The 144,179-nt window shown below is 42.0% G+C and overlaps 1 protein-coding gene across 1 annotated transcript; it reads left to right on the top strand.

Moving 5' to 3' along the window:
• Nucleotides 1-71,877: 71,877 nt before the first annotated feature.
• On the top strand, nucleotides 71,878-141,498 carry asic4a (acid-sensing (proton-gated) ion channel family member 4a). The gene is made up of 10 exons (XM_071915680.2): nucleotides 71,878-72,453; nucleotides 133,044-133,188; nucleotides 133,577-133,704; nucleotides 133,835-133,988; nucleotides 135,897-135,950; nucleotides 137,719-137,872; nucleotides 139,080-139,171; nucleotides 139,371-139,450; nucleotides 140,110-140,220; nucleotides 141,358-141,498. Exons 1-10 carry the CDS (start codon nucleotides 71,878-71,880, stop codon nucleotides 141,475-141,477), a joined length of 1,614 nt encoding a protein of 537 aa, XP_071771781.1. The 3' UTR covers nucleotides 141,478-141,498.
• Nucleotides 141,499-144,179: the final 2,681 nt, after the last annotated feature.

The following is a 144,179-nucleotide window of genomic DNA, read 5'->3' as shown; positions in this document are numbered from 1 at the left end:
TTTCTCTGACTTTGTGGAAGCACTATTGGCCTCTGGGTTATTAATGTAAATTGCCATGCCGTGCTCATCAAGCCGCTCATGTAATTAATATATAAAAATCCTGGGATCGTTAACTCACGTGGCACATGCATGCACTGGAGGACATACATGTACAATAATCGGTCCCAAAAGTGCTCAAAGCTGCAGTAAGCAAGATTCCAGGGTAAAAATACTCCTGTCTTATCAGCCTGAATCACAAAGCTGGGCCGCAATAAAGAAGAGCGTCCCATCCTCACAAATTGATATTTACCCAAATGAAATTCTGATGTTGGATATGATCACTGGCAGGAAATCTAAGCACTAACTTTAAACAGTAGTCAGCAAGATCATTTTTCTGCAGGCACCACTTCAACCTCATCCAACTGCAAGGGCCACCGAGCTTTTATCATTAACAATTTATATTGTTATTACACCGATTCTGTTTTTTTTTCTAGAAATCTAATTTTGCTGTTTTAATAGTCTTGTAGCCTACTGCTGATCTGATAATCAATTTTGCTTTTAATGGAAACAATGGTTCAATGTGGGTCAATAATAGCAGCCCTATAATTTCATCCACTAGCGAGAAGTAAGGACTGATTTGATTTTGTTATATCGGTTGACATCTGTATATAGATCTTCCTTCTTGATCTGCTTTGTACAAGCATGGAAATACACTGTTTTGACATGTTGGCATTATCTTGAAATGATATTTATTCACAATAAATAAATATATAAATAAAAATGATTATAGAATCTGAAATGAAATGAAATTTTGGTGTAATAGATTAAGAATCTATTGCACCAACATTTCATTTTCCATATTGAAACCAATGAATGAATGCCTTATTCCCTCAAGGCTTAGCAGCTCTGTGTCTATATATAAATATATAAAGTTACCTCTTTATTGTGTCAACAGTTCAGTCTCCTGATTGAAGCCACTGATTGACTTTTTCCTCTCTTGTCTCTTTGGTATCTTTGGTATAAAGCATCACAGACTGGTCTGGTTGGTAAACATACCTGGTTTCCTTCCTGATGATAAGACTTTTATTTTCCTAACTAAGCAGAGTAATTTTGTCACTCACTGTGATTGAATGCAGAACTTCAATCTAGGACAATGAGTACCTGCCGCATAATATTTCTGCACCGCATAATATTAGAACTGGAAGTTCTAATATTAAATTAGTTCTTACTTGTATTTTATGAAGGTTCATATTGTTTTTGTGATCTGATTAACCAGAACAGAGGTAATAGAGGTAAGAGGCACATTCTCTCTTTATTAGTACATTTAAAAAAAACATAACTCACACACATACTAGATTTAGTTTAGACCCAACTTAACTTCATATATTTAAATATGTTCATATCCCACATTGACAGTTCTAGGCTATAAGAAATGTGTGTGAAATGTATCTTTTATCCTATAATATAGCATATAACATTAATCCAATATCTCAGTATCTTGCCGGTTGCACCTTTTGAATTTTTAGGACCGATCCATTTGTCTGTTTCTTTCCCACAGGTAAATAGGGATGTAATGAATACATTTAAGATATTGTCATGCAGGGTAAGCATCATCATTTCCTGCTCGGCAAGTATCCATGGCAACTCTAATTCTGCAGGTGGAGCCAGATCACTGGTGGTAATTGCTTCAAACCGATGCATACTTTTACCAAATTGACCTTTATCAAAACCTTGAGCCATATTAATCATCTGTTTAGTCTCCATTTAGGCTGCAGTCTGACTTTGTGGAGTCATCTTGATTTATAAAGGCGTCTGGCAGGGAGGCACCAGACAACAGTTTTTTCAAACGGGGCTGGATGGCGTCATTTCATCCTGTATGTATGGATGAACAAAAATAAGACACAATAAATGGATAAGATCATTTCAGACTTGCCACAAAAGCTCTGCTGTGTGTCTCTACATAAGTTATATAGGACCCATGGATCTGAAATAGTGGCCATTTGGCTTCACTATTCATCATTTCCCAGAGGCAGTGTCTGCTCAGATGCAATCTGACTCATCACTCATCAGTGATGTTGTAAGGGAGTTACAGATGTAATGCGCTCTAAATGAATGTGCTTAGCCAGCTTTATTCTAGTAGACATACGCACATACTAATACAGCCATTTTTACAGATTGAAGGCCTTAATCCTTGTGACTATTGGGGAGGCACAAGGTTTGATGATGGCAGTCTAATGATACGATGTAATAAATAAAAGTTCAATGACAACAAAGTATGACTGTGCAGAATTATGTTTATTTCTGAGACACAAATCTGTCTAGTGATGCCATTGGCTCGCTAGAATGTAAACAACAATTTAAAAATGTCATTACAAAGTGCAAATAATATAATTTAAATGGAGAGTTTGTGAAATTGTGATGGTCAAGCATCTCATTTGTGATTACTACAGCAGAATAAAATGAATTTTGTCACATTTTTGTATTGCGATATATAGTGAATTTCAATATATCGTCCCGTCCCTAGTCAGTTGTTTCATTGAATCCATATTTCCATGCAAACATACCAATTTGTGCACACTTCAAAGCAACAATTACGGTTTTATTTCTTCAACACTTAGGCTAATATTAACTTTGCAATAGGCCTGTAACTAAATTGTCTAATTGCCTAACATGAATCACCCTTTTTTGTGATACAGCTCATTGAATGTTCTGATTTCTTTTCATTGACCCAGAGGAGGAGGAGGAGGAGGAGGAGGCGGCGGCAGTGGCATGTTTTCACATGCATACACACACAACAGATCATCAGAAGCCCACTAGTTTTCTTTGTGCATAATTAGATTCAAATCCTGTTCTCTGATTGTTGACAACAACAACACATTATCCCCTATGTCTGTCCCACAAGCACCATTAGGGTAAGTGGCCCAGCTTCATTTGCCTGTCTTTTTTTTCCATCTTTAGCTGTGACCCCAAAGCTGTTTGCTAACCAGAGGAGTCGAGAGGGGATTCACTTAGCTGAAATGACTGGCTAATAGCGTTTAATGAGCTGTTTTGGCATGATGTCGTCTTCCCGAGCTTGTTTGCAGAGCAAGGCTATCTGACACTACCCATCTGCAACCCCCGTCTGTATCTCTGTGTGTGCGTGCGTGTGTGTGTGTGTGTGTGTGTGGCAGTGATCAGAGAGAGACAGGCTGACAGGACTAATGGACAGAGATGTACAGTAGGCAGACCTCCCAGAGCACACAAGGCTTTCAGCTCCTTAGCCTTGATTCAGGAAGAGCGATGGTCCGACAAGACCCCGGCTATTCTAAAATCACCTGCAGGATAAGAGCTCTAAATGCGTTTCCAAGAGGAAAAGCCGGGATTCGAGTGAGATGGTTATTCACCGAGATGAGAGGCCGACCTCCCACACAGTATCTTGGCTAAAGCCTAGAGAGAGCCTGGTGGTCTCTAAACCGGGATGTATGTCGAGTTCACACAAGATCCGCTGTTTATTTGCTTCAGGCAGGACTTGAGGACTCTCAAGGCCATTTACATATCATGGGCCCCGTTGCATATACTCTCACGCAAACTCCATTGGTGGATCAAGAGCTTTTTGTCATGTTTTCTCTCACTCTGACCTACATTTCATAAATGCTTATCGTCACAATGGCTTTTCACCGTACTAGCTAATTGTTCATATAATAACATACACCTATTTAACAATAAATGCCCCCAAAAATTACAAAATCTTTACTTTCTTTTGTTATATCAAAATCCCATTACATTTGCAGCCTGGAAAACGTGCTATTTTTTGTGGTTACTGAATTGTATATCAGTGTACATAAAAATTCCAACCAATAATACCATCACAGATTTTTGAACAAGCCCCCCTTCCGCTCCTCCTGTCACTTTGTAAGCAAGATGATAGGAGGAGCGGAAGGGGGGCGAGTGTCAACATGGGGAAAATCCTGTTTCCTTGCAAAAACGGGTTCCGGTTGCATTTTGGTGGCTGGAATTGATTCATTTTGCAGAATGAGGAGTTTGTGACAGCTCAAGATGATGCACAAAGCATTTCACAGTAGATTGCTTGATCATCTGCACCCAGAATGCAACGGGCTTCACTGACCCTTCTCTTTCCAACTTTGTTCTGGTCCAACCCGGACACTTTTGAAGTCTCTCTCTGCGATATCTCCTGCCCCAACATCCCACTTCGAGAAACCATTGAAATGCTGTTTCCTGATGACTTTAATAAAAATACTACTACTACTACTACTACTACTACTACTACTACTACTAATAATAATAATAATAATAATAATAATTTTTAAAAGCCTTTCAAAATCCACAGGAGCACTTACATGGAACGTTAAAAGTGTAAAATAGCACGTTCAACTTCTAGAGAAACAAAAAAAAAAAGCAAGATGAGAGAAATGTGCTCATTTGCAGTCTTGTCGTTTCCTCACCTCATCCTCGTCCATCTGAATAGGTGGTTTTTAGTCTGGATTTAAAAGAAGAGATGGAGCTAGAAGCGCGGAGAGAAGGGGGGAGAGTTCAGTGTCGGGGAGAGCTGACTCCGAAAGCCTGAGAAATCTCCGGGGCCGTGTCTACCGGGGCATTGTTGTTGGCGGAGTGGAGGCAGCGAAACACATTTTCTTGCATGTTACAGTGAGCAGCACATGTTAATTTTACCTTCAATATCACAGGAATATTTAGACTTGCTTTTAGGTTGGCTTGAGGTGATTAGTAACTTGTTGGTTTCTGAAGGCTTTTTTTGCCAGATCTTTCTTGGTATGTGTGTTGTGTTGATGCAGAATCCAGTCCAGATGGTCAGGAGGGGAAATGAAGAGTTTTGACATTTGACTTTTAAAGGTCCCATATTCTCCACTTTCCAGTGTTTTATTTTCTGTCTTGAGGTCCATTTAAAGCTGTGTGTGTGGTGTCATGTACCAAAAACACTCTCAATCCATTTTTACATGTTCATTTTCCAGCATCTCTCTGAGCCTTACCAAGAACAGGCTGTTTCTGTCACTGTGTCTTTAAGGCTCATTAATATTAACGACCCTCTGTTCTGATTGGCTAACCGTTTCAAGAGTGAAACGTGAGACACCGCGGCCCGGCAGCTACAGGTAGGGAAAACTCTCCAGTAATAAACAAAGACAACCGCTCAACCGCTTTAAAAAAAGCACTTTGTTAGGCTATTATTTCTTACAAAAATGATATTGAGCGAACTTTTGTGACGCCACAAAGTTACGGAAGTCCAAACGGCTCGTTTAGAGGCTCGCTTTTCTAATGTGGATTGTGTGGATTTAGTTGGCGACCGTGCGTTTTGATACTTTCACCATGTTTAGATAGCACATCCAACTCCTTTATGATCAAAGAGGCAAGGGGATTCCTGTTTTACACGATATGGGACCTTTAACCTCTGGTAAGACAAAAAATGGATGCAGCTAGTGCAAATGAATTGACATGACTTCTGTTGCCTACAGTAAAGCATTAGCTGATTGAGCTAGCCAGTACAGGTGGTGCTACTGAAGTTACAATGCTCACCAGTCATCCTCAGTGATACAGTTTGAGAAGAAAAATGCTATGAAAGGTAACACACTGTTGCCACATAGTAGCTTATCTGCTGGCCTAATTCTGTTTGTCATGCAATTAAGGAAGTCTGGCATATCTAAATGTTACAGAAATGTCTGCTTCCCTGCTTGAAATTAATTTCCACGACCACAGTGAACTTTGAATTTAATAAGCTATTATCACATAATCTGTATTATAGTTAAATGCAATAACTACTGCAGACACACACTCACAAAAGGAAAGCCTAATGAGGTTTGCATGACTTATTGTCTGTCTTGCAGTCAGTTTCATTTATAGCCACTCTAAATTGATTTGGAAAATATTATTAAACCTACTGAACCGTCGTTTGACTAATCATTGTAGAGCAACCTCAACATTTATATTACTATATACACCCAGTGAAGCTCTTTCATTCTGCAACTCAAACTAAACCTTTTGAGCCCCTCTCTCTCATCTCTGCGCCGCCGCATGCCCGGAATGTTAAACTGCTGAAGAATACAGCCTATTTCTAAGGCTTCCCCACCTCTTCCCCTGTGTTTAAACTGGAAAATCACCATACGCACACCTTTGGTTGATGTCTAAGAGTGTGTTGAGCAGCTAAAGGGATGAAGTCCTGACAGCGTAAACATCCAGAGCTATTATGGTGTTTTCACTGGCCTGTCTCCCTGTGCAGGAGTCAACACGATCCCCAGGAAGAGGGAATATGAAGTCAGCGCTTAGACATGTCATGTTTACTGTAATTGCAACATGTATGTGTTGACTCGTTCAACGCGCTCCATCTTATATCTTCTTAAGCTATTAATATTTAATACGTTGCAGTAGTGAGCAATTAATTCATATGTACCCAGCGGTGTCAGTGAACCCATCTCTCTATGGGGGTCCGGTCCATGCTCCTTCAGTGGGTATTTTTTTTGCAAAAAGCTTCATTTTAATGCATTTTTTGAGAGAATTTTAATTAGATTTTAAGGTTAAACAACCCGCCCTAAAATATCCTCAGCATATCATTACACAGATAACTAAAACACTGATGGTAACTGTTGCTGACAAGGGCGTTGATTTCATTTTAGAAGTGTTAGGGACATTGAAGGCGGGGGGGGGGGGGGGTCTGGGGTTTCTCCCCCAGAAGATTTTTTTGCTCACTATGTGCAATTTCATGCATTTTTATATTATTTGGCACTTCTACTATTGCAGATCTTTTTAGGGATCCAAGTAATTTTACTGCTGGAACCCAATTTCTGATGATGTGTTCAGCATTATTTACCCTCAAAAACAAATTAGACCATATGACAAATACTGTGATAACTTGGCAGGTATTGTTATAGTTTGACCAAATAGAGCGTTTAATAGAAACACTGCATTGTACAGTTGTTAACTTGAATCTTAAACTGATAAAATTAAAGATCTTGGGTAACACTTTAGATTAGGGAACACACATATTAGCTATTAACTATGGGTTTTCCCTCAATAGTTTAATAATTTCTCTCAATAATATGTGATACTGGCACCTTATAAGCCCCATACTGAGCAAAGCATACTAAGAGCCCAATTCATGTGCAACAACTTCCTTACTAACTGCTATAAGCACTAATTAGGACAATACACTACTAATATGCATGTTAATAAGCATCTTAATTAATAGTTAATGTGTTCCCTAGTCTAAAGTGTTACCAGATCTTGAAAACATACCTCTATTATATTTGAATCAAATTCTTGATTACAAAAATACAATTCACTTGTTTCATATTTTACTAGCATTTCCCCATGTGAAGGTGATCGTACCTGAGTATCACTATTTTCTGCCACTTCCCTCAAAACTGGCTCATCTTCCTCCTGCTGGAGGAAACATTACATGACAGAAAAGGTCAGCAATATCATCCATTAAAATGTATTATACAGTTGCCTTGAATACTTGATTCTGATTGGCTGGAGGGGTGCTGATTAATTTCAGATAACCACATGGCTCTGACATAGCAGTCCTTATCACTGGTCTAAATGAATGCACCGTGTTGAGACTTGCTTATGAACTGAATATAATTGTGTACCAGTTAGGAGATGGGCATCACTTTTATGGCATCGATATCTTTAGCAAAACCAGGAATACACTTATTTTAGCTTTATTAACTTTGTACATCATCTAGTCACCTGAACTCTGCAGCCTGTCTCTCCTCATCTGAGGCTGATCCTCCTGCCTCCATCTGGCTCTTTTAAATAGAACAGTGCATGTATTCAAGTTACTAATGGCTGTCTATAGGCAACTTTTTAAATGACTATATTCAGATTAACTCAAAGGTAATACATGATACACCACTGCAACATATTTATCTAACATTACAGCCAATCAAACAAAAATAGATAGCTACATATTCCTTCACTCTCTCTGTTTACAAGTTAAATTCACTTGAACACATTGTCTTATCACTCACATTGGATTCAAAATATGACAGAATGTCTAGTTTCTTCCTTCCCGACATTTTCACAACTTGGCAGCTCCGCGGCTCAGATTAAACTGTCTGCACCTGTCATTTGATTGTGCATTTGTTAATGTGGCCCAGCTTCCCAGTTGGATGGAGTTTTCCATTTTTAAGCACTGTGATTGGCCCGAAGTTCCAAACACCGCCCAGCTGACAAAACTTTGGTGTAAAAACTACCCGAACCACTTGTTTAAGCGCTCAAAACTGGTAGAGTACTACAAATCAGACAACTGGAGTCAGAATCAGCTATTACTGTAAGTTGGAAATGTGGATCCAGGAGGTGTTGGGAGGTAATGCCAACGCCACTGTTCCAATGAGCGTGGAAACCCCTGTAGGAGAGACGGGCCGCGTCCCTCATTAGCATCGCTCCAGGTCCCAAACTTGTTATCAGATTGCACCCCGACAACAGGCCTAATCTCTGTTGTTCTAGTCGATGCGGACTCCGCGGTCACGGTGTGTTGATAATGGCAGATAAGGCGCCGGTTGGCTCTGTAATTCGAGGGGATGGACACTAATCACGCCGAAAGACTCTTAGCTGCGGTGTCTCCCTCTTATCTATATGGATAGCCGTCTGCATTGTACGCACTATTACCGGCGCTGCTGTCATCATTACCGCTGCCATGGAGACGGGAGGGTCGGACGAGGTCTCATCCGAACCCATCGGCGAGTCTGAGTTATTCATCCCCGGCCTGCTTTGGACAGGCTGGACTGTAGAGTTCATACTAGGGGAGGAGGGTGGGGCCTACTAAATCATTCCACATCAGATGGCAGCTTTAGAAAATCAATGTTGCTTCTTTTGTTCCTGGGTGCTGAAGTGCTTGGAGAGGAGGAGGCAGAGGGAAGAAGGTCTGTTTGTGTGTGTGTGTGTGTGTGTGTGTGTGTGTGGTAGAGGTGGATATCATCGTCGTGTTAATGGAGATGAGGGGGTGATGGAAGCAGTAGAGGTAAGCAGGAACTGGCCACCAAGCACAGATAGTCTGGGGTTCATCAGCAGGGGCGGCGGTACAGCGATCATACACACAGCGGTTCACGCAGGTTCCAGCATCACATTGAGTCGCATGCTTCATCAAGCAAGCCCGGTGCAAGCGCAGTTTGACGAGCGGGGTCACGCTGAGCGGGGCCTGAACTCTGACTCCGGCGCCGTAGGAAGAGGCATTACAGCTCCGTTGTGTGGCTTAAAACACCCGCCTGTCCACATCCACTTCCCAGCTAAAAGGACCAAATAGAAGCCTGTGACACAGAGCGCGTCAAGTCGTTTAATTCGCAAGCGTGACACCAGAAAAGGGAAGCATCTGTGTCTCCGAGGTAAGTAGAAAGAAAGGGGAAAATAGACGAAAAAGACGAAAAAGAAACTGCTTTCGTTGCGAAAACGAAAGCAGTTTGGGATATTTGATTGGGGCTGGAATGATTCCGTCGCGTGTTTGTAACAAGACGTGCCATCCGTTTCCGAGGCGACAGTAGAAGTTCTCAGAACGGCGCAATATTGTCTTAGGTTGATGTCTTCCAGAAACGGGAGATAAGACAGATGGAGCTCAAACTGTTTCCAAACACCCTCCACCATTACCTGCTCCTCCAGTCCTGTGTGTTATTGGTATCGCATTTCTCATCTCGTCTGCCACAGCTCAGCAGTAGATTTATATCCTTGGTTTGGTGCCCGGGCCTTCTCAGGTGAGTGAAGGTAGAGGCTATAGTCATAGCAGCAGAGGTGGCAGACAAGAGAGATAATGGGCTGCAAGTGGTTTTCTGCATCAGATCCTGAGTGATGGAACTCGTTCACTGTAGAGACAGGCCGGTACAGTGAGGCCCCCCTTGTGGTTTTCGCGCTAATTGTCTTTTTTTTCCTTTCGAGAAAGAGTTGAAATTGGAGAAACTTTGTAGACTTTAACAGATTCGTCATTTGGATTCTCTCATAACTGGCACCCATCAAAAGAAAAACACCCACAGAACCCACAACATTAGAAGTAGAGTACATGCCACATGTCTTAGTTCAGTGTTAGAGTGTCTCTCTCTTTAAGTGTGAATCATAGTTTCTTTTTTTACTCTATACGGTTAAAGATCTGGATCAAGAAGCTGCGGAGATGTACGGCTTCTTTTAAGAAATGGTGAATTGTCGACAAACTTTCATGGTGCTAATTAGGCTGACCGCATATGTACATTATGAAAGTAAACAGGCATCTGAAAGCTACGGTGCCCATCTCCCCCGGAGTCCCTCGGGGGGCCCCGCTCGCTTGAGTTCAACGGGCTAGCCGGCAGATGGACGAGCGATGCTCTCAGCAAGTTCTGGATCAAACACAATTTGTTATCCGTCTTGCTGAATGTTGTCTTAAATGGAAAAAACCCAGTGGTAAATTAAAATGTAGGGCCTGTTTGCTACTGTGAATTTATCAACACTCCGACACCGTAGGGCCATGATTATTGATCATGGCAATTATTATTTCCCTCTCAGCCGTGTTGTAGGTTTCTGTATAGAGCCCAATATATTAATGACGTTTCAGTTAGAATGGATTCTCATATTTGGAGTTTGTTGCTACACATTAAGAACAAATAACAGATTTATCTTTGTGTTCACGCTTCGTATGAATATTCCCAGCAATGCTTCTATTTTAACCATTGCCCCGAGGTTCTGTAATTTCCTCTGAAAATAATGCATCATCCCTCCACTGTGTCTGTACATTATCACTGTCAGATATTAGACAAGACGTATTTCTCAAGACTTACTTTTTAAATAGCTAGAAGAGTGATTACAGATTCATCATTAGTTCCCGGCTGGAAAAACAGAGGGGCGAAATCCAAATTCTTGGTTATCTTAAGTATGGTTAAACACACTATGATAATGGCTTTATTTTGTTGGAATTATTCCAACACATAATGGAAAGGAGTAATTTCCCAGCTAATTTGCATTAGAAATAGCAGGCTTGCAAACTTGGTCATGAAATCCAGGCACTCTGGAACTCTTGAGGGCTTGTGTGTGCAGTGAATGCTTTGTAGTAGACGTGTTAATGCATGATGTAAAACCCTTCTCACGTGACCTCGTCACCTCATTCAAATGTCTAAGCTTTTCTGAACAACCCATCTAAGCAGTAATGCATGATTGGCTGAAACGGGCTCAATCTCAAATCGGGCGTTCAGTAGGAGAGTGGGAGGGAGGCCATGCACCTGGTTAAATTGGCAGTAATCTGTTAACACTTTATTTGTCCTTGTGAAACAATAATTTACTCGCAAGTCACATTTCACTAGGCACTGCTGCACTAGGCACGATTTCCATGTAAAAATACACCTGTCTCATTAGCCTAAATCATGAAGTGGGGCTGCAATTGAAAAGTGCATCCCATTCCCCCCAACCGAGACACCGTATAATCACCATATTTGCAAAAAATGAAATTCCGGTGTCGGGTATGGACATCAGTGGAAAATCTTCTCCACACAGAGAGTGACAAATTGGAACTTAGAGCATACCTCCATCCATTTTTGACCTGCAAAATGGAGACATGCACATGTAGACCCGCAGAGAGTGAACAAGGAATCACTAAATCAATGGACAAGGCAGCATCAAAACTGCATCATTCATTCATTCATTTACACCTTCTTACTGACATGTCGCGTGACAGAGTGAGCAATTCAGTGTGTTGTTGGTTGATTTTTGGAGCTTCATGTCACTGATGTCACATGACATCATTTCTGCGCTTTGAAGTTTGCAGCTTTAAAAGAAAATCACTAACCAACTAGTGATGACCAAGTGTGGATCTTGTAGTGTTGCATAAGTACTGGTGATAAAAAAGTATTAGGGTACCTGATTTGTGAAAAGGTGCTTAGACTAAAGTTTTTAAAAAACGTGTTCTAAATGACTTCCAGTAAGATAATCATATGGTCCATTGTCATGGCTGTGCTATTTTACTGCAGAAAGGCAAGAGAACAAAACACTTGATTATAGTTAATGCATTTAAACAACTAAAGTGTATTATTATGATGTTGTTTTTAAATTGGATATTTTTTTCTGCTTTAGCATTGTTTTGACCTATTGTATTGAATTCAAATTTTTGGTATCATGACAACATTAACGGCCATGGTATACTTTCTGTGGAAACAAGTTTTGTTTGGTTTGTACAAACTAAATAATATTTTTGCAGAAAAAGGAAAAGTACTAAACTGGCTTCGGACTCCGCAGTGTGCTCAGGCTTGCTAGCTGAACTAAATGAATTCTTCGCACACCAGCTCCCCACTGCACAACCGCCTACAATTGGTCTAAAATATCATGTGATTGCTTGTGTTGCCTTATAGAAAAGCGTTTCCATTTCCTTTTCCTTTTGCCGTGCAAGATATACTACTATTTCCAGTTTCCCTAGCTTACGATTACCTCTTTTATCTTCATGTACCGCCCATTATATGAAGTGTAATTAAACTAACAATATGTGGTGACATGTTTCTTTTTCAGGCATCTTTCACCTTCGTTGTAAGTACACTTCTTCCACCCTCCCCTCCCTCCCCTCTCCAACACATCCAGCACGTCTCGCTCGCTTCTCCGCCGCCGTATCAGGACGCTCGGCATCAGATTCCAATATTGGCTCGAGCTCTGCCCCCGACCCCTGACCCCCGTCACCCTGACACGTGTTCACACTGCTCAAATGCGAGGGAGTGGACCGGACCCCCTGCCTGTCGCCGCATGCCTCCCGTGATCACAGCCTTATTTACAGTCATCTCCCACAGCCCCCTGATTGATGGCAGCCGTCTCATTAACGCCACAGCAGCCCAAGGCCTCCTAGTACGTCTGATCCGCCCCTCCTCCCTCACCCCGGCCGCTGCACTGCAATTAAAAAAAAAAAAAAAAGAAAAACCCTGGAGACCAACTACAGCCAAGAGAGAGAGAGACGGAACGGGTCGGATCCCATAGCTTTGCTGTTGTTTCAGAAAGAGAGAAAACGCAAAGGGGGGGGGAAGCAGGGGAAGGGGGCAAAGGAGAGAGGTTAGGAGGAGGGGAGTCGGCGCAATGTGAATGATTTATTAGCGTGGCTGGACACTTAATAATTACTTAACACACACACACATAGATCACCTTTACAGTATTTCTGTCAGACGACGGCGCGGGAATGGAAATGACGCGTGATTGATGCCAGGAAGCGCGGGCGCGGCCCAGGGGGGGAAAGCAGTGCAAGGTCTTACTTATAAAAACATCAATCAGGGAGCATGGTGTGTGAAGCCAGGGGGTTGTGAAAAACCAGAGGCGGCCCCCGCCGCCCCCCCAACCTCCACCACCTCTCAAACCACGAACGAGACTCACCTCAGAGGGAAGTGGGGTTCCTTCGGTCGGTTAATGAAGACGCCGGCGCGGCTACAGACAGAACAAAACGTAGCGTGGAGTGCTCTCATCATGCAAAGGGCCGCGCAACCTTGACTGCTCTCAGGGGCTGGAACACATAACAAGTGAGGTAATAGGAGGCATGCCATGGAGTTGGTCACACTGCTGCCACAACCAGTGCTTATTTATATATTTATTTTGACTCTTTTTTTTTTTGCAAGTGAACATTGTTTTTCTTCCTAAAATACAGCAATGTAGTGCAAAAAAATAAAGATAATGACAGACATTCAATATAAAAAAAGAAACACAAAATCCTCCCACAGGGGATATGCAGAATTTACCTAAATTACATAAAGAATTACACAAAGACTATATTAAATTAATATTAATTTAATTAATATTAAAAGTTCAGATGGCCTTTTTGTTATGAGAGAGAGAAATTGCATCAATGTAAAGTCTAATTTCCTTCAAGAATACACAAAATTCAGGCTTTCTGTTAGTAAACTTACATTTGTGGATATGGACTTTGGTTAAAATCACAATGAAGTTAATGAGAAAGAAGGCTTTTTCATCGCTTATACAGTACTCATTGCAACCAAATATCACATTTCTGAAATAAAGTGCAAAATCAGGGTATGTATTAAGGGTTGGTTAGAATATCGCGAGCATGTATCCTGTGCAACCTGAGATGAAGTCATCTCGAAAACGACTGATCATTGTTTTGTGATTTATCTTCCCGCTGTTCGCCATGCTCTGTTGAGGCTCTTCTCTGGGTTTGGAGCGTAGGAGGGGAGGACAGTTCATTAGGCCTATTCCAAATGGGATTGGGCCACAATAAACAACCCAGCATTGAACGTAGACTGCACACCGCACATTACAAGTACTTTCAATGGAAAAGAAGCTGTAGGCCAAATGCGATGGAAAATCAGCTTTTATTCAGATTCATCATGTCTGCAGAGAGGAGACGGCCCAACAAAAACCCCTCAGTGTTACTGGGAACAAATAAATGCTACGCAATTTATCTTTCATGGCTTCTATGTGTGGGTCTTGTGAACCAACCAGGATGTTCTCTGTAACATGAAGGACCTAACTGCAGGCTTGCGGGACGGTGACGTATTAAACGTGGGCGGGCCAAACGTTTGCGTGACACGTTTGACCCCATCCACGTTTAGCACGTCACCGTCCTGTCGCACCGTTGAAGGCGAAGAAGAAGAAGTTAAAACTTGCCGGAGTAATAATGGAGGTAAGTAGAATACTGCTCCGTGTAAGACTATGAATTACAACGATTATGAATAATTAGCTAGTATAAACTGTAGTCAAGTATTCTAGAGAAAAGAAGGCGAAACAATCTTATTTTACATTTTATATTTACAGTGATTTACATTTGTTTTAATGGTTATAATACTGTTATAATACAGTGTTTTGTCTTTGCCTGTTGTCAAACTTTGAAACTCAAAACAAAATTGAATTCTACTGCACTTCATGATGAATAATATACGTTTAAGGAAGGTTTCTATGAGAAATGTATATTAATTATTTTGGCCAGTAAAAAATATTCTCGGCGGATAAATTATTTTAATGCTGAAAAAAGTTCATTTTGGACACTGCTTAATGGCATTGTTAGCATTAGTGTCGTGACTTGCCGAAGTTAGGTTTGGTTTAGTTGAATGTCTGTGTGTGATTAGTATTGATAACAGTGTTGGTAGCTAATAATATTTTTTTTCTCCACTGCCACCAGGCCAGCCTCCTCCACTGACACCAGACCAGCCTCCTCCACTGACACCAGACCAGCCTCCTCCACTGACACCAGGCCAGCCTCCTCCACTGACACCAGACCAGCCTCCTCCACTGACACCAGACCAGCCTCCTCCACTGACACCAGACCAGCCTCCTCCACTGACACCAGACCAGCCTCCTCCACTGACACCAGACCAGCCTCCTCCACTGACACCAGGTCAGCCTCCTCCACTGACACCAGACCAGCCTCCTCCACTGACACCAGGCCAGCCTCCACAGTGTATGAGCCTCCTCTCCTTACCATGGACACAGAGAGTCTGGAGGAGATTATCAGTTGGCTACAAGTCAGATGACGATGATGAGTGTGTTGCAGTTTCATGTTTGCACTGTAGGATGACTACAGACTTTTCATGGAGGAGGTCAGGGACACAATATTACGGTCAATGGAGGCTTCATGACATGAGCGTCCAATGTTAAACAAATTGATCAGTCTTGATTAAATGAATTACACTGTCAATACTGTAATGAATTCAACTTTCTACAAGCACATACAACTTTTAAATTTTTTATATTTTTATATTTCTTTATATTATGTGTTATGTCATTCATTTATTTTTTATATTATATAATTTTATATCTTTTATATTGTGTTCTGTTTCTTTTCCATAAAAAATAAATGTAAGCAGATGGAGTTCAAGTGTGTATTGATTGACTTCCATACTGAGACAAGTGTGTAAAATAGTGGATATTCCTGGAAGCTACTCACTGAAAAACCTTTTTCAAACATTTTTAATTGAAATATATTAATTATTATATTTATTATTATCATATTATATAATTATTTAAATGTATGTGTTCAGCAAAAACCGAGGTGCTACCATAGACAAAAAAACAGGTTATTACCTCAGTATCATGATCTGTAATTACATCAGATAACCAGCAGATGGACCTAGTAAATTAACTAATTAGTTAATTAACTGACACATTTGACCTTGCCCACGTTTAATACGTCGCCACGTTTGACCCGCCCATGTTCAGCACGTCACCAATGGCAATGAGCCTAGAATTGACTGACACGTTTGACCCCGCCCACATTTAATATGTCACCACGTTTGACCCCGCCCACGTTGAGCACGTCACCGTCCTGCAAGCCTGCAGTTAGGTATACTTGGCTCCATGTGCAACTGTTGCAAAGCAGTCTGTGCTGCAGCAGAGAAAACTAGTTTTGTGATTTCCTGATTACTGAAAGTGTGCATGGTGGCAGAGTTGTGTCATGAAATCAGAGCTAATTTTAATTTATGTGCTTTGCAACTTTTCCATTTACTCTCAACTCCCCCTGTGGAGCCTACAAATGGCCTTTTGGAGATATTTTGACAAACCCCATTTGGTCTGCTTGTTAGCAGCAAGAGGCAATGGTGCTTGCCGTTTCAACCGACAGCTGACTCTGGAGCCAATAGAGCAGTCCAGTTTTGAGTTCTAAAACCCTGAAGTGAGTTAGCATTTTTGAGCCATGGGTTCCCTCGGCTGAAAAGTGATTACGATTTGAATGTGGTTTTGGTTAAAAGCCTGAAAATAAGGTGTGTGGTTAAGACGAGCTGAAGAAAGTTTTCACATTTCATTCTGTGAGCCATTAAACATCCCTTTCGTGAATTTTGAAGGTTTTATGTGCCCTAATAAAGTAAGTTGCTAACAAATGGCTAACTGTCTTAGAAATTGAACTACAGTGGGTTTGTCGCACAATAACACGTCACTACGCAGAACAGTCCACCATAAAGCCTCTGAACTGTAGTACTCATGCTCTTTTCAATTTAGATTGTGGATTTACCAATTTATCGTTTTTTGTAGTTAAATTGTCGTTTCTTAAGTTGTAGGTTTTTGAATTTGCTAGCGTGTTAGCTTGCCTGAAGCTGAAGCTTTGAGTGTGATGTTGGAGGAATGCAACCTCTGCTGTAGTTAATTTTTTTCACAGGTTAGCCCAGCGTTAGCTTTTTACTATGGATTACAATTATGCTTTCAAATTTGTGAAAACAGTGATGATTTGTCAAAATTATCTCATATAACAACATTTTTGGCATTAGTCCAAAACCACATTCAAAAACCCATTGAAGTTATACGAACTATGGTGGAGCTAACTTCTGGGTTTGCCTACAAAAAAACGTCATCGCTGGACCACTCTAAATTCTCTATCGGTCCAAGTACTACAGGTATGCAAGAGACAAATTATATATAGGTCCAAGATTGATAAACTTATCCTTTAAGCTATTTCATCTACTTATTTCAACAATGCCCAAGCTCTTCTCTTCTCTTCTCTTCTCACCATCAGGCAACATTGTCTTGTGTATGCCATGTATAGATTAAATGTTATGAACCTATTGTCGGACGTAAGTTGGCCTCCACTTTTCTGAAAGGCTTAAGCTGTTTCATCAGTTATTTATGAAGGTATTGAACAGATCTCAAGTCTTTTTTTGAATGCTGGCTGATCAAAACGAAATATAGTCCAAGCAGCATGAACTGCAGTAAACCTTATTACTTTTGTGGTTAAGATTTCATACTGTAGTCATGGCTCATCAACTGAGAAAAGAACTCACAGTAGTGCTACTACAAGTCATGCAACCTTCTAGTCGGCCCTTTCCTAAGTGCAAATATATCGAGCGTTATTCAAGCGTTCATTATTTTTACCTTCTGAAAGGACATTTGTCAAGCCCCTGTTAATCGTGTATTTATTTTCCGCAGGACAAACAGCCCTCCGGAGACTGTTCCGTTCAAAATGTTGATAAGCACCTTATTTTTTCCTGTGCTCGTTATTTGCATTATGTTACAGTGTGGGGGCAGTGGCAAGGGACGGGTCTGGAAACATGCTAATGAGTATTTTTATGCTTTAGTTTACATGAAATAGTCATGGTTTTTCAGCAGAGAGAAGGAACATTAGTGCAACTGCCACACCAGTATTTGCCTGTGCAAATACTGAATATGGAGCAGTATTCAAACACGTATTGTTTTCCCCATCTGTAAAGACATTTGTCAAGCCATTTTTAATCTTTAATTTATTTTCTCTTAGCCAGTCTTGGCCATCTCATTGGAGACTTTAATGCTGGAAATGTGAAAGTACCTCTGTTTTCTCATGCTACCTATTTACATTGCATTACGGTGCAGGTGCAGTGGCTGGGGAAGGGTCTGGAACCATGCTAATGAACAGCCTTGTTTTAATTAACTTCAAGTTAAAATAGCGTGAAATTGAAAATGATTATTGCCAAAGTAAATATGCCTAATTAGGATATAAGGGGTGTAAGTAAATTATTTGATAACTATTGTTTATTTGGAGCTGTGCGTCACCTGGTTTGGATTTCAATTTAGGAATTAATCTCTGCAGCAGAAACTGAATGCACAATGGCTGACAATCCAATTTTCTGTGTGCGGCGAAGAAATCAACAGCAAGGGTATCCGAGAGCCTACTGTTCTTTTACTGTTAAGTCTATGAGGTTATGGCAGCAGGTTGTGTCATTCAATATTGCCTGAACAAATGCTTGTTCCAGTTTAAAGGTAATGAAAATTTCTCTCTTCAAATTCTCAGACTAATGACAAAATACCTCTTAAATTGTGTACAGAAAAGTAACATGAATTCCTCCACTTGCCTTTTTCATGGAGCAGTCGATAAAGAGGATGAAAGAAACTTATTGACTTACTCAGTATTTGTGACATGTATGTCTTAGGGTTTCATCAACTTCACTGAGAGAATAAAGTATACAGAGGCTCCTTGGAAGTGAAGTTTCCTTATTAGCTGCTAGAGGAGTTACAACAACCGGACTAAACAATGCTTTCATATTTCAATCAGTGCAGCGCAGCAGAACAGATTGAGAAGCTGGTGGTGACAGGAAGGATTCCGCCATTGGGTGATGAATGAGCCTGTCAGATTAGGGACAATTTGATCATGTCCATTGGCTCCAAGTTTAATCTCACTGATTGCATCATGAGCGACGATGCATGTACAGACATATGCTCAGACATTACCGTTTGGACTGGCATCTCCTCCCTAGTGCCTCGTGATTCCCATTCTGAACTGTAATTTGCAATGACATGTCAGTGTTGGTATTAACATTACAGCAGCTCATTGTCGGTGTACTCACTTCAGTGACAGACACTGCACTGGTGTTTATCCTGAGCGACACACTTATCTAATATTTTGGTTCTATGACACTTTGCGCGTAATTTTGTTTGGCCTGAAGAAAACAAGCTTCTCTAAATGTGAATATTGCATTTATTTTTGTGTGGAAAATGCTAAGCCCTATGCATTTAACCAAGAGTGTCTCGTCACTGAAGTTACTGGAACCTCATGAAAATATGTCTCCCATTTGATCCTCTGCCATGCTGGATTCAAATGTACTGCAGACCTTGATTCACAGCTTTGCTATTCCTGGAGACAGTCCAAAACAATTAGAATTTCTTTTTCCTTTTTTTTTTTTTGAAATCCTCTCTGCAGTCAGGTGGACAGTCCAACACAACAGGAGTAGTTCAACAGCATAACATTTAAAAGGTTGATAAGATATCATTCATTCTTGCCAAAAATAGTTTGAAGAAGAGGTATAGCTCAGTGTTTGCTGAAATAAAATCTACATAGATTCTCTTTTGAGTGACTTTGGAAAGTGACTATAGCTCAATATGAAACTTTTTCAGGGAGCAATTGTAAGTCACAGTAACAAACCTTTTATACCATAATAGAACCTAAATGATTACATGAATACAGTAACGACAAAAACAGATACAATTTGACATGAATTGCCCCAAAAAATTTAATCACATTGCATTAAACCAACCGAGCAAATGACTGAATAAAGAATACAAAGAACAAAGAAGAAGAGGCATTATTCAACTGATTCTAAACAGCAACAATTCCTTCAACTCAGCGGTAAATCACTAGGCAGGAATGTGGCACAGCTACTTAGTTACGGCTGCTGGATTCTCCACCACTTAAAACTCTTCTGAGTAGCTGCAGCTATCTGTAGTTGGCATGCTTGGGCATTTAAGTACATTTTGCACATTTTTGAAGGAAAAAGCTCCCACAGAACGTAGGCTGCTGAACACAGTGCTGTTTTAGTCTTTGTAATAAGTTCTGTTATGACTGCAGTGGCATGAAAAAGATAACATTCTGTCAGTTATCGCATAATTGAGGCAGCGTAACTAAAGGAAGATTTTATTGAGGTAATGCTGCACGTGCTCAGATGTACCCAGCCCTGAATTCGCAGAACAGTAATTTAAGACCTTACATTTCAGCCGGCAACAATTGGCCTAATTTTATCTTATCAATTGTAATTAGAGATAAACGGATCAATAAAAAGCAATAGGACTGCATTGGCCCCTTGCCACACTTTTGCCAAACGGCAGCAGTGCCAGCAGGCTAACCTGAGGGCGTTCTTACTACTGTAGCTGGTTGTGCATTTTAAAGACTGGTAGAGGCAGTCTCCTTCTCATTGTTCAATTTAAATAGAAAATATTGCTTTTTATGCCAAGTGTGCATGTGCGTGGTTTTTCCCCTTTGGAAAACCAAATAGAAAGTGTACAACAGATTAGTACGTGTCACATATGCTTCTCTGATAGATTTGTTCAGCAGTGATAGATTTTATCTGTCGCAGTTGTAGAACATGGTATACAAATGGGGACAATTCTGTCGACAGCTACTGCTTGCACATGCTGTTTATGCAACAGGACCACTGCACCATTCGTCACAGTATTCTAACGTGTGTTGCACTGACAAAATGTCAGCACATTGTGGCGAACACGTCACTAACGTTGAAAACTAATCAGAAGATGCTTTCCTTCATTAGACTCGTAGGTACACTTGACTAACTGCAGGGTTCTAAATCACAAGTGTTGTGGTCTTTACAGCAACTCAAGTCAAGGTGGGAATTTAATTACTGTATTCCTGTATTTTGATGGATGTGTCTTAATTTACAAAAGTCTTCGCTCAAGCGCATATCTGGCTATCAGCTGCCTTACGCCATGCCTCACTTCAAGTTTTGAATGCAAGGAGAGGGGCACCTGCCTATAGCAAATTTCAACACCATTATGTAGCATTTAAAGCTGCAATAAGCAAAACTTTCTGACACATTTGTAAATAACACACAGCAAAGCCACTGCACTATGGAGGCCTACAAAGGACATACATTGCAAAGCACCGTGCATAAAGGCTAATAGCTATGGAGAAGTGTCACCGGTTACTAGTCTCGCTTTGACAGATCTTTCTCCCGCTGAAGGCTACATGTCCCACAATGACAAGTGAAGAGGTGGGTAGCAAGTTTACTAGATTAATAGGTTTACTCGCTCGCTTCATCGATTCCGCCATTACGAGAATTTTTTCAGGAATGGGAGGGGGTGAGCGCCGCTTTCAAACAGCAAGGGAGGAGACAAGCTAGTTTTAAAAAAAAATTAAATCTACTATATGGACTGGGAGGAGCTTTGTTCCGGAGCAGAATTTGACAACAAGCTTTAGAAAAGAGGTGAAAACAGCAACACAGCTGCTGCTGTGTGGATATTGGTTTATATCATTATCTCTCAATGAAATCTCCACATAGCACACATTAGTTTCAGGATTGGTTATAAGGTCTGATATCGCTTATTGCAGGTTTTAAGTGAAGGTCTGAAACACACCCATAGTGAGTTAGGCTGGGGACACACAATTTTGACCGGAGGCTATCTGGTAGTTTGAGGAGATTACAGATTCAATTTTAACAGATTGATCTGAGCCACCCTAATAATATCAAACAATGTTTGATATGTACAACCCGACATCTGGAAGGGTCCTAAACAACAGCCAATGAGAGCCCGGTTTAAAGGGAGATGAGGAGGAAGTGTTAAATTTAAGTGATATTATTAATAATAATAATGCATACCTATGTAAGGTTCTTGAAATCAAAAACTTTGGGAACCCCTGTCCTACAATGAATGTAAGTTACTAGCCTGGTCAGTATTACCTTTTCTCTGATAAAGCCAATTCACCTTAGCACACATTGACCAGCCATGTTTTACCCACTTTTCCTGTTCTTTCTGTATAATATTGTCTGTTGCATTAATGTGCACATGAATGAGTCAGCCATGTGCAACAAGTGTCGAATTTGTTGAATGTACCTGCTTATAAAATTGGTCTTCCTCCCAAGATTATAATTATTGCTATTGTACTGGGAAATTCAAATTGATATTAGTGGCCACCTTTCTCTACATGTAGAAAACACATTTGGGGAAAGCAGGCTTACTCAGAGCTGGATGCAGGGGAAGTAAAGGGAAGTAGCTTATCCATCCAACTTTTGTGGAAGATGGCAGAATTAGTCTGTGAGGCAATATGTTAATTTGTGGACTCATCTTTGCATGTTGTACCTTCTGAATTTTGTTTTTCAACTTTAAAGTGATAATCCACAAGATTCTTGCTTTGCCAATACCTTTGATAAGAGGTCATTGCTTTGGTGTTTTGCACTCAATGTAGGTACTGGCCCAACATAATAGTAAAGACACATGATGTATACTGTGGCTAATAAACAATAGCAAAACCTACTAGTCCAAAAGAAAAAGAGCCACATCTGTATTGCTCGTCATCGTCCCTTCTCATCTTGGAGTGCTCATCCAGGAAAGGCAATGCCAATGCTCTCTCTAGTTTTAATGCGTTTCTTTTTCCTTGGATTTCCTGTTGAGTTTCTGTAGGTGGCGCTCTTTTCTTTTTGTTCAGCCATGGTGGCTATCACTGCTCATGCTAACTACCCAGTTCTTCTTCAGTTTATTCCAGTTTATATATTATTATTTAACTGCTGTTGATGCTTCCAGAAACATAGAACGCATCAATGCCGGGAAAGAGGTCCCCACGCATAGGTGTTTAGAACAGCAAATATAAAAGCTTTTATGAACTAGGTTGAATCACTACAGTGTGGTGTCAATCAGCAGTAGATAGTAGCAAAACAGACATTTATTTACATGAAAAAAGTTGCTGATCCTTCCTGCCTTGAGGGCATCACAATCTGTCAACACTTTTAAACAAAATCTTAACATGCATTTTTTTAGTTTATCTTTTACATAAATATATGTTATTACAACCATAGCTAATCTGACCTTGATTTTGTTTCACTTAACTTTAAAGTAAGTCTTGTTTTAATCTACCCCCTTTACTGTGATGCACTGGTCTCTCAGTTTCAGTTTCACTATGCTCCCAATGTTATGCATTCCTTTTTATTTCCTTTTTATCTATTTTATTCTATCTTTTTACTGTTACTATTATTATCATTACTGTTATTAATATTATTACTATTAATATATTATTCCAACTTTCATTATTGTGTTGTAGTCTTTTATTGATCTTATCTTGTTAAACACTGTTTTGCAATCTTGCACAAAAGGTGCTATATAAATAGAGTTTGATTGATTGATTATTACTTTAATGAATAAATGATGAGTAGATAAATAAATAAATATATAAATAGTGAATAAGTAAATAGAACCTTTATGACAAAGAGGTTCTTTGGGCTCTCATTGTTGATACATCAACACTTTTTTAGATAATTCTTTAGGCATTTCTGCTTTCTGGGACACCATCCACAAAAGAAGGCAGATATAGGGAATGACATGGGACATCATACACCAGACTCAAACTCAAAACAAAAATAATTTATGCTTTTCAACACTTTGTTGAGTTCACTACTTGGATAAAAGGATGCAGATAATACTTGTACATCCATTTTCCAGAGTAATTCTACTGCATTGCATGGGCCTTCCTGGAATACTTACCACTGAGATGGACTATTTCCCCGTGTCCTCATTGAGCTATCATTAGTCCTCAACCCGTAATGTCTTACGAGGCAGTGTGAAGTGTACTTTAGCTGCAGCTTAAAGAGTGCGTAAACACACTGTTTTCAGCCATTCTCCACCTAGTGCACAATTTTGAAAGTGGGTTGGCGAGCGAGAGCAAATAAGGAGGTGTGTCTGTGATAATGGATCACCCATCTCTATTTGGGGGCAGTAACAATTTTCTGATCATAAAGCATTTGACATTGTCGAAGCTGAAATACCTACCTTGACAACAACCATTGCAGCCCATAGAGACAGTACCTGTACAACAACAAAAACACTTATCACATGATTTCCAAGCAAGCGCACAAGGTCGTACCAGCCGCCACGAGCATGGAGGTGACGTGGTACACAGTATTTTGTGGAGAGGGAGGGCTTAGGGGCCAGCACACCGTTCCAGGTTGTTTTTCTTCTCTGCTCACTCAATAACCATGTTGGCAGAAGACAGAGACACAACTAAGTTTGGGAGAGCAAAGAAACGAAAACCTGATTGCAATGTTGAGTGGAGAAAAGGACACACCATAGCTTTTGACCAGTGGAGAAAGGTCAAGGTGGAAAACCTAATTTCCTGAAAATTAGTGAAATAATCACAAAGTACTAAAATGCAAATACGTGCTGAGTGCATGAAAATTAGACAATTACGTGTTCCCATATCTCGCGTAGCCACACTTCTGTCTCAAACTCATGGAGGTCTCAAGAACTTCTCGTCAGAAAATGTTGGATAACAAGACCTTGCGGAGCCAGAGGCAGACATCGAGTTTGAAAACACACACTCCGGAAACAGTTTTTCTGTCCAGGTAGAAACAATGTTCCTTTTTTATGTAGCTATGCTAACGATAAAAATGGATGAAAACTTCAACTTAAGACTTGCTTCTGTTTTGTCAGAAGTATACTCTCGACATCAAATTGAGTCGATGAAGCCTTTACAGCTTCTTAGCTTGAAGACTGCTCCAAAACAGGGATGTAATGGCATGTTTACCGACAGGCTACGGTAAAAGTTTCATTTGTGAAACCTGACTGACAGCCTGTGATGCATTACATGGGAGAGAGAAATATATAGGTTTAGTAGTCTGTGCTCTCACGTCAATAATGGTGGAACAGGTAGCTGTTCTGAAGGCCAAAGGGATTGCATATGCTGGTCGAAGTTCAGAGGAAGACGCAGAAATAACGTGTAGGAAATGTTCTGTTGTCTTCAGGACTAGTTGCTACTAGGACGGCTGAAGTAGCTGCTATGGTTACCTGGAATGCCTGCAATTTAGGCTGTCAATCAAATGAAGGGGCGGGAGCTTCCTCTCCAAGTCGCTGCACTGAGATCCGGACATAAACATTGCAGCCTTGTAAACATTAAAAATTAAGAATTTCAGAATGTCTCTGAAGGTAATATATTTATTCAACGTAGTCATCGGGGTCTAACAACATACTCTAGGTCTGGAGTGAAATTATGAATATAAACAAATCTATGTTGTACTTTGTTGTTCATCTTTAAATGCAGGATTAATGCTATTCGTGATACAGAAGTCATATAACCATGTTTACAGCTTCATAAATTGGATTCAGTGCTGATTCTCTTTAAAAAATTGCATTGTACTCATGTTGAAGTATTTATTCTGTCATTTGGAGGGAACTGTTTGTCAGAGGGAAGGTCAATAATATACAATTTTCTCCTATAAGCATATTACAGTATTTTAGTGTAATTTCCTTGGGTAGGGATGCATTAGTGCAACCTTAACTAGGATCAACGTGTGAACAGCACAACACACAATAGCCCATTACCACAGGGATGTATACACATCTCAGAAAAATGACCCAGCTATGAAATAGACAGTACTTACAACAAGACAGAGAGAAAAGAAGGGATGTTGATGGACAGATAACAAGCGGGATTAGGCCAACATTTGTATCAACAATTTTGCCAGCAATTTGCTGTGCAGAAAATACTTGTGCTGCTTCTGTTCTCTGTTTTTATTTGCTGACCTGACATCTCGCCTCAATTACAGTTCAAAAACTGCTTTTTGCAGTTCCTTTGATGGCATTTGTCGACACAAAAAGGCACATCCTTTTTGGTCCATTGCAATTAGTGACTTGCTCTGCTAACAGTGGGCTGTTGTTGACTATATGTACACTCTTCAGCATTCTTGTGCATCTGGGCTTCACAAAACAAGCACATCACAATCCCCGGCTGCTGGGGGAGGCAGCTATCACAGCCAAGGCTATGGAAACATGCCATTGGGAAGGGCCCAGAGGAAAACATACACAGCGCTCTCAGATTCAGAATAGACATGTATAATTTCATGAAAGCTCGGGGACAGTCACATTGTATTAGCATGATGCAAAGCAGTTAGGTCAGTTTATAATGGCTGTCTTCAAGCCATATGATATGATGAAATACCCATTAATGTGGCATGGAAATATACATTGGGTTCCTTCCCATGCACTGCTCACTCCATGCTAAATTTCTGCCTGTTTTCCTTACTTTCCAGTTTTGTGTTTACCATGCCAAAAAGCACACCATTTTTTGATCTAACTACTTTATCCTCAAATAACAAACTAAGTGTACATTTCAGATTATAGCATATTTGATGGAGAAAAAGTCAATCTTGCAAAAGCTTGGTATTTTTCTGCAGTATTTTTCTTGCATTTATGTGTTTGCTATCCCAGTGTCTGGCCAGACTGAACAATTTCATCACCATAATATTATAGAACCATTTTTCTTCCAAACTTGAATCATCCAGCGGCTCGGTAGGTGGTGAAAATGAAGACAGGGTTCAAGAAGTGGACTCATGACCGGACTCAAGTGCCTGGTTTAAGACGCATCTCTTCAGGTTACAACTGGATCCCACTTGCATTAACCTATCTTGTACAATCTTCTTCCCCTTCTACTCTTGATAAAAAAAAAATAAAGAAATTCTAATCTAATCATCTAATAGCCAGTAATTTCGTGCTTGAAGAGCCTAGCATAACAAAATGAAGTCTGAAGTGATGCTCATATATAGCTATTTCTTCATGTGTTCTTAACTGGCCACTCCTTCCTGGTCACAAAAGATGTCCAGCTGGTCTGGCCTGTCCCCCTCCTCCTGGTATGTGTATGGGTATATGTACGAGTATGTCTATTATGTCTACGAGTAGTCTACTGATGACTTTGTATGTCTATTTGTGACTATTATGATATGGGTATGTTCAAGTATGTCTACTGGTGATTTTGTGATGTTGTGATGAAATGCCTTGTGATTTTGCTGCAAACCAATTTCCCCACGGGGACAAATAAAGTATCTATCTCTGGTATGAAAGAAACCAGAAAAGGTAAATTACAAGAAAGAAAACAAACAAGTCCATCATGCTTAGCTAAAGTTACAGCGACTGGAATCAGATTTGTTTTGACTTTGCCAGTTCTAGTAATTGTCTGGAAATCAATGTCGTTGCGAAATAATTGTCCTTTTGTGAGGCTTGAATAAGCCGTAATAATAAATAAATGCATTGGCTCCAACATTGCAGGACTAGACTCTTTTGTACAGTGACAAACATTCCCGAATCAGGCATATCCTTGAAATTACACACCCTTCACAAAGCATTTTTTTAAAATTATTTTTATTTTTTTACTCATGATAACATTTTGACCAACTTCCCCCCAAACCGATTAGCACCATAGCAGTTGCTGATGTGTTCAAATCAATGATTCCAGAAACATTGTGAGGAAAGAAATCAATTATTGTTTAAACACTAGGCTCCGGTGTCCAGGAATCAATACATGAGATGTATTACATTCCAGACGCTCTTTACAGCGCAGAGATTTTTTTTTCCCATGGAAAGGACACAAACATTGCATGGAGGTCTTTGTCATTTAGACTGATTCACGACTTGTGGCCCAGTTAGAATGGCTGCTGCTCTAACTAGGGCCCTCTGTTTCCAAATGATATGTGGAGTCGGGCCTTGAGCTGATCTGAAATGAACATTGCACTTACTGGGAAGGAAAACCAGACACTTGCTAGTTTCGGAGGTTAAATATTATATGTTTTCTTCTAATGGAAAGGCTAAGACTTCAAATCTTGCTGGCATTCTGCCCAGAACTGATAGAAATGTATGTGTCTGGAAAGGCAGCATGATTTTTTTATTGTTCCAGAAAATGTTGCATTATACTGTAGCGTTGTCATTCTGCCAGTGATCAATAACGTCTGTCATAATGTGTCCAGAATTCTTTATATGATATCCTAAGGTCTTTGTTACCCCGTTTAGCTTATGCGTTGTTATTTCTGTCAGCCAAGCTGAAGTGATTAATTATGTTGTCTAGCATAACTACATCAACATTCACACATAATGTATTCGTTTTGCTAGAGTAAGTGGAGTTGAACTCAAAAAAATCGTAATACTTTCAGCATTTTTTATAAGGCAGTTTTTTTTCCCCCCAATTTAATTTGAAAACGTATTCGCCAGGTGATCATTTTTTTTCAACCGTGCATTTTGCAATTAAGCAGTTTCAGGACTAAATACCCCGCAGTTGCAGTCAGTCACCTATAAATTATGTGTTGTCCTGAGTTCAACAGTGGAAAAAAATGGCACTGATGAATTCTTAAGCGTTTTGCAGAGATAGCTTTTTGTTATGCTACAGAGCACAATGCCATCTCAATCTAAGCTAAGCATGTTTTGACTGCGTTTCAGAGGGGAAATGCAGTCGGATACAAGCACATTAAGAGCTTCATTTTGGATGCAGATAAAAGCCAAGTTCGGAAGCAAATACTGCATGCACTGAAAGTGTATTAGAGAGGGTTGATTTAGGACGAATGTGAGGAGAGACGGTGACGGTCTGTGTGACTGTGACAATGAAGAGGATCGGGATATTCACTAGAGCAGTGGTTCTCAACGTGGGGTCCGGGGACCACCAGGGGTCCTTGAGGGGGTTCCAGGGAGTCCCCAGCAAATTGATGAATTGTTAAACTTCACCATTATTTCATTTACAAGAAGTGAACACAATTAGAGAATGTAGAAGAATGACTATTTTGATCATAGTTTCACTGTTATCTCTCTGCCTACAATATAGATAGTTTTCTGGACAAAATCATATCTAACAACAAAAATATTCTCAGATTTGGGTCCGAGAGACAAAATCTCATCAAATGGGGGTCCGTGGCTCTAATGTGGACTAAAATTAGGGGTCCTTGATATGAAAAAGGTTGAGAATCACTGCACTAGACAACATCCTCAACACATCAGAAAAAAATAGGATGCCTTGTACATCGCCTTGTCATCCCACTTCTAAAATGTGTGATAGGTCTAGTTTGCTCAGTTTTGGCAGAATTTTTTGGTACACACAGACATCATTTTGATGTTGACATGCCCTTTTCTGAAGAAGCAAAAAAAAAAAAAAAACACTCCCCCCTCCTCCTCCAGGCTTTTTGTAGACTTTTACTGTGGACTTTTGTTTGATAATTGGGATGTTCTGTGGGCAGAGGAAGTGCTGCCACATCAGCGACGTCAGACAGCAATTGCAGTTTTCCGCGGCGTTTCCAAGAGGCTTTTACCCTTTCTCTCTGTTCGCTACATGCATGCTTCCCGCTGCGAGCTTTGATGTAAAACATTGTAATCTACTCTGAAGTAAAGGCATTCCTTCGTTTCTCGGGATGAGTCAGAATATTTTTTACCCCCGTTCATACATGTTAATATACAAGCGATTCATTAGTGGTACTTGAATGGAAGATACAGAGGTACAGTACATAAATAAAAACTACAAGGTAGTTGGTTTGATCTTTTCACCGACATTGCTGAAGAGCCCAAACAGCTCCGGGGGCCGACCCCGTGCTCTGACCTCTTTAAAGCTTCACTAAGCAAGATTTTTTATGTAAAAAATCCTCTCAAAATCTTTTCAGCCTAAATCATTGACAACTAAATCCAGACAATCCATATTAGAAAAGCGAGCCTCTAAACGAGCTGTTTGGACTTCCATAACTTTGTGGCGTCACAAAGGTTCGCTCATTATCATTTCTGTAAGAAATAATAGACTAACAAAGTGTTTTTTTCAAAGCGGTTGAGCGGTCGTCATTGTTTATTACCGGAAAGTTTTCCCTACCTGTAGCTGCCGGGCCGCGGTCGTTAATATTAATGAGCCTTAAAGACACGGCGACAGAAACAGCCTGTTCTTGGTAAGGCTCAGAGAGATGCTAGAAAATGAACGTGTAAAAATGGATTGAGAGTGTTTTTGGTGCATGACACCACACATACAGCTTTGAATGGACCTCAAGACAAAAATAAAAACGAAAATAAAACACTGGAAAGTGGAGAATATGGGACCTTTAATGTCAAACAAAAGTTATGGGTTAGTGTCTGTAATATATTATATGGACACACAAGCTCAATGCTGTTCTTATTTGATCATAAAATATCTGTATACACAGAGACTGTGAAATAAGTATTTGGTTTCGTCAAACTTTGTCATACCTCCATGTTTTTTTTCAATACTTTCATTCCTAATAATTTATGGGCTGCAGGCAATTCAATGCAATGTATAGTGATGAGAGGCTTTCTAAAAACTCACTCTACATCTCATCCAGAGTCATAAAAAATACAAAAACGCAACTTTGTGCCAATGGGTCTGCACTGTTCAGTACCAAAATGAATGCTATGCACTGGGCAATTAAAAACAAAAACACACAAGTACAGTTTTGGGTTCAGGTCCACTATAATAATGAAGTAATGCATTGAAAAAATATGCTGCATAAAGCCAAATGTAGTTTGTAGACCCCCTTTATGGAAAAGAAGGGCTCAAAATGATCATCTTAAACAATGTAACTATCATTTTAAAATGACTTTGGTCATCAGTATGATAAATCACGTCAGGATTTGTGAATGGTAATACACCAGTGATATAGTAAGGCATCCACTGACACACTGTTGCCCTAAATACTGGATTTGTTTACATAGTCATTTATTGAACTGGAGACATTTTTTCTCCCTGACATTCACTAGCTGAGCTTTTTTCTGCAAGGACTGGCAGTACGTGTATATTTTCGCATATGCTTTGAGGCAGTAAAACATTTACATTCCTAGTTTGTAAAGACTAGAGTAACCTGTATTCAGAGTTTTGATTGGTTAAGAAAGCTCTGCAAAGCTTATTTTCTATCCACATGTTAAACTGCTCAAGAAAATATGTGAATATGCCCCAAAAATTTCAGCAGATGAATCAAATGAATCCTGGATTGCATCTTTAAATTGGAATATCAAGTGGCTGCATGATGAACTGCTCTTTTGCAGCCATACTCCACCTTCGCCGCTGTCACTCAAATAAAGTGTGGCAGAATTATCCGTGATTGCATTTGAAATGCAAAGCAGGGCAAACGTTTTAAGGCAACAGGACGGTTAAGTTGCAGGCGGTTGTAGTGCAAACTCCACCACAAACAAGGTCTTATTAGATATTTCTTAATGCACATCTGTATTAGGATGACAGCACGCAGCGGGCGGCCATCTCCTGTATCCGGCTCCTCCTATTAGGATGCATCTAGTAATCTTATTAATTAACTCTTCTAAATTAGACGGCGCAGGCGGGGGGTCCCGGGTTCATAAGTGATGAATTATATGAAATGAAGGAAGACAAACTGTGACTCTGGTGATTTCTGCCTTCAGCTCAGGTGATCTCTCGCTGCGGTTTTCACGACTAGAACCTGGGATGGGGTTGGCGTTATTTATCAGGCGCCCGCTACCTGTGATGTCGAGTTCCAAGCGGAACAGCAGGTGATGCGGTTGACGCGCTGGAAACTCAGTTGAATCATGCAATGGAGCAGCTGCCCTTCAGCAATTACAGTTATGAAGCCATAAATCAGAGCTTAATAGGCCAGAGAGTGGAGCGGAGCTAAAAGACCCAATGACGTATGGGGCCTCTGCGGAATCGCCTATCTACATATATAGCCAGTTCATTTATTAAAAATGATTCCTCAGATCTAGCTCTTCGATGTGCATCTTCATTTGACCAGTCGTGTTAGTTAGACTTTGAGTCTTCAGCCTAGATACATAGCAAAATAGCCCTCAGATATGTTATGGCTTTTGGTATTAGCATGGGTTTCATCGGTGCAATGGTTAATTCACAGTAACACGTTTAATTGGCACGCACTGTGAGGTACGCATATTTTGTATGCATGAACTATTCTTGCATTATGATCGCATAAATACTCCCAATAGAGAAGCACGCGCTTTAACGCTGGAGTACTGTTAGTTTAGAATTAAATTAAATCAGCTTAATTTAATTCAAAGGTTTTGGCCTACATACCCAACATTTCCGCAGAAGTCTTCATTAAGGGTGCAGCACATTTTCTGAATTAACTACTAATTTACAATGACATTTACTGTAATTTGCAGTATTACACTACTGCATGTGCTTTCCCATTGGGAGTGTTTATTGCAACTGTTGGTATGGGAATGCACCACGTTAACACACTTGTGCATTTTTTTTCTTGACGGCAAGGAGTCATAATAGCGTGCACTGTGATCCCATCAGGACATTGCAATGCAAATTAATCTGGTAGGGCTGTTAATGTACACCGTTGCCCTTGAAAGTATAATAATACCCCGAGTTCTGTTTATAATGGTTACAATCCACTCTAATGTGCTCATAATGTTCTTGTGTTGCAACACCTATAATGCCTGATGATTGCTGGAGTGTTGCCTCATTCACCGAGAGCCAGGTAAGTAAAAACAGAAGAGCCATTACAGGGGTTTTGTCTTTTAAAGCCAACCGGTCCTGGCCGGGTCAGACACTGCTTGTTACAGACACGGACAAAGCGTCTGGCGGAGATGACGCCAGGTGGGCGGCGGCCTTAGGACAGGCTCCCAGTGCTCCCGGTGCTCCCGGGCACCCGGCTGGCTGTGGGAGCCCTTCCGAGTGGAGACGGGGGATAAACAAAGGTTAATCCTCCCAGACAGGGAGAGGAGAGCGGCTCCGGTGTGACAGGCCCCCCCCCGTTCATCCACCGATGCCTCCGCTACCTGGAGGCGGAATCCTCCCCGTCTCTCTCCGCAAACCGCTCTTTGCTTAAACACGGATAGACACTGGCGTTCCCAGAGTGAGTGGAAATGCACCATCAAATGTTGCTCCGAAATTCCGATGCTGTGTCCGCGTTTGCTGTTTTGCTCGCTTGAAGTGTCTGTCATGAGGACTATGTGTATGTAAAACACATTTAAAGGAATACTATGTTAAAGACATGCAGGTCAGGTGAACTGAAGACTCTAAATTGCCCAGAGGTGTGAGTGTGTTTGTGTGTAGTATGGTATATACTAGTGTAGTTTATTTATCACAAGCATGTCTCAAAGGGCTTTACATAGCATCATATACAGTACATGTCATATACATACTACACCATATATAAATACTACATATACACATCTATGTCATACAGGCTACATACTTCACATACATCAACTACATCATACACATACTATACATCATATACATAGGCCTACTCTACATACATACAGTACATACCTCATATACATATACATGGTATATGATGCATATGATGTAGTATATGATGTGTAGTATGTATATGGTGTAGTAAACAATGTATATGAAGTATGTATATGACCTAGTATACGATGTACAGTATGATGTGTATATATATGCAGTATGTATATGTATGATGTAGTGTGGTATATAACATGTATATGATGGTATGTAAATCCCTTTGAGACTTGACTGTGATAAAGGGTGATATAAATATATTTTCCCACACTTATACCTTGATGTGAGAGGTGTAGAGGTATGGCACAGGAAAAAAATAGTGTCTGGTTTTCAATGCTCTTCAGTACATGACTGCCATTTTCAGCATTTTCAAAAAGTAACCAAGTGAATGAAATCAGTATGGATACCCACTGATATTCACCCAGTCGTTATTGGGTGGAGGTATGTGTGTTAAGATGTAATATGTTCTGCTAATTTGTAATAGACCGCTTTCTTGTCAGTGTCTCTGCATATGAGAAGCTTAAACTACATTTCAGTTTTTCTATGATTTGTCATCATTTGTCATTTTGCTGTGGCAGTACAATGTAAATGCATTCAGTTATGTTCCTGAGGCTGACTATCTTGCTGTTTTACTGTAATGCGTCACATTGTTAGCTGACAGCAACTTCTGGCCGTATGCTGTCCTGAATTGGGTATAGTTACATTACAATACAGTAACATCAGTACCTTAAAGGATAATTTAAAGGTACAATAAAGGTGTAATTTTAGTTTGTTTGTTTTTTTGCCATCGGCATTATTGCCCATGAAAAATTTAAACCTACCAATGTATTTACCACAGTCAGAAGCTACTGTTGTCTGTTTGCCTGACCTCCCGGAAGTCATAGACTCCCATTATTTTCAAAAATACTTTCAAAACAGCTGGCAGAGACATACTGCTTTCCTGCTTTATTTTACTTATATGTGGGGTGTTCTTGAGCTAATATCGCGATTCATTTTTCTGCCCCACGATACGTATCGTCACATTTTTGCATTGCGATATATTGAATGTTGATATATCATCCCATCCCTACTTTATATATCCTATAGAGTGTGAAGGCTTGTTGATCCTCATTTTCACAGAATGACACAACTGAGAGCCACCTTGCAGTAACGGTTGTAAATGATGATGACGATGCAACACAGTCCTATAGTGTTAGATGGGGTATAGACATCCGTCTTTCCTCTCCCTCTCATCAGAATGGAAAGAGGCTTTACGCTACACCCCCCATGTGCCTTAAAGGCGTGTTCGGGGGCGTCGGGGGAACCGGGGGGGGGCGCTCCCTCCTCTCACCCTCTGGGGTGGCAGGGGCAGGTCAAGGGCTCTGATTGTCAGTGTTTATTAATGGGCCCTGCAGAGGCGAGTGACAGCAGGGTGATCTCTGTGATGATGATGTCTTATTGCTTTCCATGAGCGCCGTGGGTGCATGCATATTTATGATGCGCTGCCACCTTGACGCCGGGCTAGAAATATCTGTTTAACACCCGGGCCAGTCGGACGCTCGCTAAGGCAGAGCCGGATGGAAACATCCAAAGTACCTACGCCGCATTTTCCCTTAACAAACCACCGAATGACTTCTCACTCGCATTTGTAAAAATAAAAACTCCCATGGGTGTTACGGAGAAAGAGAAGCCCCTCTGACAGTATCGGCCGTATAAATCTCCACCGTACTGATGTCAGCAGTTCATATTAACCGGATGGCTTTTTGACCACCAATTGAATTAATTTGAACTAATTGGTGCGACAGATTGATTTGTGACACTACACGTGTACGTATTAAATATTAACAGCCAGCACTTCCCTGGGGACAGCTGGGATTTTAAAGGGCAACTCGTACGCAGTCATTTAGTTGATTAATACGGGGCCGCTCATTTCTAGGCGACAGATTTGTTTTACTTTGTCTTCACAGAATACAACTCTCCTTAATCTTTGCATTTTTTTGTTCCGTTGCAACTTGGCTGCCTGGTGATTTTGTTATTTACGAGAACTAGGATTCATTTCATATTAAAAAAGGTCCTAGTTGATTGTCTCAGTTCGATCTCTATTGTTCATAATGGTAGTAGTCGCATCAACGCAAAGTACAAGACAAGACACACAGCTGAAGACACATACAAGCTGCAGATGGGCAAATGGCATGTAACACTGGCCCAGAGGGTGAGCATCGATCTACATGCGCAACCATGTGCAAATGAAGCCTGTTTATTGCATGAAGAGAAAAAAACAGAGCTTCTTCATCCTTTGCATTTGCATGTATCCTCAGCCAGAAGTCGAGATGATCACAGCTGTCCAGAATAGATAGGGAGGGGGGGGCATAGATGTTATGCTGTAATGCCAGTTACCTTGCTTTTTATTGCATAGTGTAAACGCAGTGTTAGTTCAACTTGATAAATCTTAGGTTAAGGTGCTGTAGCATATCAGCAGCGGTAATAATCCAAAACTCGGAGTGGTGCCTCTGCTCCGACGGCCCACAAATCATTAGCCGCTTGATCTCATCCTCTGGTTCGTTGTTTGCAGCGCAAGATTTGATCTGAGTTCCTAAATCAAATGGCCTTTATCTCTCGCTCTCCTGTCCTTTTGAACAAACAGGAGGAGAAAAATATCTCTCTTCTGCAAATAACTTGTAGGATTTATCCTGTGCATGTTACGCCGTGATTTGTGATGACAGCAGCTGAATATTACGGTGATACTGTATGGCACTGTAAATCCACCGCCTCATCTCTGCTCCCACTGTCAAATGTATTCTGAAGTTGTGTTTCAGCCGTGTCCCCTCAGCACTGAGCCGGCTGAATGGAGAAATAATGAATGCTGTCTGGAGACAATGTCACTCTTATTTTAGATCTCCCAACTCTCTCTCTCTCTCTCTCTCTCTCTCTCTCTCTTTCTGTGTGTCTGTGTCCATTTTCTGGGGAGGTCTCTCCTCCACCTCGTCTGTTCCACACATTCCCTTTCCGCCTCTCGCTGGCTCGCTCCTCTCGATGCGGAGTCACACCACCCACTCTCTGAGTGGCTTGGCTCGTCTCTCCTCCCCTCTTGTAAGCCGCACAGCTGAGATGCTGTCATTTGCGAACGCACGCGAATGTGGAGAGGCGTTTGCTCTTGGAAGAGGGGCTGCTCGGCGGGCTCCTGTGATGGTGCTTCAGAGAGCTGAGGTGGCCTTGCTGCTGAGCCAGCACCAGCTCACAGACTGGATGCCTCATGACATCTGTTTAGTTCGACACTTCTCTGTGTCATATGTCCCGTATTGAGGAATAATCAGCTACGTTACATACCTGGAGAAAAATTCATTTCTCATGCGTCCCATGTTGAGAAATAATTACTCTCAGACAAGAAATTGGTGCAATTTTTTATGTAAAGTCTTAATATTGTGTAGTGCAGTGTTAAAGCTACAATCCGCGATATGTGCTCGTGTGCGCCCTCTCTTGGCTGTGCAGGAGGAATTGCAAAAAATTTTGCGCCAGAATATGAAATTGTTTGTTTTTAGCATGCTGACACTAACTAGCATGGTATTGAGATCAAAAGTTCACAATTAAAACAATTGAATAGCTTAAATTTTAAATATTTTGAAATATGTCAATTCTTCAAATCCAAACTATTTCAAGAAATTCAAGAACCAAAAAAAGGGAAATCCTCACTCTCAAAGGTAAACGTAGCCAGACATTGGACAATTGATGCAACTTTGTTTCCTTACTGAGAGATGAAGGTGTAGCGACACCTGGACGAGTTTGTTCTTCCCACCTACCGAGCCAATCAGCAGTCACTTTAGAGCAGGTATGGTGATTGGATGAAAGATGATGTAAGATGAACCATTAAGGTACCAAACTTTGGCATTGAAAGTTTTAACATATTTCGGTCGGTCGTAGCTACAGTACCAACTCCTACTCCCCACCCATTGGCATTTCACAACACTCCCCAGAGTTTTATCCTATGAATTTTTCGGAACGTGTACAGAAATTTACGAGGCATGGCCTTATTTTCCCTCATTTGCCAAGGGCCAAAGAGTCTTTGGATTTTGACAGGATTGCATTAGAATTAACACAAGGCCAAACATCAGCTGCCCGGCCGCCACCTCCCCCCCCCTACAGTATCATTTTCGGAATAGAATTCGTTAAATACATTAAAACCTCAATCTGGGCTCCAATGAGGGAATAAATCATTCTGCCAGATGCTGAAGGAGCGCCTGATTACTTCTCTGTGCGACTAAGGAAAGGAGGTATTATTTAGGCATGCATCAGGCAAATACAGCCACACATTGCCATTGAGGAATACACATTTGTCTTTCCTTCCAATTCCTATAACTCTGCTCTCTGCGCACCGTTATTTTACCACACCCTCTTTTAGAACTCAACCTACACCCAAGTGGATTAGGAAAAAAAACACTGTTTTTAACCTGCAATTTTGCCTATTGTGTCAACTCACTTCATTTACATCTTTCATATGAATATTTGTTGCAGCTCTTGGCAGGGACTTAGCCATTTTTGTATAGAATTGGGTCCTTAATGAGACCATCAAATCACTTGAAAATTCTAGTATTTTGCCATACAATGTAAATTGATTGCAGTGACTCCTGCAGAATTTGGTCCATGTTTTTTCAATGTCACACATTATTATAGCTTTTTAAGTGCTGTGGACACAAAGCCTGATTATTGGGGCAGTGGTGACTTTAATTTGGAAGAACTGCCTCTCTGCTGAAATGGGCCTAATTGATTTGTTATGTAGAAATCGTACTGTTCGTGTTTGGTGGTCGATTCACAGCCCAAACGGACACCTGATAATCTGTCAAGCGGTGTTATGCCTCACTATGCTCTCCTTCAGTAAGTCAAGAGGATATTTCCCCCCATGATATACTGTATGAACGCTTGTTGAAGTGACTTTGAGTGATATCATTCACAGGCACAAACAAAGGTAATTTAGTTCCTGCCTTATTTTGTTTGTTTTAGTGTAACCTAAGGCTATTTAGAATGGATCTGTCCAAGTCTCCTAACTTAATATGCCATTTATAGGCTGAGAGGTGGGGGGGGGGAAGCAGTAGGCATCGAGCTTTGCGATTGGATAAAAAAAAAGTAACCAAGGAAACCACAGTGCTTTAAGTGTTGTAAATTGGTTAAAACTCGTTTATCCGTAATGCGAGTTGCGAGATGGGTGAGGTAAACATGATCAATCAGCAACGGTGACACAACTCAATTTGTTTAGACACCCAGCTCTGTTCTTGCAATTGGAGCATTGGGCTGGTTGTTTTCAAAAAATGTTGCAAGTAGACTGCAGGAGTTTTTTTTATGGAAATTTGGAACATAATTAAGGAAAGCATTTCAAAGGTAGCCTCATAAATAATGGAAATTCTGCGTTAAATGTCCCTGACAGCCAATGCTGGCGCTGCAGAACGTGAACCTCAAGAAAGGCTGAGCTGGTCTGTCTGGTCATCAGGTGCCTCCCTTGGAGTGCTATAAATTGACAGAAGTGGGAGACAGTGCAGAATAAATGGGATCGCTCGAATGAGGAACGATCCCTATTAATAACATCTTTAGCGTGACACTTGGAGACTCCAAGCTGGGACATAAATAGTTAGTACAACAGAAAACCTATAGGACCGAGCCAAGCTACGCAGAAAACGAGGCTAATTTGCACATTACTTGTTCTTCATTTCTCACATTTCAGCTAATATTAACAAACCTGAGATCGGGTAATGATTTGGCATTAGCAAAGTTGTTTGAAATCAGTAACGCCCTCAGCCAATGATATTGTTACTATGACTACTGCTTGTGACTACTGTGCTCCAGGACAAAGAAATAAACATAATGTTGTTTGTCTAATGCCGTGATCCATAATCGATGGGGTAACGCTACCGTTTCCCTACCGCTTGGCACCAAGTGTGTTTTTATGACAATGCAATGCATCAGTCATGCTGCTTTCTGATGCTAGATATTGGCTGTCAATGGAGTGGAAAAATGTACCTTGCTATTCAAATGCTCCTTGCTCATTGTGATGCTGAGAGGCAGCCGCACTTTTATAACTCGACATTATGTAGCGTTCACCCCCGTCCATGTTTGTCATGAATTAAAATTTCCCCAATTTTTCTTTTCCCTTTCTGCTGGAAAGGAAGCCGCCTCCAGCTCTTTCTTCATTTGTGCTCTTGAATTAGAACGTAATTCCGAACCTCTGTGATACATTAAACAATACTGGAATTTTGCGACTGGAATTCCTTGACATCTGTGTTTTGCAGGCCATGAAAAAAACAAATTGTTAACTGTTGACTTTCCACCCCGCTCACTTTTTTTTGCAGTCTTTTGCAACACTGCTTTAGCCTCTTAGGATTAGGCCCATACCTCAAGTTAAGAAGCCGGCGAGGTCTGATATTTTACCCAGAGTGCAGTACAGCCTGTCCGAGTGTTGCTTTAGCCCAAGGGTGTGTGACGGATGTGGGTGATGTCTCTGCCCCAGATCTCCAGGAGTGTGTCCCCTTTGATATTCCTTGACTCCGGGGCTTGCATAAGCGCATTGAGAAAAGAAGTCAAGGTCACTCCCACTCTGTCGCTGGAGCCTCATGAATATTATGATTAATCAGATTCCTTTGGCTCGAATTAATAACAAACCCGGCATTGTTGTGAAAAGTGCACAGCCCATAGATTTAAGGCTGGAGGTTTAAAGAACTGCCTCCTGTCGCAACCCCCCGATCGGGGTCGAGTTAACCCGTCCTGGGGTTACTTCGGGGCCATTTAGGACCTCTCTCATTCACACACACACACACACACTGACACAAAACACAACAACAACAATGCAGATGTTCAGGCCAAGTGCACATCCATCTTCAACCAGCCAATATGGAGAGAGACAGCAAACAATATCTTAAGAGTACCTTAGCCTATCAGTCAATATACGTCACACAGCCAATATCCAGATAATGTGTTGGATTTTGCACAGAAAGCCCATTTCACACAGATGAGAAAAGCCCATACTAAGCACTTACTAGCCCGTGCCTGTAGATACCAGTGCAGTTTAAGTTTAAGTTTAATACTCCTTTTTGCTTGATATCCTCTACTGGCCGCGGTCAAGTGTTTTTAGAAGACTGGTCTGCATTACTAGTAGCTGTATGTATAGCTTGCATTGCTTTAGAACGTTTTCAAACAATAAAAAGATTTTAAAAACATAAATGAAACTTCTATTAGTCGCTTTCATCTTTAGCAGCTGTAAACAAAACAAAGTGTAAACAAAGCTTGTGTTGCTTAGCAACAAAAGCAGTAGTGATTGTGTGTAACAACATATGATATCGCGATTCGTGAGGGAATCACAGCTATTCTACGGATATACAGCTAGGCCAAAACTTACTATAATTCAATTTAATTCAATTCAATTCAATTCAGTTTAATGAATTGAATTATGGTAGTAAGCTTATGCAAGTTATGGTAGTAGCCTAAGTTTATGCAAATTTGCAAATTATTATAAAAAAAACAATCCCCAGGTCTACAGCTCATGTCCATGTCATGGAACTTTCTTACTCGGGATGAAGAAAAACAAGCCAACAGTAAACTCGACGTTCCCCAGGAATGATGTAGACCCCATCTGGGCAATCAATAACAAATATGTCACCTCGATTTGACTTAACTGTAGCACCGCACTTGGGCCGGTCAGCATCATTTAGAAAATGCCAGAACGCAGTGGGGAGATGCATCAGTTCCCGAAGTTTCGTCAAAATGCGCTCAGCGGTGTCAGAGATACTGTTTCGTCAACTCAGCAGTGTCTGGGATACTGCATGTGACTGACCAACCAACAAACAAACAAACAAACAAACAAACAGAAAAAGATTGATCTATAGTCCTCCCCCTATTTCCTTGCAGGGGACACAAAGATTTTGCTGTGTGTGTTGGTTGTAACTAACACAATGAACAACTCGACCACTTTAACTTGGTAATTCAACTTTTGCAATTTATTGCTATAATTGCGTTATGGCCCACTTTTCTACTTCCGCACCCATTCATTTATAAACGTGGTATTTGCTGTAATATCAGTATTGATTATGTATCCTGATTCATGTATGGTTCATGTTTGGAGTCCCATCAGGAAATCCGACATAACTCAGTAAACAAATTGATCTCAAGGCAGAAAACGCTTGTATGATCAATTCACCTCCGTTTTTAATTAGTGTGCTTAACAGAGAATAATTTCATATAATAGCCCCGGAGAATTGAATTATCATGTGAAGTATAGTGGCTTGCAGTGTAAACAAAGAGTAGATTTGATGCATTGATGCATTGGAGTGTTGAATAGAGGATTCATTTAACATGTAATTAGAGCTGTGAAAGCAGGAGATGGGAGATAGACAGTTTCCTTTAATGCAGTTTTTTTTTTTTTAATCAGCTCCCTGGAAGCCACCAGGGAGCTATTACTTTCTGTATATCCAGATGGCATGGGAGTGTAATGTTAATGTGTGTACAGGCTGTAAAACACAAGTCACCGTTACCTCGCTTCTCGGTGCAACTCGGAAACTGGCGTTCCTGCTAATTCATCAGCGTTGATTTTGTTGCAGAACAGCAGCGGCAGTTTCCTCTTTAAGTTCCCCTATCACTGTCCAATTGAAAAAGGCCTTGCTCTGCGGAGGGAGATCACCCCTCTTTATCTGTCACCGCGTTACCCAAGTGGAAACAGGTGTCTCATTTGATGTTCTCCAGGCCCCCTTTCGCCGACTTTATTTATTTATTTGCTTCAATTCTGCGCATGGTCCCTCTCGCAAATTGAGTTGTTCCTCCTGCCGGCGCTCTCTGCCGGGCCCGGCTGACGGCTCCGGAGATGTCCAGGGAAAAGCTTGATGGGCAGCAGACATCGAGCCGCACGGAAGGTCATCATCGGCGGTGCGCCTTCTGGTCTCGTTTTGGAGTCACAAATGTTCTAAATCGCCTAGTACACGTAGGTCATGTAGGTATCAGTAGTTGTAAAACTGAGGAAACAAATAAGCCTCTTAAAAAATGTGTACAGAAATTGGTTAGCTCTTATGTTTCACCACGTTTCACTAGTATTCACTTTCTCTCCTCTGCAGGTTCCTGTAAGTCAGCGGTTCTCAACGTGGGGTCCGGGGACCACCAGGGGTCCTTGAGGGGGTTCCAGGGGGTCCCCAGCAAATTGATGAATTGTTCAACTTCACCATTATTTCATTTACAAGAAGTGAACATAATTAGAGAATGTAGAAGAATGACTGTTTTGATCATAGTTTCTCTGTTATCTCTCTACAATACAGATAGTCATGGAATTCTGGACAAAATCATATCTGACAATAAAAATATTCTCAGATTTGGGTCCGAGAGACAAAATCTTATCAAATGAGGGTCCGTGGCTAATTAGGGGTCCTTGATATGAAAAGGGTTGGGAATCACTGCTGTAAGTTCTTGTCACAACTCAAGAGTGTCTAGCTAATTTCAAAATTTGCACAGTGCATCTGTGGCGAACCCATGTCTGCGTTCTCAAGGAGCGTCGCTGGAACCTTTCCCTCCAATCTTAGATTGTTTTTGGTCCTTTCCCTCTGTCTGAGAAAAGAAAATAGAATAGTTTGAAAAAACAACAGCTTTATCACAAATGCTGACCTTTAATTACAAAACCTTTGCGGCGGGAGACCTCGGCTTTTACTTAAGTTGACATTTATAAATACTGAAATGTCCCTGTGAATTGCTTTTTGTTGAAGTCAGTGTATTGTGGAGCCAGATACCATCAGTCCATTTGTCAAAGACTGTAACTGTGGGCTCAGGGGGCTGGCAGGGTGTGTGAAGAGGACAATGTATGGCTGGGCTGAGCCACCCATGTATGTGGAGGACAGGACTGTTAGCCAAGGGCTTCTCCTATCAGTCACAATAGCGATGGAAAGGCGAGATAAAGATGGTACTCTACCCCCGCGCCTGTGTTTGTGTGCCTGGGACAAGAAATCGATACAGCTGGTTTCAGAGACTATTTTACAGTCAGGGCAGCTCTCGGCTTAAATGTTTGTCTGTTTTAGTCAATGACACTTCTCTGCAAACTATTACCCACGGGGAGCGGCGAACAAACGTGAAACAAATAAACTAGACGCCCGACCCGTCCCGGCATTGTTTGCGCTTACAGATGGAAGCCGGATAATGTGGAAATTTTCTTTACACAGTGTCAAAGAAAAAAAATCTATCGTGCGCTAAGATCCGAGCCATTATATTACAGCCTCGGAGGAAATATTACTTCTCTGGCTGGCTTGTTTTATCCCTGATCTTTCTGTCCACCCATCATCAGAGGGATATGGAGGTGTCTGTGGGGGGACGCGCGCCTCCACCCCCCCCCACCGGTGAAAGAGGATTTCCCGTCTGATATGCAGTAAAGGTTATCTGGATCGCAGTCATGCGTCTGTATAACATGCACTGCCAAGCAAAAAACAGGAAAACATTTCTCCCCCCCCCAAAACTCATTTCAGCTTTTGCCTTTCATTATTGCCACCGCAAACATACTGCACTTATGTGACCATAATTCTCCTTTCAGTGAGCACAACAGAACTCGGATGCCTTGTGGTCGGAAATGAAAGCGAAATCCCTCGGTGATTCCGAGAAACCTTTAGGGTACTCTTTAGCCCCCCTATGCGCCGAAGCACCATATAGGGGAACAGTAGCCTGAAATGAAATGCTAATAATTGGATATCTGCACAAAACCTTCAGATTATTGCCGTCTCACGAAAGACTAGTTTCACAGATTTACCACGGCGAGAATGCTTCTTCTTGCCGCCGAACAGGATAAATAGGAATTTGAATAGGATGCCCCCCCCCCCTATAATCTATTCTCATATTTTTCGGGACACTGATGTAGTTTAGCTCTAATGCAGATTATTTTTAGTAAATTATTTGCTTGAACTTCTCCAACAAAAGCTTTTGCTTCTGAGAGTAGGCCTCATTTGACAATTCGCTGTTTGGGAAGAGGAAAAAAAAAAAAAAAAAAGGGAAAATGGTGCCTGAGGCTGAGTAGAGCAGACAAGCAACAGCTTCACATCACTCACCTGGATTCAAAAAGGACAGAAATAGCACTAAAAGCACCCACTCTCACTTTGTAACTGTTCCTTTGTTTCCCTGTCTCTTGCATTAGGCTACCTTCATGGCAGCCCATGCACCCTATGTCTCATCTCCCAAAGGATTTTTCACCATCACAGGCCCGACTACACATTAAAACTAAATGCCATTTTAACCCATGAGACAATTAAAATCTGGCAGGTTCACAGTTCAACACATATCTATGCAATCTGTGCAGCAAGTTTACTTGAGCGAATGCAGAAAATGAATATTTGTTGTCTTCTCTGCTTGATTAGAACAGCGATTCTCAATCTTTTTCATATCAAGGAACCCTAATTTAGTCCACATTAAGGATGAGATTTTGTTTCTTGGACCCAAATCTGAGAATATTGTTATTGTTCGATATGATTTCCCATCTGTATTGTAGGTAGAGAGATAACAGAGAAACTATGATCAAAATAGTCATTGTTCCACATTCTCTGCTTGTGTTCACTTCTTGTAAATGAAATAATGGTGAAGTTGAACAATTCATCAATTTGCTGGGGACCCCCTGGAACCCCCTCAAGGACCCCTGGTGGTCCCCGGACCCCATGTTGAGAACCACTGGATTACATGATACTATGTAGTGGAGAGGTACAGGAGAAAAGGGAGTGTGTGAGATGACATGCGACACAAGTCATGAGCCAAATTCAAACCCAAATTGTCATAAGGAGCTTTAGAATTAGTTGTATTATTAGTTCTTTCTCTGTCTGTCTCTCCTTCTGCATTTCATTATAATATTTCAATATTGTGTTGTTTTATGTCCTGTGTCATGACTTCAGCATCTTCCTTCTCGGCCGCATTTCCCTCGACAAAGAAATCTGCGATATCATCCTAAACTGGTTACAAAAACAATGAACATTCATTTATATGATTTATTAAATCATAACACTTATCTCACTACCTGAAAACAGTTTAGTCAATCCTCTGTTGACGATATCTTTTCTCATTCTGCTGCAGCGCCGCTCCTGCAGTTTGCGAGACAGTTTTTTTGTCAGACAAGGACGATTATGAGCTGCTGAGAGCTTGACGTTCTGTTAGTTTTGCAGCCAAAGTGATGACTTGTTGTGACAGGGACAGGGAAGTTCCCTCTCGCTGCAGGAGGCTGATTGATTGGGCAGTCAGGAGCAGGGAAACGTCCTTGACAATGGGCAGGGAAGGACGACGGGCCCCATGCTCCTTGTCCCCTCGCCTCCACGAACTTTTGCGTTTTGCTGAACTAATCCTCGCTGTTGACATCAAAGAACTGCGGCTGACACGGGAATGGGCTCTAGTGGAAGTGCTTCTGTCAAGTTCGGTGGATGCGAGTGGTCCAGATTCATAAAGTAATGCCTCCTGCTTTGACAGTGCTTTTTTCATACCCGTCCCAAAGTGCAAAAAATGCGAGGCCCCCGGCATCGGCGTCTGTCTTCGCAAATTCAGACAGAGAGGGAGAGGCAGAGGAAATGTTGGATACGCATTGCGCTGTGGTGTGGGTCTGGAAGATGATGCCAATCTGTACATCTTACTTCAACCCTCTTTGCATATGACTGGTATTATGTGGGGACCTCATGGACTTACTGATCCCCCGCAGCCTCTACGTTTAGGGATGGGACGATACATCGAAATTTAATATATCGCGATACAAAGATGTGACAATACGTATCGTGGGGCAGAAAAATGAATGGTGATATTAGCTCCATTTTATTCTGCTGTAGTAATCACAAATGAGACGCTTGACCATCACAATTTCACAAGCTCTCCATCTAAATTATATTATTGTCACTTTGTAATGACATTTTTAAATTGTTGTTTACATTCTAGCAGCCAATGGCATCGCTAGAAAGATTTGTGGCTCAGAAATAAACATAATTCTGCACAGTCAGACTTTGTTGTCATTGAACTTTTATTTATTATATCGTATCATGGTTGTATTGAATCGTTAACCCATATGTCACATATCGGATTGTATCGCATGATAAGCATATCGTCCCATCCCTATCTACGTTCAACACATTCACATGGGGTAATGAAATTCACTGAAATCACCGGTGTCATGGATCCAATCGTATAAGGTCAAGATTTTACAATTTATCACTTCCTGATTTAGCAAAGCAAAAATTTGCATCAAACATGCATTGAAAAGCGTCCTCTGTTTCACTACCGCCTCCATTTTTCATGACAGGACGAAGATAATAATCGTGCGTACAGAAGATAAAGAATCTAAAGAATACGGTAGGTCATTTGTGCTCGAATGTTTAGTTCACAAATTACAGACATGGCAGATTCGCTCAAAATTAGATTTCCGCAATTATCACAAACCACTGGACGTCAATTTTGTCTTTGTTTTGCTGTTATTATGAGTAAAGCTGTTAAATATTTTTAATGTTGCTGACCTCAACAGAACAAACTCCCACACTCGTGCACAATAAAGTGACTCTTAAATCTTAAATAACTAGCTACACTCTACTCCGTACACAGATGGATGATTGAACCTTTTCATAGATGTGACTTTCTGTTTTCACTCCTCTGTTACTCCTTTTCCACAGTTGTGACTGTTTTTTTTTTGTGTTGGCCCATTATACCTCAGGGCTATCAAAAGTCCATTTCTTCACTGTAATGCACTTCAGGACGGCTGCATGGAGCTGCCGATGCTTTCCACTCCTCCACTATACGTCATATCACATCAAAGCAGTGTGTTGTTGCTTCAAGTCCAGCGGTATAACCATTGATTATTTTGTTACTTTCATGAAAGTTCATGGAAATGGCTTCCATATCCACTGTAACATGTATCTTCAACAAAACTTTTAATCAATGTCTTTTTTTCCCGCTTGCTAGAGCTCAAATATTTATTTTTTTTTCCCACAAGATTAACATCTGAGATACAACTAACGGGCAAAATGCGGACAGAGTATTGCCTCCCTTGGAGTTGTGAAATTCTATCTACCCCTTTACATTAATCTATTTCAGTCAGGACCTTGTTAAATATTTGCAGTGTGCCAAGTCATACAGGGCCACGGCATCATCGCCATTACCAATGAGCTGGGCTCCTCTTTTAAATGTTAATTGCCTTCCCTCGCGCTTTCTCATTACACCCATTCTAAATGATGTGCTGTGAGCTCCGCTGAAAGTGTTCTCATTTATTCTCAGAATGGTATTAAAGATCCACACAGTTATATTGCAATCACATATTTGCCGCGAACGGGGGGGGGGGGGGGGGGGTGGGGGGGGGGGGGGGGGGAAGGGAACTGTCCCCCGCGTTATTTTGTGTGCGGTGCCGACGGGAGAGAGCGGACGGTTTCTGTGAAAAAGTGGACAGTCGAGTCTTTATCCCAGTAAGTAGAGTGCTTTAGTGGAGTGCTGAATGACCACATGTATTATGGAATGTGGTATGATCTTGTTAGGTATCTCCAAGGATACTGGCTGTTGTGCAACTCCTCTGACTCACTCAGCCCCTGCATAATGCATGGGACTGCATCATTAAATATATACATGCCATTTCACCATAGAGTGAAATGAATCATCATTCAGTATTATAGGTGAGGTTACCACATTCGCAGCCATTAGACTAGATTTTGCATATTTGATTTAGTGGTAGGCATTTGAGCTCATTTAGCGAGACAGGCTATTTGGCACGTTTTACAGTTTGCTGTTGGGCAGCTATAAAATTATGACTTGTAGCTGTAAGATATATATATGAATTTTGGTATAGTTTAACATTGTTGTGTTACTTGAATATTTGATATAAACTCATGGCTTAAAGGTCCAATATTATCCACTTTCCAGTGTTTTATTTTCTGTCTTGAGGTCCATTCAAAGCTGTGTGTGTGGTGTCATGTACCAAAAACACTCTCAATCCATTTTTATACGTTCATTTTCCAGCATCTCTCTGAGCCTTACCAAGAACAGGCTGTTTCTGTCGCTGTGTCTTTAAGGCTCATTAATATTAACAACCCTCTGTTCTGATTGGCTAACCGTTTCAAGAGTGAAACGTGAGACACCGCAGCCCTGCAGCTACAGGTAGGGAAAACTCTCCGGTAATAAACAATGACAACTGCTCAACCGCTTTGAAAAAAACACTTTGTTAGTCTATTATTTCTTACAGAAATGATATTGAGCGAACCTTTGTGACGCCACAAAGTTACGGAAGTCCAAACGGCTCATTTAGAGGCTCGCTTTTCTAATGTGGATTGTGTGGATTTAGTTGGCAACTTTGATACTTTCACCATGTTTAGATAGCACATCCAACTCCTTTATAATCAAAGAGGCAAGGGGAATCCTGTTTTACAACATATGGGACCTTTAAAAATGATAATGGGTGATAAAATCTCACACCAACAAACCAATGGCAACAAACTACCATCACTTGAAGATGAACACCGGCCATCTTTCTCTCTCTCCCAATCTTTCCTCTCTCACTCTTTGAACTGTCCAATGAAGGCAAAAATGCCTAAAACGAGAATGCTGAAAATGAATCAATGAATACATAAAAAAGTTTCAGATTATGACAGAATGAGTAGAGTAGAAATTTGCTGTATTGGAAGAAATAAAATAAAATACCCCCACAAAAAAACCTGCGATAATATCGTATATCGCGATATTTTGGCGAGACAGTATCGTGATATTAAATATTGGATATCGCCCAAGCCTACTATTATGTTGATTATTTTCTGAATAATCAATGTCTGTTGTTTCCCCTTTAAATCCTGTACCTTTGGTTGCAGTCAGGATTTTACCAGCTATTTTATGTGTATTTTTGGTGCAGTGATTGGCAGACCTCCACAGTATATTTTATTCTATAAGGATGTGTGTGTGCAGATCCATCAGTGGAGGGGAGGGAGGGGGGGTTGCTTGGTGTCAAACTCATTGCAGAGAGGGAGATGAGTGTGCCGATCGCCGGGGCCCGGGGGCCTTGCACCTTCCTCATCCAACATGGCTCCAGATCCATGTACTGTACCGACCGGCAGAAAAGGTCAGGCCATCCTGATCTTCAGTTTAGGGTTTAAAAAAAAACAACTCATGCCACTTTTTTATAATGTCTTTTTATAGAGGGAATATATACCTTTTTACTTTTTATAAATGCTCTGATGACATAATTGTATGTTCTTGCAAAACCCAATAAACAAAGTTTAAAAAAAAACAAAAAAAAAATCATTTTCACAGTTTATGTAATCTCTGAACACATCTTCCTTCCCGACGAGCCCGGGCATCAAAGTGAGACGGGGAGATACAAGTCGGCTATCCATACTAATGCTTTGGCTGCATAAACGTGCCCTTAGTGTGTCATCATCATCATAACTCTCTCTCTCTCTGACTCTCTCTCTCTCCTTCCCCCTGTCTCTCTATCCGTCTTACTTGATGGATATAATGAGAGCATCGCAGACTGTCTTCGCACCTTGTATAACTATTTCTGGGGATTCCACTTTTTGACAGGGACTTCCAGTGTAATTATTTGATTTTTTTTTTTTCTGTATTGAGAACAGGGATTTGGAGGGGTAGGGTGGGATGGTGGTGGGTGGAGGGGGGGTGATCTGCTTGTCTGTCACTTAGTGAAACCGGTTTGCATCATCCACCAGCTTCATCTATCAGCCTGGCGTGAGATAGCTGGAGATCCCTCGCCTGGGGGAGATCGCCGCTGCCTCACCAAAGCGAGTAACGCAGAAAACTGTCATACGCTGACGCCTCCTGTGTTCTTTCAGATGTGGCATGGAGACGGCTTTGATTGGGAGACGCTGCCTACCCAGGTAGTGGAGTCAAGCATTCGGCGCATGCATATTTATAGGGTGCGCCCTCACTTGCGTCGTATCCAGATCTGGAGTGCGCGGCATTGAAAGAATAATGAGGTTCATTATAGGAAACCACCCACTTCTCGTGACATGCCATGACCATTTCTGTGTGCACTTTTTTTTTTTTTATCTTTAATAAGTAATTAACCTGGCTGAAGTGTTAGAGTTGAAATTGCCCAAAATGGTAAACCTGCAGCATCTTTTGCTTGATGCCTTGTTGCCTTGGAAACCTTGGACTGGAAGCACCAAGCACTGGGCAAAGATAATGTTGGAAGGAGCATCAGGCTCAGTGAGGGGGAAAAAAAAGTTAATTGGTTTTGAGATTCAACCATAACTGACCAAGAGCAGCTTTTGTAAACATAGGGAGGGAGAGGAAACATTGAAAAAGTTTTATAATCTGAACTCGCCGGAAATAAGGATTGGTTCATGCCATGGACAGGAATATGCTGCCTTAGCCCGCGAAGGCTATTTGGGGTGGGAGCTTAAGCCTGACACAATGTGCCTATACAATGGATGGATCTGAAGTCTTGGGGATCTGCGGAGGGAAGCACAGTCGTAACAGAAATCCCCACTACAAAGGGAAGGGGTGAAAAGGCAGTTATTTAACCAGATGCCCCACTCAGCAGAGAGAGGATTAAAATGCACTGCTGCTTATCTGGCGTAAAGACCTTGACTTTCAAACTGCAGGTTCCCTCAAAAACATGGTGTGAAGGTCAGCCTTTTATTAGATGTCTTTTGTGTGCTAATGAGAATGCGGGGGGATTTAGGTGTCATCCCTCTTTTCTTTTTACTCACTTTAAGCTCGTGTCTATAAAAGAGAGGAATACAAGGCCACGAACGAGTGCTTTTTGTTTTCCACCATTTTGAGGGGTAGAATGGGTCTCGACTGCAAAGCAAGCATTCGGAGAGAACTTCATTTCAACTCTTGTATCAAACCTGTCAAAATCAAGGACATTTTTGCAATAAAATAAAAATGATAAATTTTTCCTGCAAAGCCATTTTTTTTAAATTATTTTTTATTTGCTTGATTTTCTGAAACTGTACAAGAGCTTGAACTATAGACACTGAGGCGTGTTCTGAATGAACTTTGCATTCCAGTGCTCAGAACTCTCATACAGAATATTTGCTTCTCACCATAGTATAAAATGGCTTTTTTTGGCTATATTTAGTACAGGGCTAGTTGAGCATGGCATTTTAGCCTGAGCAATGGCTTAACTAACAACAGTATGTACATCACATAATTGACCTCTGCTGTAACAACGGATTTACATGCTCATTTACACCTGGTGCATTCATGAAGCATGACGCACTCTATGCTCCCCATTTGCATAAAATGCATTACTACATAAAATGCTCCGTACAACACAAAGAATATATGTGCATCGTTCTTCATTATAACTGAATATCATAATCAAGGACGTTACATATGATTGGGTCGGCAGTAGCCTAGAGCTTAGAGAAGGCTTGTGACCGGAAGGTTGCCAGTTCAAATCCCCAGACCAGCTGGGAAAATGTGTGTGGGGAAAGCGAATGAATAACTTGCTACATTGAGCTAGCAAAGCAGTTTAGTGTAACAAGTGTGGAATTTCGTAAGTGTGACCAATGGTAAAGAAACATTTTGGCAAATACAATAGATTGGATCTCTTCTTCTTGACAATGCATTGGTGAATGATGTGGCTATTATGATTATTCAGGATTGCAGTAACTTCAACTACAGCAACAGTTGATGCTGCACCTAGCTAGGCTCTGTGGGACTGGACAGCATCTGGACTTGTCTGTGTATTTGTTTCTGTAAGTACAGCAATTTAGACTGAGTCCTCTTTCTGTTTTGGTCTGTTTTGTGCCGTAAATCAATTCTGCACATTTTGTTGGAACTATACCTGGGTACAAATAGAAAAAAAAACATTGAAAACAACACAACGAATGAAACAATGATGGTCTCATTTGTCTACAGCCATTATACTATGCTATCAAAATGAATTTGAGAATGATACACTGAGGTAAATATTCATGGGCTTTAACACAATTACAAAGTGCTCTGCTCGTAACAACTGACAATGCAATAACTGTCGCATAGTGTAAACACAAAAAGTAGTAAATACGTTCCTCTAAATGGATCAAACGTGATAAAACCTGCTAATATGATAAATCCCTGAATAACATCATATTATATCATTAACCGTTGACCTTTTTTTCTCAACTTTAAAGTAACCAGAAGTCATTACAAGATCAAATAATTCTGAATTTATGTCGTGTTACAGATTGTAAACAATTAAAAGATTCAATTAGATATAGAAATTCTTGACCCAATGTACTGTATGAATGTGTATGCATGTATTGTTTGGAGGTCATATATGGTTCACATGGGAATAGAATAGAAGAAGAAAAATGAGCTTGTTCTACTGCAGCATAATTAAAGACATCCAGATGAAATTATTATGTTTTGGAGGTCAGTGTACCGATACACAGAGAATAGGTTAGGAATTAGAGACTCAAAAGCAGGTAATTCCCCAAATGACACAGGATTACACCTAAAATTATTCCCATGAATCACAGCCACGCCACCATGACAGCCATCACAATGCGAACATTAAAAGACTTACTTTACCAAAGTAGCTTCAAATGGGTTTTTCATGTTCAGAAGTATTATTTTGTGCCCCCTTTTTTTTCAAAGACAGAGTTACAAAGTCAGGACGTTTGAAGAGGGAGCCAGTAGTGAAATACCTGGAAAAAAAAGAAAAAAGTTACATTACACATATGTGTCATTTAGAAGCAGTTTGGAAGATAGGGATTCAGCCTGTTTGGGGGAGAATGAAATGGATTTCTGTGTGTGTGTGTGTGTGTGTGTGTGTGTGTGTGCTTATGAAACCATGTTTCAGCGTAAGCTTTGATAGCTGAAAGCTTGGTTAACAAACAGATGTGTGTTTTTAGGTTTTATGAACTATATTTGTTTTTTTGAAATGTACAGCCTACTTTGACCCAGTTCTCAAGAATCCCTCATAAATTACAAAACATGTTGCCATGTTCTTGCACTTGACAGTGATGGACAATTAAAGGTCTGTATCACAGCGCAAGAGCGTTTGAATTTGTCAAGAAGACAGCGTTTGGCCTATTCTTTTTGACTACCATTTTTTTTTTTAGATTGGACAAAAACCTGTTTGTGTCTATTTGAGTCTGAATGAAGGCTATTGCTCTTTTCTCAGCTCCTCATGTCCACTTCAAAGCCATCAGGTCCTCACAGTGAGATCAGTATTCTATTCACATGCACAATTGGCTGTAAGCAATGGACGTTGAATTAGGGGAGAGGTTTATGCTGAAGGTATGGCTAGAGAACACATTAATCTTTTATTTTCTGTCGATAGCGCGGCACAACAAATGATGAAGGAAAGATTAAGCAATGGTAAACACAACATACTGTATATAAGTCCGACAAGACCACAGAACTGCATTGGCGAAATGATGGACAATTCAAAACAATTTCTGCTATGCATATACTGTGACACAATGGATTTCAAAGCAGTAGCTAAATGATGATATTGTTGCAGCTAATAGGATTTCACTTGGTTAGTACATTTCTTTAATCATTTATTGGATCTCCTCTTTTTACATCCAATAACCCGAATTCATTCCCCCCTCTTTTTAAGAAGTCTAGATGTAATATGCACATAATAGTGTAGTCAAATATGTTCTTTGGCTTCTCAATACTTCTATATTTGAAGCGCACAGTAGTCACAAATCCTTATCTCACCTTAAGGATTTTAATTTGTGCCTACTCAATGGCTGTGAATGCGTCACATTGCAATATAAAATGGATTAATCAGTCAGTAAGAAAATCAAACAATCAATAAACGCTTTATTATAATTCAGTTTGGTCAGACAATGCGCATAATAGTGTCATGCTTTGCATGAAAATCAGTATAGCCTCTGCACCCGGGCTTATTGGGAGTGTGCATAAGCCCTTAAACATAAGCACAGTCAGGTAGTGCATTTCTCGGCTGTGTTAAGTGGAAATCCACTCAATGTGTTCTTGTTTGCTGCTAAATAGCAGATCAACCCCACAAGCTTAAACTGTCCAGCAGCTAATGCAGAGTATTGGAACAAGGTGACCCCCTCCTTCAGTCTCTATCTTGTTCTTTTGGCTCAAATCGGAATCACCAGAAAGCGGGATTTTGCACATTAAGGTCGGGGGTCGCTCTCTAGTTATCAGCGGGACAACAGACAAAAAGTGGACGAGGCTTAAGGAGAGCAGCGGTTTTATATCATGACGCCAAGGCCATGTCAATTAAGAGCTGCAGAATGTTTCATGTGAAGTCAACAAAAAGCTGCCAAAGTCTTAACTGTCACTGAAGAGTTCTCATTCAACATTTACAATGGCAATAAAGCTTCTACTCATGCAAACGCCAATTCTAGATAATGTAGGATAACAAGACTAAAGAAACCAGATTCCAATGTTACTACTGTGATAATAGTTAGTGGACTAGATAAGAGGGTTGTAATGTTGTTAATGATGATCATGTTGCCTTGATTACAGTGCTGAACTAGGCTTCATATTGCCCTAAAAGTCTCATATCTAGAGATTTATTAGGCTTGTACGCTGTCTGCTGTCAATGTCACAAGTTCAGGGCGAGTCACTTCTTCATAAACACGTTGACATTACTTTAAGAGTTGCTGTGTGTCTACACTTTGTTGTACAGTTCAGTGTTAAATGCCCTTAGGTTACTTTAGTGCTTGCGAGTTTGCTTCTTCTCCTTGGGAAGGTCTCTGTAAACATCAGCAGGGTAATTGTCTGAGTGTGACAGGGCTCACTGACAACATCTTAAAACGGCCTTTCAACATCCCACTTTAATTCCGCCTTCATCACAAAAGCAGTGCTGGGCTTGTTTTTTTTTTTTTTTTACATCATTTTTCCATGTGCCATTTTTCTGATAGATCTTCCTTCATATAGTCCCTTTTACTCGAAATGTGCTCCCTAAAAACGAGCGCGCCAAAGTCCTGCAATATGTCTTATGAGAGCACAAAGCATATTGGGGAGTATTGGAGGTCTTTCGAGGTTGGGGAGAAAATTGGCCATTTGTCTGTCACAGTCGGCCCATTCTCCCATTACCTGTACAGACCCATTACAAGCTACAACCCTAATAACTCCTTATGATGTATGACTGCGATGTGGCGACCGGCGAGACACGTGAACGCTGCGCAGGTTTTGGGTTTTATGCCTACATATATATTGCCGATGTGGGTTCTGAGCCTCTGTTTGTTTTGCTGTGCGAAAGTGCAGTTTGTAAAGGGTTCGGCCGCTTGATCCCCAAATGACTTAAATTCTTAATGTCAGTGCTTTCCACTGCACTGTGGTCTTACCTCCCGAGAATAAAAAGCCAATGACATATTCAAAACCCCAGAACTCATTCATTCTGCTCAAGAGTTTCCATCCCCTTTCAAGTCCTCGCCACAGAAGGGGAGCTCATGCAGAAAGGATTTGCCCTATCCAAGTATTGTACCTGCTGTAAATGATAGATTTAGAGAGAGAGCCAGCAAAATGGCAAAAAATAATAATCTCTTTGACATAAGACATGACAAGTGAATAGACATAAAAAAGAAACCAAGCACACAGAAAATTGGATTTTCAAGAGTGCCTTGTCTCACAAAAAATGACCAGTCAGAGGGTGTTAGTGAGGCAGACTGGCTTTCATTAGCCTAGTCATTTGGCACCACTGAACCATGAAGATGGTTAAGTGATATTATGTTAACCTCCTGTTTTACATCTAGAGTGAAGATTAAATGTAATTAGGTGGCTTTTGTACTTCCCACATAGTCTCTGGGTAATTGATGACTGACTGAAGTCATTTACTGAGTGTCTGCGCTATTGTTCTGATCTCAGGCCTTGGCGTCTGCCATTTTTACAATGATTGATCGAGACCGCAGACATCAGCTAGTTTGCTCAGGCTTTTGGCTTCCACTGTGGCCACATCAAAACGGAAATTCCATGTCCTGTTTAGCAGCTTACAGTATCTCAATGGTGTTTTTAGCACAGGGTTGGCTGAACAGATATGATGAAAAATGTTGGATTTCTCTAATCTCTAACATCAAATAGGCTATATATAGAGGACAAATGGAGGCAAACATTGAAGCGCTGTACCTTAGGTCTATTGGTTAACTGTGACCTTCAAAATATAATTGATAGACCTGATTCTGATTCTGGGGGCCTATTTACAAGAAAGCATGTTCAGTGCCAGTAGAAGGTCTTTTCACAAGAAAGTAGAAGAGGCTTTGTAGTTAGTCACAGATCTCCCAGCAACCCCAGCTGGGGGCATAATGTTGATGACGTCCATAGGAGAATTGGCTGTGCGCAAATAATGGCCAAATATGTAACTGGGCTAAAGAAAAAAGATACCTGAAAAAGATTATTGTTGTGTGAATTCACTAACGTTATAAGTGAATAGTCTGATAATGTACATTTGTCTCCCTAGTCTCTGCTAACCTGAACAACCTGTTGGTTTTTCGCTTTGTTAGCTAGCTAACTAACCAGCAGGCTAATTTAGCAAAACAACCAATGTTAATGTTAATGTGTAATACTAGCCACTGCTAGCGCTAGCTTCTACTAGATACGTCAGCTAGTGGGCAAATCAGATGTGTTTACAACAAGACAGTGATGGCTATCTGACCAGCTGCTACTGGTTAGCTAGCTAACAAGCTGACATTAAACACTAAATCAATCAGATGGATCAGTTCACAAACAAAAACAGCATAGAAATGAAGCATGTCTATTGAATTCTGTTGAGACACAATCAGTTGTTCACAGCCACTGTTGCCTAAGAGCTGAGGACCTCCAGCATGGCCACCACAGGGTGCGTTACATCTGAACGCCCTCTATACCCTGTGACCTTCTGAGCTCTGTATTGCAGTAGCTTGTTCTGAGTACCGTTTGTGCTCTGACTGCAACATTTCTTTTAAAATCTTGACTTTGTCTCATGCAAACATCGGGCCAGTGCTCAATGGACAAATCAATAAGCCATAGTCCATCAAAGTATGGTGATTGCAGGGACATATTCAGTCAGTGAATGTTTATCCATCCCCACCCACGCTACCTACCTGCTTCTCTTTTCTCCCATATACATCTTTTAACTTGTCCTCAGTCGGGCCAAGTTTTTGAATGTGACCTCAGAGTCCACACGGTTTGTCTGAATGGAGTGCACATGGTATTTCCATGGCTGTTGGCTAATCTTTGCTCTTCCTTTTCTGCCCTGCTGGATGATGATGATGATGATGACGAGAGTAGCTTTGGGGCCAGAGGGGCAGATGGGCCCTCATCCTCTACCGTCCGCCGATGGTCTAACCTCCATGTCCCCTGAAAGCATGATACCTGTGAATACCCTGATTATGGCCAGGCCAGACTGCACAGGCCCGCGACCCCTCACTGTGCAGGTGAGTGGCGAGGCAGCAGAGTGGACATGATTGACTCTCACTGCAAACTGCTAGAGAGCCGCATTCCGACGGGGAAAGAGTGAGAGACAGAGGGAAAGGGAGATGAGGAGAAAAAGAGAGAGCCCTCCCTGCATTTTCTGCTCTTTGGCTAATTAAGTGTTATTATCCAGCACAACAGGAGGTACCTGAGAGATAATTGTCCACAGCGACAGCTAAATGTCCCAATCTGGAGGTGAAGCCAAAAGCACTGTAAAAAGGTCACATGCCATTATGCATTCTGCTGATCTTATTAGTGCTGCAGTCTGTCAAAAGACCCGCCGTTAATTCACAGGTTTAATATTTCTTTGATAAAAATGCCCCCTTTTCCCTTGACTTAATGAAAGCCCGTCTTGTTTAGGTGGGAAAATGGGAATTTTTTTTTGTCCTTGCTGAGCTGTTAGTGCAAGAGCCAGTCCCTCCAATTTTGGCTTTCATGCCCACTTAGAAGGATGATCTCTCTTTTGTAGTACAAATGCCAAACTGAAGAAAATACATTATGGAAAGCCTATAGAAGCAATCTACCATATTATAAGAGAATATATCCCCAGTAATACATGGAATGTGACATATTTGCCCCTTCTAACTCCATTCAACATGATCACTTAATCTACTATAGGTTTCTAGGGATTATATTATCCAAAATTTGATATACTACCTTAGCATATACTATTTGGTAGATGCTTTTTTCCCAGATGCATTGCAGCACCACAAGTGCATACATGGCTGTAGCAATCATACCCCTAACCCTGGCAACTAGCCCGTCCCTTGCATTTAGTGCCATGCTCATTTCATTCTTCACTGAGCTGCACAGACACATCTTCATATCAAAAAACAGGATTCCAAACTCAACATTTCAAAGAAACAACCAAAGTGTGGGGGCTTTGAGATAAACTCTTTGATGCCGAAGCTGGATAAACTCTTAATATTTGTCAATTGTCTGTCGTGCTTGTGTAGAAATCGAAATAGAATTATTCACATTGGCGGAGCTTTGAACAAATGGCACAGCAATATTTTCCTCTTTTATCCATACTCTGATCATAGTAAACAATAGATTATTGCAGATGGGGACTCTAGTTTGTCAAAGTTGCAAAGCTGCTAACTTAGTCAATATGAATTTAACAAAGAGTATCGCATCCAAAATGCTATTTGCAATTCATGACATTCTGCTTGCACTGATGAAGAGTCTGTCTTTATAATTCATAGGATCTGCTCATGATTTTTAAGACATTTACTCCATAGAATATTTCATTGTTGTTCTGTTGCACTCATCTTCCTTGGCTAAGTGACTGTCCCTCTCAGCCAGCCTGCATAGAGTTCATAGAGTTTTGTTTTTTGCATACGCATATGCTACTTGGTGGATGCCTTTATCCAAAACACCATACAGTATCATGAGTGCATACATTTTTCATTTGGGTTGTCCCAGTCTGAACCAAACCTGAAATCCTAGTACTATGATTTTTGACCACAGACCTACACAAGACCATAAGATCTTGTGCTCAGCCATTAGACGATTATTATTCTTAGTCATAACTGTGAATCTAAAGAAGATAGAGACTTGATTCCAAACCCTAAGGGTATGTTTGAAGGGTAAAGAAATCAATTTAACTTATTTTACTTCATTTAAGTCGTAGGAATGATGCCTTTGGGTGTAACAGCAAGTTGGAGAATTGTTGGTTGAGGTTTACGCATATGAGTGCCTTCTAGTTGACTTATATGATATCTCTATCATTTTCTTGAAAATGTATCCATGAACTAAAATCCTTCCTCAGTTTCACTATGTACAGATTGTTAGTTCAAGGACATAAAACTATGTCCTGTGGGTTTGGATTTAAATGAACAAAATGTGTTGTTTTTGTGTAATTAGGTTGTCAAAGTTGTGATGGAAAAGTCGTCAGTGTAAAACATTCATTCTCAATTTTAAAATCAAGCATTTGGAGGCCATGTAACCATTTGATAGGTAAAATAAATAAATAAAACCAATGAGTCAGTGAAATACTTGCCAAAGAATATCTGGAGGGAAAAAAACCCATCCAATGCCTCATCACGTTACAGTGCTACTGCCTTTCAAGTGAATAAAGTGTATGTATAGAGACAAAGGAAGGATCGTGAAACACCTCAGTAAATTTAATAACATAATTGTCCCCTAATGAGGAAACATAGTCTTGGGACTCCTGTTCTTGCTGAGAGCGAGTGTAACATGAATTAATCAACAACTACTGTTGTTATTCCACCCTCCGCTTTGACGAACCAAAAGGAACCATGGATGTACTTTTAATACAGAGCGTTATTGCTTTCTTTATCTTGGCGCCGCAGAACGAAATAAAAATCGACTCGCATTCATAAACTGACCAAACAATATGAGACATTGTCAGATAACCGGGCGTCGCTCTGCGGATGACCTCGAGTCGCGGTATTGTTCTAAGCACTAATAAACGGCGCCCGTCTTCGGCGTTCACGCGCAGCAGATGGTTGACGCTACAGCTTACCAAATAGTGTAAAATTGATCTCTATTTGCAATTGCAAGAATCCCATTATTGGGTGACTGCTTTGCAATATTTATGCTTTTCACCCCTCGTTGGCCCCTGCTCTAATTGCCCCCCCCCCCTTCTCCTCCCCCATCCCCGGCCTCTTTGTCAGCCAATCATTCACCGGATACTAATGACCAGGTGCCGGCCGCACTGTCCCTCAGATATCATGCCTGAAGACCGGCGTATCGATCCGGGCAAGATTGATCAGGGCAGAGATGATACAGCAACATTACATGATTTATTCAGGTTCTAATATCTTGCGTCAGGACTCCCGCCCCCCCTGGGACCGGGCTCTCCGGGCCCAGTGTACTTTCATCATCCCAAGTATCAGAACCTCTTTACAGACTACAACTTCAGCTCTTCTGGCGGGAAGTGGCTGTGACAGTCTCCACTTAGCAGGGAGCCTGACTGTTTAGATAAATTCCAACACAGTTTCAGAACTGCTGCTCTTTATATTTAATGTGTTATTGTTGGAGGACATCCCCCCCCCCCATTTCTTTCTCTCTTCTGCTTATACCAAGCAGCCGCGTGGTTTGCACTCCGTCGGCGGGCGAAAATGAAAGCAAATGAGCAGTTTTTTATTTCTCAAAAACAAGACTTAAGCAAAACAAGACAATCTTGCCTCTGAAAATAACATATTAGCATTCATCTGTTGGAAAGACTAATTTGTGATGCATTATACATAGGGATGGGATGATATATCGAAATTCTATATATATATATATATATATCGCAATACAAATATGTGACAATACGTATCGTGGGGCAGAAAAATTAATCGCAATATTAGCTACTTTTTATTCTGCTGTAGTAATCACAAATCACAATTTCACAAGCTTGATTTGCACTTTATAATGACATTTTTAAATTGTTGGTTACATTCTAGCGAGCCAATGCCATTACTAGAAAGATTGGCGACAAGATTGGAACAGGATTCTGAACAGTCAGACTTTGCTGTCATTGAACTTCTATTTATTACATTGTATTGTGGTTGTATTGAATTGTGAGCCCCATATCGCGTATTGAATCGTATCAGGATATAAGCATATCCTCCCATCCCTAATTATACCTACTGACTGCATGTACATACTTAGAGTACTTATCCTATTTGTTTACAAAACCCCACGGCATGGAGGAACCCCGGTAAAACTGCCTCCCAGCAGCACGCAGAGAGTTTGCTCAGGCTGCTCCACACAGCTGGCGGGGGCGGGGGGAAACATGCCCTGTTGTTGCACGGGGGGGGGGCTGGAGGGCAGGTGAGCTTCTGTCAGAGCGGAGGACGGGTCGGGGCCCGCGATGCGTGCGGTGCGTTCGCCGGGTGCCCGCCGACGGGGAGGGGAAGAGGGTCAGCGGTACCTCCCAGGCTTCCCGTCCCATCGCCGCATCCCATCTGTCCTGCGCTTGACAGGCTGTGAGCTGAATAACAAGTCGGCATCTGTCCTGTAATGAGGCCTCCCGCTCGGCATCAAGACATCAAATGCTAACAGGTAGATAATCAAGGCGGAGGGGGTAGGAGTCGGGGTGAAATATAGCCCCCTTCAATCCACTTCATCACAACGTCTCCCTGTGTAAAGTAAGCAATAATCACAACATTGCTCCTAGCGCACGCTATCAATTATACAACGCAACTAAGAGTGATGTGGCCAGGCTAATATGCTTCTGAACGTGTCAAAGATGAACAGCAAGGATATGCGTTCGGTTTCTTTGTCCAGTTCCCCGCTGTACTCCATCACACGCTCCTCTAAACCCGGACTGAGACTACTGTATTTAGGATTCAAATAGCCCAAGCACCGACGGTGTTCTCCCTTGGCGATGCAGCCCAGCTCCACACTGCAGCCCCTGACACTATGAACCTCCGAAAAGAGGAAGAGAGTGAGTGTGCTTTTTTTATTAAGAGGCTGTTAGAAAGTAAGCACATTTATTATTTACAATAAACTATATGTGTTGCAGACGTTTCGCATGGATGCTTTTCTGGGTCTGAAAAGATTCAACTGGTGACATTTAGCTTTTGTTCCACTTGCTTATGGGGGGAAGAGAGGGGGTTTCTTTCATTTTTCATGTGGGGGGTGGGGGGGCTGAAAGGACTAAAAATTGCACTTTAGGAAGGGGAAGGAGCGGCTCGCCTCGGTTACCTGCTTTGCCGTTGTGACCTTCAGCTTTAAAGGCAAGAACCCTGCTATTTTACAAGTTGATTATCGGCTGGCCTTTGTCAACCGGCAACTTTTTTAATACAGCGTTTGATCAATAATTTTACATTTCCTTTGTTCTCGCGAGAATAGCTGCCATTCATTCGGGCTCGTTTATTGACATGCACCTGCAGACAGCGAGACAAATTGATGCAAAGTGCAGCTCTTCCCTGTACGTCTGCAGAGGTCATGGGATATGCACTTTGTTTCACCCCCAGCAAATGACATGGCACTCACATTCATTGTTTGGTTTTTTTTTCTCTTGCAGCGAAACATCGAGGGTGTGTATGCGTAAGATGCTGCATTGTTAAATAAAGCAGTGTAGTGTGTGTGGACTTGAAGGAAAATGATCCTCAGGGCTATAAAAAAATCAGTGAACCTTGCTCTTTGCACTCGTGTGCAAAGCATGGCAATTCCTCAGTCCGCTGCACAGGCTCCCCATATTTCCCTCTCCCCTTTGGGCAATATGTTCATACGTATACAGAAAAATGAGCACCCATATGGTCCTTCAGAAGATAGTACAACCTTAATAATGAGAGCTCTCATTAGGTAGTGGAACTTCTGACTTTCATGTACTATTATAACATGGTAGCAGAATTTGTGCTAGCAAAGGCTGAACTAAGCTACTGAACCACACCATGTCCAATCTCAGCATTAATGCAAGCTGATTTGTTACCTCCCAAGCTACACCAGTCATTTCAGCATTTTCATAGAGATGAAAGCTCAAGTAAAGCTCTATGTTCTGAATTTGGAATGAAGTGGTGAGTGAATGCCTCCAAATTGACTTCTGCAGTAAAATCAGCCTAGCCCAAAATTGCTAAAGCCATTTAGCCTATGTAGGTTGTGAGGAGCACAATCATGGTTTAGTTTGATTAGAAATATACTTTTTTTTTTTTATTGAGGTGGACATCAGTATGCATTTTTCATATCGATAGTAGTCGCACTTTAACAATTCCATAAGGATATTTGTATGATTTCCATGGTACTTGCATGGAAGTTCTATTATTGTTAATTACATGTACTGCTTATAGTTGACTATGGCAAAACTAACATCAATCCTCAATAATTTGTTTGTAATTTGTATCGAGCACTCTATCTCGCCCTGCATGTAGTGTAACTTTAAGTAATGCTATTTCACCTGGCGTATTCACTTGATCTAAACGCAATTTCCAGACTCTCCCTCTCTCTGCCCACTTAGTCTAATGTGCTGAGGAACAGGACACTATTTTCATACAACTTAGCTCTTTGCCTCTCCCTAAATACCTGCCTAATTGGTAGCCTGCTCATTTATCTACTCCAGGTCCTTTGCTCACTGTAAACACTGACAAAATGTCAGGCTGCCCACGTTCCCACCTGCAACTCCCTACTGTTGTGTTACTGCTAGTTCTTTTAAAATTGTGGGAAATTCACAAAGAATAGACATAGAACATGAAACTAACTTGTCAGTTCCATGTTCTGAAACGTCATTTACATGTGTAAAAAAGCCCAAAAGACATGTGAAAGCTATTGTGATATTCCTTTTCCAAATCCATGGAGATAACTTTAACTGATATTAGGGTCAGATTGCATCTGGGCACAATTATTTTACATTGTCAGTACAAGTGGAAACTTCACGATATTGCCATAAGACCTGTTCTACTAATATTGTGGCTTCTTCAGCTGATTCAATGCAATTTGCATATACTTTGCAATTAAAGTATTGTATTCTCCCTAATAAGTGTTTTACAAGAGTGCAACAATTTAATATAATTACAAAATGTACAAATGTGTAGTAATACATAATTGCAAAAATACATAGTTACAAAATTGATTATATGTAATTACAAAATTCATTTCCAGAACACTGACATAAGTGTCGCCTATGTGCCAACATAATTGGCTGTTGTGTCTCATACTAATAATCTCAATGTAATAGGGTCAGTCTTAACCAGTCTTTGAGTATGCAGCAGGCCTTCAATTAACAGTTTCACAGAGATTCACTAAAGTTGTATGCAAAAATACACCAAAATTCACCAAATCAGAAAGCCATGCTATTCACCAACCATGCACAAGGAGTGGAAAACTGCCTAACAGCACAGGTCAAAAAAGCCTCTTTGCACCTGTCATGGTCATGCATCATGGTCATGCATATGTAAATTATATGTAAATCTCATTTCACCTATTAATTTCTAAAAGAGGCCATGCAAATCAAGATTGTGCCCAATTCACTACCACACTGCAACACTAACTCCGCCAAATTACTGGAGTGCATATTCAATCTTTTTGACTTTGTGCAAACAGTTTGGCCAGTGAGAATGGGTGCTATCTTTGCTGCAGGACTGATTTTCTTGTGCTTTACCAGACATGACCATCAAACAGACCGGGGGGGTCTGGCTCCTCCGTGTCATTCCTGGAGCAGATCAGAGAATGCTCCAACTATAAAGGGGCTTTAGGGTGCAGGGGTGCCAGCCTGTGCCAGCCACTGCTCTTTTGGAGGCCTTGTTTGTGCCACAACTTGATTTGCATAAATTTCTTGGTGAGACAAAAACACTCTTAGCTCAAGCAACTGAGAAACAAAAAAAATGTGCAGATTTCTCTCACAATGCAAGTGAGTCCAGACCTCAGTGTACAAAACTTTAGGAGTTTGAGGCCTGCTCTTTCCATGAAATATACTGAGCAGATAAATCCAAGTGAAAGCCATAATCCCTTATTGATTTCACCTATTACATCCATTTTAGTCATGAAGGGAGGGTGCAGATGAAAGGGAGGAGGCAGGTCAAATAGGGATTTTTAAGCCTCAAGGCCACGCAGACGGTGTGCAAAAGTGGGAGCAACTGGATCGCAGGAGGGTATGTACACAAAAAACAGTACTCTCAACTTGAAAGGCATTGTAAACACAGACATAGGTAACTTCATTCACTGAAGTAGCCTTCATAGTGCTGTAACAAATCAATCTGAATTTTACTCTCATTGAGCTGGGACCTCTGGTGTTTACTCAATAAAAAAATAGCAAATATCAGCCTGTCGTCTGCAGCCTCCACAATCCCACACCCTCAAATAAGAAACACTGAGGAAAACAAGAAATACAATATTTTGTCGCTTTTATGCAAATCTGACATTTTCCCCTGCCTGTTCCACAGAGCCAGGTTCTCTATTTACCAGAGATACCTGATGCCTGTGTTACTGCTGAGGTAGCAGCGGCCTCAGTTGAATTCAGTCTTCTTTATTTGCTATCAAAGCATTAATGCCTCTGAAACAGTAATTACAAACATGCAAGTCTAAAAGTTCAGTTGCTCGTATACCAAATCTATGGGAAGTGTCTGTCAAATTCTATCAATACATAGGCCTATCTTGTGGTTGCACCTTTGGGATTGAATTGGAATGCATAGCTGGCAATTTTTTACCCAGTTCTCCTGGAAGAAAGATTGAGGCAAAGATATTTTCCTAAAGTGAATTGAAAATACCCATCCCACCAAATGTCAAGAGCATAACTTCATATCAGTGTAAATAGTACATTTCTGATGGGCATATTTCTGTCTGTGACTCCAGAATATAAGCAAAAAAATATAGATCATATACAATTATGCATTCATCGACTGATTGTCTACCACTGTCAATATTCATGTAATTTCTTATTTACACCCAACTTATAACTTATAATAAAGTAGGTACTGCACAGCCGGTTTGGACTCTTGATTAAGGTGACAATAGGTTTCAGGTTTGTTCAGCATATTGGTGCTTAAAAATGTCATTACCGGAGGCCTTTTAAGTGGTATTTACAAGCATTGACCCAAAAATGAAATTAAATCTTTACCTTAGTCAAAATCCCTGCTTACCCAGATATTTTGCAGCACTTTATGAGAGAGAGACATCACAGAACTAAATATCAGCAACATTAGGCATTCTGAAGTAATTAGAAGTGAAACAGTAAATATACACAAAACCAGTAAATCAGTAAATCATCACTAAATAATTCATTTTTTCCAACTTAAGCTATATAAATGATATCTCTGGCATGCTAGTGATATATTTAGACCCTTGTGTATCTTGAGGATTGACTTTGTACCTGCAGTTCATTGATCATATGTAGCTCCCCTGCTGGCCCTAGACCAGAAATTCATCACAATTTGATAGGACATATTGAGGCTAAAATTCACCCTAAAGCATTTGATAAAATCCACATACGCTACTTCAAACAATTCAATCCATATTTGAAATTAAATTTGAAAAGAGAAAAGCATTGCTTGCATTTGCAATTACATTTCCGCTTCTGGAACATGAAATAGCGATGGCAAATGCTTTCACATTATCACTCTCTACTGACCTGTCAGTCATTCTCTCAAAGCAGGACCAGGGACAGGACCTAGTCTAGCTTTACCACAACAGCCAACCAATCAGTATTGGTAATAGAAACATTTTCAGCTGAACTTTAAAGTATTTATTCTACTAGGTCATGTGTGTCTAATGATGAAATTAAATTGGTGTCCCTCAGGGTTCAATTCTTGGGTCTCTTCTTTTTCATCTTTACATGCTCCCCATGGGTTATGCTATCGGAAGTCACAGTCACATTGACTTCCATAGTTATGCTGACGACACCCAATAGTATATTTCCTGCTTTTTATCACCTAAAAATGTTCAAAGGTGCAGGGTTTTGTATATGCTGATGCAGAGAAAGTGGTACACGCTTATGTTACCAGTAGATTAGACGACTCTAATGCTCTTTTCTCTGGTTTCCCTAAAAAAAACTCATTGGCCGCCTGCAACTTATTCAAAATGCAGCAGCACAGGCTTTAACAAGGTCGAGAAAAACAGACCATATTACTCCAATTCTGAAATTGCTGCACTGGCTTTCACTCAACTTTAGAATCAATTTCTAACTTCTTGAACTGGCTTTTAAATCTCTTAATAGTCTGGCACCTACATATCTACATGTACTTTGTTTCCTAAATGTACTGTGTCTTTTCTATATTGTTTTGTTTGATGTTGATCTTTTATTGTTGTCTTACTTTGCTGTTCATATTGCTTTATTTCCTTTGCTTTGTTTGTTCCTGCATCCCAGGTATCTTTTTGTTTCCTATGTTTGTAAAGCCCTTTGAGTTGCATCACTGTATGAAAAGTGCTCTATAAGTAAACTTTTACTTGACTTGACATAGTGCCAACAGTTACGAAACAAAAATATATGTTTATGTGCCAAAAATATATGTTTATGTGGCATAAAATCACTCCTGCCACTGTCAACATGTCCACAGTATTTCTTGTATTGTTGCTTTGAAAGAGACTTGCTTCTGTCCACAAGCATGAATTGAATTGTCCAGGAATATAGGAGACACATTATATAAGTTCTTTCTTAAGGTAGCTTAAAGGTAGAGCAACATTCTGTGAGTTCTTTTTCAAGGTAGATTTTCACTTTAACAACACAAATGATAAGGTATTCCTTTCCAAGCTTGAGAGCTACCAGTTTATTGGTACATATCTTGAATTACTGGACACATTATGTTTTGTAGTTTCCGTCTTTTGTTCAGCTCTACGCTACAGCAGTCCCTTTGGACCCAAGAATGAAATGATTCAGAACTCTGTTTAAAGTCGCAATGAAACAGCATTTTGAGAGCATCTTGCTTCCTTAATGTGATGTATTTCCTCTTGAAACAGGATGTATGGGCAGGACATAACACAGGGAGGGATCATTCAAAAGTGTAAACCAGTGGGATATCAGTTAGGGAGAGAGAAGCAGTTTTATTTGATGGCAGAGGGGCGGGATTGTTACAAAATCTGTGATGGTTTTATTGGTTGGAATCTTTATGTCGCCTCCTGGTACACAATGAAGTCACCAAAGACATAGACTTTCATATATGAAGACATGGGCTATCGCTACACTGTGAATTCTTCAGTGTAGAAATGGACATATTTGAGTGGTTTTGAAAGTTTTGTTCCAGCTGTCACATTTGTACTGTCACAGTCCCCATCATATGTCTTTGAGCCTGTTGTGTTGGAGTAATAAGGGAGCTCCAGGGGTGCAGCAACTTGCTACACCCTCAGCCCAGCAGTAAAACAAGTGACTGAATTGACTGCTAGGATGTCAGAGACATCTGAAATACATGTTCAATAGAAAAAAAAGAAAAGGCCATCACAGTGGACGCTTTTTTGAACACACCTGCATCTTTATCATTATTTTTAATGGTTTTTGGCTTATGGCACGTGATATGGAGATATTTAAATTACCATTTATGTCTATAAAGACAGACAGATTGTGTTTTACAACTCTGGAAACACTCAATTACGTTTCTGAGTTTTGCTGTGTATATCTCAACCAAAAGAGAAACGTAACTTGTAAGGCACTTTTAGGAAGTAGTCATAACCGGAGAGGAAGTTGCTGGGTTTTTTCAATGTAAAAGCCTAGTTATACAAATTGGGTAATAATTTGCTATACGGATAGGACCAGCAGATTCTAATTTTACCACATCATAGATATATTACATGAAAACATGATTGGAGTCATAGTTTGCAAGGTAAGATATATTTCTTATTTAATCAATGAATGTTTGAAAACCAAAATAACAAACTAACATAACAAATGTAAATAATAATACTACAAACAATATTAATACTACTAATAATAATGAAAGTGAATAGGATAAAGCTGTAGCCTACTGCCATTTTCTGATGTAGTAACGAAAGTGCCTTGATTAAACCACAACTTTTATTTTGAAAATGTCAGCGGAAATCACATAAAATATGCATTACTTCCGGTCCAGAGTCAGGAGAACGCTGTCTACGTATTAATCTTATTTTATGAGTGAGGATACAAACAGGCGAGTCTGAAGGTAAAAAAAAATATAAACCTATAAACAGAGATGCAAAATGAGAACTGAAGGCATAAATAGTTATTCGTAGTCATAGCATAAGGATTTCATTTGCAAAACATGGGGTTGCAATCCTGTTTATAGATTTACAGGACTGGCTTTGGGTTTTCAAATTACTTTTTTATGATTGAACCATTTCACAATCTTGGGTTACGTACAATTTGTTTTGGGGGGAATATACAGTAGCTCCATAGAGTCTCCCCCAAACTATGCCCCAAGCATTTGGTCTTTTGGGGTGCTGCCCTGGGCTCCAGTTGAACATGTCTCAACTGTAGCTGCACTGCGCACTACGTCAATGCAAAAGGGCTCTATCTAGGCAGAGCTCTTGGACTAGATGATAAAACTCTCGGTGCTCTGTTCTTCCTAGGAGGACATCACATCCTCTGTTTCAGAATCAGCTCCTCCTTCAAGAGCAAACAAAGTAATCGCTAACTTTCTCTTGAACATTTTTATTTTCAACGTGACCCCTATCCCTATGTTACTTCAGGTTAGCTAGCTAAGAAGAATGATGTAATGCTCCTTGTGCCCTTTGTCCTCTTGCTCTCTGTTACCAGCGATGCTCACAGCTGCGCTTTGCATTTATGATTCAGAGGAAAAGCGCTCTATCTGATGATGGCGTAACTCTTGAAGTTATAATTTAGATGGCTTATGATTGTGTTGCACTTAACCATTGAGCTCTATTATCCCCCCTAGTAATGTCCTGACATGTTCCTGCAATATACGTTATTCACAGTGTTAATTCATATATACAAAACGACTTAAATGTCAGCGACATTTTATCCATGCTCATAGTGGGGACTTTAAGCACAAGACATAAACAGGGTTGGGGGGCTGGAGTGTTATTGGCTCAGACAAACAAATATAATGCCATCCACTCTTTGAATGGTTTTCATGTGCCAGATGTGCCTGCATTTTTTCCCCTCACATTTGGTATTTAGTCGTGGCCCGGGCCGAGAGCTTTCATCCCCCACCCTCCCCTCAGAATGATCAGCACCCTCTCTGAGACTGTAAATAAGCCCAGCATCCTCTGGGAGCGACTACATAAAACACTCCATGTCCAGCAGACCTCACCGCCTGCCAGAGGCATAGCTAAACCATGGAACCATTAGTTCTATCAAGTGAAGGCAATATCCTAGATATCTCTGTGTATCTAGCAGAGGAACACACTATCAAGACACTATCCCTCTGTGGTCAGCGGTATAAAAAGCCCATGTTTGAGGAACTGTGATCATATTTTTCTGAGATGGGAAAAATATACAGGAAGAAAACCGGGGCGGGGTGTTTTCAACAATTATATTATTTTTTGTCCCCGCAAGTGATGGGGATTTTAACCCAGCCAATGAGGTAATTTATCATCGCTTCAAGTATCTGATTATTCTTAGTAAGATTTTTTTTTTTATCCTTTATTTACAGCAAAAAATAACAATTTATGGTGTTTCAGAGCATGTGTATTTCTCTCCATCCTCATGATCAAGACAGATAAAGTGGGATGGGAAGAGAAACAGATCTCTAGGACGTCTTGTACCCTTTAGTTAGTTCTTCAGTCTCCAGTAATCTTGCGTTTCCGATGCTCCCGCAGCCTCGACTTGGCACGTGTATTTAAAGCGGTTCAATTCACCTTTAAATATGCCGTTCCTCTAAAGGTCCCAGCCCCTTGTGATGTGACCCGCATGACTAATCCCATTTAAAGGGGAATAACATGCATTAGGGATCTCACTTTTCTGCCTCCCATTTGCATAATTTTGTTTGGCAACTTGGAAAAGGGCCATTAACAGTACAAAGACACACTGTAAAGGATCGGGGGCGAAGGAGGATCGATACTTTATTTCAACGTCTTTAGCAGCATCGGGGTCCAGATCAGGAGGCATTCACTAATTCAAATTCGTGCAGGAGTCTGTGATGCTACCATTAGTTCCTGATAAGAGAAGACCGTTGTACTGCCTCCCTTAATCTCTGACAGATGCGTCCGCTCGATCAATAGTCTTTTACTTTTTTTGTTACAAAGAGAAGATTGATTGCCAGCAGTTGCCTCGTGCTCATTTCCACTTCCTCTCACTCTTCATTATTGTTCCAATTAGGCATTCTCCAGAGACCTTATTGGGGGTGGCATTAAACAGCGGCGACCCCCCGCGATTCACATCAAGCACCGGATGTTTGGCAGAGCAACCTTTGACACCAACTTTATTCCGGTCAAGGAACGGGAGAGCCTTCCGAACAAGTGGATTAAGCAGTTGGGAAGCTGTCTGTGAGAGGCACGGGGATGACCGGGGGAAGTTGCGGCTGGCGCCAGTGAGGAGGAAATAATCACAATGTTGCCTTCTCATGAATTATTAAGTATCCCCTGCCTATTTTAGCACGACTCAAAATGCTGCATTTTCATCTGTGGGTCTGAAGCGGAGAGCAAGGGTGTTTTTTTTTGACAGCTGTATTACTGCTGATAAGCAAGACTGTGTGAGCTGATCAAGTAGTGAGACAAGCGTCGAGAGCAATAGCAGCACAGCGGCAGCGCTCTAGTCACTACGAGCCGTGGCGGCAGAGGCAGCAGCAGTAGTATCAGTCACAGCACAGGCAGCAGCAGCAGCAGCAGCAGCGGCAGCAACAAACTCTCCTGCCTTTTTTTCTTCTTTCTGGAGTTGTATCTTGCTCAGAGGACAAAAGCCAAAGGAAGTAGGAGGGAAGTGATCCAGGGCTGATAGCTGCCATCAAAACAAAAACCCAAACGCAGACCTGGCTGCCCCCATGCCTATCGAATTTGTTTGCAAAATCAAATTTGCAGAGGAGGATGAGAAGCAGAAAGCCAAGCAGGATGGGGACAAGGAGAGCCTGATCGAGGAGAGCTGCACACCTCCGGCCAAGGACTTGGCCGGATTTGCCAACTCCTGCTCCCTACACGGGATTAACCACATCTTTGTCTCCGGTCGCCTGGGCATCCGGCAAACCCTCTGGGCTGTCGCCTTTTTGGCGTCACTGGTGCTCTTTCTCTACCAAGCGGCTAAGTGTGCCATCTCTTACCTGGAGCACCCGCACGTCACGGCTCTGAATGAAGAGGCGACCCCCGAGATGGTTTTCCCCGCTGTGACCATCTGCAACATCAATCGCTTTCGCTTCTCCGCGCTCACCGACGCCGACATCTACCACCTGGCTAACTTGACAGGTCTGCCGCCCAAAAACAAGGATGGGCACAAGCCTACCGATTTGGTGTACCCTGCGCCCGACATGCAGGACATCTTCAACAGGACGGGGCACCAGTTAGAAGAGATGCTCATGAGCTGCAATTTCAGTGGGCAGAACTGCTCAGTGGAGGACTTCTCTGTGGTGAGCGAGAAAGTTTCTCAAAAGTTCTTGCTTTGCTTTTTCCTGTCAAACGAGTTAAGCACAAATACGGTTTCTCATGTCGGGAACAATCTGAGGAAGCGTATGTAACTTTTCGGGGCACTTCTTGTTCGTACAAAACTATCTATAAGCATGAAAGGGAAACGTCAATACTGTAAGGGGAGCGTAATTGAAATTCTCTTTGTGCTGGTGCTCATCTCCAGGGGCCATGTGGTTCCCAGGATACATTTCTGCGTGCAAGATTCAGGGCTTTGGCTTAGTCACCGTGCTGTGTCTTTTATCGAGTTCTAAGCAGCAACAGTGTTTTTCTCCCGCCGTGTGTTTCACTCTGTACCAGAATCTAATGTGCCACGGAACAAAGGCTTGCTCCAAAGGCAGGGAAAATAGAATGCCGTTATATGTGGTTGTATACTTTTCCAAGACAAACTGTGCTTTAATGTTGCCTCCGACTCCAGTCGCTGCGAGTGCATGGCAACAAAATTGTCATCGAAAATAGCCGACTCTCTCTCTTCCCTTCCCTCTCATCTCCGTCTCTCCCTCTCTCTGTCTGTCTGTCTCTCTCTCTCTCTCTCTCCCTCTCTCCTTCTGACATTGCAGAGCAGCTGCCTCTCTCTGAGCTCCTTGTACCTTTCAGCAGGGAAGGAGTAATGCTCCTCTGACGTTGTATTTCAGTCTCGCTGCTGTTAAGATTAAATATTTAGAGACAGACATACATGATTTTTGCATTAGCCAGATTGACTAAAAGGAATGAAACAATTTCAATAAAAGAGAAGGGAGAGAGAGAGAGAGTGAAAGAGTTTGTGTCTGTGTTCTGTGCACTATTTATTAAAGGCACTGTCCTTGCAGGAGATGGATTTCCCCATCTCTCCTGCAGGAATAGGAATATGCAATTGCTTTAGTGATGATAAAGTGCAGGTGTCAAGTCTTAATAGGGTGTGTTGAACATTGATATGCTCACCTTCCAGAGACCTAAGGATTCTGTCTTATCACAGGGATTGCACCGCACTACCTTTGATGTGCCAAATTACAGACCAAAAGGAAAAAATGGAATAATGACATCTCACCACTTCCCCCTTTGGTTTCTGTAACAATGTATTGGCACATTTCTCTTTCTTCGTAGTATTTCTCCTGCCTTCAAAGGCGGCGCCTCACTTGTAGACATAAAATTACCTGTGACGTGCGAACGGATTACCCTCCAAGAATTTCTCTCTGTTGTTTAATCCGGTGAAGGGAAATGTCATGCTTCTCCGGGGAGCCGGAGAAGTTTGACGAAATTCGGTGCGAAGCGACAACATGACTCTAAAAGTTTCTAATGTGCTCCCAGCGCGTTTGATGAGGATGTCCTCTGACACTTTGACACTCGGTCCATCCCTGAGTACATTAATTAGCAGGCAATCCTGACATCCAGGAAATGTCTGTCCTGTGTCAGTCTTTTGAAACGTCCTGTAGCTCTCTTCGGACGCCGGGGCCACTTCATCACAGATTAAGATCCCGCCCGAAAGTTCCCTAAGCCGCTGTTTCTTCTCTGTCGGCGATGTGATCTGCATTTTTCGGGGGTGCTGTCAGTTAGATTTGTTACAGGCTACTTGCTGCCTCCACGCATGACAAGTCACTTACTCCACACCCCCCCCCAAAGGGCAGCACCACTGGGAGCGCGTGGGGAGGCAGGACTGGGAGTTGTGGGACCAGGCGGTGCAAACCCAGTGAAAACAACAGTGTGCAGATGAAACCCACTCACATTTACTCCTCTTCTTGTGTGTGTGTGTTTTCTCACACGAAAACACAACAAATTACACCCCACGTCACGGCACGGTGGCTCAGTGGTTAGCACTGTTGCCTCACAGCAAGAAGGTCCTGGGTTCGAACCCCGGTCCGTCCTAGGTCCTTTCTGTGTGGAGTTTGCATGTTCTCCCCGCGTTTGTGTGGGTTTCCGCCGGGTGCTCCGGTTTCCTCCCACCATTAAAGACATGTATGTTACTCCGGTCAGTGCCCCTGACCAAGGCACTGGCAAAAGAACTGGAGTTGGTCCCCGGGCGCTGTACTGCGGCTGCCCACTGCTCCTAGTGTGCGTATAGGATGGGTCAAATGCAGAGGATAAATTTCCCCACGGGGATAATAAAGTATATAAATACAAAATACAAATACAATACGTGCCCGAATATGAAAGGAAGCCATTATTACAGGTGATGCACTATTAATCACATGCAATGTGTACATACCCACTTACTCACACATGCAAAAGTCTCCCGGTCATTATTCTTCCTCTCTTGGGGCCTCTATCAGGATTGGCCTGTTGCAACGTGTGTTGTGTTTCGATTGATCATCTGGGGAGCTCCAGATGTTTTATTTGGGTAATGGCTGTGTGGTGCTCATGGGAAAACTGCATGATGAAATGTAATTGAAATATTTTCTGACATTTAGCTCTTTTGTAAACATATCTTCCCTCGTGCAATGGATTTCCGCGTTGCATTTTGTTTTATTCCACGTGGATCTCTGATAAAATGCTCATTGTTTAGTTGCATATTGCATTTGACTGACTGGCAAATTAGCTCAGAGCTCACTGTCTCAAATGTGCTTTCAAATACACAAAACTGGAAATATTGCAACCTGCTTTTTGTGATATTAGATTATTATAAAGGCAGACAGTAAAATTGAGCACTTGATAATGCACTTATTTGCATTCACTCTTCACAAAGCTGTTGTCTAGAGTTGAATAGAATAAGAGTCTCACACAGTCAGAACAAAATTGTCTGGCTGATCTAATTTGGAGCATGAAAATACATAATCACCTAGCGGAGAAATTTGCCTTCCTTTTGTGGATCGCCGCGATTATTTGACATAGGTATTAGCAGCATTCTTTATAATTAAAGATTACATTATTGACTCTGATTAATCGCGGCAGATAAAGCTGACTCAACAAGCCATGAATAAATAGATTAGTATTTTTCTCCCAGTCCAACTCTGAATAATTGTTAATCTACTGTGTGGTGTTGTCGCCGAGACGAGCGGCGAGCCCTTTGGCTTTTTTCAACAGAGCGCCGGATTGGTTTGCTCTGACTCTCAGCTGTGTTTGCTGCTGCATTATCAGATTTTGCTCTCAGCAAGGACAGATCCCTTCTGCATATATTCATGGAGTTAACTAAACGGCTATAGGATGGCATGCGAGGTGATCTATAAAAACCCCCGGTTAACAGGGACACCATTAAAGGGCCCTCCCTCCACACTCTGTCATTTCACTCTGACTGAAGCCCCTTTTGTTGAGAGGAGGCTGTGTTTTTATAGATAATTGAATGTTGAACGGTATGAGCCACAGATGATCCTGACCCCCCCCCCACTCTTTCGTATTGTGATGAAATCTTCACCCGCATTAATGTAAATCAATACTGTGAATAATTGGCACCGAAGAGTCGTTGCTGATCTCAAGTAGTGATGTGAGCTGCCCTTCTGCGGTTTCTCTCCCATGTTCCAGTGATGGATGAATGACCAGATATCGACACTTTTCTGTTAAGAAGCGTGTTAGAAAAATGATTTGGCGAGTGAAGGAAAATGAGTTTATACTGGGAGCTTAATTACTGAAGGCCCTAAATAGGAAAGGCAAAGTTAAGTCTGTATTGTGTTAAAGAAGCCACATGTTCTGTGTGTATTGTACACACAGAAAAATAAAGGTGTGAACTGGACCTTTTAAACCTTTTCTAGATCCACAAAGAACCTTTCAGACCAAGGTTCTGTAAAGAACCATTTCTGCTCTCCTTTGCTTAGACACCTGCATTGTGTTTTTGTTTATCTGGCCTTGTATAGCCTCCTTTGCATTATATATACTATGGAGGGGTTTTGATTTTCCACATTTATGCCATCACCCACCATCCAATAACTAAGAATTAAGAATATTATATGGTTCTTTGGGATGTATGTGTGTATGTGTGGTGAAAACTAGAGTAGAGCAATATTCTGTGGCTGTGTACCACCAACGTACAGTACAAGATTTAGCTCTAAAGCAGCAACCGGAAGAGCTGTTTCACTTCCTACCGCCTGTGTATTCACATAACATAAATCCCCTGCCTTTGTCTTGTCCTGTGAAAACTCCCCCCCATGCACAGGCATTCACTCTCGGTTGTGTGTGTATGTGTGTGTGTGTGTGTGTGCGTGCGCGTGCGCATGTGTGAACGTGCTGTTCTTGGATAGTGCTACACATGAGCAGATGACTGCGAGAGTGACATCCGGTTCCCTGGTGGGTTCAACGTCTGCACACCAACACACACACCCCCCCCCCCCCCGCCTTCACCACACACACACACACACACACACACTTCCACACACCTCCAAACCCTTTCCCCCACCCTCGCCCGACCACCCGCCTTTCCCCTGGCGGAGACCAAGGACTGTGGGAGCGTGAAAGTGACTGGCTATCTGGACTGGCTTCGTCTCAAACAGCCTGTCAATTAGCCATCTACAGTTCCACTGCTGTGGGTGTCCCTGCAGCTTAGCACGCTGTCTGATATCTGATCCGCGCACCCGCCCCTCGGCGCCGACGCGGAATGTTATTACCCCAACCGCCCCCAACCCCACCACCACCCATGAAACACACATACACAAACGAACGCTTTTCTTTTCTTTTCTTTTCTTGTGTTTTTTTTATACCCAGGGAGCTCTTGCTCTTTGCAAAATGCAAAACCGAATCACGGCGAATGTTGCACCCAAATCACGCCTCCCCGTCGGAGGCTATAGGAGGACTACTGCTGCCTATGTAGCCCACTTCAGTCCCACCGCACTCCTTCCTCACCCGCCCGTCCTCCTCCTCCTCCTCCTCCTCCTGCATATCAGAGGGAGATGAATTACAGTGCAATTGGTCGGCTGCTTCCCCCCCCCCCCCTTCCTGATATGCATCACCACCGTCTAATCAGATGAAGCCCACCTGTGACCAGCCACTGGATAAACCCAATATGCAAACAGTTTATATTTGTGAAGATTTACCTTTTTTCTATCATTCCCTGAGCTGGAGGGGTTTAAAACCCTCTTACTGCGCCCGGGGTCTGGAGCACTTGGTTTTGATGAGGAGAATCTTGCAGATCGGGGACAGCTTTTAACTCGACGATAAAGGCTCCGATGCCGTGGTGCCGCTAACCCCCCATCCCCCCCCCCCCACCCCCCCCATCTCCCCCCCCAAGCCCTCTCCACCCCACCCCTCCTCCTCCTCTAACCCCTGGGAGTCTTTTACTCACACAGACATTTGTCTCCTTCTGACAAGTCCGTACACCCGAGCCGTTGGTAGTGTTAATGTGGCAGCACATTACACACACACACACACACGCACGCATGTGTGTATTTATGTCTGAGTGTATGTTAGATGGAGTGCTTCCGCATACAGAATCCACGCGCAAGTTTCATCACGAGAATGAGAGAGTTGGTTTCGTAAGATTGATCATGACTCCCGACTCGGCGCCCCTCCCTCTCGCGGGGATCGATACATCCTTCAGTCAGATTGCTTCCCTTGCCCTTCCCACTCCGAGCCTGGTGTGACTAATTATCTTGTGCCTGTGTTTTGGGCTCCGGCTCGGTCTGCGTTTGTTAATGCCGCCAGAGTCGGAGAAGAATTTGATCTTTAGAGCAAGATATCTGTTTGTATTACCATACATCCAGCCCAAATCAATCAATACAGACCGTCTACCTTCTTTTCCCTAAAGGATGCTGAAATGATCGAGCAATGCGTGATGATTCACAACTTGTACCACGTATGGATGGGCATTTTCAAGTAGTGACTTGAGTTTTAGAGTTTGGAGACATGCCCTCCATAACAGATCCATCTGAATTAGGCAACAGCTAGGGATGGAACCATATGCTTATCTCACGATACGATTTGATACACGATATGGGGTTCATGATTCAATACAGCTACGATACGATGTGATAAATAAAAGTTCAGTTACAACAAAGCATGACTGTGCAGAATTCTGTTTATTTCTGAGCCACAAATCTTTCTAGCGATGCCATTGGCTTGCTAGAATGTAAACAACAATTTAAAAATGTCATTACAAAGTGACAATAATATAATCTGGATGGAGAGCTTGTGAAACTGTGATGGTCAAGCGTCTCATTTGTGATTACTACAGCAGAATAACATGGAGCTAATGTCACCATAAATTTTTCTGCCCCACGATACGTATTGTCACTTCTTTGCATTGCGATATATTGAATTTCGATATATCATCCCATCCCTAGCAACAGCTAATAAATAGCAAAATAAAACTGGAACGATAGGCATGATAAGATTTAAAAGAAACAAAAAAATACAAAGCCTGCTAGTTCTTACGAAGGATACATGTTTGGCAAGGACACCAAATCTCTTGAAATGCGTTACGTTCCTCTGCCACCATTGGAGTGGTGTTTGGTTGGGTGGGATGCATGGCTTGTTTAAGTACAGTTCTGTCTTTTTGCTCTGCTTCCATAGTGCGGAAGTCCTCCCCAAAAACAGTGTTAATAAGTTGCTGTGGCATTTTCGAGGCGGGTCCCTCCACATTACCAGTTTCCAGGATATCACACAAATCAGTTTCTACCCAACTGACTTCACTACCCACACCACCCATCAATATCTTTATCTATAATTATTATTAAATTATTAATAATAATTATTTTAAAAAAAGATCATTTGCAGTGTATTTTAGACATTTAGACATATTCTGTTAATACAGAATTTTAGTAATTGAGTGCACATTATCGTAAAAATAAAGTCAATTCCAACTCCATTTTGGATAGGTGAGTATTCGACTACTCATTCCCACCCATTGTACCGCGGCATTTGTTTTACAATGTACATAATGATGAACAGCATTCACAGTGCATTTGTAGACAAGATAGCTATGATTATGAAAGCCTTTGGCCGAGCATACTCTAAACACATTCCTTTCTTCTTAGCTGCCAATGTGAGCTTTTTATTTTGCCGTGTTTCACAGCCCCTGAATACATTAGTGGAAATACTTCTGAAAAATTAAACAAGCATGCTTTTAGGCCACAGCAGATAATGGATTCGTGCTTCTTCATCCCTTTCGCCAGTATGGCTTAATTACTTTGCCAGAGATTGCACATATATTTGATATTTCAAATAGATTTCAAATGTAAAAATCATGGCCACTGTGACTTGGATGGAAATGTCACTGGGCTACCATTCAGCCAATGGAAATGGCATAGAGCACAAATGTCATAGTGAATATTTACCCCTGGCATAGTCTGAGCATGAGGCCCTGGTCTGTCCGCTTGGCTGGACAATTGGCCCTTATTCTGAATTATGTCTAATGTCACACACTTGGCCGTGGCCCTCGCTGCTTTTTCGGGTGTGTCCGCAAACTTGAGTTTGTTACCAAACACATTTCACATCACGTCGTCTCGGCAAACACACTCTCTCGCTCTCTCTCTCTCTTGCCTCTGCGCAAGTTTCTTTTGGCTCTGAATAGTAATGCAAACAGGGTTTGACCTATAATACATGAACACTAAGGTGTTATGACAGGTGTGAGATTATGTCTGAATCTATATCCGTGCTGGACTGGGCTGTGGTGAAGACCACTTGAACCAGGCTTCGTGTGTGTGATGGTGCTTGGCATCCCTCGTAGCTTCCCCCTTGGGAGACGCCCGCAATGAATTGTCAAATGGCTTTATGGTGTATGAGGTTGAGCCGGCAGCAAATGCATTGTGTTTTTTTTTTCCTCCTGTGTAATGCTCACACTGAAAATCACTGACATAATTCTATACTGCTTAATAATGTACACTAAGCTTATGGAATGATACGCTGTGTTAGAAAATACTGAATTATTCAAGCTAACGCCTTCCTAATGTCGTTGGCTCCTACGGGCCATCGTTGAAGTCATTTGCTGCGGACGGACCCTGGTTATGTCTTTTACTGTTTATTTAGAGGTGTGTGGAAGCGACGGTGGAATAAAAAATTGTCTTCATCAAATTGGAATTTAGCTCACCTTTTGTTTTTACCTTTGCTGAGCTTGACATCGATCAGAACCGCTGTTATCACCGGGAACAGCAAAAGTGCGAGAACTTATCTTGGTTGGGGTGTCCTTGGTGGCTCAGTTGGCTGAGGTGCGCATCAAGTCACCGCGACATCCCGAGTTGGAATCCGGCCTGGCTCCTTTGACGCATCTCGTCCTCCACCCTCTCTCTCTCTTTCTCCTATCTTTCCTGTTTCTCTCCACTGTGACTATCAAGTAAAGGCCATATTTGTTCAAAGACTTCACAACCATTTACAGCTTTTCACACTTGGTGCAAGGGCAACGGGACGCATACAGGGGCAAGACATGCTATTAGGGATGTCATTCAGCATTGAGTATCTGCCAGTAATAATATCAATCTGATATTTTTGTCATTCATTTTTTTATAAACAATTAAACAGCTGCATACTGCAAGCATCCCTCTGCTCGATCTAAAAACAGTAAAATCAAGCCACGCGAGGAAAGATAAGCTTAATGTTCTGCGTTATGAATAAATCTCACAAGTCAGATTTTAATGTCAGGATTCAGTCATTGTTATTCAAAAACTAAAGTATAAATTAAATACCTTTCCATTACACTAACATTGAAAGCAGCTCTGTTGCTGCCGCCCCCCAAAATACTTCCATTGCAAGCATTAGCAGTTGGGCTAAAATAGTTCCACACTGCAGACATGAGGGTGCGACTCGCCTCCCTCCATGGCATGCACCTCACTGCTGTAATATGTAGATAACACCTGTTTATGGCACATGCATGCGCATACAATTGGCTTACATGGAGTACAGGGGGAGAAATTAAATAAAGAAATGGATCGGGATTTGATCGGGCGTCATCAAAATCGATCAATCAAAATACGCCATGACCGGGTCCAATTCCGATCTTTGATATCGGCTTGGTACATAGACAGTAGGATGTAGTACATATCAGCACTAGGCTTGGGCGATATCCAAAATATAATATCGCGATACTGTCCTGCCAAAATATCGCAATATACGATATTATCGCGGGGGGAGGTGGTTGTTTTTTTTGTTGTTTTTTGGTTTTTTTTGTGGGGTATTTTATTACAGCAAAATTTCTAGGCTATAATAATAATTATTATTAACAGCCTAGAAATTTGATCTTACTATTACAACCATTGGAGGAAACAATGGCTATTTGATATAATTTGTTCGGTATCGTGGGAAATATCGCGATATTCACATCAAATATCGGCCCGAGCCTAACCAGTACTACATTCAGTGATTCCTCCACACACACAGAATGATTCCACATTTCTCCCCATCCTCCAGAATGCCCTATGCTCACGTCTTGTCAGGGGAACGCGGACAGTGAGGTGTTCACCAGACAGGCAGCCTTGTTGTCAGGCTCTGCCCATGTTGACAAAACACTCGACCTTCAGGTGCAGCGAAATGTCATCTGATTTAGCACACGCCGCCTGATTCGCCACCATTCATTTTGTCATCCCGATGCACTGCGTTTCAGCCCGGGGAGCGTCTGAGGAAACGCATTACGGTGTAATGAGCTGGCTAAAAGCAGGCGCATCACGCATGTCAAGAGTTCTAATATCATATGGGTATAGCATTTACATACCTGTTAGTGCATATCGGCTCTTACAGCTCATTAGAAAGAATATGAAAAGAGACAAATAAGCATTGCATGGTATACTGTAGACCCTGCTGCAAATCTGCTGGTCAAATAAATGTGATGCATCCAGACTCTTTTGGCCTACATGATGCTGGATTTATGCACTACAAATCTTCTGAGTGGCATTCATGCTGAAGAACCTGATTTTATCTGAAATGACAGTGAGGAAACCTGCGATGCACCGAGGTCCTGCAACATTTAGGGCGATGCTGTATATCGCTGTATCATTATACATGTATAATGGAATGTATAATTTATACATGGAAAACATCCCGTCGCCTCTCCTCACCCGTCTCTCTCCTTAATTTATGCCCCTCCTCCGGTTTACACAGTAGCTTTTTGTCCGGTGTAATTTCTGTCATGCTGCATCTACCTACAGCCACTTCTCACATGATCACCAAGCCACTATAAGCGGGTGTTTGCTTAAACAAGCGTGTAACTGTAGCCCTGTTCCCCCGATGGCGTTGTCAAGATTAATTCTGTTTTTTCCTAATGTATGCTAATGAGAAAGTTGTGTGTGTTTGATTGTCAATAACGTGAAATACGGCCCCGCTCCCTAAATGCCGGCTCCGTTCAATAACCTATTAAAGTTGAATCACAGATAACTTGGCGCGCATCAGGAAAGCAATCTGAAATTTGTGCTGACATTGATCCAGCAGGAAGGAGACCTATTGCTCCGATTAACACTGTTGCCCCAGGAGGGGACTCCCCTGGCCATTAATAGCCCACTGTCCTAGATTTTACTTGTTATCTTGTAAAATACTTTTATTTATGAGACACATAAGGGCAAAGCATTTCATGGACGCAGTATATAACCAATGTCTTTGACTGTGTGTAGGTGCTGTGAGAGCTTTCTGTTGTTGATCATGCTGTGTTTCATATCAAGGCAATATTCCATACAAACTATACAGCCCATATTATGCTTTTTTTCTGAATGTCAATAGAACTTCTTTTATTGATTGCATTGCACTGTAATTAAGTAGTGCAGTGTACTGTATACATGGACGCTTTTCTTAGAAAAGGTGTCAGAAAGTACATGAATGCATCTGAATTCCCAAGGCTTTGCTGTAATATTCTAAATTATATTCAATAACTGTTGAAGAAATGTTCTGGAGTCAGAGGTTCGTCTTACTTGAGGCTACGTACACTTCTTCCAAGAGAAAGAGATTGAACCAGTCCTTTATGTATCTTCCAAGGATGTACAGAATGTGCTGACATTAAAACAGGTCACCAAAGTAGAGTATAAGCAAGACATCTTATGTCTTAAGTTAGAGCTTCCATGGACATCTCGGAGACATCCAGGAGCCATTCTGACAACAAGACCTCTGGCATAGTAGGCTATGGAACAAGGGTTACAGTGAGGTGACCATACATCATGAAGCCTTACATTCCCTGAGGTGACCCCAGTTCAGCTGTTAATACATATGTTGCATTTTCTTCCACAATAACTTAATTATTATACATTATATTAACAATATTTCATACATACAGATGGTTTTATAAAGCTCTGTGAGTGCTGATTTATCTAAAAACAGGATTCAAGTTCATTTTGTGATCATTTTGGTACCTGGAGCTACAAGCTGCTCTCATAGATAACATACAGTATAATTCAGATTAAATGGAGATATTGCATTATAATATGGCAAAAGAGGAATATGGATTGTAATAGAAATGGGTGAGAGCAAAAACAATTCAAAGAGATTTCAATTCAGGTACAATGTTGAACTGTTTAAAGAGACTTCCACCCATGCAAGTATGTGACTAGCATTCGTATTTTTAAATTAGGCGGCGGATACATGAAGGGAAGGGAGAGCTTTCAGACACTTTGAAATGTGTTACCTCTTAATAACTGTCACATGTGCCTCGCTCCTCCAACTTAAAAGGGAATTTAGACATCTATGACCTTTAGGGACCTCTGTTGGCGACTGGTAGGAATTGCAACATTGATAGACCCGATCTCCACTTGCACCCCGCACCCCTCCCGCCTGTTTACTCTGTATTTCGACGTCCAAACGTCAATTTTATCATCCAGAATTCTGATTGTCATGACACAGTCGTTGCTGTTTGGCGTTCTGTTTTGTAACCATATATATAAGTTTCTGTCAGGTTTTTACAACACTACACATACCTGTGCTGAGTTAGCACCAGTAAAAGATTCAAGAGCACTTGAGTGCAATATGAAGAGTCGCTAGAAAGAACATTACGACAGTTTTGACTATCATTATCACCTAGTCTGCCATTCAAGGACTGCCAAGGCCGGCTCCATTCAGCTCGAGGAAAATGCTAAAATTGCTCTGCGAGGTGCTAAGTGAATACTGGTAGATAAAGGCAAATAAATGTTTGTTAAAGCTGCTGTTTTGTGGCACTGAGTTACCTTGTATGGTTACATTCTGACTGCAGAATAAGTTAGCTTTGATCGCTGCTGAGGCTGCACATTGCCGGCACCCAAACGCTCATTTTACATGAAAATTGTCAGTTGGGTGCTGTGTTATTTAACGGTATCATCGGACCTGCGTATCAGATACAGCGTCCCGCGCCAAGAGCTATTGTACCGTTGCTGCAACTGCACAGCTACGACCTACCGTTGGCATCATAACCAATATGAATATCATTCTTCTTTTTTTTTCAATTTTGGTCATAAATAATGAATACTGGGAAACAAATCCAAATGATGGACTTATTATTCTGCTCTCTCTTGTTCACCAGTCACAATGTTAAGAGTTGGAAACTGACTTCAATATAAAGCTGATGATGGATGCTTTATTTTGGAGCAGAGTGTTACACATGCTTGAGAAATGTGTGTGTGTGTGTGTGTGTGTGTGTGTGTGTGTGTGTGTGTGTGCGTGCCTGTGTGTGTGTGTGTGTGTCATTTTAAGATGATCACAGTGTAAAAGAAGTCCTTCAGCCATGAAGATAATCTTGGCATGAAAAGTAACTCCTTTACCCAACACTCTATACAGCCACACTGAACAGCCAATTAACTTCACTCTTAACCCTCTTACAAAGGGGAGGGAGCTAACAGTCATAAATTGATATAACATCATCATTTATATATTCAGTCAATCTTATTTTTCTGTTTTTGAAGACATGCACCTGATTTTGTTTTTCAGCTTTTGGAATCAATGTCGAGTTTGTTTATTTCTGCAGCGCTTTATCACTTGCATATCTCAGAAGAATTGACAGAGAATAAGCCTAACTAGATCTAACTGATCAACAATCAGCCATACAACAGAGTGATATAGGACAAACATAAGGGAGCAGAACAAAGCACAAGACACACAATAGCAGATTTTAGCAAGACATAACAGCCTTGGAAACCCTTCCTAGAACTCCTTGTCGCTCTGTGTGCCGACTGATAATTGTATTTTCAAACACTTGAAAATGAGTCAACTCTCACCACCCTTGCTTCTTTTTTTAAATTTTTTTTTTGGTGTTTCAAGACTCAGATGTGGCGTTTCGAGCTGCTCCCAACACCTGACTGAACATTTGAAGTTACAGCGAAGGACTTTGTTGCACTTTTTGTGCCGTCTCACAACCAGCTAATGGGCATCTTGACACATTTTAAACAGTCACATGAGCATCTGTAAAATGCCACGGACCCCTTTTTAAGTGTGCCAATTACTTGAATACCAGATGTCTGCATGCTTTTGTGCTTCAGTGCCAGCTGATGGGCGACATATGCAACCGCTGCTATAATTAGACATTCTTAACATCGTCCGATCATACGACCAGATGAAAAACATATAGCGCGCATCGTGCCCTGGATAAGACGAACAGCTCTTCCGCTAAACGAGCGGCGGGAAATAGAAATCGGAAATGCTAGATCTTTTTCGAATTTGTGATCTCATCCATTTAATTATAAACACTGTGATAAGGGCATCTCCTTAGAATAAATATGACCAGTAATGAGGTGTGGCATCCCCTGTTCATGTTTACGCGTGTCCTTGACATTCTCTTTGAGCATAAGGAAGAGGGTAATGGCATGTTTCTAAACAGATCTTGAAAGTCCGGGGGAAGAAATAAATGTCAGCGGGCTTCACTCACAAATCACTGGGCTTTTTTCTCTCTTCTCTGACCTTCACAGTGTCTACTCTGAGGAGAATTAGCGAGATGTTAACGTTTAATTGGTATGTATACTACGATGAAAGCGGCCCTCGGAGACGGATCGAATATGTTTTTCCATAAAAGAATGCCCTTAAACTGACAATTAATTAGCGCGTTTGGGTAATGATGAATAATTAATTAGCATGACAGTGAGGGATTTTGGGGACAGCACGAGAGCTGGATGGATTCCCATGCTTTCTAAAGACTATAGTGGTAAATCCACTGTGTTTGAATATCACTATAATCTAATAGGTGTCATCATATCTCTCTTGGCAAGAGCTCAGCCTGAGGAGAGCTGTTTGTGGAAGCGTGCCGTGGCCGGATCAATAGAAGTAGGCGCGATGATGTTGCGATGATACACTGGAGAGAGAGGCTTGTAAAGCCCGCAGAAAGCTGATTCAAAGAGAGGCGCCACACCTCTTGGCACCGGCCCCTCTCCCTGAATGAGCTCGGCGGGAAGCGGAGCGGTCAGCGTCCCCTCGCCGTCCGAACCCCGCGCAGGACCAGCTGGCTCCAGAGCTGAATCAGAGCCCCCCCCCCCTTATTTCAACCTGCCGTATGCTGTTGGAGTGTTCCAAATCAAGCCATTATTTGCTTCATTTCCTGGCCGTCTGACTCAACTTATAACCGAGTCAAGTCGCTCTCCGCCGCAGAGGAGCGTTTCCACTCGATGACTCTTCCCCTGTGTGGCAAAACAAAAAAAAAAATCAATCCATCTAGAGGAGAGGGCTTAAAAAGGTGAATTTGCACAATCATTTTAGAATGCGAGATGACATTCTGGCTCGTTAGAAAGCGATCGGTTTTAGCGTGTTGTTATGATGCAATACAGTGGTAGAGCAGCGGTTCTCAACGTGGGGTCCGGGGACCACCAGGGGTCCTTGAGGGGGTTCCAAGGGGTCCCCAGCAAATTGATAAAGTGTTAAAGGATAAGGCTGGTGTTTTTTAATGCATTGCTTACTGTCAACAAATCCTATGCATAATAACAATAACAAAATCAGCAATGATTGTGTTTTGCCAACAAGTCTCGTCCATGTAGCCGGTGCCCAAAGAAGCCATGTCCCAGCAGCCATAGAACTCCATTGTATTAAAAAAACGATTAAAAACACGTCAAAGAGCCATGCCGTTGTTCTGGGCAGCATATTTCATCATCACGATGCACCAGGCCAGCCGACTTTTTCCTCAAACAACTTAATAAGCTGGCTGTAAATACGTTTGCGATCTCAGGAAAGTAGTTCCGTAGCACCAAAAATAGTCCCCGGCGTAATGAAGAATTTGTTCCCATTTGAATTTGATTTGGTAATAACTACAACAGCCTGACTTTTCGTGGTAACAGTTAGCGATTTTTAAAATTGAAACTATGTCTTTGTAAGCTGTATTTAAAGGTTTTTAGCTTACAATTGGAGCCAATGACTTCCGGGTTGACGGCTAAAAACGGTACGTGGGAAGTCAGAAAGTAACGGGAGTAGAGCAAACGCATTGTTGACTTTGTTATTTTCATAGGATTTGTTGACGGTAAGCAATGCATTAAAAAACACCAGCCTTATACTTTAAACTTCACCATTATTCCTTTTATAAGAAGTGAACACTATTAGAGAATATAGAAAATTGACTGTTTTGATCATAGTTTCACTGTTATCTCTCTACCTACAATACAGACAGTCATGGAATTCTGGACAAAATCATATCTTAACAATACAAATATTCTCAGATTTCCGTCTGTGAGACAAAATCTCATCAAATGGGGGTCCTAATGTGTACTAAATTAGAGGGCCTTAATATGAAAAAGGTTGAAAATCACTGTAGTAGAGTATGAGGAGGAATTTTACCAGCAGATCAATAGTAGCAATGTGTCAAACACTAATTTTCTTCTCCAAATCTCCTTTTGAGTGTAGCAACACAAGATGAATACCAGCTTTCGCACATGCCTCTCTGAATAATTAAACTTCCCACTCTTGGAATTCAGTTATGGGCTGGAAAATAAATCAGAAGCGAGCATTACAGAGCGTATAATGATACTCGGAAGAGGTCACCTTTAACCGTGCTTCTTTCTGCGCGGGACTGTGGCCTGATCTCACCAGACAGAGCCTGTACACAGAGTAGATACCACTGAATAAATAAATACCTCCCCTCCTTCAAACAACGGCATAAGATGCCGAGGATTAGCATCTCATTAGACGGCACTCGCGCCGGGGATCGTGGACAAAGGAGTGAGAAACGGAGAAACGGCGAGTGACTCTTTGAGGTCCCCCTCTGAATATGAAAGAAATGGTTGCCGCCCCCCCCGCCCCCCCATCCTTGGAGAATTAGTTTGATAAACATGTACAGACCGCCGCACTTATTTTTCACTGGGAGGAATCTCCTGTAACTGGCTTTTTTTTTTGTGTGTGGATATTGTGAGCTTGTTATCAGGCGTGGTGATTACCTCCGTGTCCTGTTACACTAGCTGCATCCATGCGGAATACTCTATAAAACAACACGTCAGCGTGGAGTAAACAGCGGGCCTGGAGGGGAACGCAGGCAACAAGTTTATAGAGGCAAAATCCAGCACTTTTGAGTGAGAGATTAATGCTAAAACCCGTGCGGAAGGAAGGAAGAGGAAGGCAGGCAGAGGAAGACAGGGTAATCTAGCGGATACTTAAACTGGAAAACTTGGTGACAGTTTGCCACGGAGATAAATTGGCCACAGTAAAAATGTCTCCCGCTGTTGGCCAGTCTGTGTTATCTGTGCCATGAACATGCAATTACCCTTGATTCGGCTCCCCGCGAATAAGTAAACACGCTCAGCGGAGCGGTAAACTGCGGAGGACGAGTGCCCGAATGACAGCGGCGATGATCTGTCTGAAGAGCCCCAATTCAGCCCCCTAATTCACAGAGATTCTTTCGACTTTAGATATTCGTATTTGTCAGCGCCCCTGCAGCCTTGTGTTCCGCGTCTCTGTTGTGCCGCCTGATGGTAAACATTTGGCTCGTTTTTCCGGCAGCGTCTATTAAAGATGACACTCGGAAGTGAGCGTGTGCGTCCAGCATGGCTCCAAAATCCCGAGAAAGAAACTTTATATCCATGTTGATTTCCTAGATGTCTCTGGGAGGTGTGCTGTATCTCAGTGATTCTCAACCTTTTTCATATCAAGGACCCCTAATGTAGTCGACATTAGACCCCACAGACCCCCATTTGATGAGATTTTGCCTCTCGGACCCAAATCCGAGGACACATTTTTATTGATAGATATGATTTTGTCCAGAATTCCATGACTACCTGTATTGTAGGTAGAGAGATAACAGTGAAACTATGATCAAAACAGTCATTCTTCTACATTCTCTAATTGTGTTCACTTCTTGTAATTGAAATAATGCTGAAGTTTAACAATTCATCAGTTTGCTGGGGACCCCCCAGAACCCCCTCAAGGACCCCTGGTGGTCCCCGGACCCCACGTTGAGAACCGCTGCTGTATCCGACTGATATGAATAGAATATGAAATGCCTGGCTTGCCTGGACTCGCCTGTATCCCACACCACCACCTCAATTTAGCTGTACAACCAGCGCTTTGTGCTATTGGATGGCTAGGTTAATAGTGCAGACTTGCATGGAACCAAGTTTTAAAAAGGTTAATGTTGGTATGTTAATGCCGTTCCCAGGTGTTCTGTGTGGCAAGTTGAACTAGAGGAGTTTTTTTTCCCCCATATAGGTTGTGAAGCATCAATTTCCATACAGCTAAAAGTACACATAGGTGAAATATCCCTAGCATATATATTCTCTAAATTGAAGCTGCAGTCGGGATGCTGATGGAAATGGCAGCGGTGTGTTTACCTCTAGGTGTTGATAGCAGCATAATCCCCTTCCAATCGTGAGGATGTTACTGTTCCCTCTTACAGGCAGAAATATAGAACACTATCATTAAATCTCCTTTATGTCACTATGAGCGGTGCAGGAAATCATACTGTGAATTTTACTTTAAGTTAAACATGATGTACCATTTGCCTCGGATACTTGTCATCATGACATGTAGGCAGCGTCTGAAAGTACCTTGTCTTACCTCATAGAGAAATCATAGAAATATGTCATCCTACCTATTTTTAACGCTTTTAATTTTGTGTACATTCAGGTCCTGGGTGATACATTCACCAAAGAGCAGACTTAGAGTTTTAATTTAAAACCCACTTATGCAATTGATCTTTTTCTGTCTTTGATTAATGTTACAAAAAACCCCACTAAGGCTCGTTCACCATCAAGGCAGCAGAGAAACAGTAGTTTAGACCGGTTTCTATCGAGCAGCGTAACTGGCAGCCAATCAGAGCCCTTGTTTTGCTTTGATTTGAGTGGCTGACAGTCAGAGAGAGGGAGTGTACAGTGGAAACAGACAAAAACCAATGACTGTATATAAATGAGACCTTCACATTTTATCGTCTCTAAAAGTTACCAGACAGTGTGGCGGGTGAGCCGTGTTGATTTATCTGCCGAAGACAAATTTACTGACAATTGTGGCTTGGCAGGTGGGAGTTTCAGACCCTGCATGCAGACGATTTCATTTTTCATCAACCCAAATCCATCGCCTGGCTCCCTGTTTATTAAATCAATCATAAAAAATGCAAGTATGTAGATAACCCTCGGTTAAGAAATGCATGTTTGGGGTTTGATATAAGTTGTGCTTTAACCCTCCTATTACGTTTTGAGTCAATTTGACCCCATTCAACATTTAACGTCTCTAAAAACAGGGTTAACATTGTTTTTCCAGCTTGATATTTCATGACTTTACCTAATTTCATGGGGAAAACTGGTAAACATAAAATTTAACATGATGATACATACATACATACAGTACATACATATACATATACATTGGGGTCATTTTGACCCCAATGAGGTTCTGTCACAGCTCTTTGAAAGACTATTTTGGTGATTTTTCATTATTGACTAACCGCTATGTGTTACTTGCTGATGTTCAAGTGTAAACTTGGGTAACACTTTCAATTACAAAATTTTTTTGTAGGATTTCTGGGGTCAATTTGACCCCAAACATAAAAGGCGTTTGTTCCTTTTAACACAATTGAACAATCCACAAGGCAGGTAACTTCTCCTTTGAAATATTGACAAGCGGGTCTGGGAACCACTCATCCCACATTCTCCTCATGCCCAAAACTTTAGATCTTTTGATCACCCACCTCGGAGACGTCCGCAGCGGTGATTTACACTCTGTATTTTTTTTTATCTCGCCGATCATCTGTCTCGGGCCCCGGCGCACAGAGCGCCGCCGGATTCTCGCCGCGTATTCCGTCTTCCAGATTACGACGGGGTTCACAAGCCCGTACCTCCGCCCACCAGTCAACAGAAGCCTTTGTGGGGCCCGGGGGACGCGGGCTCGGGGCCCCTGCCGATCCCGAGATGTTGGTGGGGGTTTAATCCCCGCACTGTGAGAAATGAGGTTCTCCCGCTCTCCCTCTTGCTCCCCGCAACTTTGATCAAGCCCTAATGTGATTAGGCAGTGACCCTGACATGACTGGCCCAGGAACTTGTAAAAGAAGCCGAGGAGGAGGAGGGGGAGGAGGAGGGGGGAACTATCTGATCTGACCAGTAAACCAGGAAAAGAAAGGATATTATTCTGAAGGTGTCTTTCCTCTGTTGCTGCACCGTCTTTAGGGTAATAAAGGTTTCATGTATTCATTTTACCCCGGCAAAAAATTGCGATCTATAATGACCTGACATTTCTTTTTTAAAACTAGCCAAGAGGCTCATGATTTGAATGTTAACCAGGGTCCTTCTTCACGTCAGGTGTAATGGGCGGAGGCTCCCTTTGCATCCAACAGGATTGAGGCCCTGCTTGTGTCTTCATGTCAAGTTATTTATTTCTTTTAGACCTTGGGCAAAAATGACGGTTCCACACACATCCTATCATCGCAGTTTCCCCATAAAACTCACTGCAAAAGAAAAAGAGTCAATTCGCATAAAACCGGGGCCTGCTCTATACTCCTTACAGATATCTCTTGTTCAAAATCATTCGCCGGTTCCCTGAGCCTGTTTACCGTGTCGTGTACCGGAGCGCTCCCGTACGCGCGGCGCATTCTTCTTGCCGTCAACCCGCCGATGATGTGTGGGGTGAAACGCAGTGCCTGAACTCAAGAGGCCAAATGTGTCAGGTCTCGACGCATTCGCCTCACTCTAATGGACTTTATCAGCTTTAGTGCAGAAAGTCATGGAGATTAAAGTGAGAGGGAGTGGATGCTTGATTATTTTTGCATTCTGTTCGGTCCCCCCTCCCCTCTCCTCCCCTCCGCGCCGCGCCGCGCCGCGCCGGCAGTGGCACCGGAATACTTGAAATGCCTTCTCGGAATCTTGTTTAATGTGGCGTTATACCTCATCTTGAGGTACCTACATTCCCCCTGTACTGACACGGAGGCTGGCCACAGCCCCGTAATCTCCATCAGTAATGAGATCACGATGATTCAAGGCTGTGTTTTCTCCGTTCGCTGCCCCCAGGGTTGTCAAAGGCATATGTTAAAGGGTAGGTACATGTCAAAGCGTTATTGATTTTTTATTTTTATTTTTTTTTATCGTTGAAAACGCCGTAGAATTATCGAATGTAGGGGAAAATATATTCTAGATGTTCGGCTGTTTTTTTTCTTAATAACACTAGCTTGAAGATCCAGCTATTGTGTATTCCTCGCTTGTTTTGGCAACCCCAAAAGGGACACAGTCAAAGAAGAGACAGAATGTGAAAGATGTCCTGTACAATTGGCAGTGAAATGGAAAAAAAAGATGCTGCACCACAAGGGATCCGCAGCCATTAGCCTAGAATGAGGGAGCTGGTATAGAATGGAAATAGCTTGATTTACAGACATGATGGTGCCGTGCGCCTAGGAAAAATGTGCTGAATCACTCACGTGTTCGCTTGCATTTGCGGTTTATTTTTGAGGGAACATCCAGAAACAGTCTCAATTAACTAGTTGCGCTTTTACTTCCATTAGTAAGCAGACGCACGTGCGCTGATTGTGTGAGAGATATTTAAAAAGGTGGATGTGGACCTAATAAGGCAGCACCATTTCCTTCCAACACCTAAGCCCTTATAACTTTTAATGGCCTCTCAAATACCACAGCCAGTATAGAGCGTGGCCTACTTTTACATCAAGTCCAATTTCAATTCAGTTCAAATCTTAAAGGGGCATATGTATGACTTTCATCAACCTCTATCCATGGCCACTAGGAATTGCAATAACATTGACAGCTCTCTGACCCCATCTCCTCCCACCCCTCCCATTCCCTTGACCTATGGTGGCCTGTAAATGCCACAAATAATAAAATCACATTTTCACAGCAGAGACAAGTAAGCTAGTTAATTAGAGCAGAGATCCAACACAAACTCATTGGTCACTGGTGTTTATCAACAACCCTATCAACCCCCCACAGATATATTATGGTCATTTGGTGCTAGGTGACAGTAAAAATCTTACTTATTGCACCTTTAATTGTAACAAAAGGGAAATTTGGTTTGCAGACAGGGTTTTAAAGCTGTGGTAGGCAATTTTTTTTAGAATGAGTTTGGTAATATTTGGTGAAATTCTTTTGACATCCTGACAGCTATCAATAAATCAAATGCTCTGAGAAAAAAACACAGTCCCAGGACCTGTCATCAGCCACTCCAAAATCTCAGGGCGCCCGGATCTTAACAACCAATCAGGACAGCTCTTCTGCAAGGAGGCGTCCCCCTGCCTGTCAATCACACACGCATAGACAGTCTAGTCCTGTCCTGCAAACTGCAGTGAGAAAACTAATATATCCACAGAAGAGATGACATGAAATAGCCAAAATCCAAACTGAATACTGGGACTGGAATAAACTTGTGTGAGGAAGCCAGTTGTTTTCCCCACTGCACAAGATGTGTTCATCTGGAAGGAGCCATATTCAGGTCGTCTTGCAACGGCAGTAGCTAATCTATGTGTGACAATTTGGTTTTTTTTTAGCTGGCGAATATTTCAGTAACAACTAGAGCTGTGTTTTGTGTAAAATATTTGTAATTTAAGTTTGCCCTCGCTCTCATGCACGCGCCTGAGCCTCATTTGCCTACCCCAGCTTTAAATAAAACACATAACACAAGTTAGAATAACACTCATCATTGCAGAATACCAATTTTTACAAAGTCATGCAATCATTTTTGTCCCACAGAGCCCACCAGTTGCAGTGATGTCTTAGTAGGAGAGACACGCAATAAAACAACAACCAATACAGACAACCAAGACAAACAATACATTTTGGTGTACACCGGATATAATTATTGTGCTAGAATGAACCAGGGCATTCTTAGAGACTACTTAAGAAAGATATATTAGACCAAAGTTAGACTATTTTGTCTCCATCCTTAGTGCTAAGCGCTAGTTGCTGTGGTGTTTCTGCACTGCACTTCCCAGATATCACCTGTCAATCAAACAGTGTGGGCGGGGCTTGGATTTTCTGTTGATGCAGTTTGAGTTTCTGTAGGTGGCGCTCTTTTCTTTGTCTGTTCAGCCATGGCGGCTATCACTGCTGAGAGGATTTTTTCCAGGAAAGAGCTGCCAGACACCAGGTGTTTAGAACAGCAAATATAAAAGCTTTAATGAACTGGCTATAGGTTGAATCACTACTGTGTTATATCAATTGGCCATAGAGAAGAGCAAAATGGACATTTATTTATATGAAAATCGCAGATTAAAGGAATATCTACCATTTCTCTCCTTCTGTTTATGGAGTTGAGCACTGCCCCAATAGGCTCAGCCTCTGATATCTTATGCTACAAGCAACACGACTAAAACCACACTTAGCATATTCTATTCCCCATATTAAGACAAACAGAATTGATTGAAAGAGAGTTATGGCAACTTCGTCGGTTTGAATGAATAAACACCGTGGCTTATTGTTCAGAAGATGAATTTGTCAGCCTCGATTTGTCAGCCTCGGTGCGTGTTCGTTCTAAGATCACATGGGATCTTAAGATCGCTTCATATGGTATTTGTCATCTCTTTGCCCTGTACACTCTTCCATCTCCACTCAGTTTTGAAATGCGCTGCAGAGAAGTTCTATCTTCCGTTTCCCACCAGAACATTGGCCTCGAAAAGAAAAGACGAGGCAGCTCTTTGTACTCCGCGCAGAATAAAAAAACAAAAACATCAGCTAAGTAGTTTGCATCCCACACAGAACGGACCAGATATTCCCACCTTCTCCTTTCTTGGCCTTTTGTTCCTCCTCTTCACTATCATCTTTTCCATCACACACACACACACCCGCTGTCCTTTCAGCTGCATTGTAAACTATGTCAACAGAGACCCTGAAGGAGATCTGAGGCAGTGTCCCCCCTGAGGGAAGTCAATCAAAGTCTCCCAGCGGTGAGCTATTTCTCCGGGCCCAGCTGATCATTTTCCCCCTAATATCCCCAGTCCCGGCAGCTCAGAGCCTGATCAATGTTGTTGAAAATAGTGAACTGTCCATTCTGTCTGGGAGCAGCGGGGGGAAGTGAAAAACACACTGAATTGATGACTTTGTAAAGGGAAGCGGGGCTAGACTTGTATTACCCGCGGTCCCCCCCCCCCCCCCCCCCCACACACACACCCTCAAAACATGTTCCCGTCTTCCTCATCACAGACGAATTAGCAATTCAAAGCGTGGCCCTGGGGTTGCCAGTGTTTATGTGGATGCCCAGTGCGATGAAAGCTCACATTTGTTTCCTGTCACTGACCTGTCACTCACTTGGCCAATCGGAGCCAAAGGCAACACTCGTTTTGAACCTCAAATACAAGGGGGGGGGGGGGGGGGGGACTTCAGCTGTGGCCAAAAAGAGAGAAGAAGAAGGGCAGAAAGGGAAGGGGGGGGAAAGAAACGAGGGACAGGAGGAGTGTTTACAAGTTCTCGAACTCTCAAGTGTGAATTTCCCTCCTAAGAACCCCCCCCCCACTCCTCCTTAAGCAGACGTTATACCATCAAAGCAGGCGTTAAGGCAAGAAGTGCCCTTCACAAAAAGTGGTGAGCTGGCACACTCGGTCTCACTGTAGATTACGTGGGGCGAGCGTTTGGGGGGGTTTTCTGTTTTAAAACATTATGATATGGGATCAATATTCCTAATTAGCACTTCTAAAGCACTCCAAAGCAGTCATCAGATTTTGAGATTATATTTTCAACCGCTTGGATCAATTGGCCGTTTGAAGTGTCTTCTTAACAGTAATTCTCACCGCCGAAAGCCTGCTAATGACGGCTCCTCTGCCTCCCCTGGGACACTCGGAGGCTCACCATCGTCTTTCAGAAGAACCTTACAGTAACTTTACGTCGACTTTGGGGCCGGAAGATGTGCGCTATGTAGATTAGAGGCAAAGCGCATTACATTGAAATGGACATTTAATGCTGTACATCACACGGATCCAAAATGCCGACAGCAGGTGTTCAATGAGATTCAGCGCGAGGAACGCTGGTGGGTTGGTGGAGGCGGAAATGACGCCTTGTCTCACGCAGGTGGTGGTTTTTATATTTTATATTCATAGGTATGCGCTCACTCTTATCTAAGGAATAAATGATGGTCATTAGGCAGCCATACAAATTCAAAAGATTCATCATCTCATCTTCAATGAGAGTCAGAAGCTCAGGAATCTCATTTGTTTTTGTTTAATGGCACTGCGTATAGATAAATTGGTCGGACGTCACCTAGTCTGATCCTAAATGGAACATGCACGCACTGCAAAAACTGTCATTCATCAAGATCAATTGCACCTTCAATCTGAAAGCATGTGCACAAGTTGGACAGGTGGATTTGCAGTTTCATGTTACAGAAACTAAATAAGTCTTTTTGTAGAAGTTTCTCATTCATTGAACTCTACATCTTTTATCGTTTTCTCATAGAATTATCAACTGATCAGCAAATCGTATTCTACTGAAATCAAGCTAAATGTAATGATACCGTGATCAAAGACTACAATGTTGGACTCTCACACTCTCCTTACACATTGGATTTTATGCATAGGTTTCATCGGCAGGACGAGTTCTTTACTATTACCTCAAAGCCTGAATCTGTGGTCATTTTGAAAAATTGCATGATAAATGAGGGACACTATACGAAGACTGATTGTTTTAATGCATAGCACTTATTGACTTTCACTTTGTGGCCCCTTTTATATGCACGTGTATATGGATGTCATTCAATAAATGTCCACATATAAAACAGAATAATGCTTGCTACGTAAAGCCAGTCTAAGCAACGCGTTATTATATTTTGCACCACGTTGTTATCCTGCAGCTCGACGCTAAGATGACAGCTCATTGTAGCAGCACAGTCCCATTAAGCTCAGTGGTGATCATGTCAGCTCAGTTTTTATATATGTGCTGTTTGTCCATTGCTGACCCTAATTATGTAAATGTAGCATTAATCCTCAGAATCCTGGGGATTGTGAAGCTGAATTAGGGTCAGCCAGAGGTTAATGATGGTCAGAATTATCTGGGCGGTTATCAACACACACTTAGAACTTTCTAAAACCCGTATTGGATTTGGCTGCTGTGTAATTATAGCTTGTACACTCAGGCGGATTACTTTAGCCTACCTTGTGGATGGACTGTTTTATTCACATTTTGATGTTTCTGGATGTAGGCCCAATTTTAACCTGTGCTCTGTGTTGAAATATCAAATGTATAGAGATGGGACGATATGCTTATATACAACCACAATATGATGTGATAAATGAAAGTTTGATGACAACAAAGCATGAAGAATTATGTTTATTTCTGAGCCACAAATCTTTCTAGCAATGGCACTGGCTTGCTAGAATGTAAACAACAATTTAAAAATGTCATTACAAAGTGCAAATAATGTCATTTTGATGGAGAGATTCTCAGGACTCAATAAAAACCATTGCGATTAATTTTTCTGCCCCACGATACGTATTGTCACATTTTTGTGTCGCGTTATATTGAATTTTGATATATCGTTTTTTACTGCCAAACAATCCTTACATTTGGCAAAACTAATCAAAGACCGCAGTATCAAGTCAAAATAACAGACCCGGCCTGACACATTCATTCAAGTTCATCCAACATGAGATTTTTTTGTTTGTGTTTACCGGATTTGTCAAAATGTGATCAGCTGTACATAAGCCCATCATACGGGACTATTTAATGGTGCAGATCTCAGTGGGCTAAATGTCAAGGCTTTATTGCTATTATTTTCAAAAAAACTGCGAGTGTCTGATCTTTTGTTGTGCTGTAGCCTAATCAATAAGAGCTTGGGTGGCCACTTTCATTTCATTTATGTGGGTACACTTCCTCAAAACAAAGCACTGAGGAAATTGACTGAAATCAATAGCCAAAAAAAAAACAATGAAGCAAGGTGAAAATGTTTAGAATGCATATTAGACATTTGTGGACAGCTTTTGATTTGAAACATTTAAGAGATCTTGAAGGTCTTAGTGTGCTCTTTATTAGATAAAACAACCTACACACTCTGTATTCAGGCGACACTTTGGAAACTATGCACACACACAGCTCCAAATGGCATTGAGAGGTAACAGTTTGAAAGCTGCTTGAACCTCAATAACCAGAAATCATGTGACATGGGTGAATCTACAGCATCTCAATGAGCGGGGATGGGTCGCTCTCCTCTGTTGCGGCCCCGCTTCGCGATTTAGTCCGATAAGACGGGTGTATTTCTACATAAAAGTCTTGCCTGTAGCTTCCAGTATTTGAATTGGACATGCTGCTTGTATCTAGGTTTCTAATAAGCATAGAAATGTAATAGGGAAAATCCATCTCCCAGGTCTTAAAGATCTGATTGTACCGAAATTTTGTCCTGTGTGGTCCTTCTGGTTGAGGCAGAAAATCAAGAACGGGGCGAGGAAGCAGAAAGCGTTACCTGCTTGTGAGCTCAATACGGAGATCGGGGGGAACCTGACAAGAAGGGGTTTAGCTTAATTAATAATGTGTCATGGCTTCGCTGGCATACATGTAGTATTAGATGCCCTACGGCTCTCATCAGGGCTAACATGACAGCGGCAGTAGCCCGTGACTCGGCATAAACAGTATCTAAGGAGGAGTGCACGGGGCCCAGGGGTGCACTTGATTCGATCATCAACATAATGAGGTAATTTTAAACAGATTGCCACCGAGACAGATAATAGGCACATCATCAATGCGGTGGCCTGACCTTTACTAACAAAGCATAGAGCTGTGTCTTGATGTTCCGGCTCACAGGGCAGCAGAGCCTTAAGGTTTCGTATCAAGTGATATAGTTCCTTTGGTCTCGGTTTGCTCTTTGGAAACTATGTGAACTAATATGGATATATTAATGAATCGGTGCTCGGTCTCTTAAAGGTCCCATATTCCATATAAGATTATTCAGTTGTCATGATTTTGTTTTCAAATCTAAGAAAAATTTTCTTCATGATGTTTTGTTAAAGAGATATTTGTTGGATGAATTTGAAGACTAAATCCTCATAAGCAGACTAGTCACAATGCTGGACCCTGATTGGCCGACTATAACAACTCCTGTGGGGAAGGAGGCGGGGCGACTTTACTGATTGGAAGGATGTTAGCAATTATTTAGCGAGGGGAGCCAATCAAGGCCAAGTCCAGTTGTGATGTGTTGATTTGAGTTAGTCTTTAAAGAGGATGGGTTTTTGAAAAGGCAGTGATTTTAAATTTAAGCACTCAAAAAAGCTCATTTTAACAATGTCTACATTAAATATCTTTGACCACATATGTATATAAATAGAGAGAAAAAAAAGAATTTCTAAAAGAGTGCCCCTTTAAAATGTTTCATTTTCTCATCGCTGTATTGTATTTTTCTTGGATTTATACTGGCTTTAACTCAAATGCTCCCATATCCAACGTAGGCTTACAGTGCGGTTTGTATGACCTGGAAAGGATCCACCCTGGATTGAAACTTCACTGCATTATATGGTGGAACTGGCTGTGCTGGCCCGTATATTTCCTCATACAAATCGACAGCCTCAAATAGAAACTCTGTCCTGACTGATGTTCTCATCCTGTCATGCTGCACTATAAGAGCTGTACTCTATCTCTGGTCAGTGAAAAATCATGGAGTGCTTTTGGGGAGATATGCAACCTTGTATGCACTGTCAAGTCTCAGCAGGGCTTAGACCCAACCACTGGAGTTACTGACTTTCATTTTAAGAACCCAAGTGATTTTTAGGTATTTTATTTTCTCTCTTTTTTTTTTTTTACCTTGTCTGCACTGCATTCCCTTTTGCTGCTGAGAACACACGGCTTTGACAACCTTTTTATACTTGTGTTTTAAGAACAAGATCAACACATAGTACATCCGTCTGAACAACAGAGGTAACGCAGGTTAACAAATAAGACAACTGAAGTACAATTGTAAATTGATCTGCCAGTCAAATAGCTGTGTGGTTCATTGGCTCTTACCGTTCCCAGCATTGACTTAGACCTTTGAGGAAAAAACATCCGGCGCAAGAGAGCGTTGCATCATCTTATAAACCAATTTTCAAAATACTGAACATAACAAATGTATGTACCGGCGACACAATTCAATCGCACCGCATGGATCATTGGTTATTAAGATGCTTGTCTGTGACGTCCCAGTCGTTAGTCATCGTGGATAAATTCTCACTGTTTGCTACAAAGGTAGAGAGATGGAGCACGGCGGTCTGCGGAAGCATCTATTTTCCATGGGGTTTTTTTCTGCTCGCTCACCCACGTCACCCACATAATTATTCAATTATACCTTTTATGCCCGATTAAACCTTTTTAGCATTAGATTGAAATGTGCTTTCGGATTCGAACGGATCATTCTACCGTTCTCTCTGTTTTTACAGCACCTGCATGTCCAGTTTAATATGATTTGTGAGTAAAATTTGCATGTAACAGTGAGCATGCTTAACCTAAACCCTAAACTTTCAAAGCATCACGTATGGATATTGCTTATATTTGCTGTGGTCTGCTCTAGAGAGGTAATGGATTATCCCAAATTTATTATCAGCCGCATGGGCTCGAAAAACAAATTTTTTTTTTGAGGGGGGGGGGGTGATGCTTTTCAAATAAATGTGTTTCTTAGATTAATGTCTCCCCCTCCTCTCAGTCCGTGTCGGCAGTACAGTAGATCACATCACCGGGGCGAAGCGCCGCAGATTAAAAATGTCAATTTCAAACGTCACACCGCGCTGTGTGATATACAGCCTCGGGATTGGGGAACGCACACGGGAGCCTGAACAAGGACTCTTCGCTCGGGCGTCACGGCGAAAAGGCTCCAGCTCCGGCCACAGTCACACACACACACACACACACACACACACACGCAGGGACGTGACTGTCTTGACTCCCCCTGACACAGGCTATACACTCTAATCTCCTGCAGGGCTTCAGCCGGCGTGCCGCGTGCGCTTCGGCCTGAGTAATGTCTCTCCGTCCCTCTGCCTCCTAAGCCGCGCCGGCCTTTGACTCGTTTACTCAGATCAAAGATGTGATGGTGAAACACGGGGCCGGATCAAGCGGCGGCCGCGTCGAGGTGTAACAAATGTCAGCATGATGAAGGTGAGGACGCTAATGCTGTATTATCTCTCTGCCACATTGTTTAGGCGGATACAAGAGTGAGGGGGGTGGTGGGGGGGGGGGAGCAGGTGTGATGAATGTCCGGCGCAGACAGACACACATTTCTACCTGTCTCTACCTGTCTGTGGAGAAAGGAGGAGGGGGAGTGGGGGGGGGGGGGGGGGGGGGGCTCTATTTAGCTGGGGGGCAGGGGGGGGGGGGGGGGGGGAGGAGGGGGGTTGTAGCTATCCAATCTGGAGATGTTTGCCGGTTGACGGGGCGGAAGCATCGAACGGACGTGGCGCTGTTTGGCCCCGGGGAGATTTCCGTCCGACACCGCCGGGGGAGGAGAGACGGGGAGCGGGGGGTCGAGGACAAAATGGGGGGGAGGTCAGCGCAGGACAGGCAGGTGTCACCTGATGCACTGTGGGTTAACCGGCTCGGAATGACGCCGTCGCACAACGGAGACCTCGATGTAGACAGGGCCGAACGTTGCTCCGGCCTGTTTGTCAATCCTCTTCTCTGCCTTCTGAATTGAACCAGATGATTTCAACAAAGCAGTTTAATGACTTTGATAGATTGGGATTTAGTCAACAATAGAGTCATGTAAAACTTAATTTAACCACGCTCTTGAGAGCAAAACACTAAAATTTCCTTTGCTCATCAATAGGAAATACGCATTTATATATTTTATATCATTCATCATTTATCACCAAGTTGTGTGTTTTTGGCATACACAATAAACAGCAGTTAATTACTTCTGTTTTTTACACTACTCAGTCACATAATTTTATAGTAATCAGCAGTGAAATCAGTAGAAATTCCCACCTCTAGCATGCAGCCACCAAGGTGAATTCTAATGTGAAACAAGCACAACGTGAGAAAAAGGAGATCGAATTATGTCGGTGTCAGATTTCAAAGAGAGGATCTGGTTTAAACATGTAAAATAATTATAATATAGCACATTGACCTTTTCCCTGACCCTTTTTAAAGGGTGCTCTGCTGACAGGCTCTAATTAACATTAGCCTCCAGCAGCTGGTGTCTTCTGGGAGGCTGAGAACAATCCTGGCCCGGCTGTAGTCCTGTAAAACACAGCAAAAGGCCATCGGTTCATCTGTTCACACCCCACTCCTCCACCCCACCCCCCCACCCCCACCCCTTCTCCTCTCCCACTCCAGTGCAAAAAAAAAACAAGCTGGACAGCTGCTCATACATGCTGCTATAGGAGAATCACCCTCTCACGACGATATTTTTACATTTAACCCTTTTTCTCCATATTGACAGTTATGTATCTGACTGACAGCGAGCATGTAACGACACGCAGGAGGAGGCAGAGGAGGAGGAGTTCAATGTCGGCCCACACAAACACAGCCTTTTCACAATATATTATAGCACGGTGAAAATTCATATTAAAACAACTTTGCAGGGGTGGAAAGAGTGCTAAGATATTCTGCTCCAGTAGAAGTAGGGATATTTTGCTGATATTTTACTTAAGTAGTAGCAGTAGTAGTAGTAGTAGTAGCTGCAGTGCAGTAGCAGTAGTAGCAGTAGCAGTAGTAGTAGTAGAAGTAGTAGCAGTAGCTGTAGTAGCAGCAGTAGAAGTAGCAGTAGTAGCAGCAGTAGAAGTAGTAGCAGCAGCAGTAGTAGTAGCAGTATTAGTAGCAGTAGTAGAAGTAGTAGCAGTAATAGCAGTAGTAGCAGTAGAAGTAGTAGCAGTAGTAGAAGTAGTAGCAGTAGAAGTAGCAGTAGCAGTAGTAGTAGTAGCAGCAGTAGCAGTAGAAGTAGTAGCAGTAGAAGTAGCAGTAGCAGTAGTAGTAGTAGCAATAGTAGCAGTAGAAGTAGTAGCAGTAGAAGTAGCAGTATAAGTAGAAGTAGCAGTAGTAGCAGTAGTAGTAGTAGCAGCAGTAGCAGTAGAAGTAGAAGTAGCAGTAGCAGTAGTAGTAGTAGCAGCAGTAGCAGTAGAAGTAGTAGAAGTAGTAGCAGTAGTAATAGTAACAGCTTTGCAGGGGTGGAAAGAGTGCTAAGACATTCTGCTCCAGTAGAAGTATTGTTTTTTGCTGATATTTTACTCAAGTAGTAGCAGTAGTAGTAGCTGTAGCAGTAGTAGCTGTAGTAGCAGCAGTAGCAGTAGAAGTAGTAGCAGTAGAAGTAGTAGCAGTAGTAATAGTAACAGCTTTGCAGGGGTGGAAAGAGTGCTAAGACATTCTGCTCCAGTAGAAGTATTGTTTTTTGCTGATATTTTACTTAAGTAGTAGTAGTAGTAGTAGTAGTAGTTAAAGTAGAAGGTAGCTCATTTAAAATGTACTCAGAGTAAATGTTACCAAGTTTCCTTTTTGAAAAGAGAATGTCAGATGTTTTTCCATGAAGGACAGAGTTCAAATTAGATTATTTTCATTGGAAAAATTGGAAATTACAAAATAAAGAGCACAAAGTAAAGCCAGATTCCTCTTCTCACTGTGAATGGCTCCACAATTTGTCAATTTATGTTGATCCAGTTTCTGATGCTTATGGAGAGCCACAAAATGTGTACCTTGTAATGGATGTGATTTAAAATGTAGCTAAGTACAATACCTCAGTAAAAATGTACTTAAGTAAAAGTAAAATGACTGACTTTAGTCACTCATGAAAAAGCTACTCAATTACAGTAACATGAGTAAATGTAATTAGTTACTTCCAACCTTGCAGCTTTGGAAACTGTTTTGAACTGATATCAGAAAGATATCTAGATCCTGATTTCACAAGACTGGTAACTATTCAACAACAAAATGTTTTCTCGGCTTTTTTTTCTTCTTTTTTTTGCAATACTTAGCATGGATCATTTACAGCCAATAAAATCAACCCAGAGGTTGCCGTGTATGAACAGGTCCTCTGATCTATGTTCATATTTCCCAGTCAAGGTTAAAACACTTTCACAACTCCTCGAGGCACGCAGCATCCCCCCTCACCCTCCGAGATAGATCCAGGTAGTGTGGGAATATCCGCTAAAGACGATTCCCCATACCTTAAACGATTTGTGTAGCACAGACAAGCGCTCCCTCCTCGCCTGCCATTTTTCACAGTAAAATCAATCAGCTGCGTCAGGGGGGCTCATTTTCATCATCACTTCATTGACTTTCTCCCCAGCCAAATTTCCTTTACAGCCATCTACTGATACAGCTGGAGGCCAGGGAGATCATATTGCGTCTTAATGAGCTTGTGTGTGTGTGTGTGTTTTTTTTCCTTTTTGGGTTCTAGAAAATAGCCTTGTTAGCTGACATTTAGTGAAGGCGCTTCACATGTTGCTGACAAAAGCGCTGACCTATAATGCTCCAGCTGGGTGAAGCACGCAGGTTTTTGCCTTGATCTCGGCAGCTTTGAGGTGCGATCATCAGCATCGCCCGAGCGGTCAGAGGAAGCAAAGCAGGTGAGATAGAGGCGCCCCCCCTGCTGGGGTTTTATGTTGATATAGCAAATTTCTGTTTTTTATGATCGCTTGTGATGGTCTTGCTCATGGCAGGATGGAGAAAGGATGAAAAAAAAGTCTTGCTTGCTTTCTTGGTTTGTGTTTATATAGTAGGTTAGAGTCAAAGTTGTAGCCAATATTTATGGGGTTTTTTTGTACATTCAGATGGATCTTGAGCCTATAAATACTACGCCATACAATTACATATTATGCATATTACTTACTAGGGTTAGACCGATATATGAGGCCGATATTGATCTTTTATTAAATATCAGATATCAGCCAGTCATGTCGCCCACCTCTGATATGATGGAGGTTCCTCCCTGACCACAGCTACAGAAAAACAGTCTGCAAAACCTGACATGACATTCTTCATTTAAAAGCCTAATGTATCCCAGAGTTGGAGGGTCACCCTGCCTTAGAGCTAGTAACTATAAGAATTTTAGTCTGGGTATCAGTGGAGAGTTTTAGTGTCCTATGATGGTCTAAATGCTGATTCAGAGGCTTTTCCACACTGAAGAGAATACAATTCTGAGCGAAACACTAAATATTTGTCATTTTTTGGGCAAGAAAATATCCATAAGTCAAATTCAAAAACTTAATAGAGTAAAAATATTGGTATCGGTATGGGCCTTCAAAAGCCCATACTGGTCAAATCTTATCAAATAAGCAGCACAGAGTAGGGTCTAAACTCACTGATAATGTAATAACTTCCAGATAACTTGTGAAAATGCTATAAAATGTCCCTCTAAATGGGTCAACAATGTAATAAAACCAGTTAATGTAGTACATTAACATAATCACATCATCCGGTAATTATTACTTCAATAATAATGTAGTAACTTGATTTTTTACATTCTTCTTAATCTTATGAGTTATTACATTCTTAGTCAGTATCATTATTTCACGATCAATTACAAATATGTTACAGCCCTTACGTAGTAATAAACACCGGTTAATGTAATAATGTGATGTTAACATACCAGAGTTTATTACATTTATTATTAAATTTTTACAAGTTATTACATTATCTGTCAGTTCTTACATTATCAGGCAGAAGTTTTATAGAGATTTGTCTCGGGTAACGTAAACACCAGGTTACATCCTGTGCATCGATCCCATTTAAACCCAACTCACAATGCATAATACAGTCCTGTTTGTCTGTTGCCATGGAGACTATGGTTGGGGGGGGGAAGTATTTTCCATCATCTGTGATGGAGAGAGACGTTTGACCGTGCTGCAGCTCTGATTACTTTTGTATTGTAATGTTAGCGTGTGGGCTAATTACGGTAAGCGCCCCCTCTGCTCGGACGATTACTCTGACAACACAGGCTGGGCTTTGCCTCGCTTTGACTGGGAGAAGCACAGGCATCCCCTTAAAATGCGACAAACTCTCCAGGGGAAGGGGGGGGGGGGGGGGGGGGAGTCGGGGGACTGTGTTTGTCTAATAAACCCCCTCATCTTAACTCAGCTCCGTCCATGTCCTCGTCGAAGTCTCCGTGGCTTTTTGGACGCTGACCTTATTCCCAGGATGTGTGATGTGATCCAACGTGACATTCAAGTACGTCCCCTGGACCGCCGGCCGGCTCTTAGCGCCGCGTGCCATCAGAAAAGGCCTGGCTCTCTGGCTCCCCTCTGCTATCCAGGGGGGGATTGAAGCGATGGTCCCTTGTTTTCCAAATGAGCCTCAGGTTCCCACTGAGGCAGCGAGAGCTCCCACTCGGTCAGGCAGTACCGTGGAAGAGTGTGAAAGACAGTCACCGAGGAGCAATGTTGGGCTAGTTACTCGGAAAATGTAACCAATTACTCTTTACTTTTTAAAGTAAGTACTTTATTTAAAAAGTAATCACATGACTTTACTAATTACTTGACAGGAGCAGTAATTTCCGTTTCGTTGGCAGTAGATGCTCCTTGTTTTTCATTGAATTTCACATTGCTGTGATGCCATATTAAACCTGCAATAAGCGATATCAGACCTTATAACCAATCCTGAAACTAATGTGTGCTATGTGAAGATGTCATTGAGACATAATGATATAAACCAATATCCACACAGCAGCAGCTGTGTTGCACTTTTCACCTCTTTTCTAAAGCTTGTTGTCAAATTCTGGTCCTGAACAAAGCTCCTCCCGCTCCATTCAGTAGCTTTTCATTTTTTTAAAACTAGCTTGGCTCCTCACTCGTAATGGTGGAATTGATGAAGCGAGCAAACTTGTTAAACTAGTAAACTTGCTGCCTACCTCTTCACTTGTCATTGTGGGATATGTAGCCTTCAAGCAGGAGAAAGTTCAGGCAAAGTGAGGCTGGTAACCGGCGACACTTCTCAGCAGGTACGGTTAGCTTAGCTATTAGCATTTATCCTTCCATTTGTCCTTCGTAGGCCTCCATGGTGCAGTGGCTTTGCTGCGTGTTATTTACAAATGTGTTTCGGTTCCTGTCACCCTCTAGTGGTCAGAAAAATTGCTTATTGCTGTATTTTTGTATTGCCCAACACTGCTGAGAGGAAAAAATATGCATGTCACGGCTTGCTGTGATTTGGTTATGCCATCCAGATGTTCAATTAAAAGCAAGGAACACTGAAGCGCGCTGTAAGATGGCGATCTCTGAAGCCAGCAGAGCGTGTTAAACAACCTGAACGGCCAAATATTAGCGGCCAGCGCAGCCGTGGCCTCATCTACGAGATGCGAGCCGCTCTAATGGAAATCAATGAAACCACTGGCATTTCAAATGTGGCTTGATGAAATGTGTGAAGTTACCAAGAGAAAAAGGAAATGAATTGATTCGGAGAGTAAATTGATGCCGGCTCAATTGACGGATGAATGACAAAACGCTCTCTCGCGCGCTTCTCGGCGGGGGGGGGGGGGGCTTTTGTGCCGAACGCGGCCCGGCTGACCTATGGCTTTACCTCGCTGTTGTCCCCAGACTATTGTGTCAGAAAGTTGGGGGGGGGGGGGGGGGTGGTGGTGGTGGGGTGGGGTGTTCCAGCTAAGAGCCAACAGAGGACCGACGCCCGGGGGGGTGGGGGGGGGGGGGGGTAAAGCGCAGGTACATCGCACCACCGCGAAGGAGAAGACAAAGCGCGGCGGTAGGCTGGTGTGAAAAACGTTCGTCTGTGATATTACTTGATACTGGTACGGATCTTAAACGGGAGCGGCGTGGGCGTTGGATGTGTTTTAGAAGGTTCCCCATGAGGATCGCGGTGAGATGGAGGAAATGTTCTTTGCCAAAGGAAGAAGGAGAGAGAGAAGCGGCGTTCTTGCTCGCGTTCTCCAAAACGCGCGGTTCAAAGGTGACGCGCCCGCCCCCTCATCCCACCTTCTCTTGTTGTTATTTTAGAACGCATGACATGCTTCTCGTTATGCCAATCTACCTGCAGTGAAACACGGTGTTGTTCTGCATGCTTGCTTCCCCTGTGTTTGTCCGGTGTCGAAGCAAGCAGCCGTAATGACACGTTTACTGCTCATCTTTCTCGACCTTTTCCTCTTCCCAAATCTATTTTCCTTTAAGACACGCATGCATCCGTTTTCCCTCATTTGAATTGCCTGTTTGAAACGAAAGTTGGAGGAACAGAACACATAATCGCCATGCTTTGCTGCGCTATTTTGAACATTTGATTTGATATGTAAATAGATGGCTGATTACACTACTCATCACTCTTAATTATTAAAAGCGCCTGTTATCAGCAATTTGCAGGGCCTGTATCAGATAACCCTCGATAAGAATAGAAAGTGGGAGAGGGAATAAATATTGATGAATTTCTCTTCTGTTAAGAATAGGGATTATTACCATTACTTCTGTTTATTTATTTATATATTTTCATCCTTTTGTGCAATTTAATATTTCTCATTTATGAGGGAGAGGCATCTTATAAAGCCTTCTGGGTTTCTAGTCCCATCTTGCACTATGTATACATATTTCTTCTTTTTTTATTTTTTTGGTCTTGTCTTTGTAATAATTGTGCAAATAAATAAACTCATGCATTTCAATAGAGGAACGCTAAACTGCCATTGTGTAATAGATTGACTGCCTGCATCTTATAAATATGTCCGCATCAATTCCCATCGCCTTCTGATTGAGGCTTTAAGAAAGAGCGGCCGGCCCTGTTGAAATAGTTTTGATGCAAAGACTACCTAGGGAGCCTGTGAACAATGGCACAGATGTTCTGTATGGTTAAATGAGTATGTGGTTCATTGGGATGAAGGGAACAAAGTTAAAAAGAAAGCTGGGAGAGGCTGAGAGGCCGTGGGCAGAAAAGCTGCCCATTTGGCAGAGAGACAGCTGCTGCAGCAGCTCCCAGCAGCCTTCTGTTGACTTTGCCTTTGACAGCCGGGGATAAGTGGCCATTAAAATCCTATGATCACTTAATACACCTGTCATTAGCCATCAACTGTGCATTAACACTGTGAACCAGGTCTTACCGCAGGAGGAGAATAGCAACGCGGCCTCAATTAAAAAAAGTTTTTTTTTAAAAATGCCCCACATCAATTTACCAAATCGTCTGGTCATTTAAAGTGAAAATCCACCTTAACATATTTGTGAACACAAATAAAGCTCTGGAGACAGCGAAATCTCCAATGGGTAATATCATTAAGCGACACTTTTTGGAGCTGTTCCACTGACAATCAACGGAAGAGTGAGTTTGTGGACACTGTGATAGTACTTATAGGGATTTTCCGGGACTGTGGGCTCATTTTCTGGACTGTTAGCTCGACTATGAAGCTCATTTTTATGGAGAAGTTCAAACAAAGAATCTGAGCCCATTAAATCTGCCGCGCCAACATCGTCAGTGGATCATCTCCAGAAAGCGTGGTTTGATACCGGCGCAGATTAGAAACTCGGTTCGCCCTAATTCTGCCATTTAGAGAAAGTTCCTGGTGTTGAAAAATATTGACAGATTTATCCAAGATCTGAGAAGTTCTGATGCGTGACTTCTGTTTTATTGCAGATTTATCCTGTAAAGAAAACAGACAACGGCATCTTTTCTCATTTCTGTCAAAAAAAAAAAAAAGAAGAAAAGAAATAAACAAAATGGACATTGGTGTTGGGACCTCGGCCAGTCAATGGAATGTTATCATTAATAGAGTCATTAAAAGAATAGGAAGCTGTATTATGTAGAAATGGATTTTCTGGTAATTGTTTTTGTAGCCTGAGGCTTGGGATGTGGATTTGTTTTGTGGGACTGTTTATTTCTTTCAGTATCAAAGCGAGAGGTTGCCCATTTTCTGCATTAATGTACTGTTTGAACAGCCTGGATACCGGGGCTATTTTAATTAGGCCAAAAGTCCAGAGCAGGGCATCTTTCCCCTGCCAACAGTTTTAACTCTTCTCCTTCGCCGTGTCAGAGAGCGATTATGAAAATATATATCACCAAAGTCATTTTGAACGGCCCATCTCCGCGCCGAGCTCCGCTGATTCTCTTGTAGTGTTTAGCGACGGTTCAGCTGCTGCAACTGCAACATCATTAAAAACACAGTCTGCAAGTTAGGAAAGTTCAATGGCCTCGGGCGGCATTATAATATCACAGGTGTTTGAACAAGAGTGAAGTCGTTTTTTTTTAAATGCTCCGCTGGCAGCCAGCGTCTAGACACCGGAGGGGGTGTGGGGGTGGGGGGGTGGGGGTGGGGTGGGGTCGTGTCCCAAAGGCAGCAGACGAACCTTCATTTCCACCTTAACCCGACATCGCCTCGCCAGGACCGGCGGTATGCGACATTTGCATGAAATTTGAATTTTCAAATCTCCATCGCTTTGTTCAAATAAACTCCATCAGATATGACCCCTGCATTAGTTTATCTCGAAATTAGGGAAAGGCCGCTAGTTCACAAAATGCGCCTTTTTCAGGAATGTTAATTGAAGCCGGGGGTTTATGAGGAAGAGACAGCATCGTGGCCTAAACGAGGTGCGCAAACGGCGGAAGGTAGAAAAGAGCGAGGTGCGGTGAGACAAGGTCAGGGAAGACGCAACAGGAATGACAAAGAAGTGAAAACAAACACGCGCCACATACCGAGGGAAGGCTGCATTTCATATCATTTCGGCCGTGAATGATAAGCAGCGGCTGCAACGACAGCTGGAAACTAAACGGGGATTTTTTGCCTCCTTGTTTGCGTTAATTGACACGAATTCCTGCTATGCTGAATCAGTCTCAGGCTGCAAATTCACCGTTTGCCAAGGTCGCAGACCGCAAGCGGGCCCTCAAGAAAGACTTGTCGGATCCGAGGCTGCGACCTTTGTAATGTCAAGTGAAAGTCAACCGACAAAAGGTTTTTGAAATCCTTGCGGTCTTGTCATTCTTCCCGAAGCCGGGTCGATTGCCCCGGCCTCTGCTGCTGGAACGGGCATTCTCTGCCGTTAATGACAGATTAGCTGAGTGTGCTGCATGCCCACAGTACTAGCTGCCCTTGTGCATATTACACCCTCATCTGCTAATCAGAGCCACGAGGTAAATTGCACGGTGGGATGTGCCTCCCTGATGAACATGCATACTAAATCCGTGTTTCAATTTTTTCAAATAGGCGTGTTTGCTGAAATTCATGTCCATGTGGGATTTTGCTTGTTTCTGCGCTGCCTGAGGGCAGTTTGACAGCTGCTCGGTTTGCCAGCGCTATTTGCCTTTTCCCACATCGCTAAAGCGGGGCGATGAGTTCCAGTCTTCTTCTTCTTCCTCCCCGGCGGTCTCGCGGGCCCAGATTCCACTCCGTCTCATCGCCGTCTCGCTAAAACAAACAGGGAGATGGAGGGCGGCGGCGGCGGGTCCCGCAGGATGTCGGGGACAGAGCGGGCGGTGTAGGAGTCTTTGTGGTCGCCGCGAAGCCGCGTGGCGGGGGCGAGCAGGGCAGGCTCGGGGAAGGGCGGGGCGTGCGCGCCCGGGGTTGGGTTGGCACTCGTGCGGCTGCAGCTGGCTTGTCTTCCCCTCTCCCCCCTTCACCCCAGCCAACCCCCCCCCACTCCCCACTCCCCACCCCACCCGGCGCTGAGTGATCTCAGACAGTCAGGGATGCTGGATGCTGAAGGAGAGCGCAACGGCAGCAGGAGACAGAGATAAGGCCCCCCCCCCATACCTCCACAGATTAAACAGCAGGATTAACCTCTGTACTCCGCCACCGCCACCACGGCTTCTTTCACCCCCTTATCTCCCCCCACCTCCCCCTTTTCTCCTCCAACATTTGCCACCATACATTTGTACAGTTGTCATGATGTGGGAAATTGCTTTTTAACCCTATGTGGCTTTGCGCTGTCCCTGGTAATTGAAACATAAGAAAATGGAACAGGCCCTGCCTGTCAGGCAGTGTCTCTGAATGGAGTTTTTTTTTTTTTTTCAAAAATGTTTTTCCGATCTTGTCCCAAGACAGACATGAAATGGCATGTCTGTAGAAATATGGAGAAAAGGAAACACTGCTGAATATGTCACAGATTACAACAATTCTGGTCATTTTGTCAGTTTGTGACTTCTTTTCTTCCCTCCCCAGATTTAATAACTTTGAAGATTCAGTTGCAGCATTTGAGTTATTCATGTTCAAAGGAAGATGGGAAGCCAGCAGCACCAATAAATAGTCCAAGAGATAATGTTGTCCTCAGCTGTGCCACCCTGAAGCCACACTACAGAAATGATTTGTAGATATTTATTTATTTCACACTCCGAGGTTCAGGGCTCCAACCACGCTCCCAACAATATCTGTCCAGTTCTCGGCTGTGCTTAGTTTCATGGTTATTGGATAGCAATCAAAAAATATATATGTTGAACGAGTCCACTAAAATTGAATGGTATATATTTACATAATTTGTATCTGAGGATGGCGCGGCGTTGCCTCACTCAATATCCATTCAGAAGTCAATGCATTTCAGTTATCTTTGCCTAAGGCTTGTGCAATAATTATACAAAAGCTACATTACAAAGGCCACGGTTTTGTTATTCTTACAGTGGATTTATTTTGTTTTCATCCATTTTTTCCATCTTATTTTTTTCTCTATTAGATCAGGGCAGAGTCAGAGCAGTGCATTGGAGCAGGGTAGAGCTATCTATGTGTATTTTGCAGTTCCTTAGTGCAGGACTGTCATCTACATCAAAAGTGTCTAATAATAGTGCCTCGCCTCTGGTCATGACAACCTATTCACTGGAAATGTAGTCCAATGTAAACAGCATGTCGAGTCACTCTGGCACAGGCTTTTATTTCCAGGTAGTGACTAAATTACTAAAATGTCATTAAAATGAAATCTTTGGTTTTGGCTATCAGGATGGAGGGAAAAGATGGAGGAAAATGCAGCCCCCAGCTCTCCAGACTGGGCAATTAGCATAGCACCCCTTCGTGTTAGGTACCTGCGATAAGAGGGCTAGTGACCAAGTGAGCTATGACGTTCCATTGATCCAGAAAATTGCTGCAGAGCCAGCCTTGAAATTAGTTTAAATTGCTGAATCAAAAAATGTTATCCTGGATTCTGGCAAGGCCAGCGTAAACCGTATGCCTCTAATCCTCAGACTGATGTGAAAAGTTGTCAGGGATCGTGTCACCCACCGCCGCGATTGATGGGGGAATTTGGATTCCCTCTGACAGAGAGAGACACATGCAAGCAACTGGGATTTGACTTGGATGGCACTTATGGCTACCGGGGTCGTGACTTGATTTCAAATCTGCAGGCTTGAGGAATTTCGAGTGCGATGTACCAGTGGCTTTGTGCTTTTCAATTCAATTACACGCCGACTCTTTACTCCGTGACAATCTCGGATCCCGAGCTCTCCTCGTTGTGAGTTGAGTCATAACTCTTAGCTTTGACACACAGTTCAAGGATTGGGAGAATAATTTACCATCAGTCAGGTGCCTTATTTTATCCCCTTTTGATACTCTCAAAATAGCAACAAACACCAGCGCCGGAGCTCCAGATTGATGGAAGGAGGGGAGCAGGCGGGAATATGTCAACTCTAAACATCCCTAATGTGGAATAAGTGCTGCTAAGAGGATCACTGAAGCAAACACAGGAGTGTATTAAAGTCAAACGTATTCAGTCATAATTACATTTATTATTCTGTTCAACAACAGAGTGTTTGATGAAGAGCGGAGCGCCGCTGTTGTTTATGGAAATCCTACATTGCATTTTTTACTTTTTTTTTGCAGAATAGGGCAAACATTGACTGCCAGTGAGGCAAATTGTGGCACATCAGAAGAAAGTTGTAATTCGAGCCTAAAGAACTCCCCCACACTTTACATTGGCACATTATAGTTTGCACTCGGTAATTAAGCGGGCAATAGAGCGAGCCCTCTAAATCCATCTGAGTGCATTGCCTGGCTGAAGTACGCTACTGGCCAGGTGTTGCTGGGACTGGAGGCTAATGGATGGCTGAAACGTAATATTAGCACCAGCGCGGAGCAGTTTGGCACTGTCAGAGATGCAGATGTTGCATCAACTGATCCTTGGAAAAAAGACAGGTGTTTAGCTTTATGGTCCTCACACACCACCCACCTCTTCGGCGGGAGTGGACCGCTGCGCATTCAGATGCCGTCGAAGCGTTCCCTCCGTCTCCGCCGCTCGGTTTGAAAAATGTCAGCGGTGAGAGATAACAGATGGCTTTTCATCTGCCCCCCCCCCCCCCCCCCACCCCCCACCCCTGTTTTTTTTGGGGGGGTTGTTTATCACGTCCCACAATGTCAGCAAATGTAAAAACCTGTCTTATTTTAGCTCCTTCGTTTTTTTTTTTTGCCTCACATGGAAAAAAGTTCGACTCTAAGTGGGTGAAGCTTTAAGTCTTGGACGTAATCCCTCTCGCTTCTGACAGGAATAAGAAACTCGCCCTAAAGACCACTCAACAGATTTTTAAGTTAGTGTGTGAAAATCTTGCAGGATAAGAGAATGCCCCACTGGATACACTAGGATTAGTGTGTCTATTGATTTGTGTCATCGTGAGGAACATGCAGTATATCGCAGGCGCATTAGAAGACAGTATCTGTCCACATTAAAATGAGAAGCGAAGGGGCTGGGCAAGGACACTTCAAACAGCTGCTCAGTAACTTTCTGATTTGCTGAGTGTGTTTCTTCCCTACAGGTATGTAGTAATATGTTTTCATTAAAAGCAGAAACATCAAAGCAAGTAAAAAAAAACAAAAAAAACTCTTATCTACTAACCAGGACTGGGTAGTTTTGTGTTCAGGGAGGCGCTTTTTAAAGCTCAAGAACAGCTCAGAATTTGATGATAATCCCACAACAGCATGCTGGGTGATAGAACTGGCATGAGTCCAGGTGGAGCAGTGACCACAGAAGCACTCGGAGCCATGTGTCCTCTTAAGGCTCCCACTGGGGAATGGAAACCGCGAGGCCTGACAATGTGTTGACTCTGCCGAGGCTCCCTGGTTCCTGGGCGGCCGTACTGTCCACACTCGACACCGTGGCGCACGTCACGCTGAGGAGCGGCGCGGAAGCCAAGCGAGAGCAAAAATAGACAGCTACGGCATGGCTGAAGTCCAGCAACGCTGAATAATTTCTGCCCTTATCGGTCCACAAGCCTTTCTGGTGTTCTTTCTATCCGTTGTGGCATTTGGTTGAAGTCTTAGTTACATTCCCAGGGAAGCAATGTACTCTGCTTGCTAACCCTTACAAAAAAGTCATGTGAAAACCCACGCGTGAATTCAAAGCGTTTCGCATGTGACAATTTCACCTGTGAATTGTATTGTGAAATTAAGTTTTCACATGTGAAACAAATATTGACATATCTAATAGCAGGTGAAAATGTGCACAAAAAAGGTCACATAGAAAAAATGCATCTTACATCTGAAGTAAAAACTGTCTCGTGACGTCAGAATACAATGTGAGAAAGATGGGTCACGTGTCCAGAAAGCACACGTGTTTTGAATTCACATGTGGGTTTTCACGTGACTTTTTTGTAAGCGATGTACACAAATAGCGGACAACTAGATTGCTTCCTTGGGTCGCTGGATTCCCCCTAGTTCAAGAACAAATGTCCTTAGGTCGTCCTTATTTAGACAGCAGTTACAGAAAGGAATTCCTTATCTGTCCAAATCGCACACATACAAAATAAATATACCTGTAGGCATCTGAAATGTACAGAACCTCCCAGGGGTCAACTGGTAAAAAAAATAATTGAGGTGTGCACAGATTCCTAAACTGTGCCCATGGATTCGTAATATATGTTGCACATTGATAACATCAAAGAGGGACTTTTAGGAATATACAGTGAGCCATAATAGCCATTACGCCCCTAGGCCTATATGTGAACCATAATAGCCCATTGATTGATCACATGAGTAGGTCTAATTTATGAACCAATGTGTGTTCTTCTTATTCCCAAATGACTGTCCGATTTGGTGATAATATGAAAACTGTTTACTTGCTATAAATAATGCATACATCTATAAATGTTATATGCAACTCTATGGGCCACTGTGATGTCCCTCTTTGACGTTATCAACATACAATGTACATACTAATACGTGGGCACGGTTTAAGAATCCGTGCGCACAGATTATTAATCCGAGGGCACAGTTTACTAATCCGTGCCCACGAATTTCCACATCAATTATATTTCTTTTACCAGGTGACCCCTGGGGGTCTCTGTAGAAATGACAGCTACATGAATAGAATATTGGCTAGAAAACATTAACATCTAACAAACCATGCATCTCCCTTGCCTAATATGTGGCTTTATTATGTTTTAACGAATGTTATAATGCTTCTATAATCTATGTAGATCACCTTTAAGGGATGTCTCGAACCTGTCGAATTTCTCAAAATGTTTACATTGTAATATCATTGTCTATGAATGTTTATCATGTTGTACCGTCCGTCCGTCTTGTGGTGTCAACTCTGCGTAGTCAAATGTTAACGTTTTTGTGGACCCCAGGGAAACTAGTGGATCCTAATAAAGAATCAAGAATAAAGTCATCGGAATACAACATTTATGGGATTAACACAGAATTTTCATGTGATTTGTTTGATGGGAAGGTATTGCCGCCTGATCCAGCAACACAGCAGCGCATATCTTAGGGGAAGGCAAGTAAAAGAAAGTGTGACATAAGTTGATAGATGAAGGGCAAGTGAGGGCCATGCAGATACTGTAGGCAGAATATTTCGTGTGAGGGCCACTCATGATGACAAAAGGATAAAAAGCATACCTTTTAGTTTCATTCAGCAAAGCTGCTCCGTTGTTAAATAGTTGCTACGCCAGGGCCTCCTGGGAAATTAAAAACATATTGTGCCACAATTTCCCTGTGACTCAGCGTGTCCCTGGGGAGGGCACTTTTAAAATTTCTAATAAAGGAGACTTCAAATTACAGAGAGGGGACCTGGCATTAATTAAACTGGGGATTACAGCGGGGTCAAGCTCTCATATTTATCTGTTTACATCCATGGTTTGGTCTCCTATAAAGATTGTTTGGTGTATTGAGGTCACAGCTCATGGGTAAAACAAACAGTTGGAAGTTCTCAAGTATGATATAGAGGTGATTTATGTGTTACAATAAACCAAATAATAAGATGATTAAATGTGTTGTACAGAGAAGTCGTGCACATCTGACAAAACTCATTATTTGCTGCTTTTTCCTCCTTCGATATTTCATTAGGGAGCCTTTCACAGTGGAAATGGGATGTTTGCTCCTTGATCATCAAAGTTGAATTGTGTCACCTCGTTTCACAGATTTAAGTGGGTTTGCAATCAAGGTTCCAACTGGGTTTCCTCCTGCACCTATATGAACCTGCCATTATTTCCGGTGTCCCGCCCCGCAAATGATCACTCAGCATCTGCCTGCAGTTCCGCAGGGGCAAAAGAAATCTGTGATTTACTGTGTCCTGCCACAGCAGACTGCTGTGACTTTATATAAGATACTGAAGCTGAGGCTCATGTTGTTTGCAGCCTTGACTTGGTCTAAAATGCGTAGCCCACGAGCAGGTTGGCAGGCAAAGCTAGAAGCATATAGGATAAATTATATATTTTTTAAAAAGAAAGGTTTTGAATTTTATCGCATTTCCTTGACCACATGTGTTTAATGTGTATGTGTGTGTGTGTGTGTGTGTGTGTGTGTGTGTGTATACCTACAGTATAAGCCAGTGGTTCTCAAACTTTTTCTGTCATGCCCCCCTTTGGAGGAAGAAAAATTTTCATGCCCCCCACCCCAACAAAATGGTGACAAAATGGGCCAAGTTTAACTTTATTGAAATAACATCAAGATCACGAACATTCCTTTCACCTTTCTTTCAGTAATTTATGTTGTGCAAATAAAAAAAGCAACTTCCACTTCAACTTTATCAAACCACTTTTTGCGACATTTGTCACTAGATTGCTCCATCAGTCTGTGTGCTTTTTCAAAAATAGAGAAAAATCTAATAAAATTTGCAATCACTTTGCTAGAACGATAACAATAAAGTTCAATGTGCAAAAAAAAAGAACAAATGCAGATATTTGGCAAGAAAGATGAGCAAGTAAATTTGTGAGAGCTCAAGTCTTCGCCATCTCAACGTTAAACCGCTGCAAGCCAAGACAGTGCGAACATTGCTCAAACATTGTAAAAGGTTGTTATATAAAAGTATTTGTAGTAGGCTACAGAAGCAGTGGGTTGTTTTCAGCCTTTTCGTCTGGATATATCTTGGGTCAAGTGGTTATTTAGCTGGTAAGTGACTGATGAGCAGAAAAGAGGAAAAGGCTGGAGCAGAGCTAACATACATTGTTAAAACTGCACTCAGAGGTAACTGTTTGAATTACCTAGAACTCATGTAACATGACATCAGTAAACTACATTTCTTTTTTAAGTGTCTGGTGGGGTGGAGGTGGTGCCATCGTTGGTGAGCCAGCTTTCTCTGGACAGAACGCTCGCTTCGCTCACTGTTGTTTAGGAGACACTTTTGGATTTTGCTCTGCAATATGCAACTTTTTCACATTAAAATAGCAATAAATAAATAGTATTCTATTATATATTGTGTTATGAGTGTGTGTCTGTCTGTGATGGTATATTCAGGTTGGCTGGTCATGGCTATCAAGGTAAGGCTAGCGGCCACAAAGCAGGGAAGCCACAACAACAACAATGGAGGAAAGCACTAAGTAAACAAAAGTGTAGTGAAGCTAAACATGCAGCAGATAAGACAGATAAGCAGTAAGTAAAGAAAGTACAGCGAAGCTAAACGTGCAGCAGATAGGAGCGGTTGAAAACCACAAGAGACACAGAGCTTCTTACTGCTAGACAGTTAGGATGCTAGCCTGTTTGCTAAATTTTCTACGTAGCAAGCTAGCATGCTATTATCCCAGAGTTCAACAGACAGTTCATCAAGATGAGTGACAAGACGGGGGAGGAGGCTGGGACTAACAATGCACTTACTGTTTCAAGGAAAAAAGTAGCATTTGTTAGCTTTAAGTTTCGATTCACTTCCTGTGGGCAGAGAAGTGTAAATACCAGACACCGGAATGTAATTTGGACAAATAGGGCAACTCTAAAGTGTCTCAATTAGTGTGGATGTGACGCTCTTCTCTGTTGCAGTTCCACTTTGTTATTTGGGCTGAGAAAACGGCTGGATTTTTACATACTCTAGCGCAGCTTTAAATCCCCTATCAATAATTACATGGCACTCCCTGGTGGAATGATGTTGCCCTGCTACTTGGTTTTCATTTTCTGATTCGTTGGAATGAAGACATTATGTTCATACAATTACAATACCAGGTGGACCCAGTGGAAGTCCAACCCCTCAAACCTATGCAAGACCACTTTCAAACTGACTGACAAAGCTTTTGAATAAAATGAAAACATGTAACCACTAAACATGGATTTACATGTACTTTTAAGCTGTAAAATAATTGATCACAGTGGTAATGTTTGTAAATGTTGAGCTAAAACAGACCTGTATTTTGAGATATGATGAGATATGAAAGTTGAAATAAATTCATATTTTACAAATACAAATAAAACCACTTAGGAATCTATGAAAATGCACCTGGATGTTAACATATTTTTTTCCACCGATGATATATCTCCAGTTTTACCTATTAGAAATGTGGAGAAAAGGAGTTGGTTACTTGTGCCTCGGTTATGGTACAGACCATGGTTGCATGATTTTAATTATATTGTCTGTCTAGCAGAGCGGTCGCACATCAATCTCATCTGCTCAGCTGTTTCTGCATGCAGCACCCCATGCCACAAGGAAAAGCTCTCAGCTGACACGGGACCCACAGCAATACAGCAAATAGTCTGCTCTCTAGTTCCCATTAGCATACTTGACAATCATTTCTGTTTGCTGGCGTTAAAAGCTTAATAAGAGGTTGGAACTTGTGATTACACTGCCCATGTTGTCAGCTTCTTTTAACAGTACCAGTAATTGGCCTGTTCATCGGCGTAATTTTAGAATCCCAGCTATTATCTCAATCTAATCCGAATTCATCCCAGCTGTTATATTTTACATATTTTAAGTAGAACTGTGAAAATGAATGCAGCTAAATCAAGCTTTACATTATGTGAATTTGTTTCTGCATCATAATTTCATATTCTACACATGAGGTAAGATAAAACAAGATGAAACTTTATTGCTCCCCATGTGGAAATTGGTTCATTTCAGCAGGAAATAATAGGATACAGTGAAGAAAAATAGCATATAAAGAGTAGAATAAGAATAGAGCAAATGGGGGTTATTAAAGTAAGAAATAACAAATGAATGAAAAGTATGAAAGTACATGAATCGCATCATGTATGCAGGCTGTGCAAGCTGCATTTTTTTTTTAAAAATATGACAAATGAGGAAATGGAAAACGATGAAGAAGAAAAAAATATTTTTACAGCATATAAACAGGATACAGCATATGGCCATGTACAGACATGCATTACCTTTAAAAAAAGTATTTTTCATATCAAATACATTCATTTTACAGCTGTTGATAACATATGCACAGAACGAGCAGATTTGCATATGTGCGTTATTATTATTCACGTTATTAAAAACTCCAGATAGAGGTGTAAGTTATTGAAGAGTAGGACCCATAAAATTGTGAAATATAGACATACAGCATATAAACATAATACATATTATTATTATTATTATTATTACATTTACTTGTAAAACACTTTTCAAAACAAATTTACAAAATCCTATAGAGGAAACTTAGCTTGTGGTAACCAGGGAGCAAGTGACTGATCTTGCTTCTTTTCTACATGCATAGATGAAAAAAACACAGGATGACTTTGAGGTGAACTTCTCTCTCTGTACTCATGCGTTGGTGACTTGCGTAAAAGCCATCACACCCTTAAGTACACTCGTTACTGTGATTATGGCTACTTTGACGCTGCGGACCATTATACCCATCATCACAGTAAAAAACAGCAGCTGCGGTATTCAAGTCTGCCAATCAATTTGAGAATGAAAAATGTCTCCGGTCCTAGGCTATAGCCTTCTGTTTTCATTTTGCATCACAGATTGGGCCTTTTTAAAGATGTTTGACCAAGCTTAATTGAAGATAAGCCCGACTTTATCTTCGGCCCGACCAGCAGCGGGGCAGAGCAGAGTGGGAGTGATGGATGGTCTGTCCTATAGCTCCTCTTGTTGTTTGTTTCATCCCTCGCTGTGCTTAAAAATGACCCTTCAAACAGGACCAAGGGTGGAAACTAGTGTTCTTCGCTGTGCTGAGGGAGGACATGCTTGCTTGGGTAATCCTTTACCATGGCTTTTACAAGGGCCTTTCTTGGCACCGGGGCAACCCTTCAAACATCAATATCGGGTGTCTGCTATCCCCTTTGGGTAAGTTCAGTTGATGGCTTTCCATCCCTGTATGAAGGCTCGCTGGCAGAGATGGAGGTGCTATGGGAATCCACTGACATTGATTTCTTCATCCCAATGCACACGCTGATGTGTTGACTTCAATGCTGATCAGTTGGAGGCATTTTGTTTGCCGCTGTGCGGTGGGGCTGAAAGACAGTGAACAGAATTTTATCAGACCGAGCCGACGAGTCAAGGGGGCATTTCATTTCATTGCAACACACTCATTTTGTTTCTCTTTTCAAAAATGTTCTGCCCTCCGTTTTTTTCTTTTTTCTCGCTCTGTAATGTCGCCGGAATTTTGTTATTGTGTTGCAACACTCGAAGGCTGTGGGAAGTGAAATCGGTCATACGTCGGTTTAGAAAAGAAGTGTTGACTCGCCGCTGGAGCTGTGATAACTTCAAATGTGATTATGCTAAGGGGCAGGGTGCAGACAGTAAGGCCTGCTCTCCTCTGTTACACTTACTGCCATTCACTTGCAGTCAGCTGCACATGTTTAAAATGCCTATGCAGCCTCTGAAGGGGTAAAGACCCATGGAGAAAACCTCATGCTTAGCCGGAAGGGCCTCTTCTTCTCTTAGGTCTGATTTAGGAGTGATACGGGATCTCGTAATCAGAATTTAGTCGAATTCATGGCGCCATCACTTCCTAATGATACTCATGCATTATACAACATTCAATGACTTGTGGATGGTAAGGCATCTGACATGTTTAGAAGTATACTTCGCGGCTTGATGTCGCAACTCGGCTAAAATAAACATGCTCTGTTTCTGACATCTGTCAAAGGGAATTATAGATCTAAAGGAGAGTTGCAGAAGTCACAATTCTTCTTCTTGGTTTACAGCTGCGTTGTTTATTATTAGAAGTTTTTTTTCGAGCCCGGCTGGTATCTTACGGATGCCTACACGTGCTCCGGAGGCAGGAGACGAAAGGAAATACGCTGCAGCTGCTTCCCCACCTGCAGGTAACAGAGCTGATTGTGTGTGTGTGTGTGTGTGTGTGTGCGTGCACGTGTGTGTGTGTGTGTGTGCGTGCGCATTCCCGGAACAGTCTGTGGGCACGCAGGCATGCATGTGTTTCCCTTCTCCAAATGACCTTGTGGCAAGAGAAATAATCAGGCATAGTTAATGGTCCCGTATCAAAATGTAAAGGCTAAATTATTAATGGCATGTCCTCACTCATGCCCCTAAATTCTATTAAAGCCTTGAAATTCCAATGGTAAAATCTGATTATTATGTGAATGGCGCCATTTCCGAGATGCGATAGATATGTGAAGTATTTGCATTATATCATCGCGCCTACCTTGTCCTGTTGAAGTGGAAAATAGCAAGGTGGGGGCAAGGTTGGCTTTGTGTCTATTAAAGGAAAAGCGAAATTGCAGTGAGCTGAAATACTTTCATTTCCTCTTGTATTAGCGGAATCCTCAGTCTGAGCAGTGCGGGACAAGGTCAGAGTCGGAGGCCACCGGCTTTGAAATTGATTTGACACAGCTTCAGCCACATGCATGTCAAAAAAGGCATTATGTCTTCTATTTATTTGACCATCTATATTTTGGCTGTATTTACCGCTGACTTATAGATGGAAAATAAATATACTTTGATGACTTACTGTATGAATGGGAAAATAAATATACTCATCTGTTGACTTATAGATGGAAAAATAGATATACTCATCTGTTAACGTATAGATGGAAAAATGAATATACTCATCTGTTAACGTATAGATGGAAAAATGAATATACTCATCTGTTAACGTATAGATGGAAAAATGAATATACTCATCTGTTGACTTATAGATGGAAAAATTAATATACTTATCTGTTAACGTATAGATGGAAAAATGTATATACTCATCTGTTGTCTTATAGATGGAAAAAATTATATACTCATCTGCTGTCTTATAGATGGAAAAATAAATACACTCATCTGTTGTCTTATAGATGGAAATAATTATACACTCATCTGCTGTCTTATAGATGGAAAAATAAATACACTCATCTGTTGTCTTATAGATGGAAAAATGAATAAAAGCATCAAACACTATGAAGAATTACAACACTGTACATGTGAAGGTTCACTGTCTCATGCTGTCACCCACTGTATCAAAAGCTTGGACAATACATTTCAGAGTGAAAATGATATCTCCAGCTGATTAAATCACTATGTAAACAAAGCCGGGCGCAGGCTGAGAATGTGTCATACTGCAGTTATGGATCTGGCTTTTAACCATTGACTCTGAGTATATATACACAATGCTCTTTGACAAATGTATTTCTGCAGTGCCTACCATACTGTCTTCTTCTCTATTAATATAATTGGGTTATATATTAGATATTCATATGATGGCCTGTATTGTTTTTGCCATTGAATTGCGATAGAAGTCACACCATTTTAAATGTATCCGAGATACAGCGGCGGAATGCATTGTCGCTGTTGCAGTTTGTCTCTGTTCTCCACTCTGACAGTGATTAATGGGGTTCAATAACGAGCCACATAATGGTAATGATCATCTTGACCTCTGCCGCATCTTTCCCTGAGAATGCACCGGCGCCGACCACCTCTGAGGCTTTTGGCTGTAAATAACAACAAACAACTTCGCCGTGGATAAACTCCAAGGAGATCAAATGCACATTGACAGTCAGGGCTGGAACCACAGGAAGCCTTCCAATATTTTGAGCCCCTATCACAAGCAAGTTCCTCAGCTGACAGTCAGAGCCAAGGCAACAGGCATGGGATTGTCACGACTATGGGATATACAGAGCCCGCACATCAACTCTGTCTAATCCACACTGAGCTTTGTGGCCTCTGACGCAGGATATCAAACGCTCCTGTTATGTTCATGGCAAATGAAAATTTGAAAGTGAGGCAGCTTTGTCATCAACTTCTGAAAAGTTCGGGAAGCGGATGCGGTAACCTTGTTAGCACGATGTGAACTTGAGCTGTGTTCTTTTTTTTTTTTTTTTTTTCCTCCTGACCCCAGACTTGTCCTTGAAGTTTGGGAGCTTCACAGGCTTCCTGGAAGACGTCCTGTGGTCTCCTGATCCCCATTTGGCAGCGCCGGAGTCCACATGCCAAACATCTGGGCAGGTGGCATCCAGCCACTCCGCTAATAGCAGACCAGATATCTGGCCTGTCTTTGATGTGCTGACGGGGATCACAGTGGTCGGCGGCGCTCACTCTCAATCACCCCATCTTAAAGGGGGCATTAGGTAATCTGTAACCTTTAGCGACCTCTATCGGCAATCCATAGGAGGTGCAACAACATTGATAGAGAGGGGAGTGAACTAGCTCATTAAAGCAGAAATCCAACAGAAAGAGGTAATATATCGCCATGCTAAATACTGGAATAACAATACTGCTTTGTCATTTGCTTTATTGGCTTTTTAGCGCCGTCCTCCATTGTTGAGCAGTTGAAAATGGCAGGTGGGGAGGTGGGACTGGGAGTGTCTCAAAACCCCAATGGGTGGAGAGTTTTTGTTCCAAAACAGATTACTGGCAGGAAAGCGAGTTCTGAGAGCCAGAATTCTCAGCACCTGACCGAGTGATCGTTGAGTCATTGGTATTAATCACCAAGCTTATCAATCCCCCACTGATACATTATGGTCAGCTTGTGCTACGGGGCAGTGAAAGTCTTCCTTATTGCTCCTTTAATCAGAGCCAATCGATGAGAGGATCGATGGTCTAAAGATTCCAATTCCTGATCGGGATGTTGGTCCTTTGTCCAATCCCGGCATTAACTTCTTTTTTAGCTCAACCAGTCTAGAGGACCGTGATTAGAGGCCGAATTAGTCCGGGCGCGTTTAGGTGTGTGGTCTGAACTACTGTGTCCGCCAAAATCTCTTGGGCTCTAGTTTTAGATCCAGCTTAGTCTAATGGACTGTGAGATCTACTCTTGACTCGACACAAGTTCTTTCGCTCGAGCAAAATCACTAAGCAGCACTTGTTTACTCAGATGATTTATGTAGCGCGGAGAAATACGAGTCCCCGCGCTCATAAATGTTACACAGTCGAGAGGTAAATATTGTTCCACTGCTGAGCTCACCCAAACAGGAGGTTAGGGTGAGCCTCATATGTTGCACTTATTGCACCACCTTGTGAATAAAGGAAGGGTTGCATGTCATTAGGAATACAGTCCCAGGACGTTGGTGTATATGCCTCACTGGAGATCAACAGTTCTTTATTATTATATTGTAAAATGTTGCTCCGGCCGCATAGCAGTTTCTGAAATGCTTGTAATCATAAGGGTTTGGATATGTAGATATACAGTATGTGCTCAGTTTTGAATGACCTGTCACATAATGACAAGTGAAAGCGGCCTATATTCATGTGTATCTGTATCTCCCTCATCCCCCCGAGGGGCCGCCATATTTTATACCGATGATTCATGTCACCAGATAGTAGATCCCGCTTTTCCCTCTGTGGAAGTTTCATCAACCCGAACACGTGGCTTTGTTCCAGCAGATATCATTTCCCCCGAGTTCCCCTTGCGAGAGAAAAAACACAACAGAGCAGGTGTCTCGGTTATGATGAATACTAAATAAAAGGTTGGCCAGGGAACTGTGACGGTGCTTTTTCGGTGGCAGTCGGGTGGGGAGCAATTGCACTTGGGAGTAGGTGCCAGAGTCTGAGAGAGAGAGAGAGAGAGAGAGAGAGGGAGCGGTGAGAGATTGAGAGCTTAGGAAATGAAAGTCTATGTTAATGACAGAGGTACCTTAATTAAACCCGAATATCTAAATGGCTGCAGAAAAACAAAGTCGACAGTTAGACAAATGCCTAAGGCGGGACTGTTTGCTAGTGCAGCGCCCAGGGCAGATTTCTCCTTGGCTCTATCAACTTCTACCAAACAGAATAAATGATCAGAACCGTGAGCAAATTGAAGTGAAGGGGGGATAGTGCGGTGCAGCGGGCACATGTATGATTAGGGATACGCTCCTTTTGCTATCTGGAGAGCCCCGTTAACACGTTCAGCACTGTACTCCGCTCTCATGTTGACCTCGGCCATCGGAGTGGAAAAAATAGCCTGAGATTGTCACTCAAGCACCGCAGGCCAAAAAAGAAAATGCCCATACCTCAGCTGTCTGACTGGCTAATGTACTTTGACTTGTACACATGAAAATCACCAAGCGGGTTGACTCATTTTAATGTAGATGGCAGCCATAGCTGGATATGATATTAATAGGCGCTGTTCAGTCTGAGGTTTAACATCAAGAAAGTATTGTTTCTGTAATCACTGTTGAGGTTGGGCTCAGACTCAAGCCTTACCAGCGGGAAAGAATTTATCACCATTCCATTTAAAGACTGATTAGAGACCCGTCTCTCTATGGTGATACAAATTAATTCTGCCCATTATGATGATAGTTTCTAATCACATTTGTAGAACAGCATCTTTATGGGCCGTCGGCCATGATGTTGGTGCGTTCTGTCCTCCGCAGAAGGAAGCTTTCATGCTCCTGACTACGCCGAATGTGGAGTACTATTCTATTTGTGAGTTTCACATTGTGCGAGAGAGCCTTTCCATTTCTAGCCGCTTTTTCAAGAGCATCTCTTACTGTTCCATTAGCCGAACACACCAAGGGAAATAGTGGCACGGGAGAAAAAAGGGACGAAAAATAGGAACGCTAACATTTGAAGAGAGAGAGAGAGAGAGGGGTTTACTGAGTGCACTGTTCTGACTTTGATGCTCCACTTCGCTTTTGTTGCTCTGGAGGAGAAAACCAGAAAGAGAGCAGCAAAGGCAGGAGAGAGATGAGAGGCAGAACTCCTACACTAACGATTTAAATAATCCCTCCAGGTTCATATCGATGTCCCTCATTTTTAATGTATGGGGATACTGTCAAGTGGCAAGGCAAAATGTACAGGCGTATTATTGTAAATGATCAAACAAGTTCATCACCTTGTAGCCTAAAGCTGTTAAGGATATTTTTTTTTGCCTATTTTGATCATGAACACAGTTGTTTTATGCAAAATTCAATCTGAATTGATTAGATTTTCTTTTCCCTTAATTAATCCATTGAAGGTCTGGCTGAGCATGCTTGCTCTTTTTTTTCTTTCTTTAAATGCATACAGTTACACACATTCACACCTTGTAGCTGCTAAAACCTAACTGTAAACCTAACTAAGCCATCTTCAAGATGCATCTTTACAATAGTCATACAGTGCTTTTCCTTTGTGTCTATTTGTATTATTTGTTGATAAAGATTTTTCACAATTGTTATAGCAAGCATTCATTTACATTTCATATGGTATAAGGAATTTACACACAACACATCTACACTACCAGTCAAAAGTTTGGACACACATTTTTCTTTATTTTTACTATTTTCCACATTTTAGAATAATAGTAAAGACATCAAAACTATGAAATAACACAAATGGGATTCTGCAGTGACCAAAAAGTGTTAAACAAATCAAAACTATCTTATATTTTAGATTCTTTAAAGTAGCCGCCCTTTGCTTTGATGGAAAGGCAAAGGCTTTGGAAAGAAATTCACACATAGGATCAACTTCACTATTTATATTTGTCTAAGAAACTAATTTCAAGCATTTAAGCATAAGCCTTTAGATCAAAATGGCTTTAAGAGAATGAAAAACATAGTGCATTCAATCAGCTGTGTCCAAACTTGTGACTAGTATTGTACATTTATTAATCACATTATTCTACCACATTCTGAAGAGAAACCACACTCATAACCTGTTGATTATACACTGTATTTACACTACAGAACGACTGTATTACAAAAAATACCATGGCGATATAGGCAGTCAGTTGTTTAATGAAGTTTGGAATTGATGCACAATGAATGGAATGTGTTGAATGGCGACCCAAAGTCTGCGTCCCTGGTGCCGGGTTTAGAGGAAGGCATTGAGATGGAGGTTAATGGTGCAAAGTTTTGCCGTGCCTCACATTCCAATCTGCGCTGTTTAGGCTCCTTTGTCTCGGCGTCAGCCGAACTGTTATCCTTTGAACACATCTGAAGTGTGAAGCGCTGACCCAAGAAGAACTGTCATCTCTCTGACATCGCTTCCACTAATAACAGCCTCCCTTTGATTGAGGATTATTTGTGTATTATGCAGCTTAAGTGCCCATGGTGCATCAGTGTCACCGCTTCTGGTCACTGAGCTTTCTGGACCTGTGTCACCATCGCCATCATTTTGCTTTCCTATAATTTCAAGCTCAGGCATGTTCAGAATCTGGTGTCTGTGGCCTAGCTGTTAGCGCCGACAATGACTTTTGAAGGTTCCTCTCATACCAGAGAAGCCCAAATGTGGTGCCTCATGATTTCCTGCCCTGTACTTTTAAGCTGCATTTACCCTGCAGGCCTCAGAATTGCTGCTCATATCTGATTTTGTTGGGGGGTTTTTTGGGATGACTGTTCATATCTATTCTAGGATGTAACTCATATTTGATACCGATATGAAGTGACAGTGATGTCGAAAAGACAATAACAAAAGACGTCACCTCTGTTTTTGTATCTACGCTTCTCCCGCTTGTTTTCCAACGCTTCTCGGTTATGATATGTGCCTTCGGGTTTTGACGGAATTGATGCATCTCTCCCCAAATTCCAATCAAGTTGACTATTTGGCTTTCATTCCATCGTGTCTTCTTGTTCTCTTTGCTGCTGCCATGGTGGCAAAACTGTCACAGATTAATGACATAAGCTTAATTTATTGCCAAGGCAACGCAGACAAATTCTGATTTAAGCGTTCAAATACAAGTCACATGTAGGTTGCATACCTTTTTGTACCACATGTGATCCAGATGAGAATTGGAAAAATGTGACTCATGCACACTGATTAAACATTAGATATAAGTCACATGTGTGGGAAAAATTGGGAAACTTTCTGCTGCACTGTGAATGTAGCCTCAGTTGGCATCCAACATTTTCACTTGAACCTGTTTAGTAAATCCTGCCTGGCAGCGCATGTCCTCCAGTGCGAGCAGCGGCATACAGTGTAAGGCCCCGAGAAAAAAAGTTCAGAACTATCATGTAAATATTCAATCAGTTTATGTCACGTTGTGATTCGGTGCTTTCTGCTAGGGGGGCTGTAATGAAGCCATTAAATCAGAGAACATCCTGTCTCAACCTTAAACCCGCGTGAGCCGGCCTTAATGGTTTTCAACTGCCAATCAGTGTGCTCTGGCGTATTCTACCACCCTCTGCAAATGAATTCAAATCCGCCTTCCTCGTACTCGGAGAGCTAGCCGATGACACGCAGCCTCGTGTCTGGAAATGGATGTCCTCCGGAGAAGCACTCAAGTGATTCTTGCAGGTTATTTAAAAGGGAAAAAGCGCCAGGGAACTGTCAGATGACAGACATAAAGAGGGTGTTTAAGGGTTTACCCCACCAGGGCTGCTGAATTATATGGTATGGGGTTGGTCTCTTAATGTATTTCAAATGAAGAGAAAAGGGAATGAAACAAGGCACTTTGGAAGAAAAAACACTGCCAAGATTCTTAATGGCGTGACATTAAGCCCAATTAAGTTATAATAGGTGAGATGTATGCAAATGATGTGTAGCCAGGCGTCGTTCCAAAGCACGTTACTGCTATAGACGAGGGCTTCATGTTAATGTGTGCATACTATTACTGCCAATGTGTTTAGACCTTTGACTACTAGTAAAGTTAATATAAACTAAAGTTATTAAAGTGAAGTTATTATGCCCTGGCAGCTGATAGAATGCTGCAGAACTGGAACATTTGTTGCAGTATATTTTTTATTACCGCAGAAAAGGCAGTGGAATAACATTGTTTCTAGACCTCCGGACGACACCTAAGTGAACAATGCTACGCAAGCGCCACAGTAATTAGCTCTTGTATACATCTCGACTTACTCCAAAGAATACAATACCTCCGTTCATTTGGTTTGTAACTGCCACGCTTGCTGCTCTCTCTCAGCTTGTCAACACGCAGCGCCAAGTCCCTCCTTGGGAATTGCCAAAGTCAGTCCTGTTACCTTCGCTAAATTTGGTGCAAGATGTAACAAGAGAAAAATGCTCCATCAATCACATTGCAGATGCAGACTCTCAGAGAGAGAGAGAGAGAGAGAGAGAGAGAGAGAGAGAGCGGGGCACAGAAGCTGAGAAATGAATCAGTGGAAGCTCTGCCAACAACCATTTCGTGGGTGAGATGATGGGAAAACTTCGCCCCGGTCTCCGGGGACATCATTTGTGAGCACCTCAGCGTCCTCTCCGGAGCCCAAAGTTTTTTACAGCAGAACCCCGCCGCTCGGTCGGGAGGGGTTGTTTTGAGCATTTCCAAAGTTGAATCCTCCGTTACCTCTGATGCCTGCCGGATCAGATAAAGCGCGCCTGCCGAGGCTTAAGTGTGTCAATGAAGGGGGTGGGGGGGGGGGAGGGAGGAGAGGGAGGGGAGGGGGATCAATGATAGGTGCGGCTTACCTCCTCAACTGCGCCGCACCAGCCGAAGAGAGATTAAACCAACTCAGCCTAATAGCACATGCCAGTCAGAAGTCTCACTGTGAATACTTGAACCCACCCACCCCCACCCACCACCCCACCCATCACCACCACCCCACCCCACCCACCACCCTCCTCGCTCGCCACGCTGACTAGCAAGCCGCTGTCATTTGCAAAATATGCGAAGCGGCTAACACAGAACTAACAAATTTTCCCCTTCAAGACCCCTAATCAGAGGCTGGGCTGAGGTCTGTATTTCTTCAAGCCAGCTCCAAATCCTCCACAGAGTCTAGTTTGCTTTGAAGGTTACCATAGGAAATGCATTCAACAGCACACACACATGTAAACATGCACACACACCCACAGATCAAAGGCCTCGAGACCTATCAATATTGCATAAAATACATCTGTCTTGCTAAACACGATGCCTCGGTAAACAGCTACTCATTTCTGGCCCTAATTACTGTTGTGGATATTGCAAAATAGCCCGCTGTTGTGGAGAATTACTCCACCTATTCAGCCGGGCGAGCACGACCGGCGCTTTGATTTGTTCCGCGGCCCGTCGGAGACGAGAACACACCCCGCGGTCCGTAAATAAGAGCTTGTGCTGTTCCACCGGCGTCCCTTATTTAGACATCACAGCACTCATTAGGGGAATCAAGCCAATATCGAAGTCAGAACACAGACGTCGCCGTTACAAAAGGATGCCGAGGCCCCCGACGCCGTCCGTTTAATGATACGTCTACAGTCTGCTCCGCTTTATTGTTATTTCACCGTCGTCTCTGCGGCGTCTTGTCGGTTGACCTCTCCCGCCATGTGATTTCCACCCGCTTTAATACTTTCATTACGGAGCTCCTTTACTTGATGTTTGTTCGAAATGCATCCAATAGACTGATGTGTCTGTTGTTTGCTCGCACGCTGCAGAAAATGTCCAGCCTAACAAGTCATTTAGTGTCATTTTCAGTCTTAAAATCCAGTTTTTCATAAAAGAAGAGGGGTAAAATCATTGTATTTGTCACCAATGCATGTTTCACTTGTTTCAGGAATTTTCTCAAAATGACAGAATCTTGAAATAAAGCAGACCGCTCCACTAGGATCAAGATAATCACTTGATTCAAGAAAATTCTCAAAACTGGTGAAATGATCTCGCACCATTTTAGCTGTTTTAAGGGAAATCCGCAGCAGATGAAATGGCTTAAGATGGCTATTTCTTTTCTTTTTTCTTTGCAGTGCAGCTGTTCAGATGAGGGGCATAAACAAAGAGGTGATACGTCTTCCTTAGAGACAGCCGCTCTGATATGCGGTGACGCGATAGCTCTGGCTCTCCGTTATTGTCTTTTGTTTTCTTTTGAAGGAAGATGAAAGAATCCCTTATGCCATTTGATATTTCTGTGGGACGCCAGTGCTGCTGAGTGGCATGCGGCGGGGTTCTGTGTGGCGGGTGTTGCCCGTATATAGGCTATTCATTTCATGTTCGTGCTGACAATAAACTATACTTTATCAACTGAGGAACCCCCACCCCTCCCTAACACACACACACACACACTGTTGCCATGTTATTCTCCCCCAGCAGACTGCATCCAGGCTCCAGAGGTTTGTAGTAGATATTCAATAACTTCAGCTTGTTTATTTTCCGCTCCATATCTCCAACTTCATTTCAATGCGCCGCTAGTGTGAGCTTGTCACGGCCGCGGATGGACATTGTCATGTTTATTGTGACGTTCCTGATACTCATCTATTCCCCCCCCCTAGGTTTACACCAAATATGGGAAATGCTACACTTTCAATGGCAACAAGACGACGTCCAGGAAAACCAAGCAGGGCGGGATGGGAAACGGGCTGGAGATCATGTTGGATATCCAGCAAGATGAGTATCTTCCCATCTGGAGAGAGACAAGTAAGCCACAAACCTATTTGTCCGATGCAATCCTATCCCATGTTGCAGCGTGAGCTTTCCCTTTGGAGGTTTTAAATCAACAATAACCCCTGTCCCTTTCCCCTGGATGATGCATTTTTTGATTACATCCCCGCAACATCAAGTGATTTAAAATGAATGATTCCTGAACAAAACAGATCTGTACAACGCTGTAGATGCTCCGACGATATTCGTCTCTGCCGGTTTTATTTTTCAAACATGACTGGAACATTGTTTGCAATTAGCTTCAAACTGACCCCAAGCTGTCAGATGAGAGCGCCCGCCTGAAATCCCTTTGTACTCTCTCTCTCTCTCTCTCGCTCCCTCTCTTACAACTCTGCATGCTCGCCGCTCCCGTTTCATCCCGAAGACGAGACGTCCCTGGAGGCCGGCATCCGAGTGCAGATCCACAGCCAGGACGAGCCTCCCTACATCCACCAGCTGGGCTTCGGCGTCTCCCCGGGTTTCCAGACCTTCGTTTCATGTCAGGAGCAGAGGGTAGGGGTCTTCCTCATCGCCGCACACCGTCTCCCCCCCACCCCCACCCCCCCTACCAGATTACTGTTCACCTGTGACCGTTCACCCCCAGCGGCTCAGACTGGGGTCTAATCAATCTCTGTGTGCTTAGCTGACCTACCTGCCCCAGCCCTGGGGGAACTGCCGCTCCACCAGCAAAGAGAAGTTCCCGGGCTACGACACGTACAGCATCAGCGCCTGCCGCCTGCTCTGCGAGACCAAGGAGGTGCGGCGGCAGTGCCGCTGCAGGATGGTGCACATGCCCGGTATGAACACACACACACACACACACACCCCACCCCCCTCAAAACTCACAGTACATTCACAATTTAGGAATTCAGCTAACGCTCTTATTCAGGCTGACTTACTCATTTATATGCACTGAGAATTCAGTTCTTGACCCGGTTATTCAAGGTTTTAGGTTGACGCATGCAAACGTCAGCAGTAAGCTCATACTCTGATTATGGGAAACCTGGTTAAGATGTTTGGCTTACTCCCATATTGAACAGCTTACTGTGGCGTGGAAACATCTTACTGCTCTCACTTTGGAAGAAAATACACTTTTTTGTCTTCACTAGTGCTTCACTAGTGGTTTTCGCAGTCTGCGCTAAGGCAGACCCGCACAGGATTATGGGTACATTTTGACTAGGGATGGGACAATACGCTTATCTCACAATATGATTCAATATGCGATATGGGGTTCACGATTCGATGTAACCACGATACGATGTAATGAATAAAAGTTCAATGACAACAAAGTCTGATGATGGCATTGGCTCGCTAGAATGTAAACAACAATGTAAAAATGTCATTACAAAGTGCAGATAATATCATTTGGATGGAGAGCTTGTGAAATTGTGATGGTCAAGCGTCTCATTTGTGATTACTACAGCAGAATAAAATGGAGCTAATATCGCAATTCATTTTTCTGCCCCACGATATGTATTGTCACATTTTTGTATCGCGATATATTGAATTTCGATATATCATCCCATCCCTAATTTTGACATACAAATATAGTGAAGTTACTCCATGCATGTAAACAAAGCCAATGTGTTAGCAGGTTGGGGTTCAGTGTCTTACTCAAGGACACATGGCTGTTGCTGGGATGGAACTGGAGGAATCCCAGTTACAGGACGGTCTCCCTCCCTTCTGTTTACTTCCTTAATTTGTTCTTATGGTAATTGCAAAATTATGAAACAGTTGTTACACTGACACAGTTGTGTTAAAAACGATTACGTAATTAGTGCAATTAGTACAATTAGTCACAAGTGTGTTGCTATCCCAAATTAAAACAGCATAATATGAAGAGGTAATTGTAAGATGACAGGAAACAGCATTCCAAATAGCAAACTGGCTTGAATCTTATAGAAAGAATTTCAGCATAGACATGAGCGTTATGTTTTGGGGTTTTTTTTAAAATATCATTACCAGAAGTATCTGTATGTATCATTTTGTGGTATGTATCATTTTGTCTTTTTGGAATGAAACTCTTCCAACATACAAATACTAGTTGATAGCTGATGCACAATAGTGATTTTTTTGACATGATAAACAAAACTGCAAAGTAAGATTTAAGATGATTTGAGGTCATTTTTTCCTTCAAACAACAATGTGACAGGATTTCAAATGAATCCAGGTTATTTCCACTCATTGAGAGAAGAGTATTACCATGGCATCACAGCAGAAACACACAGGATACACACCCATCCCGAACCAAGTGTGAAGCCTCACTCCTCAGATCATAACCCCACTTCAATGTCTGTTAATGAACATTTCTTGAGGCAATGTTCGTTTTCCCCCCCAAAATGAACATTTCACACACCTCTGACAATTAATTGTGCTGCTGATGAATACCTGTCATTAGGGGCCCGAGCCATGTGTTTGTCCGCGAGAGAGTGAATCATTGATTGGTTTTTAAAGACTTTCTAAATATGCCTCGGGGGGGGCGGAGCCAGCATGCTCCATTTCTCCACGCAACCGAGGCCGAGGCGTCCAATGCGGCCCCGGCCCTGGCCCCGGCCCTGTGGATGGGAGCCATCCTCTCCGTGCCTGCCTTTCATTTACAGATGAATGATAAGCGGCGGAGCGGCGGTTCCACAGCCACAGACACGGGTCGCCGATCATTTTGTGTTCTGATTGATCAGACTCATTTTGTGTCCTTGTTTCTCCAGGAACTGACAATATCTGCGCCCCCAGTGAAATCAGCTGTGTTGAAAATGCGCTCGGTAAGAGACAGTCTTCCTTCATTTCTTTTTTTTCTCATTACAATAGATTCCCCCCAAAGGGAAATGGAAACACAATCAGTAAATATGATCAGGAAATATGTTTTTTTTTTTGTTTTTTTCCCCCTCTGTAATACGAATACCTAGAGGTAGGCTTGATAGATATTTTAAAATGACTTTTCCTCATTGCGGTTGAGTCAATTTGGAGCTTGATGTCTATACACTGCTGCCACCGTGGGACTTTTAATAACAAACTGATGCTCCATTACTGCATATCTACACCCCACCCCCCCACCACCACCACCACCACCACCACCCTACCACCATTGACTCTCACCTCCCTCTCTTTCCCCGCAGCCATTATGACTGTACAAAGGTGCCTTGCTTTCAAAGGCATTATGGTGGCAGTAAAAGAGACGGTTTATTAGGGTGATGGGAGACGTATAAGTACAATTATGATCTCCAAGCCAAATAAGCCAGAAATTTAATTATGTCCCTCTTCAGTGAATTCCAAAACCCATTTAATGGCCGGCTGAATGAAATCTTAGATATATCTTACAAGAATGGTCCATATTCATCTGTGACGTATTCCCGATTCAAAAAGTGTGAATGGATTCGCCCTTTGTGAAAGGTAATAAGTTAAAATATAATTCATAGATTTATATTGTAAAGGTGCTTTTTCTTCCCCACATCAGACTAAGAATAGATGCCATCCCGCTCCTGCATACAAATAACCTAATTATAAGAGTTATAAAACACATAAATCATCAGATTTTTAATTGCTGTTATCAGTGTTTTCCCCCCGTTTTTTTTTTTGTTTGGACTGAATGGAATTAGAATTTGAAAAGCGAGATTGGAAAAAGCTATTTACCATGGCGTCACCACAGCATTGTTTTTAGTGCTGGGATTGTGAATGTGTATTTGTTAACATCCGCATTTGCGAACAATTCATGCCTGCTTGTTATTTGTGTGTGTAAGTCAAGGTCCCTTTTGCATGGCCCTCAGTAGCACTTATTTCAGCGTCTATCCTCTTAGTAATTGCCAAATTACATAACTGCAATTCTATTAAATAATAGGGTTAGACCGATATATCGGTTTGCCAATATATTGGGCCGATATTGGTCTCTTTTAGATCAGATATCGGCTCATGTCATCCACTCCTGATATGATGTAGGTTTCTTCCTGACCACAGCTACAGAAAGAGTTTATAAAACCTGCAATAAAATTGTATTTCCTTTGGAGATTTTATTTCTTAATTCATTTGTTGTAAATTAATTCTTTATTCAAAGGCCTATCCCAGAGTTTCCCTACCATTGAATAGGTGTGGTGGGTCACTCTGCCTTAAAAGGCTGCTAACCCTTAAAGAATTTCATAAGTCTGTTTCAATGGAGAGTTTTAGTGTCCCATGATGGTTTAAAGGCTGTTTCAGAGGCTTTTCCATCCTGGCAAGTATACAATTCTGGGGGAAACACTGACTACTTGTAATGAAAGTGGAAAAACACAGAGTAGAGGTCTAAACTCACCTGCATCAGTGTGGTGGATAAAAACCTAGGCGACCAATGGGCAGGCTTAGATCATATAGAGCTATGTATTTATGACCAGGGTTTATCCAACTGTATACTGCCTTCAGACTAGTTTACAATTTGTTTGGTCTGTACTTCATACTTGTTTTTTCCTGTAGATTCTGTGTAGTGTCTTATATAGACCTCTGGTAGAGTGATTCCTAACTGACCAGCATGAGATTTAACTTAACCAGTGTATTGTTTTGCAGCGCTGCTACAGAAGAACAGTGGGGACACCTGCCCATGCGAGACACCCTGTAATCTGACCCGCTACGGTAAAGAGCTCTCCATGGTCAAAATCCCCAGCAAGGGCTCGGCTCGCTACCTCTCTAGGAAATACGACAAGTCGGAGGACTACATCAGGTATGAAGGGGAACATTCGACGAGACATCACTTAGGAGGGCCGCTTATGAGCAGTGATGTGGTGCTAAACGAAAAGGACAGGAAGCTACAACCTCCGGTCTGCGATCACCACGAGGCAAACAACCACCAACAGAAACCAAAAAAGCAATTATATTTTCAGAAAAGCATCAATTTGTTTTTCAGTTTTTCTCCCTTAAAAACCCCTATCCTCATATAACTTCCATCAGTTTGATACTAGTTACTATTAGGGATGGGACGATATGCTTATATCACGATACGATTCGATACGCGATATGGGGTTCACGATTCAATACAACCACGATACGATGTAATAAATAAAAGCTCAAAAACGGCAAAGTCTGACTGCAGAATTATGTTTATTTCTGAGCCACAAATCTTTCTAGCGATGGCATAAAATGGAGCTAATATCATGATTCATTTCTCCTCTCCACGATACGTATTGTCACATTTTTGTATCGCGATATACTGATTTTCGATATATCGTCCCACTCCTAGTTACTATGATTACTGTGAGTTTTCATCATATCGTTTTAGCCTGAAAAAGGTGGTAAACTGTATTCCACAAATAAGAAGATGGTTGTACTCTCTTTGAATTTAGAAAGTCTGGAAACAGTAAGTGCATTGTGAGGCATCATGAGGTCATTACGAGCATATATCCAACATTTCAAAATCTTGATCACGTCTGAAAATCATATTTATTGTAACGCATTATGACGTTGTGAAATGTCTAACGGAATATTTGCTAATATTCAGATTATCGTGAATGTAATGCACTTATAATTTTGCTTGCTTACAATGCCTTTTAATGCCTCATAAGCAGGGATGTAGTGCAAGGTAAACCCACCTAAACTGATGAGCTGGTGACGCCTCGCAAGGCACCAGACTTCCTAAATCCGGGGAGATCAGTGGCATCGCAGTGCCTGAGCATGCAGCCAATGTTCATTCTCTAGCCCATCCCAGTTAAACCCTCAAACACCCCGTAATCTCACAATCGTTAGCATGATCTATGTTAATTGCTGGAGGCTTGACAGTCCTATCATGATAAGTTATGGTGCACATAAAAGTGACATGGTCTAGTATGTGTTTTGTGGAATGACCCTAGATTTAAAGCAGGGGAAAAAAATGATTTTCAAGTTATTTTTGGAGAGTAGTAGTTTTTAATCCGTAACACTCTCTTGCTTTCCAGAGACAACTTCCTGGTTTTAGATATCTTCTTCGAAGCTCTGAACTACGAAACAATCGAGCAAAAGAAAGCATACGACGTCGCCGGTTTATTAGGTAAGCTTTACTTTAATTCTTCCTCATTATGTCCCGCATAATTAAATAGACCTGTTGGTATATAATGTGAGGCATTGTGATAGTAGCTGCACACACTGTTCCCTTCCCATCAGCGACTAACAGCAACTGCCTCAATCAAAAACCTTGACAGAGTGTCTTGTCGCCGATTTGTTTCTCCTCGAACGCTCTTCCTATTCAGGTGACATCGGCGGCCAGATGGGCTTATTCATCGGAGCCAGCATCCTGACAATCTTAGAAATACTGGATTACATCTACGAGGTACTGCGTCTGTCTTTCCGCCCACTGTCTATCGCGGCCGCGCGGGCCAACAGACGTCACACAGCTAATATCAGACCACACAAACATGCAGAAATAACAGCAGCCATTGTCCAGCTGTCCAACTGCTTTCTCTGCTGGATTTTTCAGCTTTCAGTCACTTTCTTTTTAAAACGCTCTAGTGCTTTCATTGCTTTTTTCCCTTTCGACAATATTGGCAAAGCTGATTCTGTAATGTGAGGAATTTATTCAGTAGAATTTCCAACTACTGATCTGCCAGTGTTCTGTTCTTCCTAGTATCATCTTAAAATCTATGGACTGGCAGTGTCAATGTATCAATTATTATGAGTGTTCCATTTGAAATCGCAGGCCGGAGAAATTAATATCCGCTACGGTCTGTACTGAGGACACACTACTAACGCTGGTCATGTAATGAACTCCTGCCTCAGCTCTAAATTGTTTGTGCTCTCCAGCCAGCTGCCTGCTGACTGCCAAACATGTACGCATGTAAAGCAAAATCAGAGCGAGGGGCTACAATGCCGACTCGGTAGTGAATGAACTCTTGACTGCTGAGTCTCTCACCTCCCGCTCTTCATCTCTGCTCTCTTTCTCTCTGCTCTCTTTCTCTCTCCCCTGCTGCTGTATTCCGGCGGAAAAACCAGGTGATAAAGCACCGGCTACAGCGTCTGCTGAGGCCACAGAAAGAGGAGAAGAAGAACAAGCAGCAGACCAGCACTGTTGCAACTGTGGGTCTAGAGGAAATTAAAGCGAAGGTACATACTGTGGCAAATGTCGACTACGCCGTATTCACACCGCGTGCACAGCTTTCCCCGCAACACTGGAACTGGATTAAGAGACTACAGGGGAATTATTCAGAGCGAATTTAATTGATATTTCTCCACTCTAAAATAGTGAAGTGTGTAATGTTGCCAATTAGTCTTAAACATTATACAAAGCACATCCACCCCTGGAGCATGTGTTAGGTGTTATGACTAGTTATTGCACACAGAGTGAAGAATTCCACATTGTAGGAAGACAGCAACTCCCAAGAATGCACTGCAACAATATTCTTCTAACACATAATGCTCACTTTATTGTCAGAGCTTTAGCAAGCTTAAAGTCAGCGTTACGTATTAGAAGAATATTGTTCAAGTCCATTCTTGGGAATTGATGTCTACAACGTGGAATTCTTCACTCGAGTTTGCCTGTTTGAACAAGCACTTGATCCCAGAAAAGAGCCGGCACACTATCACAGAGACAGTTATTGCACAGCTTTGTTGAATATTCAGTTTTGAAGGCATTCTGAGGTCTGATATTTCACTGTTTCACATCTAGTCACTCCGCAGTCAAGAAGACCAGTTGATTTTGTTGATTTCTAATCAAATTAAAGGGATAGTTCACCCAAAAATTTAAATTCATGCCAGTACAAAGCCGGTTCGCTGCTGGAGAAGCTTTCTTTCAAACAATTGCAGTAAATGGAGGCCAGTCTTTTAGGCTTCAAAAAGGGCAATATATATATATATGTAATGTACTCCATACAGCTCGTGCAGCATGATTCGAGTCTTCTGATGCTATGTGAGTGAGTCAGTGAGTGAAAAAAAAGACTAAAGGACTGGTCTCCATTTACTGCAATTGTTTGGAAGAAAGCTTCTCCAGCAGTGAGCCTGGCGAACTAATGGTAAGTTGTATGAAGAAAAAACACTCTTTTGTACTAGCATGATGAGGAGATAATGACCGAATTTGTGTAAGTGTGTAATAAGCAGGATAATGTAGAGCAAGCTAGTCATTATTACAAAACAATGACTAAATCTATAAACTAAATGAATAAATCTTGATTCACCCTGTCGGAGATCATGTTGGAATAACGACCCGCTCGCTGTATATTATCCCTCGCTCCGTGTCTCCAACAGGAGCCCAATGACATGACGAGGAATCACCCAGAAGGGGCGTACGCCAACACGATCCTGCCCAACCACCACCACCACCACCACGCCGGGCACCACGGGGTGTTCGAGGACTTCGCCTGCTAGAGCCACCGGTCACGTCCAAGTCCTGATGACAACAAAAGATACCAGCCGCCCGCGCCGAGATACGCATCAGACCCTCGGCGCCTCCGTCGCCTCGTCCTTTGCTGTCACCAGGGCAAAGCTACAGCCAAAGTCGAACACCAAACGTGCGCTGCTAACAGACCACTTGTACGTACAGTATGTAGGCACAAATTGGACACCACATATTTTTTCGCCCGGGTGGGAGCCAACTCCCAGCTTCGGTCCGCTTCGAGCGAGAAGCCGGGCACTTTGCGATTTCAGGACCAATCGTTTTTTGGTACATGGTCACCACATGGGAACAAGACAAGGACTGCATGTCATCTTGATCCAATTTATACTCCAAAAAAAAAAAAAATAGAGAGAAATGTGATTTATTTATTTATCATCTTTCTGATTTTCTGTCTGTTCCCGCCTCCAACTATTCCTCTTCATTCTCGGAAAACACGCTGTACCATATCAAGCCATTACGCCATCGTAAATTATGTAATTATTTAAAGACATATTATGAGTACCGTTCTATATTGTATACAAGATGAGAATATATCAGAAAGCAAACCATATTTGTATTACATCAGTCCAAAATATGAGGGGAAATAATGAATTATTTAGGCTGAATCATATTACCTTGGCTTAGAAGATCTAGCGACATCCTTCCACATGGTACACTTTGTCTGGTTCGTGGTTAAGGTGTTAGAGAGTAGCATTATACTTGTACATAAAATCCAACTTTAAAATGAGAAAGTTCTGTTTCAATGGTTGTTTATGTTCAATTAATATATAACTTCTGTAATACTCATTTTAGTAATTAATTTATACATTTTAGAAAAGATGTTTATATAACAATAACAGTCATGATTGTAGCAATTACTGTACACTTACAATCTACAGATTCTTATCAACTGTTATACTGCTGAAAATCAATTGAGACAACTTTTGTCCAGGCAACAAAAATCCACCATATGGATGGTGAATATTATCTCCATCATTATTTTCACTCACTGATTTTTACCAAATAATTGACTTCTTACTCAAGTCCAAAAAGACACACAAGTCCTTTTGGTCTTCTACATATGAATGAACATGTATTTAGTTTACATTTAACCTGTGACATGGTTGTTATCTTATTCTAATGAATTCTTATTCAGTTCATTGCTTCCCACCACCAAGCCCTTAATTTGCAGCATTTTAACTTACTTAGCTTTAAGCCGACATAAGCAATAAGAGACCGAAATAATCTCATTGGTTGAGTTAAATGGGCAGAGTCAATAAGAACCACAGTTTTCCTGAGCGCAAGTTAGCTAACTGGCAAACATGAATGGCAAAGAAGGAACTCCAGGGCATTCATGATGTTGAAGGTCAGCAGCTAGCTAAGCTTACCTAGAAAGCTATAGGCAAGTATGGCTAGTTTGAACTTGAAGGTCAGCTAGCTAACTAGCTAACCTAGATAACTTAGTATATAGGTTGCATTGTTTCAGTTGGTAGCAGAGCGCTAGGCTTCATAATATTAGCTACCTCCTCTCTTACCTCTTGTCTTTTTCACTGGGCTTCAGCCTAATGTTACTTAGCTTAACTGTAGTTCTTTGGCTCCGCCTATTGTGGTTTAACTCAACCAATGAGATTATTTCTGCCTCGAGAGCTGCTCTGCCTCACCAGAAATGTTATTCAACTAAAACTCCAATCTGACCTAGAATGTCTGTGGACTCAACTCAAAGCAAGCCTGCTTAAAAACCCACAATTCTGACTATTCTGTGACAATCCACTGTGTATAATTCACCCCATTTGTATGGACATATGGGCAATTTACAAAATACTTCATTTTACAGGATATTATGTTTATAAATGACTACATAATTTTTCTGTTAATTTGATAGGTGCAATCTGTTACCATTATATTACTATACATCACTTTAGTCCACAATGAGATTCCACTGTCATCTGCCTGTCAAATCCCTTCCTCCCTGTCAAGTAATCATGGGCTATACATGGCTGTTTAATATTCATAATCATGTGTCACTTTGACATTTTCAAAAGGTTCCCAATCACAGTCTCTGATGGCATCCTGTACAGGCTATGCATAACAATCTTCTCCTCTGTCATCAATAATTGTAGCTATCCTCAGACAAGTCGCACGGGGGCTGGTGTGCTGAGATGAATACAGGGCCGCATTATCAATGTAGAGCTTTGTTTGCACGGCAGGCACAGCCCATAGTCGATGTAGAAAGCTTTCTAGACCCTCAAGACCCCGTGTCCCAGCTGCACTGCAACACACAACCTGGTGAAGTCTGTATCCAAAGCATTTGAAATAGATGAACCACTGACAGATAGTTGATTTTACAACTGCATGCAGTCTGTGCGAGGTGCCACGGGACTAAGTGGTGGGCGGCAGGTCTGTACTGCAGCAGATGGGAGAACTTCCTCACTTGACAACATGTAGCTTACATTCCCGGAATTCCTTAAGCCACTGCTCCCGTCTTGGACCACAACTCTTACTTTTGGGCCTACCTGTTCCAACTCCAGGACAATGTCTGTGTGACACCATTTGCATATTATATTATCCACACATATCAAGCTAATTCAACCTGTCAGCAATATTACGTTTTGAATCTCTGCTATTTTGTCCTTTTTTTGTTTTTCAGCTGAATGTTTTTTTCACATGCGAAAATCAAGAGAAAAATATCAGTGCA

Source organism: Centroberyx gerrardi, chromosome 10 (assembly GCF_048128805.1).
Source record: "Centroberyx gerrardi isolate f3 chromosome 10, fCenGer3.hap1.cur.20231027, whole genome shotgun sequence".
In the NCBI taxonomy this organism is placed as follows: domain Eukaryota; kingdom Metazoa; phylum Chordata; class Actinopteri; order Beryciformes; family Berycidae; genus Centroberyx; species Centroberyx gerrardi.
This window is presented reverse-complemented; position numbering and strand designations above follow the sequence as displayed.

Excerpts from the sequence above, each read along its gene's own strand:
- asic4a (XM_071915680.2), top strand. The coding sequence starts at position 71,878 with ATGCCTATCGAATTTGTTTGCAAAATCAAATTTGCAGAGGAGGATGAG. Across the intron at positions 137,873-139,079 it reads AAGTCGGAGGACTACATCAG|AGACAACTTCCTGGTTTTAG; the intron begins GTATGAAGGGGA and ends CTTGCTTTCCAG. Across the intron at positions 139,451-140,109 it reads TACTGGATTACATCTACGAG|GTGATAAAGCACCGGCTACA; the intron begins GTACTGCGTCTG and ends CGGAAAAACCAG.